Source organism: Sceloporus occidentalis, unplaced genomic scaffold (genome assembly GCF_023333645.1).
Source record: "Sceloporus occidentalis isolate IW3139 unplaced genomic scaffold, rSceOcc1.0.p SCAF_234, whole genome shotgun sequence".
In the NCBI taxonomy this organism is placed as follows: Eukaryota; Metazoa; Chordata; class Lepidosauria; order Squamata; family Phrynosomatidae; genus Sceloporus; species Sceloporus occidentalis.
Genome location: NW_028317214.1, coordinates 101,074 through 209,930, shown reverse-complemented (window position 1 = coordinate 209,930; position 108,857 = coordinate 101,074). Strand labels below are relative to the sequence as shown.

The 108,857-nt window shown below is 39.8% G+C and overlaps 5 protein-coding genes across 5 annotated transcripts; 2 read left to right on the top strand and 3 right to left on the bottom strand.

Moving 5' to 3' along the window:
- The first annotated feature begins 26,745 nt into the window (after positions 1-26,745).
- LOC149276544 (growth hormone-regulated TBC protein 1-like) lies at positions 26,746-43,742 on the top strand. The gene is made up of 9 exons (XM_089503487.1): positions 26,746-26,786; positions 29,106-29,257; positions 29,709-29,870; positions 30,207-30,331; positions 37,213-37,309; positions 40,921-40,923; positions 41,175-41,347; positions 42,290-42,475; positions 43,653-43,742. Exons 1-9 carry the CDS (start codon positions 26,746-26,748, stop codon positions 43,740-43,742), a joined length of 1,029 nt encoding a protein of 342 aa, XP_089359613.1.
- A 2,897-nt stretch (positions 43,743-46,639) lies between these two features.
- LOC149276543 (lysosome-associated membrane glycoprotein 1-like) lies at positions 46,640-59,236 on the bottom strand. Its single transcript, XM_089503486.1, has 11 exons — positions 59,111-59,236; positions 57,131-57,331; positions 56,357-56,534; positions 53,365-53,480; positions 52,039-52,255; positions 51,779-51,940; positions 51,291-51,475; positions 48,820-48,942; positions 48,307-48,397; positions 48,046-48,216; positions 46,640-46,779 (listed from the first exon to the last, which is right to left on the bottom strand). The coding sequence occupies exons 1-11, from the start codon at positions 59,234-59,236 to the stop codon at positions 46,640-46,642; spliced, it is 1,710 nt and encodes a 569-aa protein (XP_089359612.1).
- A 5,248-nt stretch (positions 59,237-64,484) lies between these two features.
- Positions 64,485-80,967, bottom strand: LOC149276542 (cullin-4A-like). Its single transcript, XM_089503466.1, has 20 exons — positions 80,838-80,967; positions 79,234-79,349; positions 77,460-77,563; positions 76,614-76,683; positions 75,909-75,982; positions 75,570-75,732; positions 74,693-74,782; positions 74,065-74,147; positions 73,612-73,679; positions 73,148-73,266; positions 72,191-72,383; positions 71,452-71,556; positions 69,726-69,836; positions 69,061-69,146; positions 68,561-68,668; positions 67,578-67,691; positions 66,344-66,449; positions 66,089-66,261; positions 64,936-65,088; positions 64,485-64,580 (listed from the first exon to the last, which is right to left on the bottom strand). The coding sequence occupies exons 1-20, from the start codon at positions 80,965-80,967 to the stop codon at positions 64,485-64,487; spliced, it is 2,262 nt and encodes a 753-aa protein (XP_089359592.1).
- A 5,525-nt stretch (positions 80,968-86,492) lies between these two features.
- Positions 86,493-95,439, top strand: LOC149276541 (PCI domain-containing protein 2-like). The gene is made up of 14 exons (XM_089503485.1): positions 86,493-86,528; positions 87,846-87,935; positions 88,820-88,893; positions 89,095-89,181; positions 89,916-90,002; positions 90,860-90,914; positions 91,416-91,519; positions 91,750-91,825; positions 91,899-92,040; positions 92,380-92,480; positions 92,637-92,710; positions 92,894-93,019; positions 93,735-93,858; positions 95,350-95,439. Exons 1-14 carry the CDS (start codon positions 86,493-86,495, stop codon positions 95,437-95,439), a joined length of 1,266 nt encoding a protein of 421 aa, XP_089359611.1.
- Positions 95,440-99,908: 4,469 nt separating this feature from the next.
- LOC149276540 (vitamin K-dependent protein Z-like) lies at positions 99,909-107,349 on the bottom strand. The gene is made up of 8 exons (XM_089503483.1): positions 107,280-107,349; positions 106,130-106,293; positions 105,386-105,410; positions 104,596-104,709; positions 103,884-104,021; positions 103,472-103,563; positions 102,525-102,642; positions 99,909-100,438 (listed from the first exon to the last, which is right to left on the bottom strand). Exons 1-8 carry the CDS (start codon positions 107,347-107,349, stop codon positions 99,909-99,911), a joined length of 1,251 nt encoding a protein of 416 aa, XP_089359609.1.
- Between the last annotated feature and the right edge of the window lie 1,508 nt (positions 107,350-108,857).

The window sequence follows — 108,857 nt, the reverse complement described above, 5'->3', positions numbered from 1 at the left end:
AGTTTATTTAAATATATAAAAGGTTTCACAGTTATTTCTTGACAATAGTCTCCAATTAACCTGCCACCAGACTCAAGCTACTGGCACTTCTTGTCTTCTTCAATTTCCTACAGAAGTTGTGAAACCAAGAATAAAAAACGAAGCAACCAATTATAACTCCCCAATTAGTAATGGTCCATTCGGTAGCTGTAATAGCTTCCACTTTCCCCGTCTCAGTGGCATTCAACTTTCAGGGCAAAAACTGACTATCCAGTCCATATGGTGGGACCAGGAAGTAGGAGCTGATATTTCATCTGGAAAGCTGAGAATTTGGGGATATAAATATCAACAATTAGAATGATATTGTTTACCCGAATGCATGCAGTGACCTATAGAACTGAAATATTTGATGATACTGTATGGTCTTCCAATGCACAGATGCAATGTTAAAATGTGCACTTTGAGTGTACTGAGGCATGCTGAGTGTGTGCGTTTCATGTACTGAATGCGATTGAGTAGTCAATTTAATGTATGGAAAGATTTCTTGCTCATTCTAGCCTGTCATATTCTATTGCCTGTAAAATATGTGAATAAAATTAGATTTTACATCCCTTTTTCCTCTCCAAGATCTTGTTGTGTGAAGTTCTAAAAAACTAAAGGTGCAATCAAATCAAAAGCAATTTTACTTTCTTGACATTGGTCAATGCAAAATTAAACACTTGTCTGTTAAACGCCATAGAGAAATTCATTCATGCAGTTTTACAGGAATTATTGAAATTATCCTAATAAGCCAATCACACCATGAAATAAAATATATTTTCCCTAAATGTATACTTTGTTTAACAGATTGCATCTTTAAGTGTCTGTGAATGAACTATATGCATGGTTTGCAGGCAGTAATATTTTGTATCCAGTTTTGCCAGTATATAATATGTTGCGTCCCTTAAATATCATTTTTATGCTGCGTTTTTTATTTGCACAAATGTTATTATATTCTGTGATGTAGCAAGGGAACTTGTTATTTTTCTTTTGCTCAATGTGGACTTAAAAAGTCTGATAGATCAGGGTAGCCAGCCATTGATTATAACCCCTTGTAAATTCTCTGCTGGGGATTAGAACTCCCAGCAAGCCTAGACATCCGACGGGAGGATGCATCTCCCATTAACCTTCACATAACTCTCCACTTGCCATTGGACTAATGACATTGGCACACTGCTCACTTTTGCATGGCTAAAGAATACAAACACTGTACTTAAAGTATACCTGTAATTCTTAAGTTGACAAGGTGTTTATGTATAGTTGTACTACTTCTACACTTATACATTGTACTAGGGCCGCTAGGCAGTTTACTGTACATGTATAGGTTAAACGCTCTCTTGGCCAAAATGTCTCAGCATTATTATCTATAAAGTCAGTATAAACGAAAACCAGTGGAGGGCTGTTACCTTTTTGGTATGGGAGAGCAAGTAAAGCCAAGTAGCTCCCTTTCATGCACTCGCACACGCTCACTCTTACACACCCTCTGGCCAGCCAGAGTGGTATGACTGAGGGAGTTTTGTAGAGAAACAGAATGTGGTTACAGACACACACCTGTGTTTCAGGTATACATGTAAAATACTCCATTAGAGGTCTTCAGGCAAAATTAAATATATTACCAAGAAATACTAAGGGATTTCCATATGAATAGCTAGGTGGAGAGAAGAGCATAACATTTCAATACTTAAGGGATTTAACAAAGTGCAAGAGAAAAGCCCTCCTCAAAGGAGGAGAAATGTTAGAACAAAATCGAAAACCAGAGGGTCAGAAGTTTAGATTTAATGTAAGGATGTTTTACTTTACTGGTCGATAAGTGGAACAGCCTCCCAGCAGAAGTGGTAGAGGCTAATACAGTGAGAGAATTTAAACATGCATGGCATAGGCATAAATTTATCCTGAATCTAAAACAAGACCAGGGACCAAGGTTTTTTTTCTGGTGTCAAGCTAAATGAAATCACATTTATTGTAAAAACCTTGAGATTAGGTCGTCAATAAGTAAATTAGGAACTGAACTAGTGATTAAGAATTGTATGAATAAAGCCTGAAGGCTTCTCATGTTATAACTTGTTACTCCCGATGTATATTTAGCTGCATGAAACCGCATGATACGTGCGCACCTGCTTTGTGTTCTGTGTCGGTGCTGCAGTGTACATTGTTATGGTGTGTGGACATATACATCAGTCACGCAACAACCCCTTCCTCCGATGGCATCACAAACTAATCAAGGGGATATTCAATATTTAAATATTTCAGACGTAGACATAATCTGATTAATAAAAACATTTCAATATTTCAATCCACAAACAAATTACCAACGTATAATGTAGCTAGCCTGATCATTAAACTTGATGCCATCATCTTGCGCTATTTCCCATAATGGATGGTAAGTCATCCATCATGTAAGTAATTTATCCTAAAAAAAACCAAAACATGTGATATCCCCTCAGCTTCCTTATGGCCTGCAGGGTGTTTGTAAGAGCAACGCTCTGCAGGGCTGCCAAGAACATTTACTTGCATCCCTGCACCTTGCACCCCATTTTTGCATGCTAGCGTATGAGTTGCATTGCAGGGGGTTCACTGTGTTCTTTTCTGAGCCAAGCCAGAAATAAACATTGTACTGTATGTGTAGCTACCGGCAAAGTCTACATGCAGTATTTCTTAATTAAATAAAAGCTTGGTATACTAAACAAGCTTCCGGGAGTCAGAAATAGTCAGAACTGCCCTTTAAGCTTTATTGTTTTGCATCAACTGCTTCAATGTAGCTGTGCCGTGTCCATGAAATTCCACTCTCTCCAATTATTGGGATAAACTGTTCAGACATCCTTTAGATCAAATGATTTTATTGATTGCCACAAAATATTTAGAGTAGCAAAACAGATTCCAAAAGCAAAAAATTAGCTTATATATGAAATAAGCCAGAAGCACGTCATGTTTTTTGTATTTAATTGTTTATTTACACAAATTATTAATTTAACGTTTACCTTGAAACAGAAGAAACAGAATATTGTCTGACGATGAGTGCTGACGCTCAGGGTACTTGTTGGCACATAATCAAATTATTTTACTGCTGTGTACATAACATTGGGCCCACTTGTCCCAAGCCTTTAAGATGCCAAAAATGTGTTGTTAGATGATATAAATAGATGGCCCGGTATTAGAGAAGAGACACTTGCCTAATCCTCTTACTCAGATGTATTTCTGTTTTTGCAAATAAGATATCATCTTGTTAAAATAAATTTATAGTTGGATCTATGTCATGAACATATTAAAAGCAACAGCTAGGTCAAGACTGACCTTTATATCATTAGTAGGCATTCTCGTAAACAAAGTGGCCCATTATATTTTTGGCTTTAGTCTCTAAGATCTCTGGACTCTCAAAACAATTTGATTAGCCTTGTAGGGAAGACCATGATACATACACATCAGTGCATGATTATATAGTTAAAAATAGATAGAGATAGATAGAAAATAGATAGATAGATAGATAGATAGATAGATAGATAGATAGATAGATATTAATCACTCTCTCCCTCTATAGTAAGTTGTAATATTGGGAAATATAAAATGAGAAATTAGACTATTAGATAAAAATTAGCAGTACAGTCTTATACAATCTAAGAAAAAAGTTGTAATATAGTAAGGAAGAGCCATGTATGCCTTTACCAAAGATTTTATAACTGAAGAAGGAATTTATGAAGTCTTCAAACCTTACCTGACTCTAACAATACAACACTATCTATTGTTATGGTAAATGCTTATGGTTTATAGCAATCATTCTTGTCCCGGCCAATATAATTCTTAAAGTATAAATTGAAAGCACGTTTTTTGTGTTTTACAGTTTTTTTTGGTAGAACACTGTCAGCGTTCACATGCTTTAGTGGGCACATGACAGTGGATCAGCAGTGTGCCATATTTCAGCATCAAAAACATACTGGGGATATAAATCAGCCCTGGCTCATCAAGGCCAGCAGCCAGTTAAACACACGCATGTAACCACCAAGCTGCATACATGTGGTCTCAAGTTATAGTGTTACATGACTAGGCAAATAATTGCTGTGTGCGGCCACGTGTATCCAGTGACGCTTATGGTAAGTGGGAGGCACAAAGACCACCAGCTTCCTGGGCGTGTGCCCTTTATGGCCAGTATTGGTCTGTCATCCATTCACAATGATCTTTACAACATCATGAAAAGGTGGTGTCAGGTTCATCTGGTGGTATTGCTATTCTGTTAATGTACTGTTGCCATTTCCTCTAACCACACATTATTTTGCGTCACCAAGCTGACTGAAAAAACATACATTTTCTTGAATTGTTTGTTTCAGGAAATGTGTATCAATTTTAGTTGCAATAACCCGAAGCATAACCCAAGCAGCTTTATAAACACCATCTACTGCATGGTAGAGCATGACCCATTACTGTATAAGAACATATATGCCCATCGCTAATCTATGTTTAGAGAGGCAATACTCAGTCAGAGGCTATCACCAGTGTAGGCCCTAATGACCCTTGTATAATTACATGGAGAAAATGAAACCTGTGCTTTTGTAAAGTAGTGATTCAAACCAGCATAGTTTCTGAGACTTGATTGTTGAACATAAAAACACTTAACATTCTCCACAATCTACCACAGAATTTGTCATCAGATAAGAACCATTTGGTCCATCTGGTCTGCCCATTTTTCCTGATGTAACGACTCGGACCTTAATCAGTTCTTGGTCTCGTCTTAGATTCAGGGTAGCTTTATGACTGGTCATGTTTTTTTGACCACATACTCCTACATCCCAAATGCAGCAGTTGGTTTCAGATAATAATACTTACAGTCAAATACAACTACATAGTCCCAAGACTCAGTCACAAGAACGCTTCTGTTAGAGAAATAATAGTGGAATAAAATAATTCTTAATAATGTCTACAAGGGACCTTCATTTTCTTTTCTACAGCACAATTAAGACAGCCCGTCATGGTGGTAAGATATCAATTGATCCGATGTGGCTGAAAAAGAAGATAAACAAGAATGGTAACCTCGGCGTGTGCTTAGTTCTCAGTAGCCTGCTCCATTATATCACAGACTTGGCTGACTCACCAAAAACAAGCAAGCAGACCTGCAAGCTCCCAGAAGGCCAGCCCAAGTGCCGTAAGATTGAGCAAGCCTTCAACGGGAGCATGAAACGACCCACCAGATTTCAACTTTTACAGTCCAAGTTCATGAATCCAAACCAGAAGCCCACAATGACAAAGCCAAGAGACGTAGGGAAGTTAGTATTTACAGAAAAGCAATGTGCAATTAGGGGATCTGCCAACAATCCAGTGAAAAAGTTAGATCTTTCAAAATATCCATTTGTAAAGAAAGATAGCAATGATTTGCCACTGAGCAATGTTAAATCTCTCAGGAATAAATCCAATGGAAGAAGTAGAGTCAAATCTATCCTAAATAAATTTATAGCAGCAGAAGAAAATGGAGAGAAGGATAATGCTACAAGTACCGGGAGGAATAATGTGAAAAATAATTTACCCAAAATACTTCATAGAAATGTGGCAGTATTAAAACAGAAGTTTGAACAAAACCCTGCAATCTGCTCAGTAAGACAGGCAAAAACTTCTTTGATCTCCGCAGAAAACAATAATAAGAAGAAGACGTCTTCCACAATGATGCCTATTAACAAAGCAGAACTTAAGGTGCTACAGGTCCCAACAATGGAGGTAGCATCTCTCCATTCCTTACAATATGAACACGCAAATCTGGTAGAGGAGGCAATGCCAGACTACAAAGTTGCATCACACTGCCCTGTAACACACCTGTATACACCACCTCAAGATAACTCCAGACAAACTAATAAGGTAAACATCACAGAACAGTTGCAGAATGAAGGGACATCAGTCAAAAATGATGCAAGTGAACAAGTTGATCTAAGTGGATCAAATAAGCAAGTCAGTTCAAGCATCAATGTGGTTCTAAGTAATGAGATAAATATAACAACAGAAACAGAGAGCACTAAAGCGACACATGAAACTACTAATTTTGATGCAGAGCACTATTCTGAAGCAGAAACTAAGATGACATCTGAAGAAGAAAGTATATTGGAATCAAGGGCAAAGAATGGACCTACTAAAGAGATAAAACATGATACATTAGTTACAATGTTAAATGAAAAAGACACAGGTGATATCCATCATAATGAAATCTTCCAGGTAGAGAGCATGAAAAATAAGTGTACAGGTTTCATAGTCAATCATGAATTCCCTTGTGGTGAAAGTAAGAAAGAAAAAGAAAGTAAAGAAGAAAGAACTTGGCATGAAGTAAACAATAAAAAGTACATTATTGGAGAGAATGAAATGGGAAATGCGAAAGAACCAGTACAACAAATCGCAAAGTACGATGAAATCATTCTTAGCAAAAGCAAAGATGAAAACGGGCACAGGGGAAAAGCAGGGCAGCCAGCAGAGAACAATGAGCTTGTCCTTGCTAAGAATGAAGGTAAAGATGAGAAAACAGTGGGACAGCCAAAAGAAGGCAATGAGCTTCTCCTTGATAAAAGGAAGAATGAAGATAAAGATGAGGAAACAGTGGGGCAGCAAAAAAAAGGCAATGAGGTTGTCCTTGATAAAAGGAAGAATGAAGGTAAAGATGCGGAAACAGTGGGGCAGCCAAAAAAAGGCAATGAACTTGTCCTTGGTAAAAGCAAGAATGAAGGTAAAGATGAGAAAACAGAGGGGCAGCCAAAAGAAGGCAATGAGCTTTTCCTTGATAAAAGCAAGAATGAAGGTAAAGATGAGGAAACAGTGGGGCAGCCAAAAGAAGGCAATGAGCTTCTCCTTAATAAAAGCAAGAATGAAGGTGAAGATGAGGAAACAGTGGGGCAGCCAAAAGAAGGCAATGAGCTTCTCCCTAATAAAAGCAAGAATGAAGGTAAAGATGAGAAAACAGAGGGGCAGCCAAAAGAAGGCACTGAGCTTTTCCCCAATAAAAGCAAGAATGAAGGTAAAGATGAGAAAACAGAGGGGCAGCCAAAAGAAGGCACTGAGCTTTTCCTTGATAAAAGGAAGAATGAAGTTAAAGATGCAGAAGCAGTGGGGCAGCCAAAAAAAGGCAATGAGCTTGTCCTTGATAAAAGCAAGAATGAAGGTAAAGATGAGGAAACAGTGGGGCAGCCAAAAGAAGGCAATGAGCTTCTCCTTAGTAAAAGCAAGAATGGAGGTAAAGATGAGGAAACAGTGGGGCAGCCAAAAGAAGGCAATGAGCTTCTCCTTAGTAAAAGCAAGAATGAAGGTAAAGATGAGGAAACAGTGGGGCAGCCAAAAGAAGGCAATGAGCTTGACCTTGGAAAAAGCAAGAATGAAGGTAAAGTTGAGAAAACAGTGTGGCAGTCAAAAGAAGGCAATGAGCTAGTTCTTGGCGAAAGCAACATGAAAGGTAAAAATGAGGAAACAGTGGGGCAGCCAAAAGAAGGCAATGAGCTTGTTCTTGCCGAAAGCAACATTAAAGGTAAAGATGAGGGAACTGTGGGGCTGCCAGTGGAAAAAAAGGAGAAGATTCTAATTGAAAGAAAAAACGAAGAAAAAAACATAGGTGAGCCTATAGCAAGGCATCCTGTGGAAGAAGCTGATCATATCTTTGGCAAGATCAAGAATGAAATGAAAAATAGGAAAGAACGATTATATGATAAAAAGAACAATTTCAGAAAACAAAAGAATGAAATGGAAAATGAGATAAGAGCCGAGCAGTCAGTGGGAAATGATGAGTTTACTATGGCCAAAAACACAAATAATGAAAAGAAGGGGGAAAAAGATGACTCATCACAAGATTTCTCTTACAAAACAAATGAAAAAACTCTGAATATACAGCAAGTTTATAGTTGTAACAATAAAACCTCGTTATTTGATGGTAAAAAAACAAATGGACTTGAGAAAAAGGATGGCAAATCTCAAAATCGAGTTTCAAAAATGCTAAACACTCTAGTATCAAAAGGCATGCAAAAGGAAAACAGAGACCATGCTAATATATCACAAAACTGCACTCCTAAAGCTAATGAACGAAGCAATGAAAGAGCAAATAGTCCTAACAAATGTATCAAACAACCAACCATTAGCGTAAAGGAAACGACCAGTCTGGAGACCATGTCGGACAGTGGACATTTAGAATCTGTAATCCAAAAAGTAAGCTGCCGCCTTCCGTGCAAAATTGAAAAAAAATCTAGTGCAAGGTATGCATCATCTGAGTATTCCCTAATAAAAGATGCAACGAGAGACCTTTCTTCACATCATAGTTCAATGATTAAAGGAACCCATGACCTAGAAACTCCTGAACAAAGAACAAGCAATAGCACTTCAATTCATAACCATACCCTGGATGTTCCCGAGACCAGATACAAGGAAAACAAGTATGTGTCAGAGAAAGGATGTGACAAAAAAGAGGTTAAAGTGAGTGGTAACCCATTACCCAAATCAAGGAAACCTGACTGCCTACAAAAGCAGTCAATTGAGACAGAGGGCCAGAAAAGTCCAGATTCACAACAGCAAATAAATCCCATTGAAGGTGAAAGGCATTTGATATCGCACCAACAAAAGGTACATTCCAAGTATCAGATTACCTTACCCCAAGATCGGTCCAGGAAAGAAGAATCCATGGCATGTGCGTCGCAGAGCACAGGCTGTACTACCACAACTGACATATCCAAGTATAAAGTACAAAGCTATCAAGACACTAAAATATCATCAAAACAATCATTCAAACCATTAGTCCTCAGGGCAAGTGATACATTTAAACATTCCTCTTAAATTTTTCTGTGGTGTTCAGATGCTTTCAAACATACAGTTGTAGTGATGACATTAATTTAAGTGTCGAAAATCACTGATAAAATGGAAAAAAAATATTAGTAAATAATCCTATTCAGTGATATCAGCAGAATAGGCTAGAAATGTTTAATACCAGCCAGATAGTAACATTTCTAGCCCTGGTTTGGTAACTAACAGAAGTCTGTACTAGGGCTGGGTGGAAAATTCCGTCCATACCTGAACTATAGCATTGTCCACCTGGTAAAAATTGCTACTGAGAAATAATTTATCCGCAGCTGTTCCCATCACCAGTTACCTTTACATCACTTGAAAGCTCATAATGTCACGATGCATTTTTCAGGAAACTTCTCATGGGAGTTATTTTAATTTACCTCCTAACACTCTATTAGCTGGCTTTTCTCATTTCATGCAGTGCTTTCCTAATTTCATCCTCATCCTCATCATTGACTAATACTTAGATTTCAGAGAGTAGCACAATGTTCTAATGATTATACTGTATTTTAATAGTAACATGTACTGCCAACCTTTGCATTGTAATTTGTTTACAGATTGTAATATTTTTGAACCATGAGTATTTCTCACTGCTAAGTCCAAGGGCTACTACTCTATGCTAATCCTACTGGACCATTCTGCTGCTTTTGACATGGACCACTCTCTTCTCCTTCAAACTCTTCATGATCTTGGTCTCCGTGACACTGCTCTCTCTTCTGGTTCACGTCCTACCTTTCAGCATTCAGTGTCTCTGTCTCCAGTAACACTTCCCCTTCTCCTCTTAGTCAGGGTACCCCAAGGCTCAGTTCCAGGACCCCTTCTCTTCTCTCTTTACACTACCTCACTTGGCTTTCAATACCACCTGTTTGCTGATAACACCCAGATCTACTTATCCTTTCCCGATCTATCTCCCTCTGTCTTAGACCATGTAATTAACTGCCTCGTAAAACTAAATCTCTCCCAAAGCGAACTTCTCATCTTCCCTCTCTCCAATGCTAACATTCCCTCATCAGTTTCCCTTAATGTTAATGGTGGAATCATCTCCCTGTCTCCTCATGCTCGCTGCTTGATATTACCCTTGATACTGACCTCTTGCCCACTCCCCACATTCAGTGTCTAAAAACTGCCGTCTCTATCTTAAAAACATTGCTGGTATTCATCCCTTCCTAACACAAGATGCCACCACATCTCTTGTCCATGCCCTCATTATCTCCCGCCTTGATTATTGTAACTCTGTCTTAGCTGTCTCCAGGTTGCCCCTCTACAACGCACGATGAACACTGCTGCCAGACTTATCTTCCTTTCCCATTGCTAACAAAACCCTTCATAGTGCTTCCCATACTTACATCTCCTCACTCATCTCTAAATACACTCCTAACCAGTCTCACCAATCATCCAATGAACTCAGTCTGTCCTCTCCTCTTATTTCTAGCTCTAATGCGCTCTTACAAGATTTCTCAAGGGATGCCCCCATCCTCTGGAATGCTCTCCCCCAGCCTATGCGTCTTTCCCCCTGCATTCTTTCAAAAGAAAGATTAACAACTCCCCATATTCCTTTAGCTCACCTTTCCTAGTCCCTCTCCTGCAATACTTTCACTAGTGTGGCTGGTCCATCCCTAACAATGGCACTTTTACCTTTTACCTATTGTGTAATACACCCTAAATTCTGCTAGATTGTGAGCTTATAACCTGTTGTTAGACTGTCAAATTGTTATGTTAGATATACAACTTGTCTACCCATTGTACAGTGCTACGGAATATGATGGCGCTATATAAAAAGATAAATCATTATAATAATTAAGTAATTATCTTTTAACCATGTATTTATTTCACTTATATATGTATATTAAATAAATTCAACATTTATTTGTGATTTTTTTGCAATTCTCTAATGTTAACGTTATCTTAAAAAAAGGTTTCCGTTTTCTTTACATTGCAGTTTAAATTAAAGCCAAATTATTTCAACAATAGAGTCACAAATATATTCTTCCAAACAGTCCTGCAAATGTGGGCTCTGCATTTAACAAAGGTTGTCTGTCTGGTTTGACAAAAACAAGATTGTGTAAGTCTTTATTTTCTTTAAACATATATCCTAATTTTCACTGTAGTCCAACAGTGCCATTGTGATGCTTCTTTAGGACCAGTTAGACTGCGAGTGGTGGGAAAATGGCTTGGGGAGTAGGCAGAACCTGGGTGGGGAGTAGATGGAACCAAAACAATTCCTTCCTACTCTGAGATTGAAGACTTTAACTCAGAGTCTCAAGGAAGCAAAGGTTAACCTGGAAGGTCTGAGTGAAACCCAGCAATTTCACAGGTATGGTCATTAAGGAAACTCCTGGATCTGAATTTCAATATTACTGCTACTAGACCTACACAATCTTCTGCAAGCAGTGTTTTATGTGGTTCATCTTGTCTTCCAGATCACTGCTTTGATCATATTAACTTAAATTGATATTTCAAACGGACATGAAATTGTGACAACTAAATTCTTTCTCAATTAGCATTGCCTCATTTTGGCCCATCACTCAGCATTGCTTAATGATGTTCCATTCATGTTTGCACAATTAATAGTTTGTTTAGGAACCCATTGCATGGAACTGTTAATTTGACTTGCCCCTTTAAGCCGTGTTCAACTTGCAGCAAATATTTCATTAAATTCTTTTGTGTATACAAAAACATCTCTAGCCTTTTACCAAAAAAACCCAATGCTAAATGCAATGCTCCTCAACTGTTTATGGACAATACTTGCAAATGGGAAGTTGAAAAAGAAATGTCAAATCCAGATATATAAAGTATAAATAAGGGGGATCAAATAAAAGGATTTGTTGCTTGTTAATGTTGAGTATGCGGTTTTATTTTATGGCATTTTATTTATTTTCTTGAAGCTTGTGTGAGGACCTCTGCAACACCCGCTGGACTGGCCACATCAAATTTGTTTTATACAAGCAGTACTAAAATAAGCTTGTTTCAGTTCTGAATGAAACAGTTCTAAAAGGCTAATTAGCTGTTTGAAATACCAGAAGCATAAAGGGTTTCCCTTTTGCTCACACCGGTATGGCTTGTTCAAGGGGCACATAAAGCCAATTCCTTCTCTTGTGGCTAACACACACACACTTCCACACATGCTAACCGTGCACAGAGCCTTTGTAGCAGCTTCTCGGGAGCTCCTGCACTACTACCACAATGTTATGCAACCCAACCAAGAAGTCCCACTTCTTGGCCTCTAGACTAAGATAAAGTGGGTACCTGGGAGAGAGGGAAAGCTTGGTCCTCTTGGCTTAAGCCTGGTCCAGCCAGGGTGTGTGGACATAATTTTGTGCTGAGGGGGTTAGCACACACCATTTTATTTGTATGCACGTTGGTAAGTGCACTGAGCACTTTGGACCCCTTTAGGCACTTTTTTCATTTTTACCTGTTGCTATCCCCAGCCTTTTAGGTTAGGTGTGCAGTACATGGCATTTCTTTTATCACACAAGCCCAAAGGGCATCTTATGGAGCACCTTTGTATTTAGTTTTCACATAATGTTCACTATGTATGTGGGTTTTTTAAATTATGTTATTTGAATATTTATTTTCAATAAACTACACTATATTTTCTCAGATTCACCAAAAATTGCCGTTGTGGAACTGGTTCCCCTAAAAAGGACCCAGTTTTCGGGTGAGGGAGGAGATAGACTTATGGGGAAGGGCCGAGAAGTTGTGGGCCTCTCACAGGCCTTCTGGCCTTAAAAGAAAAGAAGAGGGGGATCTGGTGACCACCGTGGACTTATGGCACTTGGGCACCTGGAACACTTTTTATTTTTCTTCACAAAAATTTTATTTAAAAAATTGGTCACTGGGACAGCCTGCCCACGGGGTCCAAACAACCAAGGCAGACTAATTACCCTTAACTTTTAGTTTCTCAATTTAATACAGCTCGGTTTGTGAAGATGCAGGTACAAGCAAATACTGTTCAGATGATAGACTAGAATTAGTGGCCATCAACTTTCAAAGGCACTTCTGAACCTGTCTCTGTATGCTTCAAATCTAGGTCATCTCAATAAAGGAGAGATGAAATCTAATTTGAACCATTTGGGGAATAGAACATTGCAGTCCTATTTTGTCTTTTATCTTGAGTCTTTTATGTTGGCTGAACATTGAATAACTACAGTAGCTTGTCTAAAATAAATATGTTAATTAAATTTCATTCCATAAGGATTAACACATGAAAATCCACAGGCAAGAAAAAGGTTAAATTGCTATGCGGCAGCAAATGTCATTTGGTGGAATGAACATAAGCTGTAGACAAAACATAAAATTATGGTAGAAATATAGAAAAATAAAGTTGTGCAAATCAGAACATCACCTACAATTTAAATTCTGAACTACTGTATGTAGGACCTTACAAATAACAACCTAACAATGTCTGTATCACCCAAAGTATGTAAAAAAAACAAACATGAAAACGCAAACCTCAAAATGGTCCTAGGACTTACTAGTCATTCAGTACTTTATAACAATATAGTGGGAGATTCTGTCAAATGTAGTCACAGAATGTTACCGCAGTCTTGTCTTTCTGTATTTTCCCTAATTCATTTTGAAGATTCCAAGAGAATGAATGATATCTTAATAGTTTGAAAACAAGCTTCAAATCCAGTCATACAAGTGGATACAAGTGGATCCTTGAAGACACCAATGAGTAAGCGATTATATGGAATGGGAATTGTAATAATTGTAATAATGTTACTACAAGGTGTAGCCTTGCGTGCAATTAACCAAAAGAAGTGAATCCTATCTATGTAATTGCATGCTTACACTATCACAGCAGAATTTTCCAACACATGGAACAGAATGAATCATTGCAGGAGACGTATTTTATTTTAGAGCTTGAAGTAAGACACAGGTTCCACACTTTGCAGATAGGGCTTTTTAAAATATATTTATGTTTAGGTGCTCAAAAGTTTGACTTTCATTTTAGTCCCCATCCCATTAAGTATGCGATTGAGGATAAGGAAAGACATGGGTGAGCTATAGGCTCCCCACATATATTTAAGGGATGTGGGAGTATGAGTAGGCTTCATATCCCCCAAAGTCATTTTTTTAGCTCCTAACCCTTAGAACATGGGTTGGGGAAGAGGGGAAACTTGTTGCCCCCTTTGGCTTATTAGGGCTTTTACATTAAAATGTTTATATCATGTTAAGAGGGGAATTTGTAGATCATGTGAGTTAGAAGTAGAGTTGACATACATTTTGTGAGGTTGCAGGCACTTTAAATATATATATATATATATATATATATCATAATATACTTTCAATGTATTGACACAAATTTGTACACGTTTTTTTATTGTAAAAACACATTAAAGATTTCTTAAGCCGTATATACCTATACCCCATACGTTCTTCCACTCACATATATTGTGTTTACTTGAAGATGTTGGGAGACCCAGTCCTTTGCCTTGCACTAAATGCAGATTCTATTTACCTTGTGGCATTTCATTAAATATTGAAACGCTCTGCAGGGCATGGAGCGGCTGAAGGACTTCTTTGTTTTAGAAGGATTATTCACATTAAAATAAAATCTTTGGCATGGCTCTTGTGTTAAAATGTTTGATTGTGTGGTCATTCCTCAGCTTAGAGATACTGTGCAGACCTAGCAGACGGCCACTTCTGTATCAGTACTCTATTTTCTGTAACACGGTAGTATCCATGTGTCACGAGGATGTCTCAAATTTCCATTTGTCTTTTGTGCATTCCACCTCTCTCCATTTATTCTTCTCTATTCAAGGTGCTGCAAGATTGAAATCCTGCTTTTTAATACATCTGCTAAGTGTTAACAAAAAAACATAAATAATAATAAACTATAATAAGTGAAAACTATATATTCACTTTATAACCTAGCATACGTTGTTTTTTAAGCCAAAATACAAATTTTTCGTTTTCTTTTTTGGGGGGAGATTTTTGAACTGCTGAATTGTTTGGGCAACTAGGCCCAGGCCAAAGGCAGCAGGTCTTTGTGGGCCTATAAGAGACGCCACGCGGGGTGTGAATTCCTAGCCCGGCAGGGGCGTACCTAGAGTATTTGGCACCCGGGGCGGATCCTGTAAGTGGCACACCCCCACACCAAATGTAAAGACATCTACAAAATTATGTTAAGAATATTTATTGCACCAATTTGTAAACTGTATGTCAACTGTAAACAACAAGAAATCTGAAAAAATAAATTAATAACTTATAAGTAAAATAAATACATTTAAATAACATTTACTGAACATATAATAGTGCTTTCTTTAATAACCCTCCAAAAAAAACAGCGTCCACATTGCCCACATAGAACCTGACCAGCACCCAAATTACACACACATAGGACGTGCCATCTTTGCCCCCAAACAGCCCAGCATGAGTCAGCATTGTTCCCAAACAGCCAAGTGTACGCCATCTTTGTCCCATGAACACGCTACCTGTGCCATCTTTGTCCCATAAACACCCTGCCTGTGCCATTTTTGTCCCATAAACACCCTTATACCATCTTTGCCTTTTTGACAAATCAACTATACACCTATGATTAACAAACACTTTTACAGTCAATCACTAATTCACTTTCATTCACACAATCATTTATTCTTTCACACAAATTATTTACACATATTTATTGATGCATTCTCACAAATTCATTAATTCGCTCACTCATTCACACAATTCATCCACACATTAATCCATTCATTTTCGCTCTCTCATTCTGACTCTTTATTTCAATATTCTTGCTACCCTCCTTTCTCCCTATCTACCCATTATCACCCCCTTCTGCCCTATCTACCCCTTCTCACTCCCTTCTCCCTATCTACCCCCTATCCCCCCGTCTCACTCCCTTCTCCCTATCTACCCCCTCCTAACTATCTACCCTCTGCCCCCTTTGAAGTTCACTTACCTTTCAGGAGTCCTGTGGTGGGGGTGCAAGTCCTCAGTCTCCCAGCTCTGCCACTGTATGGAACAGTATAGAGTGATGGGAGTTATGATGTACTTTAGAGCATAATTATAATGAAAAAGACATTGGAAATGGTACAGCATAACACCCATCAATCTCACACATTTACCAATCCACATTTACCAATCCACAGATTCCACACATACCAATCCAGATTCCACACATACCAATCCACACATACCAATCCACAGATTCCACACATACCAATCCACACATACCAATCCACACATACCACACATACCAATCCACACATACCAATCCACAGATTCCAAACAGGCCAATCCACACATACCAATCCACAGATTCCACACATATACCAATCCACACATATACCAATCCACAGATTCCACACATATACCAATCCACAGATTCCACACATATACCAATCCACACATATACCAATCCACACATATCCAAATCCAGATTCCACACATAACAATCCACAGATTCCACACATACCAAACCACAGATTCCACACATACCAATCCACTCTCACTGTCACTCAGTCTTACTGAATGATTTCCTACCTTCTTTTCTACCTCTTTTCTTCTTACAGCAGTCTTTTCTTCTTACAGCAGTCTTCCTCTTCGCTCCTCTTCTTCTGTCTTCTTCCGGGTCAGAGGGCACTGTGGGCGCGGCTTCAGTGCCGCCGGGATCTGACAACAAACCCCGGCGCACAGCAGCAGTTGCCGCGCGGATCGCAAGGGAGCAGTATCGGAGGTCTGTTAAAGACCTCCGATACCGCTCTCTTGCGAGCCTGCTCCTCCAGCGGCGGACATTAATGTCCGTCTCTGGAGGGGTGCCGGGTGCCGGCAAGTTGGCACCCCCCTGATGAGCGGCACCCGGTGCGGACTGCCCCCCCCCTAGGTACGCTACTGTAGCCCGGCTCTCCGTTTCTTAGAAGTCCACATCGCCTTTTCTTGTACCGGTGAAGACAACCACTTGTGTTCCCAAAGGTAAACACACCACAGTTTGCAGGTACTCAGACCTCAAATAGTACATGCTTTCAGATTTTTTTCCTAGTAGATTAGCAAATATAAGTTACTCACCAACAAATGCATCAATCTTTAACCCCTTAAGTCTTTTTTCACACACACATTGTACTTTAAGTAGGAATTTACAGCCCTTTGTATATGTCACTGACATATACACCCAAATATGTGTTTAGCAACATCTCCTGACTACACTGATATCACCTGTGCATAAGTTTGTTGTTTGGGAGTTAAAAGGCCACATTTGGGAGTTGCACAGTTTTGTTCTTTTCATTTTGATATCTGGTCAGTTTGTGTGTGATAATTGGGACATCTTTGAATCCAGCCAATTCAAGTTACCCCTTCAAACCACCCAGGGCCTGATTAAGATCTGAGTCCTTACATTAGGAAAATGGGTAGACTAGATGGGCCAAATGGTTCTTATCTGCCGTCAAATTCTCTGTTTCTGTTTTACATACAGAATTAATTGAAAACTGATAATCCATTAGAAAAGTTTGCTGGTGACTATAGAAACTTCAGGATCTTGGGGAGTCTGCTGAGAAGGCCTATATTAAGTAATCCAGTTGCAACATTATATAAAAGATTAAAGGTTCAATTGAGAAATCAATGAAAGAAATACAAATCATAAACATTGCTATAACGCCTTGTGGATGGTACATGAGCAGACAATACTATAAAGGGCATAAACTGGAACAAAAGTACCAATACACTTCTTCACCTTCGCAAATCCACTAAAAAAATCCACTAAAAAAATATCATATGCATAATCCAAGTTATAGAGAATTTGGCTCTCGGACCATTATTTCAATTTGACCTACATTCCTAGAAGTTCAATGCAAACGCTACAAAAGGTATCTGAAGTTTGAGGGTATCTGCAGAGAAAACTCAGCACTTATGTATAAACATACTCCTGAAGTATTTACAATCCATGGAAATCAGATGTAATTATCAATATCTTGTTTTTACTAGAATAATAATGTGCAAAGGGAGTATGTTCTGTTACCCCAGTAATGTATAGAGCTGACCTAGATAGCCGCTAGTATTTCAGCTCCCAAGGCTGGCAAAATCATTATGGGAGTTGTAGTTTTCAATCCAAACTATCATCCTACAACTCTTGATACCTCCTGTGATTTCCAACCTCATCTATTTAGGAATGTGGAAACTTGTTGGGCTACATCCTGTTTTTCCAACGCAAAAGAAACTGACCGCACATAGTTTCCCTGTTCCCTTCCTTTGAATTTTTTTTGGGTGAAAAATAATGTAGGGGTGGCAGTCCTACACAGATTTTAAGTATACACAAAAGACAGAAATTGAATACACATTTGGCATTAAAAAAATGAATTATGTAACACTATGACATCCAAAAGATCATCAACAAAGGGAGTAGCTCAGCTTTTTGAGCGGTTGCGACTATTCAGGGACACTGCGATCTGGGCATTGGGCATAATTCATTTTAAAGAGACCTGGGTTATTAATGTACACACCAAACACTGTTTTTCTGGAAGTGATCAATTACCACGAGTTAATGTAAAGAATGTGGGAGGTTGGCAGGTAAGGTAAAGATAGGAGCAAAAGGGTAAAAAGACAGAGCAGATGTAAGAACCTCTCTATTCTAAGGGAGAAATTAAGTATTCTGAAGACCGTAAGGTAAAGAAAGAAAAAAGGCAGAAAAGGAAATTAAATGTGATGGGCAGGGCCAGATTAACCAAGAGGCACATGGAGCAATTCCTCCAGGGCTCCAGGGTGGTAGGGGGCCTTATCCATCATAACTGATTTTAACCCCTTCAATCTCAGGGGTTTTTGGTACCTCAAAGCCCAGAGCAATTTTGCCATTTTTGCGCTATGTCGGTTCGTTTTTTTTTTTTAAGGAGCGATAGAGCTTTCTTTTGATACCATAGTTAGATGATTAGCTGAAAAGTTAGGATGAGAAATTTAGTAAAAACTTACAAAAATTAGAAAAAAAACCCTCATTTTTTATATATATGTTCCCCCTGAATCCTCACAAAATTAGGTAAAGTGATGGAAAATCCCCTCCAAGTTTATCGGTGTGTGTGTGTTTGGGTGTTGGTGTGGCAAAGCCTGTCCTGGTGTGTGTGTTTGGGTGTTGGTGTGGCAAAGCCTGTCCTGGTGTGTGTGTTTGGGTGTTGGTGTGGCAGAACCTGTCCTGGTGTGTGCGTTTGGGTGTCGGTGTGGCAGAGCCTGTCCTGGTGTGTGTGTATGGGTGTTGGTGTGGCAAAGCCTGTCCTGGTGTGTGTGTTTGGGTGTTGGTGTGGCAGAACCTGTCCTGGTGTGTGAGTTTGGGTGTCGGTGTGGCAGAACCTGTCCTGGTGTGTATGTTTGGGTGTCGGTGTGGCAGAGCCTGTCTTGGTGTGGGTGTTTGGGTGTCAGTGTGGCAGAGCCTGTCCTAGTGTGTATTTGATTATCTGTTTCCAGGCACTTTACGTTCGGTTTGAATAAATTGAACTATAGTCACTTTAAAGGACAAAACTTTATAGGCCCAGAAATCAGTTAGCAGAAAAGTGAAGGTTTGTCTTATTTAATCTATTTCGATCTGCATATTTTATTAAAAAGGAGTAGTTGTGTTAAATTGTGGCTACAGGCGTCCCGTGTATGATGACTTTTTTTAGTGTACTGACGTACTCCCAATCCCATCACATTAACATGTGTTAGAAAATCAGGAAAAGATGTGCATGGATGGTGGGCTGATTCGGTGGCGCAATGGGCAACTTGACTAGACTTGCACCCCCCCCAGGCCGTGGGCTGCCAGCCCTCCCCTGTTGGAGCGCATAAATGATCGATAAAAATATCAGCACATCAAAGTTACTATTTCTGCAAGAAGCAAATTCCGATAGATTTTCTCAAGTCAGTTTTAGATTGATGATGCCTATGTATTCACTTTATAAGTTATATTTAAAAAGGGTTTCAAATAGTTAAAACAGTTAATCAGTTCAAATTAAACATACAGGACAATCGGTCCATTGATGCTGTGCCAATTGAATTTCAATTGCAATAATTGTTAAATTAGTATTATATACTCCCCTGGTGACCGGAATATCTACCTTTTTTCCCTTGCACACCAGCAGATCTTAAAATAACAATCATCTGTTGATGAACAACATATGACATATTACACATTGTCATGATTTATTCAACTAAAATAAAGCCAAAATGAAGAAGCCATGTGTGAAAAACGAAATACACCCTTACTGCTTCCATAGGATGCTAATTGTAATGTCAGAAGGAGTTGGATCCCGAGGGGAGGAGCAGACCAGGAAACCCAGGGATTGAGAAGAGGAGCAGTAGTGTAGTCAACAAGCCGGGTCATACCAGGAGAGCAATTTGAAGCCGAAATCAAAACCAGGAGCGCAGTCAGCAAAGCCAGAAGTCCAAACCAAGAGTCAAATCAGGAACCAAAAAGCAGGGTCACCAAGTTGGGTCCAAACAGAAATTCAACAAAAAACAGCACATTGGCATATAAACTATGTTACACCACCCTTACAAAAAAAATACTGCAGTTTTTCTGAAGTAATACTGCAGTTTTTTGGACATGAAAAAACTGCAATACTGCACTTTTACTGCAGTATTACTTCACATTTACTGCACTTTTACTGCATTTGTACTTCACTGTACTGCAGTTGTACTGCAGTTATTTTTGTACGGAAGTACAAATGCAATAAAGCTACAGTACTTTGAAGTACAACTGTGGGTTTGCAGTATAAAAAAAAGTGCAGTAATACTGCAGTAAAAGTGCAGTAAATGTGCAGTAATACTGCAGTAAAAGTGCAGTATTGCAGTTTTTTCATGTCCAAAAAACTGCAGTATTACTTCAGAAAAAACTGCAGTAATTTTTCGTAAGGGCAACCAAGGGTATCATAGTGGTGAAAGTCCAAGGCTTAAATAGTCAATAGGAACCGAGAATGAGACATTTCCTGTAAGGAGGGGTCACCTGCTGTCATAAATGCCTATCACCTGTGGTCATAAATGCTGTGCTCTGTATGCCTGGTTCAGTCTGCAGAAGTGTAGCGGGTTCCGCATGGGTACCCGCTACCCAAGGAGGTCTGTAACCACCCCAGGGAGACATCGGTAAAGGTCCTGCCGTGGGAGCATCCAGGAGGCAGCAATACTGGGATGCCGCGGGTGGCGCAGAAGGTAAGTTCTTACACTAACTAGCAGACAGGTGCTGCTCATCAAAAACCCTTGATTAAATGACCATCAGCAAGTATGACCACCTCTATAAAAGCTGAAGTTTTAGCAGTTTGCTGGTCTGGAGCATTAAGGTTTGTGTTAACACAATGCCAAGGAGGATCAATGATCTTAGAGAAGCAATTGTTGCTGCCCATCAATCTGTGAAGGTGTATGAGGCCATTTCCAAACAATTTAAAGTCCATTATTCTATAGTGAGAAATATTATACAGAAGTGGAAAACATTCAAGAAAGTTGCCAATCTTCCAAGGAGTGGACATCCCAGCAAATTCAAACCGTCCAATGCTCAAATAAATTGAAAAAACCCACAAGTTACATCTCAGACGCTATAGGCCTGAGTTAGCATAGTGTGGGTTTAATGATATTAATTAATATAAATTTTGTTGTTCTCCCAATTTTTTCCCTCGACCATTAAAAAGTCACAAAAGTGATAGGCCAGTAAGTAGCTTAATGAAGATGTTCAATGGTAACAATTTACTTCAGCAGTTACCCGTTTTTCCTTCTAGCCTATTTGGATGAATGCCCCTGATCATAGGTTAATGAGATGCCCACATTACTGTGTGATGGATAGGAGAGAAGAGGTTTAAGGGCCTCTCTAATAGAGGCTTGTACACCACTCAAGTCTGTGGGGCCCTTTCAAGTCAAAGGATGATGCAATACGTGGACCACTGGCGCACGGGAGCATACAGTGGCAAGAAAAAGTAAATTAACTCTTTGGAATTACCTGAATTTCTGCATTAATTGTTCATAAAATGTGGTCTGATCTACATCTAAGTCACAAGTATAGGCAAACACAATGTATTAAACCTAATAACACAATGATAATCTTTCATGTCTTTATTGAACACCCCCCATTAAAAATCAATTATGATGGATAAGGCCCCCTACCACTCTGGAGCCCTGGAGGAATTGCTCCATGTGCCCATCACATTTAATTCCCCTTTCTGCCTTACAGTCTTCCAAATACTGTCTATTAGACTTGGGCACCAGGGGGCTCTTCGTGTTCGTCTTCGTGCTCGTCTTCGGGGAAAAAAAAATCTTCGTATTCCGCGAATATTCGCCCGTTCCTGTCTTCTCTTCGGGCGAATATTCGTTTTTTCTTCGTTTTTTCCGGTTAAGGGGTTAATACGGGGTTAACGCAGCTCTGGCGCCAGTACTTTAAATGTGTGTATCAGCAACTCCATTGGTCGCCAGCAGGGGGCCTCCTGCTGTCGACCAATGATCACAGTACCATATATAGCTAATATATTCTCGGGCAGAATATTCTGCTACTCAGTGTAAAACCAACAGAGGGCAGCATTCTGTCCGATGCTATATTAGCCATATGTGGCAGTGTGTTAATTTTCATTTATTAATTATTTAAATAAAATATATTTCCATGATCCGCTGGTCTCCCCACTGCAACAGTTAAATGTCCGCACTCACGGACATTAATTTTGTCGAATTTACAAACTCTTTTTTTCTATTTATTTTGGGTTTTTTTGTATTAAACTGTTAGACGAAAGGATCATGGGAATAAATGCAAATGAGCACACGGCCCCATATGGCTTATATATCTTTGGACAGAATGCTGCCCTCTGTTGGTTTTACATTAAGTAGCATATGTTTGAAATCCAAAGTTATTCTGCTACTCAACGTAAAACCAACAGAGGGCAGCATTCTGTCCGAAGATATATTAGCCATATGTGGCAGTGTGTTCATTTTCATTTATTAATTATTTAAATAAAATATATTTCCATGATCCGCTGGTCTCCCCGCTGCAACAGTTAAATGTCCGCACTCGCGGACATTAATTTTGTCGAACTTCCAAACTCTTTTTTTCTATTTATTTAGGGGTTTTTTTGTATTAAACTGTTAGACTATGGCTAATATATCTTTGGACAGAATGCTGCCCTCTGTTGGTTTTACGTCGAGTAGCAGAATAACTTTGGATTTCAAACATATGCTACTTAATGTAAAACCAACAGAGGGCAGCATTCTGTCCAAAGATATATAAGCCATATGGGGCCGTGTGCTCATTTGCATTTATTCCCATGATCCTTTCGTCTAACAGTTTAATACAAAAAAAACCCAAAATAAATAGAAAAAAAGAGTTTGGAAGTTCGACAAAATTAATGTCTGCGAGTGCGGACATTTAACTGTTGCAGCGGGGAGACCAGCGGATCATGGGGATATATTTTATTTAAATAATTAATAAATGAAAATGAACACACTGCCACATATGGCTAATATATCTTCGGACAGAATGCTGCCCTCTGTTTGTTTTACGTTGAGTAGCAGAATAACTTTGGATTTCAAGCATATGCTACTTAATGTAAAACCAACAGAGGGCAGCATTCTGTCCGAAGTTATAGTAAGCTATTTATACTAAGTTAAATGTCCGTACCGGCGACTTTGTTGGTCGCTGGCACTGACATTTAACTGACACAGTGGGGAGACCACTGGTGTCCCTGCTGTGTCAGTTAAATGTCCGTACCAGTGACTTTGTTGGTCACTGGCACGGACTTTTAAGTTAACTGGTGCAGCAGGGTCCCAGGTTGCTTTTTTTTTCTGCCTAGCAACTAGTGGTAAGGGGCCGTGCGAGTGAGCCTATTGGTCGCTTGCACAGCCCTTTACCCTACAGATTTCTGCTCCCATTATCCAACGCAGCATTGCAGGGGTTAACGGGAGCGGAAATCAGGAATTAAAAAGGCTGTGCAAGTGAGCCTATTGGTCACCTGCAGGGTCTTCCTCTGGCATCAACCAATTGTTTGATGCCAGAGGAAGACCCTGCAGGTGACCAATAGGCTCACTCACACTGCCCTGTAACCCCTGACGACGAACCTTCTGATTTCCACTTCAGTCAACTCCCGCGATGCTGTGAAGATAAGGTAAATTAGATGGGGGAGGGACCGGGTAGATTAGTAGACGAAGGCGAAGATTCTTCGTGTGTGAGTCTTCGTCTTCGCCTACGTTTTACCTGCACTGTCTTCTCTTCTTCATGTCTTCGGAACGAACACGAAAACGCACTCTTCGTGTTCGTTTTCATGTTCGCCCGAAGACGAATGCACAAGTCTACTGTCTATCTATTAAACATTCACAGTGCTGGTGGAAAAAATAAGTGAACACGCTAACTGTGGACTGATGAATATGTAAACTTTTTTAGATTACCTTGTAACTCTATCCAGCTTTATGCAAATCAATAATTCTTGATTGTTGGTCTTCTGAGAATTCTTTATTGTGAGGCATGGCTTACATCAGCAAATGCTTCTTGGGAGTAACAAACCCAAAATGTTTTTATGTCAAAGTAGCTATAAAACACACCACCAATCCTGTTTCATTTATTGGACTCTGGGTTTGCCAACTCCTGACACCAATTAGCTTTTGTTGAAGTGATTAGCCTAGGGGTTCACATACTTTTTCTAACCCACACTGTGAATGTTTAAATCATGTATTCAATATGGACAAGAACAATACAATATTTTTTGTTATTAGTTAAAACAGATTGTGTTTGTTCATTATTGTAACTTAGATGACGATCATATCATAGAAATAGAAAGAAAAGGGTGCTCACGTGTGTTTCGACAAATTACTAGACTTCGTCATGGGAGCAGTAAGAACTGGTATTAAAGGGCACCAATACAGAGAAGCAGGAAAACTGATTTAACGATAAAATGTACTGATCAATGCTACATTCCTGGAGGAGAATGCTAGCAAAAGCAAAAAATTATTATTATAATGTATTATTGCAGCAGTATTACCTTCCTAGATAAGGTCAGCAGTGAATATCCCCAATATTCCTAAAATCGTTTCAGGAGCACTCTAATCTAAAACTTGAGTCAATATGTAAATTGTTGTTCCCCATTGTCCTTAAATCACCCTTGTTCGTCAAAGATACAAAACAGACACTAAAGGTGTTATGCAAACAGTTGTGGCTTTTTATAGCAGCATTCGTCATGAGAAGGGATTGGAAGGGATGTCATTTTTTCTTCTTAATCCATTAAACTGGAAAAGTATTTGCATTTAATAATCAATATAATTTAATTTTAACCCATAATTTTTTCGACAGCATTATTTAAAATTGAGGGCACAGCCATAAGGACCTGCTATGTCAATAGCTATATGAACTTGTATTTGTGATGGTGGGAACAATCTATAATATTTGTACCGCTATTGTGGTCACGTTACAATGTAATTGTAATCCGGACAGGGGAACGATTTCATCAATTTGTGGAGATGCCTAAACTGTATAAATTAAAAATGTTATTATGCTACTACATGCCTCGTTGGTTACCTAAGTATCTATTCTGCTAACGCCACATCCATAGCTCTACACACAATGTCCCTGACAGCTCCGCTAAAGAAGAATGTTTAGTAAAGAAATGTGTGCTTTCTTCCAACATGGTCGAAAAACTCTTGCCTTTGATTGGCTTCTTGAAGCAGCCAATCAGTGGAACGTATGTGCTCGCATTCAAATCAATGAGGGTGCATTCTGCACATGTGCCTGGCGGTCGACACCTGCCAGCAGTGTTCACCAAGCCTTACAGGACATGACTGGTTGTTAAGTATATCATGCGCACGTAGATGTGTTTACCAGACATGTGCCACACATCTTATTGCTGGGGGATGGGCAAATGCATTAGATTTCTGCATAATCCACCATGTATTTGGAGAGGGGAGACACCACATTTGACAGAACAGAAAATCACCAACACGATCAACCGATTTAACAGAATCAATCTTATCACTCCAACTGCTGTAGACTTCAGTTATCATCATGCTTGGAGTCTGAGCAGACATGATGCACTTGGACATACAACCTGCCTCTGCAAGGCCATAGCTCTCAAGATGATGGCCATTCACCGACAAAAGTTTACAAGCACACCGCAGCCTCATACACCTACAGGTCACAGAACAGACCAAACCTCCCTGCTCCTGAGCGTTCGCCACGCCCACTCCTCTAAACAAACCACGCCCATGGAACCAGGTCCAGTAACGAGCCGAACCAGAAGACAAGCAAAAAAAAAAAAAAAAAAAACACAAGACGCCCGATGGCCCCTCCCCGCGCTCAGTGATTGACACTTCGTCGCTGAGCCGTGGACTTGGATTATATTGCAGAGCCCGGGAGGGAAATGGGCAGCGAGGTGAACTCTGTAGCCTGTGTTTCGTGAACCGCGGCAGGTGAGCCATCTTTTATCTTCCTTCCATGCGCTTAGCCATTTAATGTGTTGGGTCCTTGCTGCGGGCAGGCACTTTAAAGTTACAGGACCTTTCTGCCTGCCATGGAGGCTGCCGGCTGAGGATAGTGTATGGAGGACAGGTGCAGGGAGCAGCTTCCGGAGAGCCGGTCACTAATCTAGGACAGCCGGGGTATTAATATACAACCAGAGGCAAATACCACAAGTTCTAGAAACTCCCGGGTCCCAGAATAAGGAAGCCTGTGTGAGAAACACCATCACTGGAGACATCCCACGGCATTACAACGCTGACAATCATGTTATTAATTGATTACTTATTGCTAGTGACACTTATAACGCACATCATGCACACAATACAATTCATCTGAAGCCCTTACTGACTTTCAATGAACTTCAGGCATGTAATGCTGTATCCCAGTGATCGTGCTGATGGCTAACCAAAGGGTTAAGTTAATGTTTTTTGTTTGACTGTAACTATATATATGAGATACATTTATTTTTATATCTATATAGTTTGGTATATCCTGTGCAATTAATATAACATGTTTGGTTTGCCCTCCAGCGAGCTGGTGTCTGCGCACACTAAATCGGATAGAGTACCTTTGTTCCAATGGCACAGGAGAATGAGGCACCGAAAGACAGAATCCCCAGGTAAGTGCGTGACTGCCACGCCAGCAGCAGTAGCTGGGAAACTGTTACTGGACGATGATGTCATCACTGGCCCTCATAAGATTCGCTCTAAATACAGTTCTTTAAAAAAAAAACTTTTTTTTTTTTTTTTTTTTTTTACCATTTAATTCTGTGCCTGATTCTATAATATAGTATTTAATAATCATTAACAAATACTGGAATATCTTTGCTAAAAATAGTCCTACTACCTGCCAAGTGTAGGGTGAGATCATCATGAACTAGGGAGGTAAGCTGTACTTTTCTACTGGTGAATGGAAATTGATAGAAACCATACACAGGGTGATGTCTGTTTCCTGGTTTTACTATTACCGAGGAGGGGCCAGCCCTGCCCTTGCTCTCGTGGCCATCCCTTCTGTTGCACCTGTTCTACAAATGCAGATGTAAGGAAAGATCAATAAAGCCATGTCTGTGTTGACTGCTAAACATACAATTGGCTCTTTCTCTGTCCGATCTGATGCATTGTTAATTAGCTGAATATGTCATAAAATCCCACAGGTTCTTCGTGGCTTGTATTGCAGTTTTGCTTGAATCTCTGTAATATTATAGCTTGCTATGCTTATACCATTGGATTGTCATAGGCTGACGTTTTCTAAAATTCAATGGACACTTATGAAGAGACCGGTTTCTTGTTCATTTTAGTTTGTTCTTTGGAAGTCCCTCTTCCTTTCTGGACATATGCACAGATTTGTCAAATTTCATTTACAAATGAAGAGGTACAGGTCTAGAAAATACATTAGATGTCTTGTATTTGTTCTGTTCTCCCTCTTTGAATATCACGTGTTTGCTTGGAGTATGGCGTGACCTTTCATGCTGACATAAATCTGACTTCACTTTTTCCCTTACTGCTTGAGTGCCTCCTGCACATCACATCCTTATCAATTAGTGTGCTTTGTGATGGGAATAGCAGTCAAATCCATCAACAGGACCCAAGGCTGACGTGGTTGTTCTGGATCAGTAATAACTCTTCACCCTTACAGTAGGTGCGTGCTAACTGCGGAACGCTTTGGTGACCGAGTAAATTATTTTCAGGTATCCAAATAGACTTTGTAACTATGTTTACCGGTTGAGCAAATTTGCTAAAACGTCATGGTTGAAGAAACACCAAATTTCTCATCTTGGTAGCTTGTAGAAGATTCATATATTCCAATAAGGCAAATGCAGGGCCACCAGAGGTTTGCACTTTTATTGGAAAATGGTAGTTAACTGTTAACTGTAGATAATAAACTCTTTTGGGTTCATTAGATAGCTATTCTGTGCATGGCATGGATGGCAGGTAGGCGCTTTAAGATTTATTTTTTATGTTCTTAGTTTGTAGTGATGATGATTGCTATGGGATGAGTTTCAGTGGTGACTTGTCTCTGGATTGTGTGACAATGGAGGTGTTTTGTACTCTTGTTAATGATAGGTCTGCTCTAGTGATCTGGTATGTGTTCGTTTTAATCTTTTTGCAAGATCTGTTACCTGCCACCATACATCTTACTTATAGTGTCCATTTAGGAAACAATGGAACCATTAGCTGTCAAGGAAGCAATAAAAAAAAAAGAACCTGCAAGCTTTATATGTTGTCAAACTACTTGCCAAAGCATCTAATTCTTCCTGTTCATGAAACACTGCATATGTAGCACTCCCTCGACAAAGGTCAGATTTAAAAAAATCATCCGTTTTGCCGAGTAGTTCTGAGCTGATTATGAATACAGATGCATTTGGTTTTTGGGGACTTACAGGAGTTCAACTATTGTGACAGCATAAAATAATAGAATACATTAGATGATCATTTTCAGTTAGCCCATTACAGGTAGCTTTATAGACACTTTCATTTTTGGTTAATATTATTATCTTTTATTTATATAGCGCCAACAATTTACGCAGCGCTTAATACAATACATATATTCAAGGGGTACGATGGCGAGAATTGACAGACTGACAAACCGATTCATTAGGTGGAGAGGGCCCTGCTCGCAAACTTACAATCTTGAGAATATTAAATCTTGTAGCCTAAAATTGGGACATCCCTTTCACAGGCAATGCATAGATTGTATGCTAGTAGACCCAGGCCTGTTATTCCAAAATAATGATAGTACAATATAGTAGTTTGTCTGTGGTCAAGTTCCTTGACTTTGATACAACTTATCAAATAATAATAGCGCAAGCTCTGCTCTTATAGAAGCTTGTAAGATGCACTTGGTCAAAACAACTATACAGGTAATGCACATTGGTGTTTTCTTAGTTGGACTGAATTCAGTCCTTACTAATGTTAACAATAAATGTTTTTATTCCTAGAATTGATCCCTATGGTTTTCAAAGGCCTGACGAATTTGATTATGTGTTTTATGAAGACTTCAATTCCAGATACCTTACAATTCTTACCAGGAGGGCTATAAAGTGGTCCAAGCTCTTGCAGAAATCCACAGCTGTAGAAAAGAGCATTAAAGGTATGTTCTTGGATATAAGACCCACAAATATGTGGATTGAAGGGCTTCAAACAAATGTGTAGCCCATGCTTAAATTGTATCTCCGTATTAACCTCTGCCACCAGGCTGAAAATTAGCTCTATCACACTCTCCGCAGACAAGTACTTTATTTTTATTTAATACATGTGTATATGTCAATAACTCATGTCCACAAGTAAGATTTCAACCTATGCTATATTTCTGTTTGTTTGAAACTAAAAGGAAAGTACATTTGCTCCATGGCAATGAGACTTCTCTTTCCATTTATCATATGCCTGACATTAACTAAGCTTCATGTATTTATCTTCCCTGAAAAAGCATCTAATCATTTCTTGGATTAATTTTTTTATGCATAGTTCATCTAAGATTGATTTAATTTTATAAGAATCTTGGTCCTTATTGTTGCCTTGCTTTCCCCCCCTCTTTTCTCCAGTTAAGCGGTATATTAGGAAAGGCATTCCTAGCGAACATCGCTGCAATGTATGGATGATCATTAGTGGGGCCCAGGCTCAAATGGATCAAAATCCTGGATACTATCAAAGTGTGCTGGATGAGGGGAAAAGAAATCTAAAACTTGAGGATGCTGTTCGTACCGGTAATATCTCTGATTTCTGTTTGACTATACAGTTTGGAGTAGAGGGTTAAGGAAAAGCCTCAAAAAAATCCTGATTTCAGTGTTGTTTTTTTTTAAAAATGTCCACTCACAATGATGGCAACCATGGGAGTTAAAGTGGCTGTGATGTTCCAGACTGGTACAGAGTAGGTTATCATACAAATACAAAACAAATTGCTACGTAAATCCTATCATTTACCTTTGTGGTAGGTGTTCATCATGAGGTAGCTGCTTATTTATCTTGTATTGTTACCTGCTGTAGTCCATGGCATACTCCATAGTAACTGATGTGGTCTTCATGTTTTATTTCCTCTTCAGATCTAAACAGAACATTTCCCGATAATGTGCAGTTTCATAAAACCGCAAATCCATGTTTACAGACCAACTTGTACAATGTCTTGGTGGCTTATGGGCATCACAATAAAAGCGTGGGGTACTGTCAGGTAATCTGTTTCTCATGCTATCGTTTTCTAAACTGTTACTACTGTAAATTCCATAATACAGTCTGTTTATCTGGTATAACATGTGTTTTGAAAACACAATTTATTCCGAAGTGGTAGATATATATATATGTATAGATATGGATATATTTCTATATAGGAACAATCTGAGCATAACGCGAAGTTCATGTTCGCTTAACGCGTGATCTCGTCCAAGTGAAACAGTAGGGGGAACGCAGAAAACTCCACCAAACCGCATAGGAACTCACGCTTACCTCACACATCTGCCAATTGCACCAATCTGTGTAGGAATACATAAGATGCACACATACGCTCACCTCAAACAGCTACCAATTGAATCTCGCTGCATAGGAATAAACAAAGCACACACATGCACTCGCCTCAAACGGCTACCAGCTGCCATAGTGCACCATGCCAATCAGTGCCTGCAAAAAGAAAGCTTCAAGTATTTAGGTTTTGACAGAAATGAGAGAGCATGCTATTTTTGTGTCCAAAAACCACCTCTCTGATACAGCCTCATGATCAGGGTGTGATAGCAGCATTTAAGGTAAACATGTAAGATGTTAGTTGCTGTTACTGAAGGTGAGAATGCAGGAACTATTATAGAATCCAGGCTGTGTTCTAGCGAAACAGGTTGCATTTGATGAGGTAGAAAATGCAACCGATCTCTCTCTGATCTAACCACAGAAGACTTGCAACAGCTTGGCCAAGTAGTGGCTGAAGATGACAATGGAAACCAGAAGGCTACACTACGGCTTAGTCATTTATCAAGTGTTTTAAGTGTTATTGAAATGGCAGTTACAATGGCTTGTAGAAAACTATAATGCTGTATGTAGTAGAATAGTCGTTTGTGGCATCTGGACAAATTTGGAACCATGAAGGCCACTTCTGCATGAAATTAACAGTGGGCCAAACCAGTTAGCATCTGGGGTTACAACTTTCTGTCCAGTTTCAGATAACCCTCCTTTAAACACTTCACAATACCTTGCAATCCGACATCCACAGGCAAACTTCAGGTCTTTTTGCTTTTCAAGTGTCATATTTTGGTGGCTATTGTTTCTTTTACGCATCAGGCCCCTGCCTAATTTTTCTCTTAAGCCCTCGTAAGATTTTGCATTGTTCTGCGGTTTGTAGCCGCACACATATATCACGTTATATGAGAACTGACTGAATCTGTAAAATCAGGAAATTCTATGATTTCTAAGAAATGTGAGCAAGTGAAATTTATATTGCTTTGATGATCCATTATAGTGATGTTATCTTGGTTAAAATACCTGTGAGATAAACTAAATTTGTAGACAGGGTTATTATACCCTGTAGGAAGACTTACAAGCTAGGCAAGTGTCCCCAGTGTGTGCCATATAAACATGCACAGTAACTTCTTATATAATACAATCATAGGACTCCATTAGAATGTACCCCATGAATTTATGTCCTACAGGTCAAGGACTAATCATTTAAGTCCTGCCTGTGATCACAGTTGGTTTTTTTGGGGGGCAATAAGGATCCGACTGGAATATTCATGTAAGATTTTCTACAGTGAAAATGAAGTAGCACTGTTGTAATGCTGTTTTATGATGGCAAAACATATTATAGTTACCGGTATACACCTATGGATTAATTGTGTGCTTAGCATATGCCTTTTAATTAAGCGGCTATAAAGCTGTGGTTTTGATTATGTGCTGTGATTACATTATCTTGCCAGGTTACAGCACCCCTAATAAAGGCAAGTCTTGACTTATTAATTCTGTTTTAATATGTTTTCAGTCTCATGGTTATTGGCGCAATCGGAAGTTTTCAAGGCGTTACTGAGTCTACAAGGTTTTGTTTTTTTTATGTTTTAACTGTATTCAAGCTCGGCTGTAACTGAATTTGTCAGCATACCCAGTAGAGTAAGTTATATCAACTGCTATCTGTAAGGTTCCCACCTAATGAATTTTCCACTTTCCCAGGTACCAAGGGATCCCACCAATACTTTAGGTGCTTTTTTGCCAGTTCACCATTAAAGAACATAAGGCTTATAACAGCAATCGGTTGCTATGAATTTAAGTGGCGTGTCAATGGCAAGGTGATTAATACTGAAGGAAATGTGGGAGGACAGAGGCAATGGAAACCATGTGGCTGCATTGGACCTCTAAAAGTGTTTAGATCTGGAGTGAGCCATGTCTCCCACCTTAGAGTAGACATACAGAGCAGGCATCCATTGAGTTGTGACCAAATGGTCTAGAAATATATATTGCCATTCTTGCCAGCAACAGCTTCTAGAATTAATTTTCCAAAAGTTATAAAAACAATCCGCGTTATGGTTGTTCATGCAGAACAGTTGATTTTTCCATTGTGCTCTTTAAGCTTCTGCAGTTTTGTTGTAATTTCAATTGTCTTCCTTCTAAATCAAGAAGGTTTCTTGGGCACATTTAAAGGTCTATGCTCTATAGGCCTGCCTTGTATACCGAAGGTGCAAAAAGGGGCAATTGACCCAGGGCCACCGGAAGCAAGGGGCCCCTGCTTGCTGCGGTGCACAGCAGGAGCACAGTTGTGCTGAGTGGTGTGGGGGGCCCACTAGGTGCATGGGATGGGGTATTTGCTGAAAACCAGACCTAATTTCTGGAGAGATGGGAGAGTTGGCATTCGATTTCCTGTCATGTGACAGGATCAGGCAGTAAGAAGCTGCATTCAGTAAGTGCAAAATGCAAGGCTCAGAATCTCTGTGTCAGGAACCTCACCCAGGAAGATATAGCTACGAGAAAAGAGATACTCTGCAGGTTGTGGCATGGTTTTGTGTTTATGGAAGTCAGTGGAGTTTATTTACTAAACGGGCTTGTGGGAGTCCGACCTGGACTGGGCCGCTTGCGATGGCAGGAACTCCGCAGTTTCATGTAATGCAATAAAAGCACACACAGCGCACTGCTACTGCGGGGTAACGTAAGGCAGAATTAAGCGACCCCACCTCGGCCTCTCTTTGGAAACCTTCACCAGCCTGGTGGTTTCTGGGAACTAGAGGTCTGGGACCTCTTTATTCCATGAAGTTGTAGGGGACCTAATATAAATAATAAAGACACTACACAATGCATTTGGATGAACCAGGCAGTGGAGTTTTATTTAGTTTCACATTATATACAAAATTACTTTCATATAACTTGTAACCGATATAATAAACCAAACCACTTTAGCCCTTGGCACAAGCCCCAGAGCACTTACTAAATCAAAAACACCAATTGCCAACCACCCTATAAGCCAGCTGGAATAACTTTAAACATCAGTTCACCCCATTGAATTGTAGGGTAACCATACACTCATAAAAGCCACTACAATAAAACAAAATGTTTTATTTTTTTTTTAATAAATAAAGAATAAACATAAGGGAGGGTGGGAGGGCGCATTTTCATCAGGTCTTCCATCTTCCGCTAACCGCTTTGCCACTGCTCACCAGTCTCAAGGACAGTGCAGTATCGGCTCAGTGGTTAGCAAGGTAAGTAAAACATCTCCCTCATGAGCCCCTATTTATAGTTAAATTTCCCGCCCGAAGCGCAGCGCGAGCTAGGGCTCGACCAACCTAAACGCGGCACGAGGCACCCGCGAGACACTAAAAAGACCATTTAGTTATATAACGCATTTTTTTTTTCTTTATCTCCTGACCTTTATTTGAACCCTGTAATCAATTGGTACTAATAACTAACCCTGTCCCCACAACCTCATGTCAGCCTGCCCTATGGTTGCAGGCTTTATCAGGATTGTCCTGGTCAAACCAGGGCAGCACTAGCCCCTCTTGATCTGCCCCTGCTTGTATGGTGATTTAATATCCAAGGATCACATTTTACTTGTATATAAGCATCTTTGACTCTTACCAAAATTCACCAAATCTATTTCCAACCACACTCCTCATCCTGAAAACCGATAACAAATCTTGCAGTCGGCCACAGTGCAGATTATAAATATTTCACGTTTCTCTATGTAAGCGACAGGGCTAGGTATAATGCTGTGCGAATTGGTCAGCATCCCAAATGAGATGAAGCATTGTTGTGTGCTGGCTTGGTGATGAAATACTTGTGAATGCTTCTGTGGCAGCGTTCTGTCTCCATGGCTGCACTTATTTTGTTAATTTGGCAGGCTGTTCGGGTTTAAATTCTGCTTCACTAAAACACAGGCCAAGTAAAGTGTTTGTGAGCCTGTTGGAAAAACTGAATGAAGCTTGGAAATTTGAATCCCTCTCAAAAAGTCTGGTTATATTTCTTATGCAGCCATGGCAAAAATCCTACATGCTTGTGTACAGTATACACAACGGTATTCCATGGAAAGCCCTTGTGTAGCTTCCATTTTATCCATGTGTCCCCTTAGGCTAATTTTGTTGCATATTCTGTACAAGGTTCTTTTACTAGGAATGTCTAAAACCGACTTATGTTTTCAAGGGGAGCACTTGACAAGCATTTATCCTATTCCAATTTTGAAAAAATGACGTAATGTTTGCCTAATTGCCTAGCTGCGTGAAAGAAGAAAGGTTAGGACTACTGAGGATTGCAAATACGAGTGACTTTCACTAAGTCCCTAATTAACTGTATATGCACTGGCTTTGGGTGTATTAGCCAACAAACTTCTGATGTGCACAAGAAACCCATTGCGATTGGCCTTCCATAGTTTGCAATGAAGTCAGAAATGTTTTGTTGCCTGCATATTTTTAACTTTGTAAATAAACACTTGGTTGTTTGGCTACTGGGGTTTTTACTTAACTTGTGCAAACAGTCCAGTTGTTGTGGTCATGTGTTCAGGTGTGGTCTCCAGATGTTGTACCCTAATATTTGTATTAGTGGCCTACAGACATGTCGTCCTTGAACATGGGTCACTAAAAGTGTATCTCTAAGTGATGGTAAGCGTCTCATGGCTAACGTGACTACCTGTGAGAACGAGAAAGCTTTTGATACTCTGGCCTTAAGGTTGAGGACGTAGGGAAGCCTGAGGTTTCCTTATGGTGGCCCCAGGCTAGATTCACCTGGGCGCTCACCACTTGGGGTATACCATAGCACAGAAAGGGGTTGGGCTGGGAAGAGCACCTTGAACTCAGACGCTGCCTCTTTTTTTTTCTTTCCCTGCACATTGGTTCAGAATTTAAATAGTCACTGAACAGAAACTGCATGCCACAGGGGAGCTACGTTTGGTGGAGTATGTGGCCTTTTTGGCTCCCACATCCCTTTTTTGAATACTTCAGTAGTTCCTCTCTTTGGAGAAGGGCCAAAAAGATCCAGCCCTCTCTTGGTTCTTATCATAGGGGTGGGGAAGGGGCTACATTTCCCTTCTGGAGTGTGGTCCCAGAGGATGATGATTGAGGACCTAATGTTCCTTTGCAGCATTACAACCACACAGGCACCTTCACAAAAGTGGTTAAAACAAGACACATCAAGCTTTGTAACTTAAATCGCATCTCATGGATGTGCCTGTGTTCGAGCATTAAATGTTCCTGTAGTGTTCTAAAGTTAGCCGTCTTAATTGATCCCATTTCACTTGGTGCCGTTTTAGATTAGTTAGGGAAAAAAAAACTGTTAAATCCTCTATTCCTCAAGGATTAATTAAGTGCCTGTTTTAATTGGCCAATATTAGATGTTGGTGAAAGCAATATTGTAATATTCAAAGCAACGGTTTTTGTTCCTGGTTAATGTTAATTCTGTTTCCTTGTTCCAAGGAACCATATCACAATTAATCCACAAATGTGCAAAAAGGATTCTGCTGGCATGCAACTGGATGCTCTTCGACATTTTTACCTTTTAGTGGCCTTGCAGCTTTCCCTTGCTGATTTACTAACCCCTCCTGATTTAGGAAGCTGCTTGACATTTTTTCACAAAAGATGAGTAATTGTTGATTTCTTTTAACATGACTTGTGGTTCAACCGCATGCTCTCTTATACTGGCCCAAGGTGTCTGCATAAAACCATGGTTTGGCTTTTAATTGATTTAATGGGGACATAGGGAACTGTCTACCTTTTTATATAGAAAAGCAGGATAACTTTTTAAGGCAAAAGATAATGAAAATAACATTTTATACAGGCATTATGGCGACTTTCAGATGCTTTGACTCTGGTCTGACTTGAATTGGGAAGGGAGTTCAGAAGTTAGGGTTGGTTTCTGGCCCAGTATTGCAGTCTCTCTTGGTGATATAAGAGAGTGCGTGAAGACCAGGGCCAGAAATAAGTTTAACGGATAGAAAGAAGAGAAAAAAACGAAACTGGTAAATAGTCTCATTTCATGTGGTTTTTTTTTGTTTTAAATCATGTGCATTGGGTGTTACTAAGCTATGATTTTTACTTTTTGCTACATGTCCCACCTGCCCCAATTTTGTCACAAATGCCCATTGAGCCAAACCTCCTCCTGGAGGAGCAGAGACAAGGGGGATGATTAGGAATCTGTCATGCACTGTTTCTTGGCATTCCTAGGTCATGCACCCCAAGCTTCAATAAAACATTGCCAACACAAGCTTATGTAATCTGTTCTTTATCTAGAATATATGTAGTAAATTTAAATGACAAGTACTGCCGATTTATTGTAGTCTTTGAATTCTGCACCAAAGAGCTTGTCGAGTCAGCCTACTCTACCATCTTGATCTGCTCTTCACGGCGGAACAGTTTTGTACAACAAATAAAACTGTGGAAGACTAACCTTTTGAAATAAGTTTTAAAGGGTGGACTTCTGCTTCTTTTAACGATTCCCAAACTTTGGTCATAGGAGTGAAGAAGGTCCCCTTCATTGCAAAATTGTGGAACTCAGCTGGCTCTCTGTTTTTACAGTTCTGTCTCTATACCAATATATCTAGCTTATATGTTCGGTAATGTTCAGTAATTGCGGAAATTGTAATGCTACTTTTTATTTTCTTTATTACAGGGTATGAATTTTATTGCGGGATACCTAATCCTGGTTACAAAAGATGAAGAAAAATCCTTTTGGTTGTTAGATGCTCTAATTGGACGCATTTTGCCTGGTATGTTAAGGGTTCTTCTTAGAAGCATTTATCTTTTCAGCAGCTATAGATATAATTTGTTGTTGCATGGAGTTATTTATAATGTGTGTTGGCAGACATCTGAAGATACTACTGTTATCTAAATTCCTCAGAAAACAACCAGCTCGGATTTCCTAAATGTGTGTATTTTCTTCCAGGGAAATATTTCTGTGATAAGGTATAGCCAGAGTTCCAAAAATAATCTCTGTCCACTGATTTTACCCCAGCATCGGAACTCCGAATGCAGTCTTTAGAACCAACTAAATTCTTTATATATATATATATATATATATATTATTTGGGTTCATGAAATGATAGGAGAGGGAAATAGGTGCTGAAAGACCTAGTAAAAAAAAATGCTCTGGTCCTGTACTGTAAAATAGTCCTGGTCGTTAAGGGATGAAACTCTCCCACCATCTCTTTCCTTTAGTGTATTAATCCCAAAGTTGTCGAGGTCTTCCTTGCCTTTATCAGAGCAGCTTTGTATGTGAAAGATCCTGATTGCAAAGTAGCACCACAAATGGCTTGGTTATCGCACTGTTCTATTTCACGGTTTGTTTATTGTCGTTTAGGCACAATACCACCCATGATTCAAGAAAAAAAAATTCAATTACAAATGTCATAAATACTCCTTATAGTGAGACCTCCTTATTGGTTAGACAATTGTGAAGTTTGACCTTAACATTTGTTATTTTAGTGTGTACAATGTTTTTACATTGCGCGTCACCTTTATTTATTTATTTTTTGTGGTTTTTGTTGCAAATATAAAGTTTTATAATAAGTTGGGCCTGTTGCCTACGTGAAAGTGGCTCCTGCACCCAAAGTTAACACAATGTGTCGCCTACATATAGTAAATTTAACTTTCAGTTAGAAAATATGAATACGTGCCCAAATAACGCCAGGTTTACAGTGGTTTTGTATAGCACCTAACAGGAGTGCACAAGGGCACCTGTTCCCACCACTCGCAGCGTTTACGGAGACGGAGCTGACCGGCGGGAGTATATATATCGCTTGCAGGGAAAATGCAAATGAGAGTATTTTGCAGTACCCACCCATACATTTGCAAAAGACACAATGTAACATCAAAGTGCATACAGTGGTTGGGGGTCCCTTTGAAGTCGTAAACTCAGATGGGCAGCAGCCTGTGCCGGGCAAAGATTATCAACTGCAGGTCTCAAACGGAGTCTCTGAAAAGCGAAATAGGAAATGTGATGTCGTACTTATTTCTCATCACTATAGCCAATGACCAGTGACCTTTTCATCTCCAGAAAATATCTACTAACGCCATCGCACTGTACATGTTGTGGCTGTATCTACACCAGAAAGGTCTCCCAGTTACATATCAGAGACCAAGCTAGGGGGTATTCTTAGCTGCCCTCGCAGAACTCCCAGTTAGACCCCTGCACATTTCTGCTTATCGGAGTCCTTAAGAACATCCCCTTTGCTTTTGCTCGTAGCCTTCAAGCCGTGTATTGTATAATATATTCTGGTTTTTCCATCCCTGTGGTAACACATGTTCAGTGGCAAAGGTATTTAAACACCATTTAACCTGCTTTGAAGTGTCTGCTCCTAACCTCAAGGTGCTTGTCATTAACAAGCATTGAGTCAGAGACTCGAAATTAGGAATTTGAAGGATTAGCATTTTATTTCTGGCTACCACTGATCTGCAGATTGCAATAAGTAGATTACAAGTATTAGTATGAGAAGTGGAAGCTTTCGTTTTGGCCTCTTTAGAGACTGGTCGCAGCACTGCTCCCCGTTAACGCTTGACAGAACTCTCACACAGATCGCACTTGCAACCCATCTCAAATTTTGTGTGCAGATCCAGAAAACCATTATTACTACACAGTATAGTTTCAAAGGTTTTCCATATAGCCCAATTTATCATGTAGTGCTGTAAGCTCTCCAATGTATGGTGGCAACCTCAGTCATTGCTACATGACACACATCATTTTCACATGTTGCCGACATCTCGTATGTGATCTCACACACTGCAGGCAGCACTTTATATTTTCTGGCCAGCAACATGTGAGAAAAAAATGTCCTTAATGTGGTCATCCTGCTGCAAGTATGTCTGTCTTTTTTTTTTTCCCTTTTCCTCTTGATGCTGCCATTTTTAATAATAAAAGTTAATTTGAGTAGGCAGTTTTCTGTTGGGGGGTTTTACTTTATGTATTACTCTTCAGTCTTGTATCACTAAGACATTGTTTTGGAGGTTGAATCTGTTCAGTGAATATCTCCTAATCTGATTGTGTGGCTGGATATACTACCTAGGCTAGGAGATAAATATGATGTGTCTTAGATCCCTTGAGGTCACTTATAAACACCTGCCTTGTTACTGACAGAAGCCATTGCTCCACAGAACAAGCCCTTTCTAAATCTCATACAAGAGACCGTTCTTTTAACATGATGGTGGATTTCCAGTGATCAAATTCCTCAAGCGTTTTCAGGACTCGGCAGGTATCAGGTCGTCGGTTGAGCACAACGCACGATGAAGCATAAACCAAAATTCTTTCCCTTATACATTTAGAAGTGCAATGTATAAATATTGTGCTTTCTGACAATCAATCTGGGAAAACCTTAAGTTAATTGGTATGTGTTCTGTCATTGAATGCATTGTGCAAATTGTATTCAGGGACCCTCCAGAATTACGCCCATGGTCCTCCCTGAAGAGTCTACCTGGCCCTGTTTTAGATTGAGCTTGCGAGCAGGGTCTTCTTTAGATAACTGTTGTGGTCGTGGCCTGTTTTATGCAAAATTATGCTAATATTTAAATACACAATTTAGACAAAACACATCTAACAATACAACAATACATTTGATTCAGGAATACAGTTAAATTATGTAAAGACGAATACCAACAGATGTTATGATATATAATGATATACTTTATTAATACCTCTAGCGGTAAAAACAATACATTGAAAAAGGTGACCATAACAAAGTTACAGACAGTCAACAATTATATTCTAATAACATTGTAATAACATATGTACTTAACTTCAGAGAGTATCGGCATATCGAATGACTCCTTTGGTGTTCAGTTTCCAAAATGGCTCTAGATACCAGGATCATATAGAAGACTTTAAAGGATTCTTTCAGTAGTTGTTTTCTAATTCTTAGTTACAATACTAGGCACTTAACTAGTCCTAGCTTCTTGGCACTTAACTAGCCCAAGATGGAAGAGCAGCTATTTCATACTTTTCTCTGGCAAACTTTTACAGCTCCCTTAGCTTCTGCCATGCTGCTTCCTTCCTGTCCTTCCAGTCTCCTCTGCCCCTCCCCCTTCTTCCTGGAGTTCCTGATATCCCATTGTTCCTGGCATAGCCCACATGGCTTTTCATGTAGGTAGCCATTATCTATGGTCTTAGATAAACAATAGATGTACACATCACTCACTCTCTAGTGCTACCTGGTGGTAGAGGTAAGGCACTTCTTAAACAATAGAACTAATTGGTATTGTAATGTATGCAACAATTAGAGTGGTTTATCCAAAGGGAGATACAGATATTGCGTCTGTGACGTGAATCACTAATAATGGACGATGCAATCCATGTCCACAACAATAACGTAACTGGTACTTTCTCTTTCAGCAGGTGCCCATAATCAATTAATCAATTAGATCAAGAGATTTAGTCATTTTAATAAAATAAAGGTGTTATTACCATTAATGTAATTCATTGATAATAGCCGTGTTAAGTTAAACTATAATAACAATGGATTTATATATTGCCATCACATTGTGCAGCACTTGGATTTATTCTATTAGAATTGGGTATTATTAGCAGTGTTGTTGGTAGTATTGATTATTATTATTAGTAGTAGTATTTGTTTTTCTTTTGTGCAGATTACTACAGCCCAGAAATGATTGGTCTCAAAACCGACCAAGAGGTTCTGGGGGAGCTGGTGAAGATGAAGATTCCAGCAGTGGCTGATTTGATGGAGAGAAATGGTATGATGTGGACGTTGGTGGTCTCCCGGTGGTTTATTTGCTTATTTATTGACATCCTTCCAGTAGAGGTAAGCTTCTTCATTCCTCCATGTAGAAGAATCCATGATCTCGGCTTGTTCTGTTTTGTTCCAAGTGACAAACACACCACTATTTCATTTTTATTTTATGTCGGCTGTATGAAGCCACATATTATGACACTTTAAGTGCCAGCAATGTGGGAGCTTTGGTTTGCCAAAAAATTGGTGCCCACACACTCGCATTATGAATAGATGATGGAATAAAAAAAGTCTGTATGAAAGGACTGCAGTCATGTTCATCTATTACAGTGGAAGTCTCCTGTGTTTAAATGCACAAGCAAGACTTCAATAAAAAAAGGAAAGCTTTGCACTTGAACATGAATGAAAATAAAAAAGTTAGAATGAGAATCAGATCCTGAATATGGCTGCTTGCTACCATGGAAACCAGTGAAAATTTGAAGCATTCAGGATGCTGGTAGCTCATCTATTGTGAGACCAGTGGGCCAGTATGTAGAAAATCAACAAGGTCTGATCCTTTTTTTTTTTACACGCGGGGATTGGTAAATGTGATGAAGGAAATCTCGCTTTCCCCATAAAATTGTAGGGGAAAAAACAGACATGTAATTCATCCTAGCGGTCGGAAGCCGAGTCCACGTGGATCACTCTTGTGTTCAAGCGCCACCTAGTGCACATGTAGTCTTCTTGCACAACTATGACGTTACCAACATGCCTTGGGTAAAAAGCTTTCAAAATTGATTGAATACAATTCGTGAATGACTGGTTAAAATCTTGTTTGAATTAATTTAGTTTTACCTATCTGTGTAGCAAGTAACATACAGGCTATACATAACCCGGGTAAAAAAAAATAAAAAATAAGGTTTTAGGCAGCTTCAGTAAACAGAGAAACTCTTTCCCTGCGCTTTGTATAGCGATGAAAATGAAGCAGATCCTATCACATTGAATGAATAATTTTTTTTTTTGCATTTTCCATAGACAGTGTTGCGAATATGGGACTGCTTATTCTATGAGGGATCAAAGATTATTTTCCGTGTGGCCTTAACACTAATCAAGCATTACGAAGCATTCCTGTTAGAAGCCAGAAATTTTCCTGATATTTGTGAGAAGTTCAAAGCGATTACTAAAGGAAAATTTGTTACAGAATGCCACGACTTCATGCAGGTAAAATATGTGTATATTCACACACGTATATGCAGGGGCATACTGTAAAGATGTGTTATTAATAGAACAGAATAAACATTTAAAGTTACCTTTTAATGTATTTTGTGCTGCTTTTTATGTTTGCACTGGCAGTAAACTATGAATCGCCAAAATATTTTACGTTCTTTTTGGATAAACAGCGTGTTTAATACCCCTGCTGTGTCATGCATAATATACTTGTGTATATATTATTTTAGCCTAGCATGAAGTTCCACTCCCTGGTGAGATAATTTAACAAAAACATGATTGTCAGATTAGAGATTCTTTGGAGTGTATATTCACTGGGGTGTGTACGCATATGTGTATGTGCAGAATATATATAATATATATATATATATATATATATGTGTGTATGTATGTATGTATGTATGTATATATATAATATTATATATTACACCGGATTGGCCTGATTTATAAGCCGCACCCTTAAAGTTTGGTGAAATGGTAAAACAGGAATACATGTATTTTAAAAAAAATTTGGTATCTATTATGCAGTTATATAAAAACAGAAAACCAATAGCCATTTTAAGCTCCCCCTTAATTCATAATGCCCCTTTTCTCCCCAGATATGCCACTCCGCCGCCCAGATATGCTTAACGTACCACTATGACACTCTGCCTCCACAGATATGCTTTATGCCCTATAAATACCCCATATATAGTGCTGCGGGGAAGCCTCCTCTCTGGCAGCCGATGAACGTCTGCGTTATACGCTCAGACAACCTTCGCTGCTGCTGGCACCTCTGCCGAGGCTTCTATGGTGGAGCACTGGAAGGTCATGTAATGCCGGCGCTCCTTCATAGAACCCCCGGCAGAAGTGCCGGCACCAGTGGGGGTTGTCTGCATCGTGCAGACATCCACTGGCTGCCAGAGAGTAGGATCCAGGTCCCCTGCAGCACTGCGGGAGGTCATTTAGCAGGGCTAAATGAACAAGAAAAAAAAACACCTGCCCAGCACCTGGAACTGCATGTACTGGGTGTTGGGTGATAGGAATTGCGCACCCCTGCGCTAAACCTCAATTATAGGCCTACAATTGGGCCAATGCGGTGTGTGTGTGTTATGTATATATCTGTATGAATATATATATATATATATATATATATATAGAAAGATATTTGACAATGTGTATTTTATTGCAGAGAATCTTTGTTGAACCTGGAAGTCTATCTCGATCTGCTATTACCAAACTCCGAGAAAAACACAAGTCGACACTACTCACTCAGGAATAATTCAAGAATTGTGATCTTCGTGAAATTATGAATTACACATTCCATTACGACTGTACAGATTAACCCCCTACAAGGATATGATACAAAACATGTTGTAGGATTGACCATGAGGGGGGAAAAGATATCACTGACTGTTAGCCGAGACCAACCCACCTGCCTTTAAGTGCTTAATACTTTTTGTACTGTACTTTAGTAGAAACTATATTTTGTGATTTTGTAAATTTACTTGAAGCATGTACATTTAATCTGTTAAGACTTGTAAATCAGATCTATATTAAATATTTATTTTCAATGTTATTTCCTGTCCTGACAGACTGCAAATTTATCAAATATATATTCACTGTACACAATACAAAAAAAACCCACTTATTTTAAACTTTTTTTACGTTACGGTTTATTCACTAGCCTATGTAAGGTCAATTTCATTGACTTTATTATGAGGGACCAAGCCCAGTGGGTTTCTTATGCAAGCGGGGTCTAGTGGATCCTGCATTACCAAGTTGTGGAAAGGAATTGTTTTGTATTACCTGTTTAGTTGAATAATCCCTCATGTACCAACAGACACCCAGTATGAGCGGATTGTGCACCTTACGGCACGCTCTTGTGCATTATATATGTAGCTCTTGCCCTTTAAAACGCAGTCCCTGCTTAATATCAATCTCTGAGGTCCACAAACTTGAAACACATTGAAGGACTGATCAAAACTAGAAAACAGAATGGGCGTCCAAAGCAATTTTAATTTCTGAGCCCCAGGTACGATTTTATGCCATACGAGGGACAGACAACTGACGATAAGAGGCAGTAGATGAGACAAGCTAAGCAAACTACCAAAGTAGTTCATGTGGTATAAGGCTGCCAAGTGTAGACTTGCATGGCCTGCTTCCCATAAAAATCACTTCCCCGGCAAGCTGCATACAGGACTGAACTCTCCCAATTGTCAAGAACCTGTTGTACAATGCTGTGGAGTAGGATGGCGCTATATAAAATAAATACCATCAACAGTAAAAGGGAGGAAGCTAGCTCTGTTGTGTTGAACATGTTCTCCTGCAAAAGATGTGATGTTTTTCAGTACGGGAATTAACGCTAAAAGGAAGATCATCAGTATCTACTGCCATGTCTTGTGCGAAGGTTACACTCGTATATATTGGTATTGATGCATTAACTAAATGTATAGAAAGGGTCATCATAACATTTGTTGACTCGGCATCCTTTGTGATCATACGCTGTAGTTTAGCTGTTGAGCAGTTCCTGGTGTACTCCTTTGCCCCTGTGGCATACATACGGTGCATAAATAGCCACACAAACTCTAGTTTTGCCTTAGAAATGTCAACCTAAAACACATGCACTCCTTGTAGAATAGCTGGGCCAGTGAATAATGGGAGTAGAATTTGGTTTCGGTGTTGGTTTTTGTAGTCTTTGAAGCTTCCTGTACATTTTATATACGGACCCCAGATGACCACATTTCCATTCATTGAAAAATGAATAGTTTTTATACAAAGGTTGTTCTTAAATCTGTATCTAATATTGTCTCAGTTGAAGCAGATCTAGTGCCTTTATTTTTTCCCTTTCAAACTCTGCTACGCATCTGTAGCTTTAAGTAAATTATGTATATTTTCAGAATACTCCCACATGACTAAATTAGTAGATTTGTCCCTTTCCAATCAATACAGACACACGTCTTAAAAGCCTCCCAATGCATCACCGTGAAATAATTATGTATCGGTTGTGTGGAGAAGAGGATTGATGTGAAACGTTAATAAAAATCAGTAACCATTTTAAAGAAAACCATGTATTTATTAGCATTGTTAAGGCAATGCAACACATTTAAGTATCCAACCCCAACCAGGCTTAAAGCTAGCCAATCAGCATATACATATCTATACTGTACATATGTGCAGAAAAATACCATCCAAACTTAGAACATTAATAAAAAGGAAAGAATGCAATATTTCAAGAGACAAAAAACAAGAACTGCCACCCATTTTAGAAAATTAACGGCTCTGAAAAAGCAGAGCATCAGGAACAGCAAACAAGACGTCTCCACTATTGCATTGTTAATGCCCTGCACGAGCGGCATTGCGGAATTAGAGTAGTAGAAGCATTGGAATCTAAACGAGAGAGAAAATTAATTAAAAAAAAACAAACCACACTACAACCAGGTGCATTTAGTTTGATGTCAGTAATCCCGATATGTAGATCGGTCTGTGATGCTTACTCATTGCAGGTAAGAAATTCCCTTTATGTATGAATGTCTGAATTAATGAGCACAGTGCTTTTGAACACCTCTGTAAAATATCGCATTCACTTAGAACGCCAGTGGGAGTGGTGGCGAGGATCTTGACTCCTAAATAGTCAATTTCTTTATGTGCACCTACCATTTCTTTTTCTGCCAGTCTTTACAGCTGACAATAAAGCTCTTTATGCATTAGGATGGCCTCGAGAGCATTGTGCCGATGTAAAGCACCACGAAAAGCTCAGCTTTCTTAAGGTATAGTAAACCGGAAAGAGGTTTTTGTCTATGATGCCCAGAGACAAACTCCTCACGCTCTCCAAGATGCCAACAGTAAAGCGGAGCAGCAAGCACTGTCAGAAAAAGTTCAGCGCACATAAAACTACTTCTTCAGGAGAGCATCGAATGCCTCTTTAAGAGCAATAAACTTGTTTTTTCCTACTTCAATAAACCATTTTAAACACAAAAATTTTGAGCATCATAATTTCAATTAAAGATCTCAGTGCATAGTCAACATATGCAGTAACACATTAAAATAACAGAATATCTTACTAAGCGGTTTGTGTGACGTTGTGCTCACACAGATTAGTATCCCTAATCAAAAATGCCTGTTCACAGCAATCTTCTTGTTGATATAATGGGAAATTTACAATGGGTGGGGTATCAATTATATTGTTTGATATCCAGCATGACTTCTCTTCCTTCCGACGAGATAGGCGATCAGTACAATCAGAACAAGTCCAGCCAGGGCAGCACCGACCACAATCGGCACCAGCATGCTATTCTCATCCAGAGCGCACTCCACAGCTGGGGAACAAAGGAGATGATATTATAATATACCATATTTTATCGACTAGTCTCTAGACATTCACATTGGGTGGGTTAAATTCAACATGTTAATGTTTAATACTGGGATTTAATTCACAAGGTCACCAAGACTACAAAAAAAAACAATAGAAAATGTGATGGATTCCTTTCAAATGTTTGCTCACAGACTGATAGACTCCTTTCTTAACCATCTGAAGGAAAGTCGGGGAAAATGATAACATGATATGGTTCAGTACGCCGTCATCCTTTTGTTTGGGCAATTCTGCCCCCCCCCAGCTATTTGCTGCACAGAAGAGGTGTTCAGGTAAACATCTCCTTGCATGTGATATACTTACCGCCAGTCTCGTCCACCAGCGCCTCTGCAAATGCTGCAGGAGGGGGTCTATTAAATGGGAGACCCTGCTTCAAAGCAGCCAATCAGTGGCAAGAACAGTCAGCCCACAGAGGAGGAGGGCAGTTGGAAAGCGTTTACTTGTTCACTATCCTATAGATGTATAGGTACATCTTTAAAAAGGTGAGCCAAAATGCCTCTTAGGACACACCGGAAAGTCATGCATTTTCCATTCTGTCTGGAGCCCTGTTTGCTGATCGCAGTGTGATCAGTGCAGGGGAGATTTCTAGCTCTTCCAACAAATTAAACATTGCAACAAAAAAATACATTTTTAAATACTAAAAAAAAATCTTCACTAACCCAAACTCCTTAAGGCACTAATATTAAAAGTAGTACACTATAGGGTAATATACAGGGGATGGATGTGGACGTCTAGAACATAAAAAATGTTTGTGGGGTATTCCCGTTATCAGGGGTTGTTGCCAACCATAAAGTGGGGCATTGTTTATAAGTGACACCTACTGTGTAAAAGACATTCCAAGCAAAACACTCTTTTAAAGAATATTTAGTGTTATTTGTTTGTTTTTTTATCATTTTAGACATCCTTTTTTCAGGACATGTAGGTACATTATAACACGGAAAAAGAGGAGTCTTGATTAAACCAGCTTACAGTAAAAATGGGAAAAAAATATGGTACTTGGGGTACTAAAAACCCTTCGCGGGGGCTGTCAAGGTCAGTACATGAGAGCACCTAAAAGCACTCAGAACTACAATTGCAATATTAGAAAGGGTCTGTATAAATGCTGCATAACATACTCTGGTTGAGACAGATACACGGATCCTGAACAATGTTCACACCCTACCTACACAACAAGTAACCTAATGCTGGTGAAGATAAAATGATCACTGCTTACCAGGTCCAAATGCATTTCCGCTCACGTCAAAAGGCTGAATTTGAAGGTTGTAGGTGTTCAGTGTGAATTTGCTCGTGATTTCAAGAGCTTGTTTAGCATTGCACTTGTAGGATTTACGGGCTGTAGTCTGAAAGTACGTCAGGCTATTATTTGCCACTCCAAGCTTGGGAACTGCACACAGGAAAGCAGGATTAGATTGAAACGTTCCAAATTTAAGGCATGAGCTCGCAAACGTTTAGGTAAAACTAAAAAAAAAAATACCTTTTGAATCTGCTGGCAGGGTTGTGTTCGCTGCTACACCGCTAAGGTAATATTTACCGGCACTGGAATTCTGTAACAAAAATGGGAACTCCTGTGAGATGAACATTAAAGAGATACTACCAGCAAAACTCAGGTTTAACTTGCTGCAAATTTTTAAAATATATTTAATATAAAATACTTGTGCACATTCATAAAATTTTAGTAATCAGCCGCTATATTAAATAAAAATACACAATATTAAATTAAATTAATAAATGAATAATAAAAAATAAAATTAAACTAGCAAGTAAAAAACATTTCATACGATGGCCTGTTACTTTAATTTGCGAATAAACGCACCAAAGTATTGTATGACAGGAGCACAAATTGTAAGTTTTCAAGTTTCTCATTCAAAGAGAGCTCCATTGGTAAGCAGCACCCACATTTCACTTTATTTCTTTGAACAATGTTTGAAAGGCTACTCATAAGAACCTGTTTCTGACTAGGATGAACAAGACGCAGCATTCTTCTTACCAATGCAAACTGAAGGGAGAGCTGCACAGCATCAGATGACAATAATATGATTGCTGAAGTATTTCCACAGCTTCCACTCACGTTAAAATAGTTTCGATCAATATTGAAAACATACAGGGCATCCTAAAAAACAAAAAAAACAAAAACAGAAGTGTGTTTTACTTAATGCGCTGAAATATTTGCTGTAAAATACTACACAAGCCACACACAAAAAAAAAAAAATTGTGTTGAGAAACCGCAGAAAAATGGCCTAAAGCTTGATTTGACATTTTCCCCAAACGCTCAGCAGCTGCCTACTGTTTTTACAAAAAGTACCTGCTTGCTTCACAATTCACAGAACCCAATAAGAAGGAGGGAGACTTAATGCATGCCCAATACGGCCACAGCGTAAGGGGCTCCATAGCAAGGGATGGCACGTTTGAATATGGTAAGACAGGTTTTGTATGTTCTTTACAGTGGCGGATCTACCGGGGTCGCGACTGCGACCGGGCCCCGGCGGCAGGGGGGCCCAAGCCAAGGGGCCGCCCGAAATCTTTTTTACGTTTTTTTTTTTTTTAATAAGGCAGGGGTGTCCAACATGCGGCCCGCGGGCCAAATGCGGCCCGCGAGACCTCGAGTTGCGGCCCACGTAAGATCGGCAGCCAGGGCAACCGATCTTACACGAGCCGCACCTCAAGCCCTGCTACTTACTTGTGGGAGGGTCTTCTGGACAGCACAGAGGAAGCGGAGTTCACGTGACTTCCTACTTCCTCTGTGCTTTAGCAGAGAAGGGAGAGGGAGGCCGCGCCCCCTGCTGAAGTCTGTGAGCGGCATCCCCTCGATGCAGTGCAGGTAAGGGGGTGGGGAGGGTGTTTGAATGAGTGTGTGTGATTGAGGGAATGAATCTGTGAATTAATGATTATATGAATAAATGAGTGTGTGTGTGTGTGTGTGTGTGTGATAGCATGGATGTGTAAGTGCTGGAACCTAGGCATGATGGGACTGTGATTGCTGTTAGCAATCACACTCCTATCATGCCAAGTCAGCCAGTACATGCTGAAACCTGGCCAGCTGCCCCCCTTGTGTAGTGATGCTGCCAGCAGTATGGGGTCTGCACTTACAGCCACCCTGTACCAGCATGTACTGGCTGACTTGGCATGATAGGAGTGTGATTGCTAACAGCAATCACAGTCCCATAATGCCTAGGTTCCAGCATTTACTGGATGGATGTGTAAGTGCTGGAACCTAGGCATGATGGGACTGTGATTGCTGTTAGCAATCACACTCCTATCATGCCAAGTCAGCCAGTACATGCTGAAACCTGGCTAGCTGCCCCCCTTGTGTATTGATGTTGCCAGCAGTATGGGGTCTGCACATCACTTACAGCCATCCTGTACCAGCGTGTATTGGCTGACTTGGCATGATAGGAGTGTGATTGCTAACAGCAATCACAGCGAGCACAGTCCCATCATGCCTAGGTTCCAGCATTTACTGGATGGATGTGTAAGTGCTGGAACCTAGGCATGATGGGACTGTGACTACTGTTAGCAATCACACTCCTATCATGCCAAGTCAGCCAGTACATGCTGAAACCTAGCTAGCTGCCCCCCTTGTGTAGTGATGCTGCCAGCAGTATGGGGTCTGCACATCACTTACAGCCACCCTGTACCAGCATGTACTGGCTGACTTGGCATGATAGGAGTGTGATTGCTAACAGCAATCACAGCGAGCACAGTCCCATCATGCCTAGGTACCAGCATTTACTGGTTGCCTAGGCTAACAGCAATCACACTCCTATCATGCCAAGTCATATTGCTAATTTTGTCCAATTGTGTGTTACCTACTTTTATTAAACATGTGAGTTTTTATTATTATTTTTAAAGGTGGGGGTCATTTTCAGTTTTGGCTAAGTGAACCCTGAATGTTTTGGTCTAGAATTTTCATTTTAGTTCATCCCTAGAATAAATCTAGGGAATCCTGAATTTGTAGTCGCAAAACTTTCAAGGCCCAGAAATCAGTGAGAGGAAGAGTAAAGGTTTTGTGTCATTTTACTTTATTTTAATCTGCATATTTTATTAAAGGCCATATTTTTTGTCACAGTGAAAAATGAGTGCGGCCCGCACACGTATACAATTCTGATGAAGTGGCCCACTGCAGAAAAAACTTGGACACCCCTGGATTATGCCCTTTGTACATGCGCCCCTTTTTCTTTGATTTTTTTACAGATATGATTCAATATGTAAATTGAATTTGTTGAATTAGTTGAAAAAAAATTGTTGGGTAAAAATCATGTTTTTGGGGGGGGGGGTGAGGGGGCCCTTAACAGATTCTCGCACCCGGGCCCTGAGGCGTCTAGTTACGCCCCTGGTTCTTTACGTTTACCCTTCTTGTATTTAGTTTCGATAAACACATGAAACGTATTGTTCAGTAACCAGTGATCGCTACCCAGTATACCATGTGTGATTACATTGCTTCAGATGCGAGTTGCACACCTTGTCATCCTGTTTAGTGTAGGTGACGTTAAGCTGCAAGCCCATTTTCGCTAGAATGCAAGGTCCGGATGTCCCGTTAACCGTGTAATCCCCCACTGGGGGGGGCGTTGGTACAAACGGTGCACTTGTTGGTGCTGCAGTCGTAGGTGGCGAAGTAGGGACAACATCCTCGCTGCACAAAGTGTCTATGAGAAAGAATAGATAGATAATTAACCCACGAAGAGACATTTTACAGTCTTGCAAACACACATGTATTTCACATGTTAAGACTAGAAAGACATTTCTTTGCAGCATACCCCAGGAACATTCTGACACGTCTCCATGTAACATGTATGCCATACACATACACAGTGTATTAACGTGATAAGGAGCACAAAACACCAAAGCATTCTATAATGTGTTAATGTCTGCCCTCCAGAAATCCCCACTCGGATACTATGTAGAAAGTTAATCGTGAAAGCATCGGACTATGCCGCACATAAGCTTACCCTTTTCACTATAGTTATTTTGCTTTAAAAAAGCTTCAATCTTTACATCATGAAAGGTTGCATTGACTGATCCCATAGTGATGAGGTGTGGATGAAAACATTTATAGAAAGTGTTCATCTCAGCAGATATGGCAGAATTGTTTGAGGACACTTCTTTGGTCACTGAAAGAAAAAAACACATTGAAATAGCCTTTTATACTACCTAACAGTTTGTACAGTTAAGCATCTGATAAAAATATTCTAAACAAGTCCCATCTTACCATTTTCAGTAGCATTAGGGAAAATACTCTTGTCTGACAAGTCGTAAGCAAATACTACTTCTGCAACTTGATAGCTCGACGCCGTTTTTGTGAAATTAATGCTCAGGGAGTGATTTCCGAAGCTGATGGCTAAAACCGGGGCTGTGCCGTTTTCTTTGCCACAAGTGCTTCTTGAATCCACTTCTGCATTTGATGGCAGGTCAAACGCAGCTTTTTCCTTAAAAAATGAAAAACAACAATACCAAAAACGATCATTTCTTGCACTGAACAAACAACTTAAAATATATCCGAAACCAATAAGCATTAGGATGCATTCATGTTAAAGGATCTCCGAGAATACTGTCCTGAAGAACTCTCCAAATTTTAACTGATAGGCAAGAGTCTGACTAAATTACAGAGGTGGGCTGTAAATAGCATGCCAGGGGAAGCCTACTGTATTATATATATATATATATATATATATATATATATATATATATAACGTGTAAAACGTGCACTAGTGTCGCAGACAGGTGTGATTGAGTGGACCATAAATGGCCAAACCTCGGACTCTTCCAGGTAATTCTTCTCTGGCCTCTTTGAACAAACAGGTTATCTAGACAATCTGGGTCTTGGAGAATCCCAAGGGGAATTTATTTCTACCAGCTTCAGGGAGAACTAGAAAGGACTCATAAACCGGTACATAGGGATTTCTTGTGTTTCTCCAATTGTTTTATGGACCGTTTTGCCGATGTGTCACCTTTATTGCTGCAGGTCATTTATTATTTTATATAGCGCCATCATATTCCGTAGCACTGTACAATGGGTAGACAGGACATAAGTAGTATAACAGGTGGGGGGGAGGGGCGCTCAACGAGCTTACAATCTAGAGGTCATTTATTTCTATATTTTTGTACACAGCTCTGGTCTTTGTTCTCTAGCATGAACTCCATGAACACTTCACAAAAGGGTGCAGGATGGATTTTAAGGGTTCATTTGGTGGTCGCTGGGGAAGTAACACGTAGCCAGGAATTTGTTGTGTCGTTAACCCTTTCACTCCCACGTTCTTCCCACTTTCTCAGCCGGGCCCATAGCCCTCACCTGTGCCAGAACCCAATATTGTAAAGTCTGATTTATCTCTTTAAGTGGTCAGTGAAGAAACTGTGCAATTCTTTCTGCTACGAGCAGGGCATTGCTTAGGGAAGGGGAAAACCACAACGCTTTTTCCTACTGCCAATGTTGGGGATCACCTGTTGAAAACATCCTCAACACCTGTTAAAAAGGCCAGCATGCCTTCAATTAGTCAAAGGATAAGTAGAGTATATAAGACCTTTAAGAATACATTACCTGTTTAGCGAGAGCAGTGTATTCCACTGTAAAATTGATCAAAATGTCAGCAATTATGCAGATGTTATTTCCTTCTTTCACTTCAAACCGAACAGAGGATGCAGAATGAAAACAACCTGCAAGAATAAACAGGGACATTCTTTACTTTTCTTTTTTGCACTTTTTAAAATAGTAATAAGTAATACTGTATATATAATTGCAATATAAATGGCAGAATTACAGTCAGATAAAAAAAAAAAAAAAAAAAAAAAAAGGAACAACATCATCAAGCGTGGGGTCAACCTTGGGGTCAATTGCTTCCTCGTGAGTCTCGTGTTGAGTGTACGTTACTCACAATGAACACCAGGGGGTGTGAAAGCCTATGCTGCTAAACCCTATCCTTGGTAGGTACGATGTATTGCTTTACAGTCACAAAGCGGCAAAGAATAGTAATAGTAAACGTTATATTAAAACAAGATTTTGCGCATACACGTGGTGTTGCTCATGTACAAGGTGTAAAATAAATAAGTAAAGTAAAAAGGTAGCTATTTGCTTCATTCACAGCTTCTGGGTATTACACCCTTGCAAGAATGTTTAATTTGTGATATAACTGGAAATATGTCTTTTTAAAAGGTGTAAGAAGAAAGCATTATCTGTCTGGTGTAAACATGTGCATTTTCTTAAATCTTAAAAGATTTTATTTAGTTTGAATAATAATAATGACAGATAATGAAATGCCTCGCTGCTCGTACACACACAGTAACTGGTCAGGGATAGCAGCTTGTACAAACCATTATCCTTTTCCTTCCAGACACTACTTTATGTCTTTCGCAACACCGCAACATTAGGTTTGTATACTTGCTTGATTTGTGCGTTCACATGCTAGCCTGTAAAATAAATTGTAGAAGGCGACTGTGCTGCACTGCCTTATGGGAAACAATAGTGTACGGACAGCATCATCACGCACATTCTAACAGGAAGATGGCAGCACCCGTGGTATATACACTACCGTCCAAAAGCTTCTAATGATCAATTAGCCCTTAAACTTAAACTTGGATCCAGCTACAATAGTCATTTACAACGTCTACTCTGTATTTCTGATCCATTTCACGTTATTTTAATGGTCAAAATTAGCTTTTCTTTAAAAACAAGGACCGCAGTTTTTTTTTTTTAAACAGTAGTAATCTATACATTGGACTGGTTGGTGTACTAACTTGTAAAATGTGAGAGTTGGGGAAGAAAGGGGTCCTCTGAGGAGCTCTCACTTTGGTACACATGTTTTGTATATGTTCACTATATATTAAAAACAGTATTTCCCAATTCTTCATTGATGCAGGCAATCTATAACAGGCGTATGGACAGAACCTCTTAAAGGGAGCGCATACTAAAACCCAGGCATGTTTTAGCAGCATCCGATGTCAGGTCCTCCAACTGTACAACCACAAACTAAACACTGTATAGTCATGACGGACATTGCTCCTTCGCTATAACAATATAATATACTGACTAATATCAGATAACTAATATATGCTGTTTGGAACCTGGTCTATTCAGCTATGAGTTCAATCAGAAGCCCCTTTGCTTTGTTAAAATGTAACAAACTGCAGAAAACAAAGATCTTTATCTATAATCTAGACTGCGGCTACCAAGAAAGGCAGCGAGTCCTATGCACTGTAACATTGTCGTAATTATACGATCATTTTCCAAGACGTTGCGTAACTTTTTTTCCTCTTTAGGTACGATGTTTCCTTTACACAGGGAAAGGTACAAAGGCAGTATTGTGTTTCAACCTGCACCGGTCACATGACCCGAAACCTTCAGCCCATGCAACAAACAGGTTTATGAAGCGTCACGTGGGCCCGCGCCTGCAAATATTGTGTTACATTAACAGCTCGGGGAAGAAGTCTGAAGGGCCGGGACTTAGCCATGCGGGAGAGCAAGAACACGGAGCCCAGCGAGTGCGCTACAGATAAGAGCGCCGCAAAACCACAAGTCAGATGTTATCCAAGCAGCAGGTTTTATTGTCTGCAGAAGCCCGTTCCCTTCACATCAAAAGTAATACGGACGGTCTCCTGTGCTGCCAGTAACCAAACAGAATCGCCCAAGTCACCGACCTTATTATCTTTTATTCATATAGCACCGGGGCGCTTCTTACAATACATATATTCAAGGGGTGTGACAGGACTAGACCTGACAGACTAAGACAAACGGATACACTAGGTCCACAGGGTCCTGCATGCATGGCGGCTGCTCTGGGATCTCTTACAGACCTTAATAACTCTGTATAGGTTTACATCCAAGGAGACAAAGAGGTTGCGACACACCGAAGGCCAAAGCTCTATAACATAACTGCTGTGCGAGCGGCCGGTACCTTCCTGGTTGGCTTACAGCCAGAACCCCAGTGCCATGATCTGCGTATAAAACACGTCCAGGCAGCTTCTGTGTTATGAGGATAATCAGATCCTGACTGAAAGTAACTCAGGACGTCTCTCTATTAGATGCATATTTGCCTTGGAGGGTGACGCAAATCATCAAAACCGACCAGACAGCGAGGTAAATCCCACCGCTAGAGACGTATTAAAGCAGACAAATCCCACGCAGGAGAAAGATTAGAGCTAAACAAGTCCAATTACTTCTCACTCGCCATGCACACCATTATATATTGTATTGCATAGCGCCATCATATTCCATGGCACTGTACAATGGTTATGGCACTGTACATTGCATAACTACAAGTAGTCCATAACATTTACTTATAGACGGGCTTACAGGGTGGGAGATTTGCAGTGTTTAGCCTTTCATTCTCTCCCTCAGGCCCAATAAAGTACAAAGCCTCCCCCTCTGACAGCCTGACGTCTCTGCCAATACCACTCGGCTGTCACCTTCCCATCTGCCCGGCCTGTCACGCACACGGCATCCTCCCTCAGACCAGGCACCGATACCGCCAGGCCCCGGTATGCAAACTCCCCAGCGGCCGCTATAACCCAGTGCCAGGATAATAACAGCGCCTTACCGAGCACAAGGAGTAAGACAGCCGCCCGCCCGCACTCGCCGAGCCTCCTCTCTCCGTCCGCCTGCACCTTCTTCATGGTCGCCGGGTTCGTCGGTTCCGCTCGCCGACAGGACTGACTGTCACTGGAGAGGGGATGACTCGCGCTGCAGTCGGTGCAATGAGTCTCGCGGGAGCGCTGCTGTACACAGGGGCGAAGCTCCTCTCACAGAAAAGTCATGTGAAGTGACGTCACTGGATCACGAGGATATAGCTTTATTTTTTTTCGTTTGGAACAACTTTATAAACAATTGCAGAACATGACTTGAACTGTACATTTAGAATGATGTTTATTTATTTTCTTTACTTTTCAAGCATTTTACCAGGATGGATACATTAAGATTTCTTTCTTTTTCAAGTATGTCCTGGGTTCTATCTCTGTCGTATAAATCGTAATATTCTATCACTGGATCACGGGACAAAGGGAGTGGGGCCACTCACTCTGCATGACCCCGGCCCGCAGCATTGAGTTTTGGAGCTCAGTTACAAGCATTTAGGCTGTGTCCCTTAGACATACACAGTTAAAACGCAGTGCTGCCTGTACACAGTGTAATGCAGGGTGCAATCGCAGTATTTTTATGGGTCAAACAGACCCAGATTAGACAGGACAGGTCCCTAAAAAAGGGACTGGTAAATTCAGCACTGTTGGCAGGTATGGTCTAAGCATATGGGTGAAGATAAATCATGGAGGTTATTAGAGCCCTGGGATGACTCGGGGCAGCTACCCCCACCACTTACTTCTGCAGGATCCAAAGTGGCAAGTAAGTTTGCTAAGGAGGCTGTGCTGGCATGCAGTCTTATGTAGCGAGTATGGGCCAGCAGGGCCAGACTGGCGGCCCTGACCAGCAGCCACCTGATGACGAAAGTGCAGCTGATGACTGTATATGTGAGGGCGCATCCAGCCACTGGCTTCACAATCTGAAGATGGCCGGTCCTGGCCTATGGGCCGGTTACAAGGGTTTTTGATCCTGAATGTCTGCTCCTAACTACACAGTGGGCTGCAGTATGTCCGGTCTAAACTAGTGTTTTAACTGTAGATACAGGGCTGCCATATTTAAGTTTTAAAATGTTGGTGATGGATTTCAAGGCTGCCTTGCAGTACCACCTGAAGCAAGGTCGTTGGAGTTTGGTGAATGTGAATTAAACGTAGGCACAATACAGTGTTACGCAATGTGTCTAGCAGATAAATCACAACACTAGAAGTACAAGGTCTGTGTCAGTTTACACTGGCTGAGACTGATACATACATCGTCACTAAGGATAACTAAAATACCAACCATACCATGGAAAGCAGCCACTACGTGACACATGTCTGCAGAGAATCACCTGTACTGTATCCATCATCCAGCTTCATTTAGGTTGCTAGTTGCTGGCTGTGTACGGATGGACAAAAGCATTAATTCCATTTATCCAGAATGTCCTAAAACTGCATTTTCAGATGTAAACAGTTTTGCTTATTTAAAGTTGGTAACACAAAGCGGGTTATGTTTAAAGAATCATCTCGATGTAGAGAAGTCAAATTGGTTATTAGATCCTAGATAGGATAATTGAGTTTTTATATTCTGGTACCCATTGACAACTCGCCTGTAAGCAGCGTTGAAGCTGTGGTACCCATCCATACCATTCATACCAATCCTGTGAAGCACACTTGGGTTCTCGTGTGAGCTTAACAGTCCGACTGAGTCTTTATCACCAAACCAGCCACCAATGTTAATCATTAATAGGAATTAAATTATACAGAAACAGAACAGAAACATAATAACAGGAACATGATTAAAACATTCCTAAAGAGTATGATACGAAATAGTGAATAACTGGTTTCATATTCAAGCCTGTGGAGATGTTGTAGAAGGTCCTAGCTAAACCAAGACCAAAACCTAACAGTGTAAATGTACAAAATAGTTAATCCAATAACGTCTTCACAAAGAGCCGGGCGGTAGTACAATAAAAAAAAAAGATATCGTAAAAAAAAATACGCCAGACATTCCCATCGCTACTGATGAACGTGTTGAGTGTTCACTATAATGTATAGCCTGCCAGCATATAAGGTGATCTATACAGCAAAGAACCTGTAACCTTTGACATATGGAAAGCTTATATGACCCTCCCTCTTCTACTATGTTGGTCCATCAAAAGAAATGACCTTTGGCTTAAGGTACCATCTCTCTAGTGCTAATGTAAGCTACCAGAAATTGCACCCCTCTTGTGCTTATGAAAACCAGCCCTCTGTTGGCACAATATAAGAAAGTCTATGTAAGTGTTTACAATGTTTGAAGGTTATGGAATAGCATCTGATGCAAAAACTAAATAATGATGAAACAGGTGATATGAGATCATGCTTGTCCATATACGTTTATTAGAGGTTGCTCCACAAAGAGCCAATGCAAAATTGTTAGCAATAACACAATAAGAATGAGCGTACTGTGACCTTATCACACAGGTAAAGGAAAACTCCTGATGATAAAACCTTAGTCAATAGACTTCTCAACATGGACAAAGGTCATGTATATACATATGTAAAATATCCCATTAACTATTATCTGTTTAGTTGTTATCCATATATTTCTCATTATGTGAGAAACTAAAGAGGGAAAACTGTACAATATGGTGTTCTAATCAGATAGTATTTGATATCCCAAAATAACAGTCCTGGACTGGCCATCTGGAACACCGGGCAAAAGCTCGGTTGGCCACTGGACGACAGCGCCACACACTCACCCAATCTGATATTCCAGTGGCTGCTGCTGCAGCGTGCAGCTGGATTTGTCCAGCTACTACGCATACCCAGCCGTTGGCCACAACTATGTCATCAGGTGGCCACTGGCCTTTAAGTGCCAGGGCCATCACTGGAAAATAATGAATAAATATGTAGGATTCTAAGTTAAAATACAGAATGGTAGTTACTAAATCTAAAGCTTGAATGTGTAAGCAGTTATCACTATAGTACATAAGGTATGGTCATGGTACAGCTTATATTTAAAACAAGATCTGTCATGTCCTATATTATACATGCTGATAATAATCTGGAACAGAACGCTGGTATATGATGTCATTATTATGGTGTTCTGCTTCAACGGAGCTGGATAGTCAGACCGACTACCTCCGCTGTCTTGTGCTCCCTTCGCCTGTGACAACCCACTTTCCCCGGTTCCCCAGTCACTAGCCGAGACTCAGTGTAGGGTAAAACCAAAACAAAGACTGATTTATTTTCAACACACACAGGGCTGGATATATCCAGCAGAATACACATTAACATAAAACAAGATATTGGGATACAAACCTCCCCCTTAATGTGCCTCCCAGAGACAACAGGGACAGTAAAGGGGTTAACAATACAATGGGGTCCCAACCTCTACTATCTACTACTGGCCGAAATCCGTTCCAAGGTTTGGCCAGGGTCTGTAGTGGTGGAACTGGGGGGTGGGGGTCTGACATTAAACTAAAACAATGGTGGTCACTCCCTGGTTGCAGATCCTGGCTGTCTGCCAGAGATAATCCCCTCAGCAAGTGATGAGATGATATACTTCTGGGGATAGACACAGAAGTCTTTACAAATTCAGGGCCCATAGTCAGTAGGGAGGAGGCTGGCTGTCAGGCCTCTCCGGGGGCCCCAGTGACGGAGGGTTCCGTCACAATCACAATGTGGCTACATGGGACCTTGATTTCACAGCTTAGTGGGCAGACCAGGGGAGATCCTCTAATTTCTTTAACTGGCCCATGACCCACACTGCCCTAAAAAGTTGGACAGCACGCCAGGATAGCCAAAAAAAAAGGTCAATTAACATGCACTAATATCCATAGTTACACCGAGATAGTGCTTACTCCAGACGAGTAGCTGATACGGAGATTCCTATAGTTTTGTGGAATTTTGCACCTACTGTAGTAGGTGTAGTAACACTATATGCAGAATTCTCACAATGGGAAGTTATGTAAACCGCATTTATTCTAGTTCATAAATGACTCATGTCAATCAAACTAATTAAGAGATGTGATCATGGCAACCATGGGGATCGTAGTTGTGGTAAAAGAGGAGCAAGTAGCAGGAACATTCTAGTTGCCGCAACACTTTTACAACTATAGAGTTAATGTGTTAAGTGCAGTCCTGCATTTGGATGCTAATAGGACTTTCTTGAATGACAATGGGGCCATGAGCAAACCTTCATAGCACAGACTTCTAAAGAGACAATCTGGTTATCATATGCACTTTTATCCATAGGATAGCTGTGTGGGCCCTTCATTTTTTTATGTACCTTGCTGCAGAATGTACGTTTATGTGCTTTGGCCAAAATAAAACGTAATTATTTACCAGGCTGTATATTTGGTAAAGGAGACTGGCAAGTTAATTATGGCTGATCTCTCTGTTACCCATGCAGCTCTAATAATAGGTAAAGGGAGACTTTCTGGGAGACTACATTGGCCAAAGAGAAAAGTGAAACAGAAAAAGAGAAGTAGTGCGAGCTTTGTGGTACTTTGAGAAAAAGAAAAGAGAGAAAATGGTCATCATTCAGTAAAAGGTTTTAGTTGGCGTGACTGTGAATAAGTAAAGAATGAACAGGCAAATGTAGCACAGAGGCCGTGTGTTGTGAGTCAGCGTAAGTTATCAGCACAACCAGCCACCATGGTTAAAAAAAAAAAATAGGTGAGTCAGGCTTTCGAAACATAATGGATATCTATTATAGTATTTTAATTTTTTTTAAGGGAAAGACCAAGAACCGTTTTCTGAAGGGCAAAAAAAATAAATAAATCAGATGTCATTCGTCACGGACACGTAAATTATAACTGAATGCAAATAATTTGATGAGGCTTCATCATATACAGTTAGGTCTGAAAGAACGTGTACATTGATACAAGTTTTTGTTATTTCGGCTGTTTACCAAAATAAATTCAAGTTAAATAATAAATACAGTGCAGTCTCTCAGCTTTAGTTTGAGATTGATAATTCACATCCAAATAGGAAGAATGGTTAAGCTCTTTAATATGTCCTCTTTTTCAAAAGACCAAGTAATTGGGCAATTGACTCAAAAACTGTTTTATGGACAAGTGTGAGCTATTCTTCATTATTTCTTACTCAATTGAGCATGTTAAAGGTCTGGAGTTGATTTAAAGCGTGGAATTCGCATTTGAAAGCTGTTGCTGTCAATCCACAATATGCAGTCAAAGGAGCTCTCAATGCAAGTGAAACAAGCCATCATTATGGGTGGCCAAATCAACAGTTTGGTACACTCTGAGAAAGAAAGAACGCACTGGTGAGCTCAGCAACCAAAAAAAAAAAAAAAAAGGCCTGGACATCCATGGAGGACACGGTAAAGAAATATCCCCTTCTTCACTCTCCAGGAGGTAGGCATATCGTTATCCAGGTCTAGCATAAAGAGAAGACTTCACAAGAGCAAACAGAGAGGATTCACCACAAGGTGCAAACTGTTCATAAGCCCCTAGAAAGGCCAGATTTGCCAAAAAACATCTATTTAAAAAAAAAAAAAAAAAAAAAGGCAGCCCAGTTCTGGAATAGTATTCTTTAGACAGATGAAACTAAGATCAGAATGATGGGAAGGAAAAAGAGTTGGAAGTAGGGTTGGAACATCTCATGATCCGAAGCATACATTTATCTGTAAAACACGGCGGAGGCAGCGTGATGGCACGGACATCCATGGCTTTCAGCGGCAATGCTTCACTCATGTTTAATAATGTGACAGAAGCAGCCGGTTGAATTCTGATGTGTATAGGGATATGTTGTCTGCTCAAATTCAACCCAACTCAGTGAGGTGGATTGGACGGTGCTTCACTTTACAGAGATAGCCAATCACACAAAACATACCCAGGAGTTTCTGGGTTTTTTTTTTTTTAAGGCAGAGAAATTTTATTTATGATTGTGTTGATTTGTCCATTTACATTTGAGGCCTTAAAATAAGGGGTCTGTATAAAAACGGTTGCAAATTCCTAAACGTTTCCTTGAGTTAAAGTTGAAAGTCCGCACTTCAATTGCATCTCGGTTGTTTCGTTTCAAATCACCTGTGGTGGTGCACAGAGACAAAATTATGAACATTGTGTCAGTGTCCAAATATTTCCGGACCTGTGTATTATGAAGGGCTGATCCATTTGAGCTTTGTCTGCACCAGCATCTTGTCTGCATACTGCCATCAGTGAGATTTCTTGCTGTTGGAGATACCATTCAGAATTGGCCCTTCATAATGCACAGTGAGGTCAGGGACTTGCCTATACAGTAGGGTCAGACCTGGGTATAGGCAAAAAATAAACCTATGTGCAAAGCTACCAGTAGCCCTAGGGAAATACAATCCTATATTTTATCTCAATGAGTGGAGGGAGGAAAGGAGTGAGGTTAATCCTTAACAACCCTTATAAATATTGTTTTGTCAATATGAACCAAAATATGCAGTGGGCATGATGATATGCGTTAGTTATGATAATTAAAAGGGATCCTAACTTGTTACACAAACTCAGAAGAGTGGAATGCCGACATGTGACTCAGCCGAAAACACCATCAGTATAGAGAGTGAGGATTGTAATTTTACGGAACACAACCAAAAAAACCGCTGAATAAACAATAATAAAGAAAGGCTGCAGTTTTTGGATTTATAAAGGAAACTGTGACCTACGAATATAATCCATTTTATTTGTGGTTTACATTGATTAGTATGAGACCACTGTCTATAATGTATTCCACTGCTTGCGGAAGACACGCCGCCACTTGCATTATTAAATCCACTAGAACATTTTAGAAAATCTCACTAAATGTAATTATGCAGAGACAGTGTACTCCTTTATGCAGGAGACATGTACCGGGCTGGCCCTTTTAGAACGCATTTAAAATTAGGTTGTTGAGACAAAATTCACATTTAGCTTAGTTACAAACAAAGCCACTTATGCTTTAAATTTTTTTTTATTAGCAAATGCAAATACCCATACTTTACATTGTTTACAGTGTACAAATGTGCTCATTCGAAATGTCATTTACCTTTAGAAATTGCATATCGAAGGCTTTACTGGAAATGACAGCATTAGCCCCGTTAGTAACGGAGGCTTCGATTTAGTAACTCTTTAAGTGCTGCACCATGTGGAACAATCAACCAAGATCAGTTCTATGTAGCAGCAAAGCTAACCAACATAACAGTGGCCTAAGGATGGAATGGCTCGACAAAAAACAGGATTTTGGGGATACTGTATATGGCAGCATGGTCCATAAGCTTTGAGTTCTCTCTCTGTACTGTCTGCAGTTGTCATGCTTAATGACAAGGATTCCTCAATTGTTTTTGAGGCTGATATGAAGACTTATCTTCTCTAAAATTTCTGCAATCCCTTCCAGAATATTCCTAATTTCACAAATATAACAAAGAGATCTGATATGATAGTCAGTATAAAGATTGCTCCACGTGCTTAGAATTTCGAAGGGCAGATGGCATTTCTTGACTGAATACACAGTCCTATACAAACCTACATTGAAGCAAACGTTATCAAACGCACAGGGACATATACATCGCTCCATCCACTGCTTGGTTCCAAGCTACCAAATATCAAAAAAGAACAGACTGTATGAAGAAGGTTGTTTCTTCTGTCACTGAGCATGTTGCCGGTAGAGAAAGAAAACAAGTAATTCTGTTGCTGGTTTATTTCTGAAAGGAACTTGTAGAACATAAAATGCCCCCCCCCACCTCCCCCTTCTTTATACTTCTTGGATCCAATAATAAATATGCAGCATTAAGGGTCTGTTAATAGATCCAGCTGTTTAGTGCAATATAAGCAGAAACAGCAGGAACGTGAAAGAGAACAGAAGGACAAAGAACAAACAGAAGAAGAAAGAACCTCATGAGAAAGGCAGAAAGAAGTGGGAAAGGAAGATGACATTCATAAAAAAATGACTAATAACAATATACCTTTAAACAGCCACACAAAGAAAATGTATTATATGGAAAAAAAGCTAATTAAATATTACTAAGGCGTATTAAGGATGGGGGTGATCAAGAGGAGATTTGCTTTGCTCACACCAGTGGCATTATTTCACTATAAGATTAGCACGGGGTGCATTATCTGGCCAGCACAGCTTTCTCTACTCAGTCAATGCACATCTTTAACTTATTCATGCCAGATAGTGGTACTGTTTGGCATTCTCCTTGTCCCGTTCCATATAGTCTCTGTCTATTAGAGATTCAATCCTTTTCTTCAAATCACCAGGCTAAAATAAAAGAGTAAAAAGAGCTCTTTAACACATACATTAAATGTATAAATTATGTGCTTGCGAGCAAGTAGGTATACAGAACAGAAAGGTAGATATAACCATATCTTTAAAGTGACATACACATTCTTTTCTAGCATGTGTGAAGTATACCACGTCAAAAAATACCATTATGGCACCGTGAGTGATCACCTAACTTTGTCCCCTTACATTCTATACACATTTCTATGTATACTTGACCTTAACAAATGACTTTCCAAATGAAACACATGTTGTTGCTAGATTTGAATTGTCTATTTTTTTTCACTTTTCTGAACATACATGCGCATGATTGCCTTGATCAGAAAGCTTTTACCTTGACAGGAAACTTTAGTTGGTTATAAAGCTCTGATACCAGAAGGTTGTGGGTCAGCGTCTTCCTCATTTTCATTATACGTACAATAGCTGCATCAATTTGGTACTGACGGTCTTGGAAAACCCTTTCAGTTGTATTGACTTGTTCTTCTACCTGGAAAGCAAAACAGATTTCCCAGCATACACTTTAGACACAAAATACATTTTGGACAGGAAAGAACAGCCCATGAGTATAGAGTCTGAATTATACGTTAGGTCTTTCTGCTTATTTAAAGGGGAAGTCGCATGGAAAACAAATATTTTTCTCCTTGTACACAAAATATAGTACTGTATACAGCACAGCACAAACTGATTTGATCTAATTTGCAATAAACTTCCTTTATCAGCAGACCTGGAGGCTGCCATTGTTGTCAGTCATGTGATATTTTGAGCGACTTCCTCTTAATCACCAAACTGAGCTGATTCTTTATGGCAGTGGTAATGAAGTCCATTCCTCCATAAGATTTCATGAGTCAGAGTCTCTGACAGGCTGATAAAGACTAAGCCTATTGATTACCACAGGCAATATGAAAAGGAGCCAGAGTGTTTGTCTATTACATTGCAAGAAAACCAACTAAAAAGGGCTAATGTAAAGTTGTCTGATGCCTGTAATATAAAAAATGGTTAGAGTTCCCCTTTTGATGGTTCAATATTATTATTATTATTATTATTATCTTTTATTTATATAGCGCCAACAGTTTACGCAGCGCTTAATACAATACATAAATTCAAGGGATATGACAAGACAAGAATTGACAGACTAAGACAAACCGATACATTTGGTGGAGAGAGCCCTGCTCGCAAGCTTAATATGAAACCTAAAATGCAGATATGCATATTAAATGCTAAATATCAAACTGAAGCTGATGGGGTACACCAGGGTGTGAAAGGGTCATTACATTCCAATTTGAGTGCAGAGGAAGGCTGTAACATTCTGCTAAAACTGCACTTTTAGTAAATGCATCCATTTGACATACATCATGGCATTATGTAGGATCCACACACTGGCAGAATGAATGTAGAGGCTACATTGCACATGGAAAAGTTTGCGTTCCCAGCAGCACATCATGCAGCTGCGAGATGATGAGCAATAACTCCATTTCGTTAACACTCACTGTTTCTTTCATTTGGATTTGGTTAATCTTGATTCTGTAGAGCTTGTGCTTGAAGTCGCCATTAAAACTAAACTTGTCGCCATCTTCCACTTCTTTGCCCTTCGGAATTTTGTTTAAAACTCTAGCTTTGCCACACGCAAGCGACTGCAAAGTTCGTCTCAGCTCACCGTCCTCTAAAATAAGAAAACACGCATAACATAACTGTGAAAGAAAAGAATACATGTCCGTGCTTGTGTTTAATGTACGTTTTCTCACCTATTCCTGTAGCCATTTTTACTTCTTCCAAACTGAATTCTTCTCCTTCGTTATACATGAGCAGCACCAACGTCTGGAACAATGACACCTGCAGCTCTTTCTTCTCCTAAAAGGCAATTATTTAACAGTTCAGGTTAAACATTAAAAAATATTAAGGCCAGCTCTGAACATTTTACCGGCTATTACAATGCTACGAGTGTTGACATTTATGCTTCTTGACAGAGGTTTACAGAGATGCACCAGCAAGGACGTCTAGAAGAGTATGACAAGGACAGTGAAAACACAAATCGGGGGGCAATCGTGAGCATACAGTCATAGGAGTGCACCGAAGAACGGCATATGTAAATGAATAGAAGAGGTAATACCTGTAAAATTAACTACTAAAATACAGTACGAAAGTAAGCGTTAGCAACAGTATTGTGGCAGTAGTATCCCATCAAGCTGAAAGCGTTTAAAATCCCTAAAAGGCTACGTAGAGTTAGGTTAAGTAGCCATGAGGTGCTGACACCTCGTGTTCCGGTCAATCGGAGCTCGCATGATTAACCCTTTGAGAGCACTAGTGCAACCCCCCAAAGACTATGGCATGCTTTCAAAGTAGCACCTATTTTTAAGGTACTCAATAAAACATCACGCAAGCTACACACTCATTTATCTACGTTTCAAACAACTCCTCGATGCACAAGGGTAATGATAATAAACAATGACAATAAATTGTTTGAACCCGGATAAGGATATATATTGATAATAATATTGATATTTCTTAGACTCTTTGTATGAAGCAATACAAAGTGGATCTGGTTGCTTCAGGATGTCAACTTCATGCTGAAACTTCCTGTGAGAAGAAAGAGTCATGCTTTCCAGAGTAAAGAAATCTGCCATGGCAGCTACAACGCACAGGAAGCAGTCGACACCGCACTAAAACCACACATCCCACACATAGAATCTGTCCGCAGTAACATTTGCTAATGGCGATCTGTGTTATGCAGTAACAAAAGCAGCATTAAGAACATACTGTTGATTGGCATCCATGGTCCTGATCATCATATTATATACACACATTTGGAGGCCAGCCACAAAGCATTATTTTAATAAACATATTCCGCTATGCTTACGCACAGGGAATTATTGGCATAAGAAACAAACCCAAATTGTCATTTCCTGCTACTAGATTCGCTTTTTGCAGGGAAATAGAATGAGAACATGCAAACACGGGGCAAAAACACAGTCTACCTACATCTTTAAACTCTGCTTTAAGCACTGCATGCCCCAGTGTTGACTGCCATTGTAATCTTCTGCCGCTGTGCTTCCCCAAATAAAACGTTTTAAATATTTCCTGAAGTTTCACCATCTGGAAAAGAAGTGAAGACAAACATTTAGCACATAGGTAACCATATTAACCAACACATGGCCTGTTATCTTCTTTATATTCCAGTCATGAGGCACTGCAGATAAGCAAGTACAATAAAACAAGGTGGCAGCACACATGTGACCGTTTCCGGCCCGTCTGTGGTCGTTCTCCTAAAGAGACCAAAACATGTTCAAGGAAAGGAGTAAACCCCGCTGTCAGATTCTGGTTGGTGCGAATGGAACTCCTGTATATTGTTCATATTAGACACTGAAATAATATTAGTGGGCTGCCTCCTGCCACGTCTGAATTGCTCATTTTACAGGCTCCTCACCCTGTGGATTGAGGGCAGCCCAAGTTGTTTTGGGGCGTTTGGAATTTAAACTGGGATACAAGTTTTCTACTGCATGGACAACTTGCTTCTAGGAATTGCATGTGAGTATGACATGAACGTTTAAACAACCATTATTCCTAAAGAGGAGCTTCCACATTCCAGAATATTAGTAATACTTACTTCTATACTATACAAATTAATGACTTACTCATTTGACAATTATTAACTTAAATTGCCGGTTGGGCTCCTATTTGAAAGATGTCACCATCACATCATATGGTTTTAATTGCTGCCATACAAGATTTTTTGAGTTGATAGCTACACAGAAGAACTGCATGGATTCTAGCACTGGAGGCACATGTACCGACTATATCTTACACAACATCACATAACTAAATCAAAGAACTGTTACATTACTTTAGGAGTACACCTTAGTATATACACACACAGACTTTTTTTTTTTTTAAATACTTTTTTTACAGTTACCTCCTAGAAAAATGTGGCAGCAGGTAACAGCTACTTGACCTATCTTGCTTACCTCTGTTGGTAAGTGAACATCCATGGGCGTATAGGTTGGCCAGTAGCCCATTGTCAATATATTAACCGTCAAGTCTATGATGCCTGGGTCGCTGTGACTCTGCATATACTATATAAAGAAAACCAAACAAATATTTAGTATATCAGTTGTATATCCATATAGATAGAATTTATAAGATTACATTTGTATGAATAAGGTCAAGTAAGTAAAGTTATGTGAGCATATTAATTGTAACCAACAAGAGTTTCAGAATGTTTCTGCTATTTAGGTTACTGAAGTAGACATCGGAACCTCAAGTGTAAACGATTCATGACATTGTTACCTGTCTGGTAGCCCAGAATTCATCTACGGCTTTCTATACTTTTCTATGATATTACATGATGGTTTCTGACCGCCCAGACTATGTCCTCTGATAGTATGGATGCCTATACACGGGGCAGGGGATATTCATCCACCTTCCTATTTCTACTGTTATGTTTTAACCATATAACCAGATTTACCTGCTTGAACTGAACCATCACGTCTTTGGAGAGTTCCATATCTTTAAACATCCCCTCGAGTTTACTCGTAAATGCAGCTCCACATTCTACAGAGAGAAGACGGACAGAACAGGTCACAGAACCTAGACGGCTTGTTTACACAGCAAATACAAGGATCATATCCCACCCAGGTGTCACTACTTCTAGTACAATCAATAAATGCATCACTTGCTGCCACAATAATTAACCAACATCTAAAACAAGTAGTAGCAAAATCTGCGAATAATAAATTACAATATTTACTGAAACAAAGCAGACTCTAAAGTGTTGGGAGTTAGCAATATGCCAAGAGACAAAGTTGCTTTTAAGGGATTGTAACATTTATCATTAGCCACACATTATTCTATAACTGTGCTCTTTTTGGTTTTTCTACATATTAAAAGATTAGGGTTAGTGGTTGTTCTCTATGGTTGGGGCCCACGACACATTTTTTTTTTGAGAATCAGTTTCATTTAAATATTTATACCCCTATTCCTGCATCCATTTCTTGGCTTTGGAACACACATATACTAGGTGAAAACTGGTGAGAGCTACATGAACATGACTTTGAAGTTTGTATGCCTTTTTAATGTCAGCCCATGAAGTACAGTTATTAAACCAAATGCTGTGACGCAATCCTTCCTTACCGTGCTTGAGTTTGGATAACATTGATTTCTCGGAATCCACAGATGCACTTTTCCCAACCAACAACCTTTTCGCAAGATCCTTCTTATAAAACGCTTCAAACACATCTTTACCTGCAAGACAGGAAAAACCAACCATTTCAACAGCATGAACGCCTCGACCAAGGTACATTTCACACGACCACAGGAATGTTCACCACGCTGTGTTCATGCAATGCGGTCCTCAGCAAAGACATCGCTGACAAGAAATAAAAAGAACAGCAAGATGTCATGCTGCAGATTTTATCATCACATGTCTAGGCAAACCCAGTGAATTGGTGCAGTTTCCAGAGCTCCTCGTTCATTTACAGTAACCTATAGACGTGCCAGGCCAGCAAAACTTGGAACTTGGAGGAAAAAAAGGCCGCATTGTAACATTAACTCAGTGTAATGTATATTGGAAAACATAATCCGATAAAATCAGAACATTCCACCGCTCAGAGACCCCGAGTGCATCATGCAAAGAGACATCAGGAGAAGCCCTATGAAACCGTAGTCCGTTAGAGGTGGGATGTTTTTTCTTCGTGGCACCTAAAATATCTTAATCCTAATAGCATGTATCCATTGGGTGACAAGATACCACTTCTATAGTCAAAACATATATTGATCTAGTAATTAACATATAGATCGCCCCACAACATGTTAATGCAAAAGGACATGATTGGGAGTGAAGAGCTATACAAAAGTATCACATAAACCATGTTAATAAAAATTCATATTTGATGTTGTAATAGCTTCACTATGCCTGCAATGTGCTCAACATATAATTTAAAATACAGTTATATTGTGGGAAACTATGTTTTATGCAGAACACACACTAAACGTGTAATACCTTTATTTTTCTCTTTTTTTATGCTTTGGTTTGTGATGAGTTATTACACATACACCATATTGGGCTTAACAGGGGCATTATACTTGTGGGCTGGGGTAGAAAGACTTGCACATCCATTATCTTTAAAGGAACGGTCCTGTCCTGCCTTGTAGACGAGCATCCTATTAGTAAGCCCACGTGCAGGAGGATGGGAGCATTGGCAGGTACATTTAAGGGGGTTCAACTTAAACTCTCAAATGGACTGTGTGGTGGGCCACTGAGCCCCCCAAATGAACTATGCACATTAAAGTACTTTGGAAGTGACTTTCCTATGCATTATTTAACCTGTGTGTAAGGTAATCACCATTAGGAGACATTGCAGCGGATTCACCACCTCCGTGGTCTGGTTTTCACAACACTTTTGGCTGCATGCAAAGGCCGGTTGGTGTCATGAGCACAGAGGGTCTCATTAATCCCACTGGAACCCACATGCGAGCCAGCACTGGAGCTAGCTAGCCGGCAGAGAGTACATCCCACATGCACTGTGATAAGCCTGCGCTTGGCTGGGGTGGAACAAGGAATCCTTCCATGCATTTGGAAGAGGGAGGACATAACTTAAGAAGGGACACAGCTATCATATGCATTAAAGTGCGTATATAATTGCCGGAATGTCCCTTTAAGAGTTTTTATAGAAATAAGAATATATGGCCACTTAATACTTTTTATTTACAGGTACTTAATGTTCTAAATTACTTCTATTAAAGTAAAGCCTGTATGTGTAAAACAGATTTTGTTTAATGGATATATCATGATGGCATACCACTTACAAAACAAGATGCCTAAATCATTTGGAAAAGAAACACACTGGTTAATACCTACCATGAATGAATCTAAAAATGATCATGATCTTATCAAGGAATCTCTCCAGCTCTTCATCTGTTGCTTCCTTGTTTCCAGAACGAAGCTTAGAATCAACATATTTTGCTGCATAAAAAAAAGTTGTATCTATAAACAATAGTACGAAGCGACACAGGAAAACGCCAGGTTACTTATAGAACATGATCTTTCAGTACTAGCAGTACTATCCGCACTGGCCATCTGAATGCAAGTATAAAACGTAAATATAGACTTGGCCTATGTAGAAAGCAACAATTTCTAGATGTCGTAACAACTATCTGTAATACATACATAGTATTTTTTTTTTCAATTCCTCTAAAGATTTGGAGCACATTCAACTGATCAATGAAATAAGTTGCTCTCTAATCAGGGATGTCGAGGGAAGAACCACTAGAACATGAGAATCTGCTCTGTAAAAATAATATTTCATGTAAAAAGCCTCTTTTAGCATGAAACTGTGGATACGTGGTGTTTTAAGCAAGGGGGGTGTCATCTTGGTATATTTTCCCAAAATGCATCCAATACACAAAGTGCACACTTTAAACCTATATTTTGCTAAACACTAAACTACAGTGGATGTTGTATTTGTGCACACTGTTTAACAGAAACCAGTGTGGGTTTTCTTGTAAAGTGTCCTTTATCGAAGAGCGCTCTATGGCCTGTCCATCAACATATTTTCTTAAAAACGAGGAGCCATTTATAGACGAAAAGCGAGGCATACCTATAAGTTCTGCTGGTTTATTAGCCCGTCTGTTGACAAAGGTCTCAAATGACTCTTTCATCATGTTTACAAACTTCTCATTCTTCTGAAAGCAGACATCAATGATATGGTCCACCTTATCCTTGAAGTCCAGTAACTCCTGCACCATCTCTTTGTCTTTCTCAGGGTTCACAACTATAGAACTGCCAAAACTCTGAAGATAAAACGGTAATTTTGAACTACAGGTCCAAAGCAAAGCTTTCCATAAAAATGCGATTACACCAGTCCATTCCTTACAACACATGTGACACTGAAAATAACTGCCGAGTCAGAAGAGCCCAAGCCAATAATTTAAACAACAGTGTTAATTAAGCAAAAAACTTGGGGAATATCAGACAAGCGCGAGAAATTCCTATTTACCAAGCTGCTCATTAGCAGGCTGACCTGACGGCCCACTCATTACGAAAGGGATCCCAAGACAGGATCTGGCTTTAACGCGTTACTCAGCCAACTCCCAAGTGGATTTTCATCCCACATGTGCATTTAGTGTGTCTCTGCCTCTAGTACACGAAGCCCATAAATATAGACATTGATAGACGTTGACAGACGTTGCACGGTTTCGAAATAGGAAGCTACATGAAATGTACCTAGGATAAATCACTTCCATGGCAGGTAGGTGGAAAACGATCATTAAAGATATCTACGAAACGGCCGTATGATTCACCAAATATATACAAGATTTTGGGATGCTTGCTTTAATGCCAGACACCATGTGCCCTGCAGAGTGTTCAGCTACAAAGCTGTTCTCCTCTCTATAGGGTTCATTCAGGAATCCAGCCCGTAGTTGAGAAAACACTGGTACCGTTTGAATGAATGCCGCCAGTAGCCATGCATGAAACAGCGTTTTACTGATCCCAGTAAAACAAAAAACGTATGGGACATGGCAGCCAGTTTACAAGGCAAACAAGTATAACTTACTTTAATGTACTCTCCCCAATGCTGCAGGAGGATTGACTGGCCACCTTTCACTCGGCTGAAGAGTTGGTACATCAGGGTCAAATCTGGCACCCTGTTTTGATCTAGCATGTTCTTCAGACCTATGTTAAGAAGAAGAAGGAAAAAAAAAAAAAAAGGGGAAAAGAAATAAAAACCAACAGTTGCAATATAGATCAGTATTCTTTGAGCATACACAAGAGTAGGGAAGTATTAGCTTATTACAAATTGGGCAGGTGACGTAGGTAATCTATTCTAAGTACGTCAGGAAGATAATAAACAAAAATGTGGACAATGCGTGAGAAAGACCTGCACACATAATGGCCAGAAGGTAAAAGATAACAAAGAGCAACAAACATGACAGATTGTCGGGGCACAGACTTTTCATGGCTCATTTGGGCATGTGATATAAGGTCCGGATTGTATAAACAAGCCATAGTCATTTCTACCTTTTTGTAAGATGGCAGCCAAGTGCTCTCCCAGCAGCTGTTTCTCCACACACGCTATCAATGGTTTACTGTACAACAAAAGACAGCGTATTACACGTAAAAAAACCCCAAAAGAACTACCAACAACACAGGTTTTAGCATCCCATGAGAATGCTACCATTGGAGACCCCAAAACACTTTACACAATTCAACTCAGAGAACTCATTCTCTTTCTACTGACGTTAGAAAATGACCCCCTGCTTGCTACTGAAGCAGGATGTGTACTTAAGTACGCTCCCCAAAACAAACGGGAACAGAGCTCATATACACACACACAGAAGTAATAATATAGTTATTTTATAACCAGATTATCTCACGGCTTTACCTATGCATTATGCAAGGCCAACTTAGTCTGCCCTTCAGGAAAAATACACAAGACTTAGCCCTTCATACATGCTCATATTATGTACTTACTGAGTCCCATGGTCTAAATACGTAATAACTCTGTCCACCTCTTCTTCCAAGCGCCTGTTCACATGGTGAAGATACTCCGGGATCTAAAAACAACCATACTATTAGAACAGATGCCACACGACACACAGCATTTATTCAGAATGTTTGCAATTGTTTCAACTCTTATATTGGTTGATGGCAAACTCTCTATAACAGGTATTCGTTCACTGCAAACTAAAAGTGCTTATCGCCATGCCTCATATATCACCCTCCTTTTCTTTGGGGTTCAAGATCTAGAAACGGCCATGTGTTCTCAAAAGTCATGAACTTCCAGATCCACACTCTATCACTCAACATTATATTTAAAGGAACAGATTACAACAAGATTTGTATAAACCAACATCACTGTGCGTTATTTGCCATCCAAGTAATTATTTGGTCCCTTTTACGATACGTATGGGCTTATGTTTGCAAGTAACAGGCTGCAATTTAGTTAACGGGACACATAGTTATGATATCAGCATAGATATCCTTTAAATCTGGCCTGGGCAGCCCACAGTGAATGGTTACGTTACAAGGTTCTAAAAGGCACTCACTAAAAAAATCTGCTGCAAGGAACGAATACATGGATTATAGCACTCTCTCGCACCTCTCTTTCTTGCATTAACCTTTGACCTTCCGCAGCATACAAGCTATTTGTTTCCTCCAAAAACCGGACCTCGAAAGAGTCCTTGTATACCTTTAAGGAAAAGAAAATATGAATACGTTTATAGACACACACGATGCTAAAACACTGAAGGAAATGTGACGTTGATTTCCCAATGTTTATACAACCCTAAATTATTTAACAAAAGCACAGAGTAGTAAATAGAATGAACTAATTTGTAGAGAAACAAAACAGTTTAGAGTAACAGTATTACTGCAACATGTTAAAAGGAAACTATAGATATTTTAATGCATAGCTGGGTGGTCCCTTTACATTTTTATGGTGCCCTCCCCATCTTCCACGCAAGAGATTTTTTTCAGTCGGACACATCTCCATGTATGTTGTATACTTACGGCCAGTCAGCTCCAGTGTTGGGTCCTCAAACACTGTGGTCGGGGGTCTAGTCAAACCCCCCCTGCACATGCACGGAAGGAGTTCGACAAACCATTCAGTGGCAAGAATCTGACTTCTACCAGTACTGTCCTCCAACATCCATCAATCCTCTCACTCAACATAGATGCCTTATGCTTAGGAAGGGGTCCTAATTCCTTCACGGCATAATATATAACGAGTGAGTTGAATGCAAGTAGCTTGTTTGTTTTGCCACACAGGGACGAGCGTGTAGCGTGTGGCCTATTCAGTTATCGTTACAAACAGCACCATGAACAATATTATCTACTTATTACGTTACGAGATAACACACATCAGTTTATATTTCTATTTAACATAGTTTAGTGTATAGGTTTTGTGTATTTGATCACTATTGCTTCGATTGAAAGTGAAATACATTATTTACACTGTGACCCCACGAGCTACTCACTTGTAAATCAGACAACATGCCGAGTAAGCTGCGCAGCAAGCTCCGGTCCACAGCCTCTCCGGAGCGCTCTCTCTCAACTAGCTGCAAGATCCCATCAATGGTCTTCGTCTGAACCATCTTGTCACTTATGACATGACTGCGAAACAGCTCCAAACCCATATCCCTGCACAAATAATTCCAGACTTTAAAGGTTCACATATTTCTGGTAAAAAAATTCTATGAAACGTGGACATTTTCACTAAAGATTTTCGAAAAAGCAAAACACTTTTTTTATTTATTTCATTTATATATGCAGACATATATGGGAACACGCGTCAGGGAAACTAGACGGAGACTTACCATATCGACAGAAGCATAGAGTTCTGAAGGACATATGTCCGATCCAAGAACAGGAAAATACTTCTGATCATGATCTAAAAAGAAAGTCTAACAATTGATTTTCATAACAGTGAATTTTATCTATAAATGAGGTCTAAGCACAGCTGGATCATTGCAATAGCTTTTGGAAGAATAATTCACTTAAGGGAGTTAAATAAACCAAGCAAATGCAGGTGTGTCAGTTTCCCCGAGGGTGGTAGATTAGTGGAACAGCCTGCCGGCGAAAGGGACAGAGACTAATACAGCGAGGGTATTTAAAGACGGATGGGGTCGGCATACAACTATTTTAAATCTAGGATGAGACCGAGGACTAATTAAGGTATTTACATAAGAAAAAAATGGGCAGACTAGGTCGGACAACTGGTTCTTATCTGCCATCAAATTCTACATTTCTATTTAAATGATTTCCACTGTGTGCATGTTAAGTCATACAAGTGGGTGAAATGCAATCATCAATGGTAGGACAGGAACGGGGTATCAGGTAGACAAATATTATTATAATATTTGTTATCAACCCAATTTCAATGAAAATAATTTTGAAATACTAAAATGTTAATTAACCATGATGTTTTATAGTACAACTTTTTTTTTTCAGAACATGAAGAATAACAGAACTTAATACTAGAAATGTTCTCATGTATTTATATATATTCTCAGACCAATTACCATTTGCCTGCAGTGATCCTTCCAACACCTATTGACTTTGCTTAAAAATAGAACGCTGTCGAGAGAATCTGTGCAAAAATAACGTGGTTAAGGAAAGATCAACTACGCAAATGATGTCAAATAATTCAAAACGACGACAATTATGGCCTGCTTAATGCCCCACCTGCTGTAATGTGAGCATGTAATGTAATCTATTCACCACTGGTATGTAAGAGTAATTTAATGTCACCATATAATAATAATAATGTGGCTCTAGACCAAGCTACATGCCAAGCGTTACAAATCCTGACTCGCAGGATTTGTTATATAAGATAATAGCACCGAACAGAAACGGCAAGGAAGCCAGGGTGGAGACGTCTTTTTGTCTGTTAGCAATCAGAAGAAATAACACGGGGTGCAAGGTGCAGCCTTGTGATGTCAGTAAATAAACCGATCTAAACAAGAAGGTTTTCAAGTCCTACCAAAGGCTAAAAGTAAAAAAAATAAAAATAATAATTGTAAAAAATAAATACATCACGAGGGACCAATGCAGCCTTCATGGAACTTTGTGCGGTCAAAGAAAAATCTAGACGCTCCACTGTATTACCTAATTAACAGCATATGGCTACAGTGAATGCCCCTCTGCATTAAAGGATGCACGTGTACATATTGGGGGCTATGTAAAAGTAAATAAATGTGCAATTTTGTAAAAGTGAAGACATCACCACAACAACCAATGGAATGGTCCTGGTGAATGCTTCACTTTGAATAGTTTACACCAGAACTGCTTGATCTACTATCCCCATTGCTCCTTTGGGGCATTCAAATATGCTAAACATCCTCCCCAGCGTTGTTATCAAAGGATATTCCCTGAATTGATGGATCTGCGCTTTCATGTGTTCTTCACATACTTGGCGGAGCTGTTTGTACAGAGTGTGGGAAACTTTATAGGAACATAAATTTTCAACAGCCTGAAAGAAAAAAAAATACAGAAAAAACGACTTATATAATGATTAAACACAATATTAGCACACAATATGTGCAAAAAATACCATCATTTCATTTTTTTAACATACAAATATTCTGCAAAAAAAAAAAAATAAAAAGTCCTTCAACGTGTAAAGCCTCAACTTTCACCGAAATGGATCTGGACGATCCTACGGGCAATATACAGAGTAAAGTGAATGCTGATTTCAAAGGGGGGCTCAGGCTTTGAAATAAGCGCTCTTTGGTAAATACTGCGTTTTCTTTGGTGACTCCAGTCTTGTCATGAAAGATCCGGCTAAAACGCAAGGCAGAGTCCAGGTGTAAAGCAGATTTCTATAAAACCAAATAAACAAACTGGTGCTGGAATCCGCAAGAACCCCAGCCGGTGATGGATCACAGACACCGGTCAATTACCAGCAAGCGCTGAAAGAACAGGAGCAGCCAGCGGGGGGGGGGGTTAAACCGCGTAACCAAACTCCACATTCCCAAACGTTACAAGAAGTTGAGAAATAAGTGCCAAGCTGTTATGAAAAACACATTGCGAATGCGAGGATTAGCAGAATTTGCATAGCGACGTTCAGGTACCTGAAATCATCACAAGGAAGTAATGAATATTCTTAGCGCCTTAGTGAAAGCCATGATATTTCATGAGCTTTTGGTTTTCATACCAGCGCTTAGCATATTCATTTTTGCTGTCCTTCTGCCAATTTGAGATAAATGGACACAAAACGCATACCTCCCGGCAGCTTGAATGTATACACAGCTCTAAATGATACAAATGCCGTAACTACATTAGACCCATTAACCTTAGAGTGCCAGGGATACGTTGTTGGCAGTGGGCCTACAATCCCATGTAACATTTATAAAGCACCAGCTACTGTAGAGCTACTGCAACAAGGAAGGGCGAAAATTGCAAGTAAAAAATAAATAAAAAATGGCAACACTAAACTGGTAATAACTTTAACACACACTGGTACAGTAGGAAAAGCCAACCTATATTTACAATCATCATTTGAATTTGATGGCACAACTTCTATGGGTAGTGAATGCCACACTGTTATTGTTCTTACTGTGAAGAACACTTTTCATTGTTTGGGTGAGAATTCTATTCTTCACATCTTAATGCACGATCTCTTGTCCTTGTTAACAGACAGGTCACCAAAGAACTGTTTGTGTTGGCCCATATATATATATATATATATATATATATATATATATATATATATATATATATATATATATATATATATATATATATATATATATATATATATATATATATATATATATATATATTATATATTTTATTGAACAGAAAGAAAATGGCAGATGAGTGTTTGCAGACAACTCCCATGGCCCTAAACCACAATGATGTTGAGGGCCATATCATTTATCAAGTATCATTTACGAGTACCTGTCCGGCTGAAAATGTATTATAGGTGTATTATGCATCATATAACTAAACTAAGTTATTAAAAAGGAGTAGGCAAGACATTTACAAATGTGCGGCCCCCTGGAGCTGTCTGTACTTTCAAACCAGTCCTCTGACACTCTGGCGCGTGAATGTAATAGTATTCCAAATGAAAGAAGACAGCAGGCCGGTTCAGCAGCACAACACATCTTCAGCCCTGCGTAAGCAAATTATTCCACATACCTGATAGAGTTCTTCAAGATTATACTTTATAGATCTGCTGCTTTCTATAGCATTTACGGCTTCACGGAGCTTCTGCCACGTATCTTGTGTGTAGTTGTCAGGTAGTTTGGGCTTATCTGTAAGAACAAGCATAACGATTAGCGTGCACAAACAGTAAACAGGCAATTACCTTAAAAACAGGCGGATATTTATTTTGTAATCGAGCATTAAATATTTATTACATTTCTGCAGAACGGGAGAGATTATCGTGGGTTTGGAGGGGGGGGTTGGAATACACGAGTGGAAAGAGAGAGGTTAAACAGATTGGTTAGGGTTGGTGTAAGGACACAGGACGGCAGGAGATGAGACATGGTCAAGTGGCAGGACAAGAGGACATCTGAAACCTCACTAAGGGGTACTGGGAGAGGATGTTATCCCTGACATAGTCCATTTTATTTTTACAATGAGTAGCAAAATCTTGGGCAGAGAAGTAGGTGGTGAGGGTGTGTGGTGACGTTTGTAGAGCTGGAGGGCAGAGGTGTGGGAGCGGAGCAGGAGCTTGTAATGTGAAAAGTCCTCTGGCAATTTTCTGGGAAGCATCTAAATGGAATGAAGCAGGGTTGGAGGAATGTGATGTCTCATTTTTTAACTCCTATTATCTATACATAAATAAAATGTACTGGAATCCACGCGAAAGTCGTCTCCAAAATGTTACTTAAGTTTGGGGTGTAGTGCCACGTTACCAATATATTACCTGTAGAGGTGAACAGATATTACTACTTCAAAATCGTATTATTCTGAATAATACACAACCGTTTATTTTTAAAAGCAATTGTGGAAAGAACCTTTCTGAATGCTGTGGAGGCTGCCGATCGGCTTCCAGGTTGACGCAAGGCCACAGTTAAGGGGACGCTTCGGCCATCATAAGCACTTTACGCACAGGAGGGCATAGAAGTATCTGTAAATGAGCTTGGAGTCTCCCTCGCAAGTGTCTGGCGGGATTCTGCAGAATCATCCTATAGGCATTTTCCCCTTTCCTCATCCCTAACATGTGCAGGGAGGAGGTGGGGAGCTGAAGCTTCTACCTAAAGTAAAGCCTTGCATTTCCAAAATAAATACACACAAAGTTTACTTTTACTATTTAGTTTGGAATTTAGAAACACTTTTTTTTTTTTTTAACTACTGTAGCGTGTTATGCAATATCTAGTTTAAGGCAAACCAGGTATCTATAAATACGCCGGGGGGGGGGGGGTAAATTATATTTGATATATAAGCTCACGAGTGGGGCGCTCATAAACCCACCATTCCTGCCAGGAACTTTGTATAAAAGTAGCAAAAAAGCTAGATGGCGAGCTTACCGGCAACTCCTGATGTATCTGTATGTATTAATGTATATTTGTTGTGTGTTAACTGCCCCATTTGTACAGCGCTGGGTAATTTGTTACAAATTTTGTTTAAGAATGGCTTATTTATTTGTATCATTCATAAATGTGTACCTCAGAATGATTATATTGTACACAATGATTGGAACGTCTGATACATTTCAAGTTTCCAAAATAAATAAAATAAACATAACAAACAATAACATTACGTGGGGGGGGGGGTCCTTAAAGCAGAACACCTACCTTTAAAGTTTTTGATAACCAGTTTCTTCGAAGCTCCCGGCTTTGACACAAGGGATGCTGGCTTCGTTAACCCATTAGTGTGCCCCGCCAGCACTGAAAAGTTGGCTTTCTTCTGAGCTTCCTGTGCCATGATAACACTGCAAAAGACAAGCAAAGTGAATTACGCAGTCAAGGGAGACGTCCTCACCCAGCCATGAAACACCCAAGGCATTAGCAGGCATCAGAAACTTGTCACACAAACAAAAATATTTAATGACAAAGAAAAAAAAAAAGGTAAGATATGCCGACAATGGCATTTGTTAGATAGATAACATAACTTGCACTGATCAATGCCCAAAGCCTTCCCAGAAATACTTTAATCATATCAAATTTTGTCACATTCAAAGTTGACATCAGGAACACCTATCATGTGACACAAAGGCAAGCACTGATTGGTTGTTGACAGGGAATCTGGGAAAACTTATTATAATACACCAGCAAGGATCTGGCGTTGCTGATGTTTAAAGCGACAGGATGTTAGTTGCCAGAATTTTGGGATGTACTATTACAGCCATCTTATGAAATGGCTTAACCCCTTTGCAACCAAGGACGTCGCATGGTTTATGCCGGTACATGGCCCCTCAGGCTGAAGTTAGACAGCCTTGGATTTCCCCTGTCAGCAGGAGCCAGCATCTCTAGCTTCCAGCTCACTGATCCAATGTAACAGATCAGCAGGAGCGTGGATCAAATGGGTGGGGTGGGGGGATAAGGTTTCCCTCACTTCAAAACATATTTTTTAAAAAAAATTATTATATTTAAAATAGTTAAAAATATAAAAAAAATAAATAAAATGACATCATAAGGGGTATCGTCTAGTTCCATGAGAGATTGTTGAGGTCTTTAAAGAGCGATCTCCAGTGAACAAAAAGTCTGAAAAGTAAAAAAAAAAAAAAAAAACCTAAACATAATTAAAAAAAACAAATTTAAAAATAGGTGTTCACCTCTTATTCCTCCCACTAGGAAACTAACTGGGGTTGGACCTTCATAACGTATGCTGAAGGTATGGACTGAAACCACGACTCTTCTTACAACTCTCACTTTAGGGAATAAGCCCCAAAGTCTTTTAATTACATGTTAAACCTTGAAACAGTGCTTCTTTCCAAACAGTTCTCACAGATATAAGGATAGCCTCCTGAAACATTAAGAATCCACTCCCCCCAAATTTACATTCTGTATCGCTCTACATTTTCCTCACAGAGTGTTTTGGCCTTGCGTACAAATGCTTGCAAGTAGGCCTGGACTTGTCATCTGGGATACGAGGCAAATGCCCAGCAGCCCTCTGTGCGGCATCACTTCATTTGCACCCCATCTGCCACTCCAACGGCAGATCTGGTGCTGCAGTGTGTGGCCACCAAGTTAATGTGCCTGGCCACATGTTACGTGAGCATAAAAAAGTAATATCCAGCCGTCAGCCACAATTACATCATTACCGCCTTGTTCTCCGCAATTCGGGCCGGGCCTGCTTGCAGAGTTCTTCTGTAAGTGGTGTACGATGTTAAAAGGACACTCCAGCCACCATATGCATATGATAGTAGCATTGCCCCTTTACATTTTCATGTGGTCTGTTTTGTGAATGTAGAATTTCTGTGGAACCCCCCCATATGCATTGGCCCCTTTCCACACCCCCCAGTTAAATACCTTGCAGGAGGAGTGTTCAGCTGCACACATCTTCCTGCAAATCAATTCACCTCCAGCCAGGTCCCGCACTGGCTCAGGTGAACGCTGCATGAGGAAAGTGCTGTCATTTATTTGAATAGGAACACTTGCCTGTCACTGATTGACAGCTTCAAGCAGCCAATCAGTGGCAAGAAACGGATCATGAAGGAGAAGGGCCGCTGCAGCTGCAGGAGAGCATCTTCTCCATAAGAGTGTTCATTTATTATTCTCTCTTTTGGAAGAAAGTCTACGAACATACTCACAGAGTACTTTAATATGTATTCTTCTTTAGAGGGGGTGACGGGGACATTAGACCGTCCCTTCAATAGACTTGGCTTCTGCCACGCCACCAGCAGACATGCGCAACTCAATTGGGCCGCAGAAGGGTGTTCAAATAAACAAAAGCCTGAATACGAAAGCATTCTACGCCATTGTACACAACGAAAAGTCATTTTTATTTGACTACTCTGCTTTCAGGCACTATTTTGTAATTCCATCCGGATACTACTAGATAAAAGACTCCACAATAATGAACTCTGTCCATGATTTTACAACACTTTGGCAAACATCGTTAATCATGCCCACGGTTAAGCTTTTCCTACGCAATATTCACAATATAAATGTATGTATGGACATTATGCAAATCATTAAAAACAGAATCATGTTTATGGCCCGGAAAACTCAACAAACTAGCAATGAAACTCTTGAAAAACAACTTGTTTGTTAATAATACTTGCTAGTCTCATGTCTCCTGGCATAAAACCAAACACTGCTTAGACTTACTTTGATGCCAAAGTTCATACACAGATGTAAACCGATTGCATTTCTACATCAAGCGCGGCCGAGAAGCGGCAGTTGTTGAACTACTCCCATTGTCCTCATCCAGCTTGATGAGATTTTTGGCTGCCCTCGTAATAGCGATGCCCTTGGGTAGACCCACGCAGTAGATCACTAACGCTGCTATATTATCATAATAAGAATCTGTGTTCTTTAAAGCTGACTTGGAAAACAATCAGTGCAATTTAGGAGACAAAAGGAAAGCAACCAACTACCTGCGGATGATTGAGTGCAGGTTCAAATGGCAACAACACATTCCATATGTTTTCTTAAAAAGAATACATGGCTTAACGAGAAGCTGCAGCTCCCTGCCTCCTCTGTGGTCCAATGATTCTCACCACCGATTGGCTGCTTGAAGCAACCAATCAGTAGCAGGAAAGCACTGGCAGCGCTTTCCACATTGGTGTAAGCGAGGACTAGTCAGACCCCATCCCGGCATATGACGTTTACAGAGTCAGTACTGGAATTGATCGGTGATAAGTATATCACGCGTCAGGAGATGTGTCGCCAAATACATCAGCTGCGCAATATGTACCCGGGTGTTGGTGAAAAGGACAAATGCATATGGGGGGTGTATTCTGTAGAATCCCCCCATGTATTCCCAAAGGTGTACCCCAAGTACATTTAAAGGGACTTGCATTAAAGTACATATGATGGCCGGAGGCTCCCATTAATGCATGAAACATTTCGGCTGCGGGTAGCAATCTATCGGAAGTATAACTTGATATACGCTCATGGAGTACCGGCATGCAGGGCACGCTTCATGTCGCCTAGTCGTGTTCGTCAATGGATGCCCTGTACGTATGTCTTACGCCTTAAAATAAAACATTGCAGAACGTTGTTTGGACTACACAGGTAATTCTGATCAACACAGACCGTTCGGCAACAAATCACAGCCCAAAATGGGGAAATCCATTCAGAAGAACGGCCGAGATGGCAGCGAGTCACACATTTTATAATGTGATAAGGGGGTGACCTGCATCTCCATCACCACACGACAAGATCATGTAAATGTACCGGAATGTTCAGTCCTACAAACCCGGAGTATTAACGTACACAATGGTTTGACTTTATGTCAATTTATCTACAGTACGCATAAAATGGTATTCTTGTGCAGCAGTCAGCAGGGACGGTCCATTGGTTTCCATGGTGACTGCTCCAGAATCCGAACTTTGCCTTGGAATAGCTCTTTACAATATGGCCTGGCATTTGTAACTGTTCTAGGTGCATACTTCAATGGTCTGTGAGGGGCAGGAGCTGCCTCCAACCCCCTGCGCGCAGCTGTCTTGGTAATGTTTTCCGGAACTTGAACTGGAACCTCATATAAAAAGGTTACCAGACGCCCCGGGATCTCCCCAATAACAGTGAAGGGTACACGGCAGGAAGCTCCCACGAGAACCGCCATATCAACAAACGATAGCACGCACTATTCATAAAAACAACAAGAAGCCCCCTCCCCTCTTACCAGCAGCTGGGGAGGGTACCAGACCGGCCGGGTCCACTTTCTTATTTTTATTTTTTATTTTCCCTAAGGCGCAAGCGCAAAACTTCACGACGTAAGGGAGGACAGAGCGCTGATGTCATCGCGTAGCCCGCCCCCTCCCTTTCCGAACCATTTTGACAAGCCCCTTACTTGCATTGATAGCAGAGGCTGCGCGGTGACGTCACTTTTCCGCGCCATGACGGTGAGCGTAGATGTGCCGTTGGTAATGAAGTGGATCTGGCCAAGTAGATAATACATACGGTCGCCCGCTGTAGGTAAGAAGGGCGGACTTGTCTAACACCGTGTATTGTCCTTGCGGGATTTCAGGCCATACAGTGCCAGTTACTGGTACAGCCGTACGCTGGAGTTAAAGCTTATTTAATTAATATTGGTTATTTAAGGCCAGTGTGTTTGTAGGGTCTGGCGCTGTGGAATAATATGTTACTGCAGTGTTCGTTTACGTAGTGCCATCACATACCGTTGCGTTGTACAAGGAATTAAGCAGACTGGGTAAAATTTGGTTCTGGTGAATAGTTTTAAGTTAATCTTATTGCTATAGCAACTAGTGGAACGATCCAATCAGCAGGGTCATTCTATTGGTTGCTATGGTTATATGATCAATTTTAATTGTACCAGAATCTTTATGCGAGATCACCTGTGACAAATGTGAACAAACACAGAAGTTGCAAATGTTTGTGGTCATTTAGTTCAGCTCGGGGGTTAAACATGGGGGATGTCCAGTGAGCCTCCAGTTGCTGGCAAAGTACCCCAAATAAATGTGGAGAAGGTAACTGATTCCCCCCCAACACCCCCCCCCCCCGACTTGAAGTTACTTTTTTTCCCCCTCTGGAAACGCTTTGAAACGCCTTAAGTATAGAATTTGTAAACAAGCTTAGCTGGCAGCATATGTAGAAATATAAGCCACCGATGACCATTCTGTTTCTGTTCCTTTGGAGAATAGACATTGGGTACCTAAAAGATCTGACTCAATGTGTTTCGTTTAACACATATAGGGTTCACGTAAACGACAAAGTTCCCAAATGCCTTTGTGGATTTACGAGATCAGGCGTAAGCCCTAACCTTTTCTACATGCACGTATACGATGTAAACATTAAACTGCATGCTAAACATGCAATTAAAACATTTTGGACAGTTTCTTCTGCACACCATCTAAGTGTGATTAACTCGTAAGATGAATTTTGTTACTAAATTGAATATTGAATCTTTCTGGTCGTGGTACCTAGTATTCTGCCAGCGGTTAATCGGTATGATCTTTGATTTGCCAAAGTAAACGCCGTGACATCAATCACAGACCTGCTAATCCCAGTGCACATTATCGCTTTGCAGCCTTAAGTACACATCACTGACTTGATAGATCTCCTTTTCATTTAGGAGGGAAGAAAACACTTGGCTTATGTTGTTGCAAGTACGTGCTATAATGAAGTGTGCAGGGTTTCAGATGGCTGGAATAATGACTGTTGCGATTCGTGATTTCTAAGAAAAGAAAAAAAAAAAGAAACGTATTGAATGTTGGTGCTTTATGTACAGTTTGCTTGGGGGGTTTTGTTTATAAGTATCAATAAATATAACAGCAATATATCTGTTATTTTACAACAGGACCTGCACACCGGACTGTAGAAATGGCCCACATCACTATCAATCAGTATTTACAACAGGTAAGCATTTTAAAAGCGATCTACTCCCATCATACCTGTGATAACTAATTGTATTCATTCAAACCATAGCTAAAGCTTGAGTGTTTTGCCAGTCAGTGTAATTCTTTTGGAGATATTTAGCTTAAAATGTAATTTCATGGAAGCCACGATCAACAGCATCCTGTGGCAGAGCCAATGCTACCTAATAATGCCATTTTTGGAGCTTTACTCCCTTTGTCTCACCCCACCCTCACAAAAGAATGTTGCCCGAACTAGTCGAAAACCATCAGCAACTTAAGGGTGCACTCGAGCTCTTGTATGAAATTTACCTTGTAATTCACTCATCGAAAAGACTAGATGGATTCATCAGAATCCTCTCTATACTTATGGGATGTTTCCCTGCCGCCCAGGCCCATTGCCATGCAGAAGATGCGCAAGATACTCATAATCAGCAAGGTCCAGTGCTGGCTTGCAAACCATTTCCCAAGGTGTAATATTCCTGTGCTAATTTGCATTTGGTGTTTAGTTCATTTCAATGACTGCACTTTCCTGAGTCATTGGCTGCATCTGGAACTCTGCACCTTAGGTGGTCTCCTTCATACCCATATTGGCCCTTACAATCCATCATGAATGCTGCTGCCAGGCTTACAGTATGTTCTTTACACATTGCTCTACTAACGCCTTTCCCCTCTGTAAATGTCCTCGTTTGCTGCATGTACACATCAGGGCTCAATCTAAAGTCCTGGCTTTCACGTACAAAACCCTCTATTTGCATCTGCTGACTTAACTCCAAATGCACATCTACTCTCCTCATCTCATGATCTTTGCCTATTCTCTAATCTCTGCCTCCCACTTTTTAAGGGCTGCCCCTCTCCCCTTGAATGCCCTACCCTGCCTTTTCAGACTCACCCCAGTCAACTTTTTTTTTTTTTAACAACAAGATCTCTTAAGAATCCCTTCTACTGGTAAGCCCTGGTAAGCCTGTGATCGGACAGGTTAACTTCTCTCCTCCCAACTAACGCTGCCTCACCTTTCCTAGTCTCACTCAGGCTGTTGAATGACTCCAGTCCATACCATCATACTTTGCAGTCGTTCTCTAAGCGTGTCTAGCAATATACTTTATTTAATCAATGTTTACACCGGAATACAGTTTTTAGGCTGGTCTACCTCCCCGTCCAGTGTAATATACCACCATTCTCCTTCCTGATTGAAAGCTCTTTTGAGCATGGCTCCTCACTTATGGTTTCTATAAGTCTTAACTGCTATGGGGTACACCACTATAATGGTACTTTACAAATCAGTAAGTCATATCATTTTCTTTTTTATGGTACAATGTAGGTGCAAGAAGCAATTGACTCGAAACATGGCTTTCATTGTGCAGACCTTGTTTCATTCAGACACCCTCATGTTGCAAATCCAAAGTTACAGGTAAGACAATAGCCGATCATCATATATTATTATTCTTCTTATTTTGATTCTTTATGGCAATGCCAATGAAGTCCATTCCCCTTTAGAATAGTCAGTGGCTGGTTTTTTAATTAAGTAAACTAGGCTAAGATGACAGAGCTGTAACACATGCAAGTGGCATTATGTAAACTGCACAATATTCTCAAACATATTTTTAATTTGATACTGGTAATAAAAAAACAATAGTAGTAATAGTATTTGTAGAAATTGATTTAATTGCTTGTATGTATGTGTGTGTGTATATGTGTATGTATATGTGTATATATATATATATATATATATATATATATATATGCATGTGATACTCTAATACTTTATTATAAAGGACACTGCCAGAAACAATGTGTCCAGTTCCCTGCAAGCTGATCACAGATACTGCAGTTAACAATGGAGGCCAATGTGGCCCTTCTTGCTGATCACTCTGTGATCAGTAGCAGAGGAAATCAAAGTGAAAAGAGGGAGAGCTTTTTTTTTTCCCCCCTCTTCAGAAATATTAAAAAAAATATATATATAAAAACATACATTTAGAAGTAAACAGAGCCCAATGATGTCACCATGGCATCATAATAGGGAGCTGTCTGGTTCTTGGAGTGATCCCTGAGGCATTTCAAGACCTCAAAAGTTTCTGCAGTCAAATGGAGTCCATAAGAAATATAAATTAATAAAATCCCTTCCCTGGCGTCAACCCAAAAGTTCAGTGTATTTTCAGTATTTATAGAAATGTTTGCATATATATCTGTGCACTGTTTTCAAAAAAAGCTGACACACTGTACATCTAAATACCCACGTTCATTAACATTATATGTGTGGAATAGTATTCATAGTGTCTGCATTCTGTTTATTAGTTGTCGTCTCCGGAAGAAAAGTGTCAACAAGTGCTGGAACCACCGTATGATGAAATGTTTGCAGCTCACTTAAGGTAATAAATGAATAAATAAAAAGGAAAAGGGATGACAGAAGATGGCCTTTTTTTAATGATTTTTTATTATTATTTACATTCCTCTTTAATATATTAGTTCTCCTCTCTGTCTTTGATTAAAAAAAAGGTTTATTTGAAACCCTCTGTGTGTTTCTCGACATGCTATAATTAACAATGGTCTGTTCTTTCTTTCTTTTCTAGGTGCACATATGCCGTGTCTAACCATGATTTTGTTGAAGCATACAAATGCCAGACTGTTGTTGTTCAATATCCTTTTTTTCTTTATCTGTGGGAGTAGCGGCAGCCAGTCATTGGTGTGCCGAACACTAACGTGCGTGCGTATAAAACATTCATTCTAATGATAACGAATTGCAAAAATGCTGCAAATTCGTTGCCAGGTGTAGCTGCCGTTACAAGCCGTTTTGGCGCTGCTTGATGAGGTAAAGTGGTAGAAGTAGTGAAAAAATGGGAGATGGTCTTATTGGTTGTTATGGCTGTGAGAGTCGTTCCTTACTTTTTTAAATCTGGCCAATCAGCATTTACAAAGGGAAGAGACGAGCGTTAGATATATGTGTGCTGACGCCATTTTACCTTGTCAGTAGCAGCGGTAACAGAGACAGTGTGTGAGACAGTGACCGTTAGTTTAGCGGAGGCTGCGATTGATGCTCATCGCTCACCTGCCATACTGCAAGTATGTTCCTGAGTAGAGTTTAGTTGATTAAGAAGGTTGCCCATTAACGCTACCAGCCAAGCCTGTAATTTGTAATATCTTTCTATCATATCATCCTTATTGATAAATATTGGTGACAAAACCAGACATTATAATATATAGTATTGGTGAAATTCAGTCCTGCTCCACGGTGTGCCTATCATGTGCCAGTGACTACCTGCCCAGACCCAGTGCTCTACTACTATTGCTGCTTCTGTACCTCTATATATAGGGTTTTTAAGGAATTGTGGTGTTTAAGCCAAAACTGTGGCCATCTAAAGTGTTACTAATCTTAAATCTGAGAGTAAATTAGTCTGGGAAGGATCCTGACATCAGTATGCTTTCCTTATCGTAACACATCATTTTTGAAAACGTTCCAGTCTCATAAAGAAGAAAACTGGTAAGTGTCCTGCAGATTTCCTCTTACCCTCTCTTGAGGGCTTTTTAGCACTTTTTTTTTTTTTTTTTTTTTAAATTCTCTTATTTCCACCTTACGTTTTTTCTGTCGGTAAGTAGAGCCGGACGAAAACTTCTCCCCAAAAAAACCCCAGCATAACGTGGTACTTCCCAAAAATGTCCCACACAAATAGCACACGTGCCATTCTTTCTGGCAATGCAGCAGAGTAGAGCTGTCAAAAGGGCAGACATAGGACAAGCTAGAGGCCTGCAGTCTGCGGACATCACACCACCAGGTGTGTATGAGGGAGAGGAGTCCCAATTCCATCATCGCAAGAATAACCCCCGGGGTCTCACTGTCTGCATGCAATTCTTTGCCACAACAACTAATCTGCATCTCCATAGACGAGAAGGGTAATAATGGTGGCCTAATACTCTTCTTAAAGGTACACTCCAGCAATCATATGCACTTTAATGGACGAGTTTATACTGTAGGCAGGAAATGTGCTTTTATTTACTACCGCCATCTTAGCGCTGATCGTTCCTTCTGATATTTTGATGGCTGCAATAACATCCTAGTGGTGGCTCTTGATATAAGAAAAGAAAGTACTTGAATGGAATGTCCATGCTTTCTGTGTAATGGTACGTATGATGAAGTGGGGACATGCCGAGATATGCTATTTTGGAATCCTCCTATTATGCGTAAATTAAAGTATTAAAGCAACAGGCATGTGGCTATTTAATCATAAGTAAAAGATTCAATTCCTCGATGTCCTGCTAACATGATTGTGGCTCTCCTCCTTTATTTTCCTGATCCAGCATTGAGTGCCTCGTTTTTCCTGTTTTTCTTTGATATTGCAGGGCCTTGCCGGTAATGTACGCCATCACACTTGACTTGCGGATTTTTGCTAACAGTGTAAGTGACATAATTCCTATTCTCTGGTCATAAACTGCGAGATGTTTGGCCGGTATACCGTCTGGGACACATCTTGCGTCTCAGACTCTACATACTGAAATGCTGCTCAGGGATCGTTCAGACATTTTGCCAACTCAATATTTGCGGTATTGCTATTTATTGGTCATGAAATTGTTTAGGATTCTGTCTGCCATGGTCAGTGTACCCATCTATACAATTTTCCAGCATGGCATTAAGGCCAGAGAGGAGTGAGCTCTCAATCTAAAATACAATTTTGACTTTATTTTAAAACATATTAAATATGATATAGCAGCTGGCATGGTATTAGTATGATGTCATAAGAGTTTAGGCCTGTGATTTTATTCTGCAAAGAAAAAACCTTTCAAATGACAAATTAAGGTTTATTTTGATGTGTACTCTTTGTCACTAGCTTTCCCTCTGTTATTTAAACCGTACCCAGAGTTGCAAGTCTATGTAATGCTCTTTTTCTTATTTCCTAAGGCGGATCAGCAGCTGGTAAAGAAAGGAAAAGGCAAACTTGGGGATATGCTAGAAAAGGCTGCCGAGCTCTTGATGAGTTGCTTCAGAGTATGTGCAAGCGATACGTGAGTCTTCTCCTCTTCTTTTATTTATTTATTTTTAATTCATTTCTGTTTTGTTACCCCTTTTATTAAAAAAAATAAAATAGCAGCTTGTGTATAAATAAATAAGGTAAACATGCACCATGACATCGCTGAGGCCAAATAAGTATGTGGAGACGATTCTCAGAGTTACAAATAGCGTATTATTTATACAGTTCCAGAATATACTGTTTATTTGCTGCATTTTTCCACAGACGAGCAGCTTTTGAGGACTCAAAGAAGTGGGGAATGTTATTTTTAGTGAATCAGCTTTTCAAGATTTACTTCAAGGTAAGCATTGAACATCCATAGAAATTCCCGTTTTGATAATAATGCAAATTAAACTGATATCGGTACCTTGCAGATCAGCAAACTTCACTTGTGCAAACCTTTAATCCGAGCCATTGAGAGTTCCAATTTCAAGGATGAATATGCCATGGCGCAGAGGGTTACCTATAAGTACTACGTTGGGCGCAAAGCCATGTTTGACAGTGATTTCAAGAAAGGTATGTTGCCCGAGGGATTAAGCAATGTAAACCAATATAGAGTGTTCTATTTTGACACGCACACACACTCATTGCACTCTTTTTACTTTAATCCCTTATAAATGTTGTCCCCACCACCAAAACTCTCCACCCTCAGGCTCGTTTGACAATATAGTACTTTAGTAACTATAGTTGCTTTGATTCAGTTACCCGAGTTTGAAATCCTACTATGATACCCAAAGCATCTGATTTGACTTTGGTGGCCATCCATGTGTTTAAATGCAGAGAAAATAATCATGCGTCACAATTTATCTGTTGCCATCATGCGTACACTCATTATTTTAATTTAACTCTAATTAGCTGAGGAATACCTGTCCTTTGCCTTTGAAAACTGCCACTCCTCCAGCCAGAAGAATAAAAGAATGATTCTAATCTACTTGTTGCCTGTGAAGATGCTACTGGTGAGTGGAAACATATAACACTGTGATCAGGGTAGTTTTGCATTATGGCTTCTATATTATCCTGATATTCATAATGTTTTTTGCAGGGTTTATTTTTTTTAATTTGTGCTTCACACCACCAAAACACTAACTAGTTAAAACTGTTTTTGCCCACAGGGACACATGCCAACTATTCACCTCCTGAGAAAATATGATCTGATGCAGTTTGTGGAAGTCACCAAGTCTGTTAGGTAATGACATTTGTAAGAAGTCTCTTACATGTGTGTTTTAATCACTTTGGCCCATGAGTATTTCAGTTCTCATTCATCTTTCATCAAAGTTGTAAGTGTAATGTAATTAATGCAGCACTAGCCCACTGATTTATGTTGATAAATGTTTCATGTGAGGTACTGTATCACATCTATCTTTTACAGTGAGGGAAATCTCCTCTTGCTGACGGAGACCTTGGCCAAGCATGAGACTTTCTTTATTCGTTGTGGCATCTTCCTGATTCTGGAGAAGCTGAAAATCATCACATACAGGAATCTTTTTAAGAAAGTGTAAGCTAAACACTGCTACACAGGGGAAGGGCAGAGTCATCTCAGTTACAACCAACTTCCATTTATTGTGTTAACTTCAGAAATGCTCAACTTGTGGTAGACATTCAAAGGCGACACACACTCTAACTAGCGAGCTATGCTTCCAAGAGCCCCAGCTTGCTACCTTTTTATAAAAGCTTACAGAACACCAGGATTTTTTTTATCCTTCTAAAACACTGTATTATTTTTATTACAAGGGAGAGAAATCACAGCATTTTTACAATAAAATCCAAAGGCTGAGTGTTTTCATTCTAATACTCATTGCTTAATCCAATATGTAAGTGATGATATTAGGATGGTATCCTGTTGAGCATGTTTCATGTAATGATAATTATATGTAGATAATTTTAGTGATTACCTGTAGCGCATAAAGCTACAAGAACAGATTCCAGTCAACAACCGCATAGGATTATAGATTCCTTGATCACAATTTACACTTTAGTAGCATTTTAGTTTCAGAGCCCTCACAATTGACACAATATATACACTACATTAATATAAATTAACGAACAGGGCATGATCACTGCAGCATGTGGGAAAAGTATATTTTACTGTAAACGAGCCAAAAGACTTCCACAGATTAACCTTATGTGGTACTTAATGATTTTATGATTCTACTGTTTTTATACATGAAACAACTGAGCACAATATTTTTTTTTTTATTTTTTTTTTACAGGTATCTGTTGTTGAAAACCCACCAGCTTTCTCTAGATGCTTTTTTGGTTGCCTTAACATTTATGCAGGTGGAAGGTGTGGATATTGATGAAGTGCAGTGTATTATAGCTAACCTCATTTACATGGTAAGTGTATGCCTGTTTCATGTCCCTCTCCCCTTTATACATAAAGCCATTTCATTGTACTAAATGTGAAGAGTTAGTATGTTCTCCATCATTGAGGGTATGGATATCCCTATTCCCTTGATCAAATTGACAATACTTACTAAACTGTTCCTTTGTTATTGGCACATATTCAGGATTATTTGTTTCCATGACCACAGAGACAGCTGGTGATTATAATGAAATTGGCCAAATTCCCTATTGCAGAGTTTAGAATGTAAGTGCATTGGGACTTCCAAGGCCTCATCCATTCTGAAGTCTAAAAGTCCTTAAGGATATGGGTAACACCATGGAAGAAATTCACATTAACATTCCAAACGTCTTTGGACTAAAATTAAAAAGGAAGAATTATAAAAGAAGAAGTCATGCCAATTTTTTCAGCGATGAGTGAAGCTGTTTGCCTTACCAGTCCCTGTCTTGTTAGTAGCGGCTCTTTACTGCAGCTCAAACAGCTGTGATGGATCTCTGCATCAACTAAACCAATTCTGCAGAGTACAGACAAAGCCCCCCCCCCCCAGTATTCCGCTTTTGTTTCCTCACAAGCTCCTTTATACCGTATTGGCTCGAATATAGGCCGCACTTTTTCCCCCCACTTTAAGTCTTTAAAGTGGGGGTGCGGCCTATATTCGGGGTCTAGCGCCCGACGCCCAGGACATGCAGTCCCGGGCGCCGGGCAGGCAGCGGGGTTAGGATACAGATCCCCCGCAGCGGTACAGGGGACCCGTATCCTACTCTCTGATACACTCAGACAGCCTCCCCTGCCAGCACTTCCCACGGGGGGGGTGCCGGCACGGGAGGTTGTCTAAGCGCATCGTGCGGTTGTCTAAGCGCACGATGCGTTTTACCTCTGGCCCCCCGTTGTATACGCGTATTGCGTAGATGTCCCCCGCCGGCCTCGCAAGACACCCGGGAGTCAGCTCCGGTAAGTCAGTCGGGGGGCAGAGGAGGACAGTGGCAGCATATCTCGGGGGGCAGAGGAGGACAGTGGCAGCATATCTCGGGGGGCAGAGGAGGACAGTGGCAGCATATCTCGGGGGGGGGGGGGCAGTGGCAGCATATCTCGGGGGGGGGGACAGTGGCAGCATATCTCGGGGGGGGGGGGACGGACAGTGGTAGCATATCTCGGGGAGGGAGGACAGTGACAGCGTATCTCGGGGAGGGAGGAGGACAGTGGCAGCATATCTCGGGGGGGGGGGACAGTGGCAGCATATCTCGGGGAGGGAGGACTGACAGCATATCTCGGGGGGGGCAGAGTGGCAGCATGTTTTTTTGGTGCTTTTTTAAAGAAAAAAAACTTTTTCTTTAAAAAAGCACCAAACTTTTAGGGTGCGGCCTATATACGGGGGCGGCCTATATCAGAGCCAATACGGTATTTGAATTTGTCCTCTGTAATGTGTATCATGTGATGTTTTTATATATGTGTGTACCTTATTTCTTTCTTTATTTTTTCTGCAGGGCCATATCAAAGGCTACATATCTCACCAGCACCAAAAACTTGTGGTCAGCAAACAAAATCCATTCCCACCACTGTCAACAATTAGTTAAACCCAGCCTAGAGATCTTGGAATCCTACCCAATAAACAATTTCATAGAGTTCAAGAAACTTCTTTGTACATTTTCTTTAATATTTTTTGTATTAAATAAAACATTTTATTACATTTGCTGTATATTATTTTCCTCCATCTACGACAAGTCCGTTTTTTTGTTTTTTTTTAACACGGCTCAACACATCTGCAGCGACATTACTCCTAGCCATGCATATTGCGTGGCAGCCTGTTGGGGGAGCTACAGCTCCAGTCATCCAGACACTATGGGGTTACTCACTAACCTCTGTAATACATTACTGCTGGCTTGTATAACGTGTATTAACTCTGTACGATTTCTCTGAAGTCTCTTCACCCATTAAATTATGCATTATACAAGGTCAGTTTACCCCTGGATATACTTAGTTGCTGGAGATACTTGGTAGGATTGGCCCTTCATACTGAATAGTTAGGTAAGAGGTGAAGCCACATTTTTTTTGCCAACTCTCCCTATAGTGAATAAACACGTGTTTTCATTATGACGCTAAACATTGTGAACCGCGCTAAATTAAGTATTAATAGTTTTATTGTGTGTTAACCCCTTAACGTCCATTGCCGGGTCAGGCACGTCATGGAAAACGGTCACTTAACGACCTATGACGTGCCTGACACGTCATCAGACTTAAGCTTAGAAAGTGATCAATGATCACTTTCTAAGCTTAAACGGTGTTGCTGTAATGCCTCGATGTCGAGGCATTCAGCAACACCGAGATCGGCATGATGGGCCATGTCTGGCCCCTCCCCAGGGCGTCAACAGCCGCCATACATTGTATGGCGGCGGACGCCCGTTTTAAAAGCGTTTAGGAGGCGATCAACGATCACCTCCTAAACTTCAATGGTGTCGCTGGAATGCCTCGATCAGGAGGCATCCAGCGACACCAAACAGTTACCTCTTGATGGACTGTGACCGCTCCGGAGAGCGGTCACAGCCGCAGCTGCACGCAGTCTTAACCATCCGCAAGATGGCGGCGGCCCGGGAAAAAAAATAATAAAGTTGAAAAAGTTCGCTAGACGGTCTCCTGACCTTCTAGAGAACTCTGGCTCCACTTGCTGGTTGAATACAGGTACTGCATTCAACCATACAAGTCAATGGAGGCCAGCTTTCTAATCACTATGTGATTAGTAAAATATTTAAAAAAAAAAAAAGAAAAAGCTTAAAAAAAACATGGTAACATTTAAAAATTATTATGCTTTAGAGGAACTATCCAGTTCCAGCAAAATGTAAAAAAAAAGTCCAAAAAGAGTAAAATAAATAAAATAAAAAAAATAAAGTTTATTATTATGAGCAAGTGCTAAAATTAGCGCTGTATCTTCCCAAAAATCCTGACGTGGAAAAATTTAAATAAAAGCATTTCAAATACCCAAGGGGTGTCTAATTTAAAAAAATGAATGGTTTGATGGGGTAAATTGGAGTGGCTGGGCTCAAAGATAGGGCATAGGCACAGACTGACCGAAATGGGGGGGGGGAAAAAGCGCACTTCCAAAATGTGGCATTTTAACCTCAAACACCAGACAAACCCATACATGTGGGGTATGACTGAACTCGGGAGATGTTCCTGAACACATATTAGGGTGTTGTTTGATAGTGACGTATACCTGGAGCTATAAATTTATACCCAAAGTACAATTTGTGTGGAAAAAAAAAAAAAAAAAAATACTACCACAAAGTGTGGCAAAGGCTGGTGGTAGAATCTGTTGCATGGAAAGGGTTAAATACTACCATTTTAAGTACCTTGGGGTGTCTAGTTTTCAAAAATATATGGTTTTATGAGGTAAATTGTAGTGGCCAGGCTCAAAGATAGGGCATAGGCACAGACTGACCAAAATAGGGGAAAAAAAGCGCACTTCCCAAATGTGGCCTTTTAACCCCAAACAGCAGTCAAACCCATGCATGGGTGGTATCACTGTACTCGAGAGATGTTATTGAACACATATTAGGGTGTTGTTTGATAGTGACGTATACCTGGAGCTATAAATGTATACCCAAAGTACAATTTGTGTAAAAAAAAAATACCAAAAAAATACTAACACAAAGTGTGGCAAAGGCTGGTGGTAGAATCTCATGCATGGAAAGGGTTAAAATACTAGCATTTGAAATACCTTGGGGTGTCTAGTTTTCAAAAATATATGATTTGATGGGGTAAATTGCATTGGCCGGCTTCAAAGATACCCGAAATGGCACATGGGGGGAAGAATTACCAGATTTGGAAAAAATGGTTTTGAAATAGCAAAACGCTACCTGTACTTAATGCTCCATAACGTGCAGAAAAAAGCAAAAAAACATAAAAACATTGGGTATTTCTAAACTCAGGACAAATAGTAGAATCTATTTAGTAGGGTTTTTCATTAGCTTTTTTGGATGAGTAAAAGATTTTTGGGGTAAAAGTCAGAAAATGTGGGGTTTTTTACATTTTTCATCATATTTTATTATTTTTTTTATGGGAAATTAGATAATATGATTAAAACAATGGTATCTGAAGAAAGCCCTTCTTGTCCTGAAAAAAACAACATATAATTTGTGTGGGTTCACTAAATGAGTGAAGAGAAAATTACATCTAAACACGAACACCGCAAAAGTATTAAAACAGCCTCGGTCCCAATGGTACAAAAGGTAAAACACAGCCTGGTCCTTAAGGGGTTAATCTACAAAATTACAAAACGTTGTGAAAAAATTAGGCATTTGAAGACAGACCGGAGTGGCTTGGATTAAGATTTGGGTCAATATTTTTAGAGTACAAAATGTAATGTAACATACCTTTTTGGGCTGCAAATTTATAACAGATGGAGAATTACACTAAACAGAAGTTCTCTGCCAAGAGTATACAAAGCGGTCTGCAGTATTGGATTATGAAAGAACAATGGATGCTCAGAAAGAAATTAAATGAAATATTATATATTTTTTTTGTACATGTCTTAATGATTTGGAACACAGTGCAATCACCATCTCCAACTGGCATTTATAAAAAAAATAAAAATAAAGTAACATTTTCATCCAAAGCAATACTGGGTTAACTTAAAGTGACCTCACCACCAGAACACTAGTATAAGCAACATCATTATGAAACTGAACAGAATCTGGCTCTACAACTCAAGCCCAGCTGAACCAGGAACATCTTACCATCTACCAAGCAAAGGACAACCGCCAATGTGTGGCTTTTATTGTTGAGTAAATCTCTAAGCCACGTATTTGTTGGAAAAACAAGTCAAGGTATTTAGTGTTAGCCAAGAAATACAGAGATTTCACGGCGGGAGACTGGCAAAAAATGTCCTGTTTATGGACAAATGAAAACTTCATCAAAATGTATGGTATTGTAAGTCCATGTGAGGAAGCAGCGACATGAGAACGCATGTTCCAGTAGAAGAAACTCTACCGGGGGTATTTAAAGTCCAAAAAAGTGCTAATTAGCATTGAGCCCTCTGAACATCTTTGGAAAAGGAAAAGGCAAAGCACACATCTCCAGACACTCTCTAGGATACTTTAAAGGGAAGCTGGAATAGCATGTTTAGTTTTGAGCACTGGTAACCTGTTCTTCTAGGTCTTGCTGCCACCCAGAAAATAGGGGAATGAGCACAGACATAATGTATCCATGATTTTGCTTATGTTTATTACACATATATGATTATTTTCATTACATGATGTGGAACATTTAATACAGATTAAAAATCTCATTATTCAGTTCCAAACTACAAATGACATCATATATTATTGGTAAAAATTATTTGCCATGTACCATCCATGCTTAAATTGCCATTTTTATGAACTTAAAAAAAATACGATATATAGGGCATATCAAATTGAACGTGTTTAATGAAGTGGTACTGACATACGCTATATGAACAAAAGTATTGGGACATTACACCAACAGGGACTTTGATGACATTGCATTCTAAATACATTAACATTCTTCTGGCAAGGCGTTCCACAAGATTTTGGAGCGTTTCTGTGTTGTTGCCCATTCACCCAGTAGACCATTTGTGAGGTCAGGCACTGATGTTGGACGAGGAGACCTGGCTTGCACTCTCTGTTCCAGTTCATCTCAAAGGTGTTTGAGTTCAGGGCTTTGTGTGTGTGCCAGTCAAGTTCTTCCACATTGCCTTCGGGATGACCTGGAATAGAGATTGCAAGCCCGGCCTTCTCGTCCAACATCAGTGCCTGACCTCACAAATGCTCTACTGGATGAATGGGCAAAAATTCACACAGAAACTCTCCAAAACCTTGTGGAAAGCCTTCCCAGAAGAGTGGAAGGAGGGGACCAACTCCATATTAATGTCTATGTATTTAAAATGCGGTCATAAAAGTGACTGTTGGTGTAATGGTCAGGTGTCCCAATAATTTTGTCTATATACCTACTGGAACGCCATAGTTTGTGTCCCTTTACAAAAGCCTATATTAACAGAATGTCACCAAAATGCAGTGGTAACAAATGGGCTCTAGTGAAACTGGCCTTCTGTCTGTTTCAACCACATGATGTATCTGGATATTTTAGTAAATGAAAACACATTCTGGTTGGAGAGTGCTGAATTCTTTGATCCCATAATTCCTGTAAGGAACCACGTGCCTTTGTGCTCCACAGCAAAATAGCTACCGTCGACCATAGGAAAGTCAACAACATTTTGTGAAACACCGCAAAACATTCTGTTAGTCTGTGTGACGTTTAAAGCAGACTCACAGTTTTCTTTCTCAGAGTATGTTGCTGGGAACTCGAAAGGAGCCAAGTCTAAATCAGAGCCATGTGTCCAGCCACTAACTACACTGTTGTTACTATGAATCAGCACGTTCTCTGCAAAGTCTTTCTGAGGAATACAAATAGGGAGGGTATAGTTATCGAATTCAATATTGCTTTGGAGCTTCAGCAGTGCAATGTCGTTGTCTCCAGTCTTCTCCAAATAGCGCATATGTATTGAATGATCCTTCACCTTGATGATCTGTTTTCCTTTTTCAAATGCCCCTTTTTGAGTGCCTGTTAAAAAAATATTTTAAGATAAATTAATTTTAGGAAACCAACTGAACTGATATCACTCTTTTTTTTAATTCAGAAATGAAATACTTTAGATACTTGTTTCAGGTATGAGATTATTTTGTTTTACAATTTTTTTTTTACATTTTCTATTATAACATTTGGAAGAAAGGAACAGCTAAACTATCATTATATGCTCAAACTTTGCAGTAGATGAGCCAGACTCTGGATGGGCATGTCTACGTCATAATAATCCTTCTGGTTGTATGTGAGGACCAGAAAGCAGCCAGCTTTCGTAATTCTAATATAACATACACTATTCGGACAAAGATATTGGGACACCTGACCATTACACCAACAGGGATTTTTATGACTTCACATTCTAAATACATAGACATTACTATGTAGTTGGTCACCCCAGCTTCGTTTGTGAGGTCAGGCACTGATTATTATTATTATCCTTTATTTATATAGCGCCAACAGTTTACGCAGCGCTTAATACAATACATAAATTCAAGGGATATGACAAGACAAGAATTGACAGACTAAGACAAACCGATACATTTGGTGGAGAGAGCCCTGCTCGCAAGCTTACAATCTAGAGGGAAATGGGGTGACAAACATAAGGCATAGAGAAAGGGTGAGAGGTATTGTGGGGGTTGTATCGATGACAAGGAAGTTCTAGCAGCTAAGATGGTATGCTTCTCTGAAGAAGTGGGTTTTTAGATGTTTCTTGAAAGTTGGGAGGGAGGGAGAATGCTGAAGGTTCCTTGGGAGTAGATTCCAGAGATATGGGGCAGCTCGAGTGAAATCTTGTAGACGGGAAAAGGAAGAGGTGATGAGTGAGGAGGAGAGCCTTAGCCCATGGGAGGAACGTAGGGATCGAGTAGGAGAGTATTTGCTAATGAGGTCAGAAATGTACGGAGGAGCAGTATTATGGATGGCCTTATATGTCAGTACCAGGATCTTACATTTAATTCTAAAGGTAATTGGGAGCCAGTGGAGGGTTTCACAGAGGGGGGAAGCAGAAGAGGAGCGACGTGCAAGGAAGATGAGCCTAGCAGCGGCATTTAGGATAGACTGTAAAGGAGAGAGTCGAGACAGTGGAGTGCCAACCAGAAGAGTGTTGCAGTAGTCAAGACGGGAAATGATAAGGGAATGAATGAGGGTTTTTGTGGATTCTTGGGTGAGGAATGGGCTGATACGAGAGATGTTTTTTAGGTGCAAGCGGCAGGATGTTGGATGTTGGACAGGAAGGCCAGGCTTGCAATCTCCGTTCCGGTTCATCCCAAAAATGTTCAGTGGGGTTGAGGTCAGGGCTCTGTGCGGCCAGTCAACTTTTTCTACACCAAACTCATCCAACCATGTCTTTATGGAGCTTGCTTTGTGCACTGGGGCACAGTCATGCTGAAATAGAAGATGACCTTCCACAAACTTTCCCCACATAGCAGTGTCCAAAATGTCTTGGTATGCTACAGCATTAAGATTTCTCTTCACTGGAAGTAAGTTCTGCATCCTCCACCATAGTTGGCACAGTGCAGTCAGGCCAGTAACTTTCTCCTGACATCTGCCAAACCCAGACTTGCCCATCAGACTGCCAAACAGACAATCGAGACTCGTCACTCCAGAGTTCAGTGGATCAGGGATGACATTTCACAAACTCACTTATTGTAAAGGTGGCATCCTATCTCAGTACCATGCGTGAATTCACCCAGCTCTTCAGGAGGGCTAGGTGCTTGATTTTTTACACCTGTGGCAATGGGTCTGATTGAAACACCTGAATTCAATAATTAAGAGCTGTGTCCCAATACTTTTGTCCATATAGTGTAATACTTACATATAACATTAAGATGGATCTCTAACCTCACAGATTCTTACCAGGGGCAGCCACTTTAACCAGATATACATGATAATTGTATATCAGAATTTTGGACTCAGCCGGGGTTTTGATGGGCGCATTACTATTATTTATTATTATTATTATTATTATTATTATTCAAGATTTTCCAAAAGGCAAATAAAAGGGCAGGTGATATATCAACTGAGTTAGGTTAGTGCATAAGAACTTTTACAAGTAAATAATTGTTACCTGCAAAGACGTAAATAGGGTTGTGTAGATTGCTGCACTTCGCAGTTGTCAATATCAAAGATGGTTTAAGAATTATTCCACTGCAAAACTGATCTGAGTCTGAATTTAGGAGTATGACCTTTACAGAAAACAAGGCAGAGTTCCATGTTATGCAGAAATAAATGAAACAAGCAATAACAGACATAAAGTACCAACTTTCTGCAATGATCCTATACGTTTGTGAGGGTTCATGGTATTAAGGTCCCAAAGTGTGTAGTAAGCGCTAAACATGCGATAGGAGAACCTCAGCGTGAACCTCTTTTTTGCTTGGATTACCTGACCCGGAGAATGCAACTAGGCTGAAACATGGAAACATAGTATTTAATGTTAAATACGAACCATTCGGCCCATCAGATCTGTCCATTATTCCTGCTGTAAAGCCTATTGGGCATTTTGACTTCATGACTGTATTCCTATCTGGAAATTAATCTCTGCCATTTCTGCTGGAAGGCTGTTCCTTTATCTAGCACCCTTTCAGTAAAGCAAAACCTTGGCATTACAGCTTAAGCCACTAACCATCTAATGTTCGACTATGACCCAGGCTCAGACTGGCCATGTGGCACACCAGTGGGCCGCTGGCAGACAGCGCTCCATACTTATCTGATCTGGCACCACCAGATCGGGTGCTGCAGCATGCAGCCACTGGCCGGATATAAACTTAACGTGGCCGTTGGACACACTTACATCATTTGTCAGCCAGCAGTCTGAACATACAACAGCTTTTAATAGACTGGGGAACCGGAGTCCAAAATGCCTGAAAGCTTGGTAACAAAAAGTGCTGGATGAAGCATCCAATATGCACCTGCCTGAGTGGCTTTTGGTTGTTTCTTTTTCCCCATCAAATCAACAACAGCACATACAACATTTTAGACATAGTTAGGAATAGGAAATGTAGTTTGAGTTTGTACCTCCCAAGGGAAAATACGCGTCCGGTTGTTTGGAAGATGTTCATTTTCCACGTAATCTTCATTGTCTACTGCTTGGCCACATGCATAGGGATCTGCCAATGAAAGGTGCAAACACACGATCCTTGATCCTACATAATTGTCCACCAGCTATGTTAGGATGTCAAGAACCCCAGGGAATCTCTAATAAAACATAATCTATGCTACCAGGTCCCAATATTCAAAATATAGCATTGACATGCCACATCCAAAACTAGTAGACCTGGCAGCTCTGTATATCCTGGAACATCCAACGTCTCCCTAATAAGATAGAGCATTTTCACCCTGAAACATTTCTATACTTAATGCTCTACTCTCCTGCCAGGGGCATTATAAGGTGACTTTGTTGTGTCATTGCTGTAATTAGTATACTTGCCTGTAGGATTACATGACCTTTCATCTCCACCAAGAGTATACCCTTCAGCACAAGAACAAAAGAAAGAGTGAAATCCATAGTTGGGGTGGCAGAAGTGTTGACATCCATCATTCATATTTGGGTGACACTCGTTGTTTGCTAATGAAATAGACCAAAATAAATTATGTGATCAAATGATGCTATCAAATATATGGGCAAATAATTTAATTATTGTTTTAACAGCAATTTATTTTAAACAAATCAACAGATTTCATAAGGCTAGATGTAACTAGGCCACATACAACATCTAAACATTCTCCTGGATTCTGCAGGACATCTATAACGTGTTCAGGCTTAAAAACAAAGGGTAAACCGGGAATAAGACTGGAAAATGTTTGTATTCTGAACAGATAAGGTGAATGTAAATGTAAAAACACTTTATAAAAACTGTTGATATGCTCCCAAATCTGGATTTAGTGATTTAGTTTTGTACTGAAGTTTGATGGTCAACATCTATGGATTATCCATTGTTAGTTATTACTGTATTGCAGTTCTTCTTTCTTACATGAACCATTTACAGACTGAGGAAACTCCCTCTCTGCATTTTAAGTGAGTACATTACCCTGCAGAAACCTTAAAGAGAATTTAATGCCTCAGAGTACAAGCATTTTTTTAATTTTAGGATCCAATATAAATAATGATTTATAATAAAGATCTGGAAGATGTTCCTTACCAAATTCACAATTGCGACCATAATATCCTTCTGGGCAACCGCATGTATAACTCCGAATTGTGTCTGTGCATTCACCTTTATTTAAACAAGGGCATGAGGTGCATTGTCTACCACCTGCAAACATGAATGACCATAAATACTAATTAGCAGAACATTTTCAGTCAATGCTATCAAAATTGTGTGTTTTGTGTTCAACATTTAGCCATTTAAAATCAACAAATAACATTGGTGTCTGTAACAGTATTTTGTGGAAAACCATATCTATAAAATGAAACTGTGGACAATAACATCATCCACTATGTGGAGTCCCAAGCTGTTGTTACTTGTACAGTTAGAGAACGGTTGCTCATATTCAGGTCTCCAGTTCACATCTTTAGTTCCTCCAAGAGGATTCAAGGAGAAACCCAAGAATTCCTTGCAGAAGGCAAAGATGTGGGGCTTAATGATAGCTTAGTTAGAGCCAATCCATGCCCTACTCAGTTTGAGGATTACCCCAACAGGCTTCCATCTTTGACCCTTTTATTTTGTATATATTTTTGTGGGATTGCATAAGAGGTCTTTGTTCCTAGGAGGTTCTGTTATGTAACGCCCAGAAGACTTTAGTGTGTATAGGTCATAATAAGCAAGGAGTTTTATACTTGGTATCTTTAATGACAAGTAGGACCAGAAGAACTGCTCAAGTAAGGTAATGATGCAGTAAGGTAGAGCAAGAAGTTGCACAGAGCAGTTCTGTGGTTTCATTAAATGCTCTACACACCAGTGATCCTATAATAGCTATCAATAAACTTACCATGATAAGTCTTCCAAAACCTATCCTGTGGAGACAAAAGAATGGAATAATGTGACTATGTACTGCAATGTTCATACCAACAGTTTAGTTCCAGGCTGGCAAAAAAGGAAGAACTGTGAAAAAAATGATTATATGTGTATTATTTAGAGACATGTCATCAATCTTTGAAGGTCATCCAATAATAGGGGGCCTGTTCAACAGACTAGTGTCCTGCTGGAACAGACTGGTGTTCAATGGGTTCAACCCTAAAACCTGCTGGGATGAACGTAATGTGCCTCTCATGGCCTGAGGTTACCTGGACTTACTTCATAAGTGCCAGGGCTTCACTCGTCCTCCCCAGTCCGACCCTCTCTATCCTATTAATTACTGTATATAAACAAATATACGCATACGTACATACATACATACCTACAAACAAGCATGCCAGTGGCATCTAATCCAGGATTTAGTATTAGACTTGTAAAAACAGGAAAAGGGAAACATACCATTTAAAAAAGGCAAATGTACAATTTTATCATAAACCCTTTCAATACCCAAGGAGAAAGAAATCTTTTAAAAAACAAACACACATTAATATGGTATACAATCACAAGATGAATAGATCACAACAAATAATAAATAATAATTAAAAGATGAATAGAAAGGAAAATAAGGCATTTAATGGAACTTTAGCCACAATATAGGACACAGTTAAATGCAACTAAACACATGTAATTTCTGCTAAAACAATGAAGGGTGTCTCACTGTTTTCTCTTTGTCCTCAAATGTTTCTCTTGCCTCTTCATACGAGCAAAGTTCCTCAAGACACTCTCTTTCCAAGTCCCCTTTTCGGATTTCCTCAAGCAGTATGAAGTTAGCACGCTTGGATCGATGTATGACCTTGTTTGCATTTTCAGAAGAGAGGAACACTGAATAGAAGTGAACAGCAAATTCAAGATAGGATTTAGTACCACTGTAAATAAACATGATTTGTGATTTGTCCTTACAGCCATCACATGACATCATTGTCTCCATCACATGACATCATTCTCTACCCCAAAGCTACCCCAACAGGGTGTATGTTCCATTCATGCACTATGCAAAATAGTAAATAGAACAGTAATAGAATATTTAGTAACTGCACTGAATTTGAACCATTGTTAAACTTGTGACAATTTTTAAGACATATACCGTAATTTGCGTGGTACTGACATATGCAAGTAGAACAAGATAACGCCCAGGCTTATTGGGCACATGTGGGTCCTATATATATATATATATATATATATATATATATATATATATATATATATATATATATATATATATATATATATATATATATATATATATTGTATAGATTGTGGTTATAATTACATAAATTAGTCCTTGAGAATACTGCTCAGGACTATATGATATCCTGGGCATTGAGGTTTTGTTTGATATATTACCGGGGTGAGAAGAAAAATAGCTTGTGCCCAGCATTAACTATATGGCTGCTATTCTTAAAAGGGAAGATACAATACTCCTAATACATACTTCTAATTAGGCTTTGTGTAAAGTATTCTTTTTCTACTAAATAATGATAAATAGCAACATTACACTGACACGAACACATCAGTACAGCATACAGTCATTGCTTCCAGGACACTGTATGATCTATGAAAATGACAGCATAATAACACTATGACAGCTGATTATAACTGCAAATAAAATTCATATTTTCTAAATGCGCTGGTAATTAACCAGAGCATTTCAGTTAATTTGCTTCAACTACTTTTCCCTCTCTGACTTCCCAGTTCCCACTTACACGCTGTCATTTTCTCTCTCCTCTGGCTATCCCTCGTGATTTTGGCAGCTAAGTGCAGAAATAAAATTTCGAATAAATAATAGACTAAATAAAATGAAACCGTACCTTTTTGTTCCGCCTGATGAAGGAGAAGTGTAAAGATGAATAAGCATGTTGCCTGGATAACATCTGCCATTTTGATTCATTGGGAAATTGAAATCCGCTTCTGCCGAAAGAGTTTGTAAATAAAAAAAAAAAAAGCTTTTTTTTAAAAGTTCAAAGTTCAGGGTTTATTGAACATAAACATTATGGGGCAATGACTTCATTTGAGCAAAACAGAGACGAGGTTACGTGCTAAAAAGAGATAATCTATGGTGTTTAGACTATTAAAGACTACAACTCCCATTCGTTTCAGCTGCGGTTATAAAGAGAAACTATAGGCATTGTAGTCTAGAGCTGGAGTGTGAAAAAAAGGAAATATCTCTGCCGAATAACTTAAAAGCTTGAGTTAAAAAGGCTGTAGATGGCTGATCTAGTTAAAAACTGCAAGGAAATGCCCATTGTGCATTATTCATAGCAGCGCCTACACATATACCTACATCGTATACAACTGAAAAGTACAAATATATTTTATTTATACAAAAAAGGATCATAGAAATCAATAAAAAAAACTACATGTTTTCCACAATATCGTCAATATGTAAAATGATGAGTAAATAACACAACTGAAATGTTATCACAGAAATTATGTTGACTAGAACAACATGCATGCTCTGCAGTGATCATTTGCCTTCTACCATATTGGGTTGGTGGAGACCTTATTATTGTCCTTATGTCTTTCCTTTGTAGTGAAGTGTTACGATGGAATAAATCTAGTTGCCAAAAGGTATTGCCCCCAACCACCTAGTCTTTGGTATTGGGTCAGTAAATTATATGCACAATAAATAAGGAAGTAGTACAGGTCACTCAATGATATAATGGGATAGGGCCATACCCCAGTTCCCTGGTCACCCCAATCAACCAATGATGTAATATAATAATAATACAAATATAACCTGCTCTCTTGCCCCAATAGCTATAGTTAAATAATATCCCTGCTTGCTTCCTGACCTTTTTCTGTAGCTAGAGGGCATGTGGGTGGCCTTCTTTAGCAATGCATATTGACCGCTTTTGGTACCAGAGGGTGGCCCTTGACATTCATCACCATGTGGCATGCAAAGGTTAACTCTGTAAAGAACAAAATCCATAACACTCAAGTTTTCAGGAATGTCCTTGTTTCCTCATCGTCAGCCCTGGATATTGGCTCCAATGTACATTTTCAATAGCTAGCCAAACAAACCAGGAACTATGAGGGTAAGGAGCATCTATGCTATCAGAAGCACCTATAGCTCTCTCATTTGGGATAACTGACAATATGTTTTACTTTGCTGTGGAAGAATTTTGGCCCGCTCTTCTTGGCAGAATTGTTTTAATTCAGCCACATTGGAGGGTTTTCGACTTGAGTTCATGCCACAGTGTCTCAAATAAAAGATCCAAGTCAGGACTTTGACTAAGCTACTCCAAACCTTTATTTTGCTTCTTTTCACCCATTCAGAGGATGACCTGCTTGTGTGCTTCAGGTGATTTTCCTGCTGCATAACCCAACTGCGCTTGAGCTTTAGGTCACAAACTTATGTCTGGACATTCTCAGGATTTTCTGGTAGA

What these genes read in the sequence shown, in the direction of transcription:
- LOC149276540 (XM_089503483.1), bottom strand. Translation starts at nt 107,349, where the DNA reads ATGGCAGATGTTATCCAGGCAACATGCTTATTCATCTTTACACTTCTC. An exon ending in TTGAGGACAAAGAGAAAACA is followed by an intron (nt 105,411 to 106,129) that starts GTGAGACACCCT and finishes TTGTCTCCACAG; the next exon opens with GATAGGTTTTGGAAGACTTA. An exon ending in AAGGTCATGTAATCCTACAG is followed by an intron (nt 103,564 to 103,883) that starts GCAAGTATACTA and finishes TTTCATTGGCAG; the next exon opens with ATCCCTATGCATGTGGCCAA.
- LOC149276544 (XM_089503487.1), top strand. Translation starts at nt 26,746, where the DNA reads ATGGCACAGGAGAATGAGGCACCGAAAGACAGAATCCCCAG. An exon ending in TGAGGATGCTGTTCGTACCG is followed by an intron (nt 29,871 to 30,206) that starts GTAATATCTCTG and finishes TTTCCTCTTCAG; the next exon opens with ATCTAAACAGAACATTTCCC. An exon ending in AAAGCGTGGGGTACTGTCAG is followed by an intron (nt 30,332 to 37,212) that starts GTAATCTGTTTC and finishes TCTTTATTACAG; the next exon opens with GGTATGAATTTTATTGCGGG.
- LOC149276543 (XM_089503486.1), bottom strand. Translation starts at nt 59,236, where the DNA reads ATGGCCCTGGCACTTAAAGGCCAGTGGCCACCTGATGACATAGTTGTG. An exon ending in TCTCCCTTCAGTTTGCATTG is followed by an intron (nt 48,398 to 48,819) that starts GTAAGAAGAATG and finishes TTCATCTCACAG; the next exon opens with GAGTTCCCATTTTTGTTACA. An exon ending in CCTGCCAGCAGATTCAAAAG is followed by an intron (nt 48,217 to 48,306) that starts GTATTTTTTTTT and finishes TCCTGTGTGCAG; the next exon opens with TTCCCAAGCTTGGAGTGGCA.
- LOC149276541 (XM_089503485.1), top strand. Translation starts at nt 86,493, where the DNA reads ATGGCCCACATCACTATCAATCAGTATTTACAACAG. An exon ending in TTGCAAATCCAAAGTTACAG is followed by an intron (nt 87,936 to 88,819) that starts GTAAGACAATAG and finishes TCTGTTTATTAG; the next exon opens with TTGTCGTCTCCGGAAGAAAA. An exon ending in TCTCATAAAGAAGAAAACTG is followed by an intron (nt 90,003 to 90,859) that starts GTAAGTGTCCTG and finishes TTGATATTGCAG; the next exon opens with GGCCTTGCCGGTAATGTACG.
- LOC149276542 (XM_089503466.1), bottom strand. Translation starts at nt 80,967, where the DNA reads ATGGCACAGGAAGCTCAGAAGAAAGCCAACTTTTCAGTGCTGGCGGGG. An exon ending in CAGATCCATCAATTCAGGGA is followed by an intron (nt 76,684 to 77,459) that starts ATATCCTTTGAT and finishes TTATTTTTGCAC; the next exon opens with AGATTCTCTCGACAGCGTTC. An exon ending in GGTTAATGCAAGAAAGAGAG is followed by an intron (nt 74,148 to 74,692) that starts GTGCGAGAGAGT and finishes GGTTGTTTTTAG; the next exon opens with ATCCCGGAGTATCTTCACCA.